Source organism: Eumetopias jubatus, unplaced genomic scaffold (genome assembly GCF_037043125.1).
Source record: "Eumetopias jubatus isolate StellerSeaLion01/CBP00866 unplaced genomic scaffold, mEumJub1_p1.0 scaffold_2, whole genome shotgun sequence".
Taxonomy (NCBI): domain Eukaryota; kingdom Metazoa; phylum Chordata; class Mammalia; order Carnivora; family Otariidae; genus Eumetopias; species Eumetopias jubatus.
The window spans coordinates 142,570,416-142,714,594 of record NW_028274808.1 but is presented as its reverse complement, the minus strand read 5'-3'; the positions used below and the strand labels follow the sequence as shown (position 1 = coordinate 142,714,594).

General features: G+C 39.6%; 2 protein-coding genes and 1 pseudogene across 5 annotated transcripts; 2 read left to right on the top strand and 1 right to left on the bottom strand.

The window, feature by feature from the left end:
* Nucleotides 1-77,454: 77,454 nt before the first annotated feature.
* On the bottom strand, nucleotides 77,455-101,799 carry RCHY1 (ring finger and CHY zinc finger domain containing 1). 3 transcript variants are annotated; one of them, XM_028100680.2, is made up of 9 exons: nucleotides 101,617-101,799; nucleotides 95,897-96,016; nucleotides 95,546-95,661; nucleotides 84,324-84,402; nucleotides 82,326-82,370; nucleotides 81,411-81,469; nucleotides 81,292-81,318; nucleotides 79,825-79,945; nucleotides 77,455-78,131 (listed from the first exon to the last, which is right to left on the bottom strand). In XM_028100680.2, exons 1-9 carry the CDS (start codon nucleotides 101,704-101,706, stop codon nucleotides 78,003-78,005), a joined length of 786 nt encoding a protein of 261 aa, XP_027956481.1. In that variant the 5' UTR covers nucleotides 101,707-101,799; the 3' UTR covers nucleotides 77,455-78,002. The 3 variants fall into 3 exon arrangements, with proteins under 3 accessions (XP_027956481.1, XP_027956484.1, XP_027956482.1); XM_028100683.2 differs by lacking the exons at nucleotides 95,546-95,661; nucleotides 95,897-96,016; nucleotides 101,617-101,799 and adding an exon at nucleotides 91,830-92,851; XM_028100681.2 differs by lacking the exons at nucleotides 95,546-95,661; nucleotides 95,897-96,016; nucleotides 101,617-101,799 and adding an exon at nucleotides 88,986-89,774.
* On the top strand, nucleotides 91,889-92,806 carry LOC114206776 (large ribosomal subunit protein mL48 pseudogene; annotated as a pseudogene).
* Nucleotides 101,800-101,862: 63 nt separating the features above from the next.
* On the top strand, nucleotides 101,863-126,024 carry THAP6 (THAP domain containing 6). Of its 2 annotated transcripts, XM_028100756.2 has the most exons (5): nucleotides 101,863-101,936; nucleotides 102,837-102,939; nucleotides 104,441-104,648; nucleotides 111,577-111,702; nucleotides 123,184-126,024. In XM_028100756.2, the coding sequence occupies exons 2-5, from the start codon at nucleotides 102,860-102,862 to the stop codon at nucleotides 123,436-123,438; spliced, it is 669 nt and encodes a 222-aa protein (XP_027956557.1). In that variant the 5' UTR covers nucleotides 101,863-101,936; nucleotides 102,837-102,859; the 3' UTR covers nucleotides 123,439-126,024. The 2 variants fall into 2 exon arrangements, with proteins under 2 accessions (XP_027956557.1, XP_027956558.1); XM_028100757.2 differs by lacking the exon at nucleotides 102,837-102,939 and having other exon boundaries at nucleotides 101,882-101,936.
* Nucleotides 126,025-144,179: the final 18,155 nt, after the last annotated feature.

The window sequence follows — 144,179 nt, the reverse complement described above, 5'->3', positions numbered from 1 at the left end:
CCCTTGCCTGTACCTGGTCTAACCACACAATTCTCTGGCAATTCTCTTCTCATCTATCTGATTCCATCTATGTGGCCTATGGCTATGGCTTCAACATATAAATTTTTAGGGGGACACAACTCAGTCCATAGCATGGACACAACCAGAGGGCAGGGTCCCTAACTGTAGTCAGTGTGATGGATTTTTCGTGGAAGCTACAAGTCTCTCCTAGAGCCACACAGTGGCTAATTCTTACTGATGGAGATGGTGGTGACTGCAGATGCGGAAGGAAGTCAAACTTTTAAAAACAAATCTATGAACGCCTAAACAAATGTTGGGAATTTTTTTTTTTTTTTGAGAGGGGTTTGGAGGGACAGAGGGAGAGGGAGAGAGAATCTTAAGCCCAGCACAGAGCCCAATGTAGGGCTCAATCTCACAACCCTAAGATCATGACCTGAGCCAAAATCAAGAGTCTGACAGTTAACCAACTGAGCCACCCAGGCGCCCTGGGGAATTTTCTAAAATCACTGAAAGCACCAATTAGTTCTTTTAATCTCATAACATCAAACTAATTTCATTGCTCCTCAGTGACCGCAATTATCATCTACCCAGTTACTTTAACCAGAAACTTGGGGGTCATACTTGTCTTTCTTTTTCCTTTTCCCCAACCAATCCCCCAATGGCTTAGTCTTCAAAATATATCCCAAGTCCACCTATCCTTCACCCAAAATCCCCTCCATCTCCATCCCAATCCTATTCACCTTTATCTCTTCCCCAGACCACAACAAACGGCCTCTCAACTCCCCCACCCACTCCTATCCTCCTGTCACTCACAGCCTCCTCTACCCCCAAGACCTCATATGGTGACTCTTTTGTTATCTACACCTCAGTGCCAATGGCGGGTCCTCAGAGAAGACTTTCCTGACCACCTATTGAAAACTAGCCTCTACCCCTGCCATGTCACCCTCTTTTATTGTTTTCCTAGTATTTGCAGTGCCTGAAATCCCCCTACTTCATCCTAGATGGAGGTAGACATTTCTTTCTCTTTCTCTCTCTCCTTGCATTTCTCTCTTTATGCTCTTAGGATATTTAGCCCAGAACTTAACCCTAGGCTTACCTAGATTTTCATACCTTGTCATGATTTTTAATTCATGTGTCTATCTCTTCACGAGGATTGTACCCTGTTTAAGGTCAGAAGTCATATTATATTCATCTCTGCATTCCTGGCACCCAACTTTTAGATGCTTAACCAGTGTTCAGTGAACAAACATAGAAATCAGGTAAAACAAATAAATAAATTGGGCTCTGAATCCCTGGGTTCTAAAGTTCAGAAAGTGGGATATATAAAGAATATGGTGCTTAAAAGACCTGGAATCATGAGAGAACATTGTCACTCACATCTCTCAACCTTGAATACAGATTATAAACCTAAGGAAATTCCTTTTAGTGCAGAGGACAGTGGGGGAAGGGAGGGAAAACTGAAGGGCAAGAAATAAGAGAGGGAGACAAACTGTATGAGACTCTTGACTCTGAGAAACAAACTGAGGGTTGGTGGAAAGGGATGTGGGTGGGGGGATGGGGTAACTCAGTAATGGGAATTAAGGAGGGCACATGATGTGATGAGCACTGGGTGTTATATGCAACTAACGAACCATTGAGCAAAACCTAATGATGTACTATACGTTGGCTAATTGAATTTAAATTAAAAAAAAAAGAAAATGCCTTTTCTTCAGTGCTCTCCTATAATGGGCTTTTTTCATCACCACATCCACCTGTACACATTTTTATTTATTACATGAGGAGGACACTGTAGAATCTTTTTTTTTTCAATAAAGCTCTCGAATTGCAGGCATGTCACCATGCTATGCATTTGCTCTTTTGTTGCCTTGTATAAGTGGATTGAAATTACTTCTCTGATGAAATGTCCATGGAGAGTTTTCTCTTTGCTTTGTGCAGTCAGAGGGAAAGAAGGCAAAAGCAACTTTGTGAGATTGATGCCTTTCCCAGAACTCCCATTTTTATCTCTTCCTTAATAAGTCAGTAGCCATGACAACCTCCAAGGAGTCCCAGAAAGCTTGGAGGCTACGTGCATGTGCCATTTATTTTGCTCCATGGACCTCCATCCAGGGGACTCAGGTCTGCATCTGGCTGAGCCACAGGCAAAAATACAAGCCCTTCCTGAAGCCAGTCTTTCCTTAACATGGCCACTCTGGCTCAGTCTACCATGGTTGCTACAGACTTATCTTTGACCCAGGTTTCTCTGGCCTATTGGCTTCCATTTCCTCTTTGGCTTCTGACTATGGCTCCCATTTGCTCTTCACTATTCTCTGACTTCACACTAAGTCCTTACCCAGAATTCCCTGCCCTGGGCTCCCAGTGGCTGCCATGACACTCTTGGTCCTGGCTCCAACCTGTCTCCTTTGATTAATGGCTACCCAGGCCATTGCCCACATCCCTCTCACCCTCAACTCCCCCCTAGCCCCAATTCATCCCTTGTCTCTACAAGTTACCCACCTCTGCTGGGGCCATGATAATAGGTGAGTGTAGGAGAAGCTCACACCACCCCATGGATGTAATAAGTGTGTTGCTGAGACATTTTTATCAGCTGAGATTAGACCTGGCCATCCCTACTAGGAGCACCATCTCATATGCAAATACATATGTGCTTGGTTCTACACTTGATTCTAGACTCCTGGATTAGACCCTTGGTAAATGATAAGAAAATGTATGGCTAGAAAGACCCCTGATCTCATAATTCCTTCAGTGAAGTTTTCTCTACTTTATCCATGGAAAATTATTTAAAGCTTAAGATTTTAAGATAGCAAGACTGATTATCACTCATTTTTGTCTTCTAAAAATGGCATAGTTCCAGGCACATGGTAAGCACCAAATATTTTAATAGAGGGAAGGGAGGAAAGAAGGAAGAATGGAAGGAAGGGGGAAGGAAGGGAAGGAGGAAGAGGGAGGAAGGGAGGGAGGGAGTGGGAGGGAGGGTAGAAGGCAGATTTGTGGCATATAATAAAATGAGGTGGAGATAGAGGTAGCACTGTAGAGATGAAAAATCACTGGGGATTTTTTTGTTTCTATATCATTTATTTCTGCTCTAATCTTTATTATTTCCCTTCTTCTTCTGGGTTTAGGCTTTATTTGCTTTATTTATTTCCTTTTCTAGCTCCTTTAGGTGTAAGGTAGATTGTGTATTTGATACTTTTCTTGCTTCTTGAGGTAGGCTTGTATTGCTATGTACTTCGCTCTTATTACTGCTTTTGCTGCATCCCAAAGATTTTGGACTGACCTGTTTTCATTTTCATTCACTTCCATGTCTTTTTTTAAATTCTTCTTTAATTTCCTGGTTAACCCATTCATTCTTTAGTAGGCTGTTCTTTAACTTCCATGTATTTTTGGTCTTTCCAAATTTTTTCTTGTGATTGACTTCAAGTTTCATAGCGATGTGGTCTGAAAATATGCATGGTATGATTTCAATCTTTTTGTACTTGTTGAGGCCTGATTTGTGACCCAGTATGTGATCTATTCCCTTCCTGTCTATTCTGAGTTTCCTAGAGCTTAACTGATTTTAGTCATGCTTTGTTCTCTCTGAACAGATCTGTGTTGATCAACTCCAGGGGGTCCCTGAGATTTGTGGCCTCTACCCAAGCTTTCCTATAGCACATAGGTCTCAGAAATGTAACCCTAACTTGTCAAAGGCCAGGCAAATCTCCTAGCCAGATCCCTGTCAAAGGAATCTACAATCCTTATTTAGAAAGCCCTCGACATCCCTCCACCAAATAGTATCTCAGAGGGTTTTGAAAAAAACAGCCCTAAAATCTTCAAATAGCCAATATAGATGGCCCTAGACCTGAAAAACAGGAAATATCAGGTTCTAGGCTTGGGCTCCCATTCTCTAAACTGCCAACAGATCTGTAATTTCACTTTAAATTTAAATTCTATATAGTGTTTTCTAGTCTTATCTTAAAGTGACTTGTTGGTTTTTAGGGTACTCCACAGCTTTATATAAGTCACAGGCAGCAGGAAGGATAAAAAATCTCATCAAGAGTAGCTTGAGGGACACCTGGGTGACTCAGTCAGTTAAGCATCTGCCTTCAGCTCAGGTCATGATCCCAGGGTCCTGGGATCGAGCCTCCTGTTGGGCTCTCTGCTCAGCTGGGGACCTGCTTCTCCCTCTGCCTGCTGCTCTGCCTGCTACTCTGCCTGCTTGGCGCGCTGCCTCCCCCCCGCCCCCGCCACCTCATCAAATAAATAAATAAATAAATAAATAAATAAATAAATAAATAAAATCTTTAAAAAAAGAGTAACTTGAGCTCATAGCAGTGGCATGAGGTATTTCAGACATTAATGCTTTCACCTACCCCAGAGTCTTTCATGTTGGGCCTCAGTGGAGGATCCTGCTTTTTGAAGACATTTTCAAGAGGAAACAATTCATAAACCCTAAGTATAAAGAAAACAATAATTCCCAAGCTTTTTTTCCTCCCCATTCAGCCATTTTTGCCCTCTCTGGCTATCCTAGGCTATGACCCTCCCAGGCACACAACAGGGTGGGCATTACTAACTTTTATACTTTGTAGCAGGTGCCCCCCCTTACCCTCAGCCTTGGAAGAAGTCCTTGAGTGTGCAAGAGTTTAGGCTGTAAGATGCATGGTTGCTCCACAGCCCTAAGACCTACCCAGCCCTCAGAACACTATGAAAAAGAAACATTGCCAAAAGACTAAAATCCCAATGACACAGGCATATATGGTATACAATGGATGGTGCACATGTTTGCTTGAACTGTTCAGGATTTTTAAATTAAGGTTTATGAGGAGAAATTACTTTGAGTCTTTATCAAAGTTAAGTTCTAAAGCCCTTTTTGATAAGATCCCTATCCTCGGTCAATGAGATAAGAGGAAGAGGGTGGGACAGACCTATGGTAGGGGCATCTAAGGCTGCTAGCTCAGAATATGTGCAAGATCCCAACCATGACTCTAGGATAAAGAGGATGAACTCCCATCCCCCTGCAACCAGGGCCCTCTCCAGCCCCCTGGGCCCTTGTAGCTCCCTCCCTACCTACAGGCAAGACTGCAGGACCCCATAAAGCCTAACATGTGCCTTCTGTCCCCACTTTCATACCCTAGTCCAGTCTTATCTGACTTCAGTTGCAGACTCTTTGCTTCAGACTCTGTCCTTGATTCATCGCCAACTCTATTTGGACTCTGTATTTTAGACAGTTCCTGTGGACCTTGGACTGTCCTTCACCTAGGATGTAGTCTCCATTCCCTTTTGCTCCCCAGCTACTACCATGGACCAGTCCCACTCTACATCCACACCCAGTTCCAGAATCCTCATCTGTGCCAGAACCCCAGGACTCCCCACAGCTGCACAGGAAAGTTCATACTGACTATGCCCAGACACTTAAATGTGTCATGTCACTTCTCAGGACCTAGAGGCTATTGGCCAAATCCTATAGGCTTGGGATTCAAGGAAAACCTGCTCTTCAGCCCATGTTCAAACGGGAATCCTTAGAACTCCAGGGATCCCACAAAGGTGCCACATGGGTCACTCCAGACTCAAGGAAGGGTGACAAATAAGATGGGTTCTATACACCCAGCCTCCCTTCACCCAGAGCGGTTTCTTTTTGGTCTGTCTCACATGTTTGCCATTCCCAAATATGATTTTACTTAAAGTAATTGTTCTATTTTTTTTGTTTCCAATCCACTGCTTAAATTTCTTCATGTAAATAATTACAACCAATTTGAATTATGATACTTCCCTTCAGTTTTTTAACTCTATAGTTGCTTTTTATTTTTTTAATAGCTCAAAACTACTACTAAGTGAACTTGGACAGAATCTTCTTCTACACACCTCAAGTGCAAAGCCATTTGTTTGAAACCATTTCTGAGTGGGATCAGTCACCCCTGTTTTCTCCTCATTATCAGAAAAAAAGCCTATTTTTCCTCAGCAGGATCTCTTTAGAGTGTCCGTATTTATAACAACATAATTATAACCCATGAGAGAGAAATAAAAAATGTTAATGACTATTTTTCCTGAGAAACAGAAAGTCATTCAATGTTTGTGAATAAAATGCTATGGAAATGATCTTAAAAAAAAAATACATTTAAATTGGCATTGACCTTTGTAGCAGCCAGCCCTAGCTCTCTCTCAGCTGGGAACAGTATGCATAGATATCTACAGCTTTCAACAGTAAATCTGTAAATCTCCTTCATTATGTGCTGCCCCTGAGCTGCCAATATAATCCTCATAAAAAGAAGCCACCTCCACCTCCTCACTAGTTAACACATCTCCACAGAAGTAAGAGATGGAAATGAATGTTCTTTTTTTTTTCCCCTGTGAACACAATATACATGTTTCTCTGAAGCAGACCCAGTGGGAAAGAACAGGCCCTGTTTTCCCAGGGTTGGCACCTGGCAGGAAGGAAAAGGAATTCTTCAGTCCTCCAGGCTGCTTTGCCACTCTTCCATGTTTCCCAGACCACACACCTCATCAAGGGCCATGGTGAAGTAAAGGATTACACGTCTACACAATTACATGTTGTTTCACTTTATTAAGTTCAGGGCTTATGATACAGAGTTACCTACTTGCAAGAAAATAGGACACTTTCTTACTACATACAAGTTGACAAAAATAAGCTCAGGCCAAGTTCTGGCTTCATTCACTGCAGCCAGCCACAAAGCCTTCCTCAGAGTGGGAAGAGTGGCTTCTCTCCTCTCTGCCAGTGTCCTGGCTGATCTCCTCCCAGTTCTTTTCCAAATCTACCACCTCTACAGACAGCTGATTATCTGAGCCCGCTGAGTGTTTTAGACCCCTGTTAGTGGCTGCAGTTCCTTTTGATAAGGCCAAAATAACAAAATCTTCTCATCGTGTCTTTACCAAAGCATCAATACATATAAAATAATCCTTGCCTTGTAGCCCATGTCCCCCCTCTTCTGGGATTCTTCAAGGGATGGTATTAAATAATTTCACCTCATTTCCCAGCAACCACAACAAAAGCCCTAATATTTTTTCTAGAAGTCATTTTAAACGGTTCTGTGATCTTGGACCATAGGATTATGACTTTTTCCTTCAGATGTTCAAACTATATTTCTCAGAGTTCTAGGATTATGCAGAGTGTTTGGGTGGGGGAATGGTAGTGTCTTCCACTTTTCTCTGTGTAATGCACTGGGGTTATGTAGCTATGCCCTTAACTATTGGAAAGGCAGCAAGGTACAACCATTTCCAAACAGAACCCATACTATTAGATAATCACTCATACACCAAGACACAGGCTGGGAAAAACAGCTCTTTAGTTATCCCTTGTGTCCTAAGCCCACCAGAGGGTGGGTGTCAGAGAACCCAGCCTCTCTGGTCTATCCCTCCTCATCTTCTTCTCCCCTCATTGCCCCCCTCCATCTCTTCAACCCACTTCCCTCCCCTTAGAATTCTACCTCTTCTTCTCGTCCCCTCTGGGAAAGGGGGAGACAAGTTGGGAAGAAGGCACTGCACATCCAATCCTTCTGGAGATAGAGCAGATAAAGAGCAAAGAATTCTATGCTTCCAGACTCAAAGTGAAATGTCCACAAGATAAACCTTGTTCTGCTAGCATTACTCACTTCTGTAGCAAAAATAAAGGCATTATTGTGCCAACAAAGGCTCTAAATCTTTTTACCTTTGGCAAATACCATTTTGTATTATCCTAACCTGATACAGGCTAGTGTTCCAGTATGAGGATCTCATAAGAAATGAGGATAAAAGAAGAAAACTGTGCCCTACCACACTTTGGACAAAGAGTTTTATTCCAAAAAAAAAAAAAAAGTAAATTTGAGATTCTTTTCTCTCTGCCAAAAGAAGGACTATTCCTTTATCCTGGAAGCCATAATGAAGAAGACACTTGAACAGGGTCACAGACTAAGAGCTGCCTTTGACCCAGAATTGGCATGCTGGCACAGCATGTAGCAAGAATTAGAGCTTTGTTGTTGCAATCCACTAGATATGGGAGCTGTTCCACTGCAGTATAACTTAGAAAAGGCTGACAAATAAGAAATAACAACAAAGAAAAACTTAAACTGTGTGGCATTTTCTTTGGGACCAGGTGACAGGTGAAAAGAAAGTTTTTTTGAAATGATATGTGCCACCTCTGAATAGAAACTAGAAAGCCATTGCATCATCCATTCCTCATTGCTCTTTTTACTCCACCGAGAGACCAAGATTGGGGCATTTCCTCAGCCTAGATCCTAAGATGAAGAAGACACACAGGGCCAACCACAGAGCCATGGCCATGACAAGGATTGAGGAATGCACCTTTGTTGTTTTAGGAACCTCAAAAAAGTGTGAAAGGATACATTTATACATCTTTGTGTCTGCAGGAGAAAAGGAGGGAGGAAGGGAGAGAGAGAAAGGATAAGAGGAAGAGCAGGTTCAGGATATCAATGACAAGAGAAATTTTAAAGGCAGAAGGATGTTTGGCATATTGTCTGTCGCCAATCGGACTCAAACAAGACCTAGATGGTAGATGAAGTGAGAAAATGCAAGAATTTCAATGGGGACAGGCAGCTGTTGCCCTGGACCTAATTGATTATGGTTCTGAAGGAGGCACCACAGTGGACAAGTAACACTCATCACACTTTCAAACCTTTTGTCAGCAATACCCCCAAGCAACCTCTTCCCTCCCCTTCCCAGCTCACCGAAAGCTCACCCTGATAATCCATATGCCAGCATTAAAGACTCGCAAGGAAACTTGATTCTTTTCCCATAGCATAAATGCATTGTGAAAACCTTTCTAAATGTGAAGTCCTCAGGAATAGTGGCATTAAAAAGTGTCATGGTCCATCATAGAACCAGAATACCTCTTTGTATATGTCTGTAATGATAAATGAGAAAGATTTGCACACCATCAGCACAACAGTTGGTGGGAGGGGGAGGAGGGAAGCAGGGCAAAGCCTGCTGAAGGGGATGTATGTGGAAGGGGATGCGTGTAAGCTTATTTGTTCAGCCAGGAGAGGGCAGTATACTTAAGAAACCAGTGGAGTTGGAAAACCCCCAGATAAGAAAAAACAGAAAAGTCATTCTCGATTCTTCTTTCCTGTTGAGGCCTTATATTCAATCAGTTACCAATTTCTACGAATTCCAACTCCACGGCATTCATCTCCAATGGCTCTTCTTTTCCCTGACACTACTGAGTATAGCAATAGCTCTTCCTGGACCAGTGCAATATTTACAAGTTATGTCCTGCTCCCCAGCCCTCGCCCATCCATTCTACACAATGCCAATGGATTAATCTTCCTAAAACACTGTTGTGATATCACTCACCTGCTCCCTTATGCAATGGACCAGAGTCCCAAGCCCCTGCCCTAGCTTCCAAACTCCTCTCCAATCTGGCCCACCGTTCCCTTCACACACTTACAAATCTGTCCAAAATAAAGGATTCATTCCTTTCCACAACTGCCATCTTTTCCTTTCCATACCTTGTTTGAGCTATTGCCTTCTCCCTTTATTTCCAATGTCTCAATCTTACAAATCCTTCAATGAGCCTCCTTGAAGTTCTCTATAACCGTTCCAGTTAGCAGTCATTGGTCCCCACTCTGAATTCACAGCTCTCATCATGTGAGTTTCTTCTTGGATACTTATCACTCCCAACCGGGGTCATTTGTGTGCATGCCTGTCTCCCTCTTACAGCTTGCTGCAAGACAAAATCTGTCTTCTTCTTTATACTATGGAAGGAAGGAAGGAGGGGAGCCAGAGAAGGAAGAAGCTTTGCTAGTAACCTGACCTGACAGCTAAACGTCCCAGATGCCCTGAGTAGTCCTCCTGACAGATTTGCTGCCTACTTTACTGCCTCCCTAGACTTCCCTTGTCTTTCCAAAATGTGGTGCAGTTATGGTCTCTACTTTCTTCTTCTCCCCTCATTAACTACCAAAAACAGTCCCAAATTAGGTTGCCAGATCCCTGAGCCCATCATTTCTCTATAGCAGTGACGGGAAAGACAAGAATAGGGCACAACACTTAGGAAGAGTCAGGCCAGGCTGGGGAAGGGAGGGGGAAGTTTCACAGTGGAGAGTGCTCTGCAGAACCATGAAGTCAAGGCATCAAGTCAATTCACATGGCTGCCTCTGTGCTACAACCTCAAATGCAAAACAGCCAGGTGTCCCAACACCTTCCAGGGACAGAAGCACACAGCTCTGAAGTGAAGAGTCCTCCCATAGCTCTACAGGCATGCTGTCCCAGGAGCGTCCATAGGGAATGGTAACAGTTTACTATATTCCAGGCCCTCTGCCAAGTGCTGCACATGAACGATTTCATTTAATCCTCAAAATGCCTGCCATTTTATACGGGAAGAAGCTGGGGCTCTCCTCTGTGGCCCTCTCACAGAGATCCAGTTAGCTGGAGTTGCCCCATTTCACTCCTGCAGCTTTGATGTGATGTGTAGACAGCTCAGATGGCAGGAAGGCCCCCTGCCTACCACCACCACCACCACCACCACCCTCTCCTGTTTCCGTGGGAAGATTCTCCTGGGAGGTGACTGTTTCAGCACAGCCATTTGCATGCAATCTTTTATTCCATCACCTGTTGTGCTCTGCCAACCGGCACTTCCAAAGCCCCGGCACTGATTGTAAAGCCGCTATGTGACTTAATATGTTTGATTAGTTTTGAGTGTGAGGACAATGGATGCTGCCTATCTCCCAACAGATGTCATTTTTTCTTCTGGACCCGCCACCTTTCTGATATCAGCGGTGGTAATCAGTCAGCGAGCAGAGTCTAGTCATCGATGTTGGGCTTGGGCAGCCTGTCATTCCATGAGGGCTGTCCTTTAAATCAAAGTCTGAGTCCATGCTGGTCACACATACCATCCCAGAAGTCTTCACTGCCTCCTATAACCAGGCTCTCTCCACTCACTCTGTATCCAGTTGCCAAATTCCTCTTGCTCAACAACTTTCAGTGGCTCCTCATTGTCTCAATAATTAGGGGCAATCATTCTTGTCTCATGTTTCCAGCCCTTTCTGTTTTGGTACAAGCAGCTTTCCAGCCTCATCTCCAGCCCTGGACTCCTGCTGAGTCCCCTCCTCCAAACTCTGAAATGCTGGCAGTGTTCTCCCTCTCTACTTCCATCCATACAAGTCCCAATACTACCGCAAGACTCAGCTCAAAGGCTGAATCTTTTCAGAACTTCCTTCATGAGTTCTCTCCTGATTCCTCATCCTGGATAGGATTTTTCCAATTGCTATGACTCCATGCAGTTATGCCCCTGTTACTGCCCTCACAGCATTCTATGCTCACCTGCATTCTCCTCTAACTTCCTTTACCATACACTCAACTCAGAGGCAGACTTCCCTGCATGCCTTTCCCACCAACACCACAATAGCAGCTAGCAGGGGCTCTCACACCCTCTTTATTGAGTTACATTATAAATTAAGTAACTACACTGACAGAGTCATTGGATTAATTCCTTTATCCTGGGGTTTTATCCTGAGATTTGTTGTTTTCCTTTTCTTCATTTCTCATGCTATCAAGTGGTGATTGTCCATTTTAAATCTAGTAACAATCCAGAAGTTTTCTAAATATCACTTACACACAACTGATCTGAATATGCTGGGAATTTCTCCATGTTATGAAGATAAAATGTGAAGGATACTGAGAAATGGGGTTTTTCCCCTCTACCATGTCCCTTCCCAGCCTGGAGGCCTATGCAAAGCATGAGGGAAGAAACTCTTTTTATTCCACAGCTTGTCCTATAGGTTTTACACTTTTCCTGAGTTAGAAAAATAATTAAGTACTTTTTGGTCAAAGGCTCCTGCTTGGCTCTAGACTCCAAGGGTAGAAAAATACATTAAAAAAGAGAAACCAAGGACATTAAGACCTATTCTGCTTAATTATGGCAATAAGAACTGGAAAACACAAGACATCATTAAGTGAAAAGTCAACACACAGAATGGGAGAAAATATTTGCAAATCATATATATGATAAGGAACATGTATCCAGAATATATAAACCCTTACAGCTCAATAATAAAAAAGACAACTATTCCCAATTTTAAAATGGATAAAGGGTCTGAATAGACATTTCCCCAAGGAAGAGATACAAATAGACAGTAAGCACACAAAAAGATGCTCAACATCCTAGTCATTAAAAAAATGCACAAAACCACAATGAAATACCACTTCATACCTACTAGAATGGCTAAAAAGTCAGATAACAATGAGTATTGACAAGGATGTAGAGAAATTATAACTCGTACACTGCACGATAAGAATGTACAATGATGCAGCCACTTGGAAGACAGTCTGACTGGCATTTCCTCAACTGATTAGATTTACAGTTACCACATGGGGCAGCAATTCCACTCTAAGATGTATACCCATGAGAAATGAAAATACATGTCCACCTAGAAACTTGTATATAAATATTTATGGCAGCATTATTCATAGTAGCCAAAAGGTGAAAAAACAACCCAAATATCTATCAACACATGAATGGATAAACAAAATGTACTATATCCATACCCTGGAATATTATTCAGCTATAAAAAGAAATGACGTACTAATACATGCTATGACATGGATGAATCTAAAAACATTTGCTAAGTGAAAGAAGCGAGTCACAAAAGACCACATGTTATATGATTCCTTTCATGTAAAAGTCCAGAATAAGGAAATCTATAGAGACAAAATGTAGATTAGTGGTTGGTGTGGGCTGAGAAGGGGGACAAGAGAGATGAGGGATGATATGTAAAGGGGTTTCTTTCTGAGGTGATTAAAATGCTCTAAAATTGATTATAGTGATGGTTGCACATATCTCTGAATATACTAAAAACCATTTATACTTTACATGGGTGAATTGTATGGTATATCTCAATAAAGCTATTTTTAAAGAGAAAAATACCTCCTCTGCTTCATTCTGCTAACAGAACTGAAAAACAAAAAATATACCCCTAAACAAATAAGGATTGTTAATCAGATGGATAAATTAGATAGAAAGAAAAAATTAATTACTAGCACCCCTACCACCACCACCTGCTGTTTCCCCACCTAAAAGGATCTTGTGCAGCCAAGGACTCAGACAAATCTAGCTACAATGGTCAGAGTTCTTTCCATTGTGAATTACAACTGAACTCAAATGGCTTAAGACAAGAAGGGAAAACATTGGTCCACAGAACCAGGAAGTATAGGGTTGCATCTGGGCCTCACACTCAACTGGGCCCAGGGATTCAAATGAAATTGTCAGAACTCTCTTCCTTTTCCTTCCCTTCCCTTCCTTTCCCTACCTTCTCCTCCTCTCCCTCGCCATGCCCCCTCCACTCTCTCCATCAAGAGTGTACTCCACAGGGACACCTGGGAGGCTCAGTTGGCTAAGCGTCCATCCAACTCTTGGCTTTGGCTCAGGTCATAATCTCAGGGTTGTGAAATCAAGCCCTGTGTCAGACTCTGTGGTGAGCATGGACCTGCTTAAGATTTTCTCTCTCTCTCTCTGACTCCCTCTGCCCCTCCCCACTCCACTTTCGAGCTCTCAAAAAAAAAAAAAAAAAGTACACTCAATAGTCTTTATCAGTTTGCCAGAGATAGTGTTGAAACATGTGGTCCAAGAGCAGAGAGAATGTGCTCATCAATCCTACTTTCATGGATGAAATTCTTAATTCCTGAGAAAGACTTTGGTTGACCTGGCTTAAACACATGCCCATCTTAGGCAAACTTCCATGACCAGAGAATGAAATGCTGTGTGTGGCTGGCTGGGTCTGGGTTACATGCCAAGGGGGTATGGATGCTAAAGGGACCAAAACAGTAATTGTCCATAAACTGGACTTAAAGACTGTTAGGGAAATTTTTTTGCCCACCAGGAAAATGTCATCTAGGTCTGCTCCCTAAACCAGTCAATGTGCTTATTTGAACAGAACAGAATTAAGGAGATTGATTTGAGGAGAAATAATATTAGAAAGCCAACAGAATCCCAGGAAGGCCAGAGACTAAGGTCAGAAACAGGGGGTTCACCAGAACCAAAGCTAACATCATGCTATAAAGCCATTGCCGAATGTTGTATACAATAGCTCGTAGCCCTGCACTGGATCTTAAATGTCACCAGTGTTGCCACTGCTACTCTGTGCCTAGAAACTGGATGGCTCGGTTGCCAGCCCACTAGAAGGATTATTCCCAGTGGCCAAGTGTTCAGCTGAAAAGTGAGGACTCTATTCTGAAGAATGAAGAGAGAACGAATTTTGAGTATTCTGACCATGTATCCTGGTTGGCCTAGGACAGTCCCAGATGTTGTCCATTGTCCATTATCCCTTGTGTTCCTAACACTTTAATATTTGTTCTGGGCTTTCATTTTTATAAAATTTAATTATCAAATATTGTATTAAAGGAAGCTGGGAAGGGTTTGGTAGAGCTCCACTCTTCATTTCTGTGCTTTGGACCTGTCTGGTTATGTGTGAGATAATGCGAAGTCTCACATAAATACATGCATGGTAAACCCAGAAGACAACTAGCAATAATAACACTTTTCTCTTTTTTTCATCTTTCCAGATGCAACAGAGCTAACACCTCCCTATAAGGGTCCAGATAAGGGAATTCATTGATAAAACAGTGTGTTCAGACAACCAACTCCTCCTGGTCTTGGGCGATAGTGGGCAAAGTATTTGGTGATGCGATTCCTGCCAGCTACTTGATGGATCAGCCAGTTGTGCTCTGACCTGTAGCATCAGCTTGAGGTATACAAAGCCTCTAGGCCACCAGTCAGTGGAGTCAACAGGAAATGGGTAGGGTGGATGCACATGAAATAAATGTGCAGGAATGGAGGCTGAGCAGTCTTGATGTGGGGTAAACAGGGAATAGTATGAACTCTCTTGCTACAGTGGTTTTGTCATTTAATATTCGGGATAAATCTACAATTATTGATTTTATTGTGTGGTAATGATTTTTTTATTTTGAGTTAATTGTAATTGCATAGGCTAATTATTTTAAGAATCCCCTTCCACCCTCAGAAATGTCCCCGTTTAGATTGTAAATCACGTAGGTGCTGTAAAATGGCAGGAAACTAGCAATATGTGTCAGTCTGCCCTTCACCATCCAAATACCCATGAACACCTGAGCACCTCAAGGGAGATAACCACAAAATCTGCCTGAGTTACCATCCAGCTCAAACTCCAGGATCTCCGAGTACTATACAGTCCTCTCAATCAGGTCTAAATGATGCTCCTCATGGTCTGGCAACCTCCAAACAAAAAATCAAACTAGCTACTTCCAACAGACCCAGTGTTTGAGAATAAGACAATTGTTATCCCTGCCCTGGCAGTAATGTTCTGGTTAGTGTGATGGTTAATTATATGTTAACTTAACTGGACTAAGGGATACCGGGATGGCTGGGAAAACACTATTTGTGGGTGTATCTGTGAGGGTGTTTCTGGAAGTGATGAGCATTTGAATAGGTAGACTGAGTAAAGAAGATCCCTCTCACCAATGAGAGCAGACAACCTCCATTCTGATGAGAGCCTGAATAGAACAAAAAGGTGAAGGAAGGGGGAATTTACTCTCTTCTTGAGCTGGACATCCATCTTCTCCTGCCCCCAGACAATGCTGTTCCTGGTTCTCAGACCTTCACACTCAGACTGATTCTTTAAATATCAACCTCCCTGATATTGGGCTTTTGGACTTGCACTGGAACTTACACCATTGGCTCGCCTAGTTCTCAGGCCTTTGGGTTTGGACTGGAACTATACCACCAGCCTTCCTGGGCCTCCAGCTTATAGCTGAAAAAGTGTGGGGCTTCTCAGCCTCCATAACTGCATGAGCCAATCCTTCATAATAAACCTCTTTCTATACATCTGTATATATCCTATTGGTTCTGTTTCTCTGGAGAGCCCTGACACCTGACAGTCAGCTAGTCTAGCAGTTCCCTTGTTCTGCTCTCTGAAAAGAATGTTCTGGCCTGGGGCACCTAGGAGGCTCAGTCGTTAGGTGTCTGCCTTCAGCTCAGGTCATGATCCCAGGGTCCTGGGATGGAGCCCCTCATCAGGCTCCCTGCTCCGCGGGAAGCCTGCTTCTCCCTCTCCCACTCCCCCTGCTTGTGTTCCCTCTCTCACTGTCTCCTCTCTCTGTCAAATAAATAAATAAAATCTTAAAAAAAAAAAAGAATGTTCTGACCCACTGTCCTTAATGCCTCTGGCTTTATCTTCTTAGAGATTCTATTTTTCTTTGTTTGTTATCCTCCATGAAAACATCTCAGGTGGGTATTAGAAAGTATAAAACAGGAGGGATGGGGTAATTGGGTGATGGGCATTAAGAAGGGCACATGATGTAATGAGCACTGGGTGTTCTATGCAACTGATGAATCACTAAGTTCTACCCCTGAAACTAATAATGCACTATATTTCAACTAAATTGAATTTAAATATAAAAAGCAAAAATGAACTATTGGGACTTCATCAAGATAAAAATCTTCTGCACAGCAAAGGAAACAGTCAACAAAACTAAAAGGCAACCTACAGAATGAGAGAAGATATTTGCAAATGTCTTATCAGATAAAGGGCTAGTATCCAAAATCTATAAAGAACTTATCAAACTCAACACCCAGAAAAATAAATAATCCAGTCAAGAAATGAGCAGAAGACATGAGACATTTCTCCAAAGAAGACACACAAATGACCAACAGACACAGGAAAAATGCTTGACATCACTCAGCATCAGGGAAATACAAATCAAAACTACAAGGAGATATCACCTCACACTGGTCAGAATGGCTAAAATTAACAACTCAGGCAATGACAGATGTTGGCGAGGATGTGGAGAAAGGGGAACCCTCTTACCCTGTTGATGGGGATGCAAGCTGGTGCAGCCACTCTGGAAAACACAGGTTCCTCAAAGCTTAAAAATAGAACTTTAAATTACCCTTCATGGAGCTTATGGGAACCTCTGTGCACCTTCCATGCCACCTGGAAGTTTCAGGAGACTTTAAATTGCCCAATCCAAGCCCTCCCTTTCGATGTCACACCTTACTGCCTGTTTTACACTTAAAATTTTTTTTCTTAAATTTTTTATTTAATGAAGGTTCCTCAAAAAGTTAAAAATAGAACTACCCTATAATCCAGCAATTGCACTACTAGGTATTGGCCCAAAGGATATAAACGTAGTGATTCAAAGGGGGCACATGCACCCCAATGTTTATAGCAGCAATGTCCACAAGAGCCAAACTATGGAAAGAGCCCAGATGTCCACTGACAGATGAACGGATAAAGAAGATGTGGTGTGTGTGTGTGTGTGTGTGTGTGTGTGTGTGTGTGTATATGTATATATATATACATTATATATAATGTATATATATACATATAATGTATATATATATACATATAATGTATATATATGTATATAATGTATATACATATAATGTATATATATATACATATAATGTATATATATATACATATAATGTATATATATACATTATATATAATGTATATATACATTATATATATACATATATAATGAAATATTACCCAGCCATCCAAAAGAATGAAATCTTGCCATTTACAATGACATGGATGGAACTAGAGGGCATTATGCTAAGCAAAATAAGTCAGTCAGAGAAAGACAAATACCATATGATTTCACGTGTATGTGGAATTTAAGAAACAAAGCAGATGAACATAGGGGGAGGGAAGGAAAAATAAAAGAAGACAAAAACAGGTAGGGAGGCAAACTATGAGAGACTCTTAACTGTAGGGTACAAACTGAAGGTTGCTGGAGGGGAGGTGTGTGGGGGATGGAGTAACTGGGTGCTGGGCATCAAGGAGGGCCCTTGAAGTAATGAGCACTGGGTGTTGTATGCAACTGATGAATCACTGAAGTCTACCTCTGAAACTAACAATGCAGTATATGTTAACTAAATTGAATTCAAATAAAAAATTTAAGAAAAGAATTTTTAAGTATAAAACAGGCAGTACCAGGTACCTGGGTGGCTCAGTCTGTTAAGCGGCTGCCTTCAGCCCAGGTCATTATCTCAGGGTCCTGGGATCGAGCCCCACGTCAGGCTCCCTGCTCAGCGGAGAGCGTACTTCTCCCTCTCCCTCTGCCTGCTGCTCTGCCTACTTGTGCTCTCTATCTCTCTGTCAAAAAAATAAATGAAATCTTTAAAAAAAAAAAAAAGGCAGTAAGGTATGACATAGAAAGGGAGGGCCTGGGTTGGGCAATTTAAAGTCTCCTGAAACTCCCAGGTGGCATGGAAGGTGCACAGAGGTTCCCATAAGCTCCATAGTACTGGTGTGTCAACTGGCCAGTCTTCCAAGGAGGTTACTGTGACAAAGGCACAGTGATCCTGGCCTGAGGGCTACAGGGCAAATCGTCTGATCTGGGTACTGGGTAGGACTCATAGCTGGGAGGACCTCAAAGCTGATAAAAACAAATGGATGACATCAGAAGCAGAAACTAGCAGGATGCCCAGAAATGGGATCAGACCAACTGCCTCTCAGTGGACACAAGCACAGAAAGGACTGCCCTGAGCCACCAACATTAAGAAATTACCTTAGCTTCCATCTTGGAGAGGAGCAGATTTTCCGAAAATCTGAAAGCCCGAATCATCCATAGAGACTGAGCTAATTTAAAGAGACTGGTTCAATTACAGAATCAGCCTGACTGTACCATGTTGACCTAAAATTTCATTTTCACACTCTACCCGATAGGGTGGAGGACTGATGAGAGCCATCAGATCAGTTCTATGTTTACTTTATACACATCTGTAGTGTCAGAAAATTTGCAACCACATTACAAGCAAAAAGTTTCTATGTTTATAGGCATTTTATCATGATAGTTTCATTTGCAGTGAATTTTTAAGAATGTAAACAGCTGTAGTAGTGTTTGCAGGAGTAAATTTCATCACTTTGCATATCAAAGACACATTCTAGCAGCAGGGAAATGGGAATTAGGAGAAACTAAAATCTGGAGTGTCATATAAACTCCTACAAAGTGTGTGTGTGTGTGTATGTGTGTGTGTGTGTGTGTGTGTGTGTGTTTTCACACATGCTCACACACCATGCACTGAGAAGAGAATTACCATTGCCAGAAACAAGATCTTGTGAAATAGAGAAGTAAGATAGCTGGGAGCGAGATCAGGAGCAGGGCAATGGGGAGCCTATGAAGTTGTGCTAACCCGTTAGGGCTCCTGGAAGCTGATGCTGGGCTGCCCTGGAGGTTACCTGCAGCTTCGTGGGGAGTTCACATGCACTTTCCTGCCGGCCTCCTTCCTCAAGCACCTCCATCGCTCTACCTGAAGTCTCTCTCTGGGAATGTGCTCAGCATACCACCCTGGCAGGCTAGAAATGCTGGAGAGGTAATACCCCCAGGCCCAACTCTCAACAGTGACCGATGGGAGCTAGTGGATCAATACCCCATCTTCTTCTCTTTTCAGGAGGACAATTCTGAGAAGTGCTCTACCCTGTCTCAGAGGGCCCCTATCAGACTAAATCCTGGTTGTCTGCTGGAGCAGCCCACTCATTAACTCGGCTCCCCTCCCATGCCTGCCTCCCTCCTCCACTCTGTCACTGTACTTCCTGGGGTAGCCTCCCAAGTCCAGTCAAACACAGAGCCATGAGTCGGGGTCTGCTTTTAGGGAAACTCAGATAAGACAGCTAGCTAGACCGGGAATGGAAGGTGACCTGACTGACAAGCCCTAGCTAGCAATGAACAAAGTATGGAAAAGAGCAGAAACCTCTATGTGTAAGATAACTTATAAAGGCTTATGGATCTCTAACATACAAACTTGTCCCGTCACTATGTTGTACACCGGAAACAAATGTAACACTGTGTGTCAACTATACTTCAATTTTTTAAGAAAGGGTTTATGTATCTCCTTGCTCTTTTAAAGCTTTTAATCTGCTGGCTAATTGAACATAATAAAAATAAATAAATAAAGCTTTTAATAAATTCCAGACTACCTTGGCCATGCTGGGGGAAACTAAGGGAAAGACTTTTGCTTAGGTGTAAGTGGGAGCCTAAAAGCTGACCCGGAATTGCTGCAGAGACTCAGGAGCTACATGGTCTGACTGTAGGAGCCTTTCAGAGGCAGAAAGAGGCTTGCTTGATCTAGTCACCTCTTGACCAGCAAATAGTGTGCTGGGGGCTAAATCTTAGAGGTTGTGGGCTTTACCTTACCAAAGAAGACATTTCCCAGAATCTGTTTCTCCGAACCCACCATTTTCCTTCTTCTCAGGCAAGTTTCTCTAATACGCTACAGTGGTCATGAAACATATGCACAAGGTGGAGTGCAGTTTAGTCTATGAGTTGACAGAATGCTTAAAATGATGAAACAGAATACAGCTGTAGGATGAAAAACATTTCTTCTGCTGTGAACATATATTTAGTCCAGCTGCTTCTTTATTCTTGAGTACTTTGTTTCAGCAGTGCGGGCACCCACTGAGAATGTTGTGCTAATACACCATTCTTCTGAGATGGTTTGCTGTGGCATTAATATTTGAGCTCACTTGTTGCAGCCTTCCCATTGAGCCAAAACAGGTGCGTGACTGACAGTTGTGTTGTTCTTGTTCACCTTTCTTCGGATAATTATTCACCTTGAGAATGGTCAGCGCTGCTTTCCTGCTAGGCTCAGTCATGTCTAATGCTTTGGATCCACTTCTTCCGTTGATGTTGCCCTTTCTTATGACACTTGCTAAGTGAATTTAGATCAGTGCCTACAGTATCTCTGAGGAAAAGAATTCAGGGGAATGCTTAAGAATATAATCATATTTTTCTCCCCATGTAGCATTCATTATGGTGTTCTCAGTGACTTGCTCAACTTAACAGAGACATTAGCTTGTAAGGCCTGGGTCTGGATTTAGGGTCTTAGGAATGCAGCAAGATTTGGTGAATTGTTTATCCAGAAAACAATGGCTAAGAACAATGTCATTAAGCATACAAAGTAAAAATTGTGATCAAGAAGAAAAGTAGAAACCAGACCTGGAGAAGCAGTTGCTAGCCTTAAGTTTTAGGAGAGCTACAGCTCTGTAGATGAAAATAAGCCAAGAGTCAAAAGCTGAGGCTATCAGAAACAGGTCTAGAAGCAGATTGTAAGACAGGTGGGGTGCGGTCTTTTGGACTAAGGCCATGAACAATGCAAAGGTGACAGGGACTCATTTTGTGGTAGGCTAGTTTCATGGCTATAGCAATAATTATCTCACCAATTATATGTCAATTACTTCTGTGGTTTCCCCATTCCTGGGAATAGTGCTGTGTTGGACTTTCTGGCTCCCTTATGGTTGGATAAGGCCATTTTACTGGTTCTGAGCTATGACTTTTAAGCAAATGCCATGTGTTTCCCTTCCAGGTCAGAGCATTTAATTGCCATTGCAAGACTCACCAGAGCCATCTTTTCCCACTGGAATGAGGACTGGCAACCTTCAAGATGCTGGGTCTTCAAGTAAGAAACCATGGAGCATATTGTCATAGCGATGTAATAGGACAGATGGTGGCTATACTTGCAGTGAACACAGAATAATGTATAAACTTGTCAAATTACTATGTTGTATACCTGAAACTAACATAACATTGTGTGTCAACCATATTCAAATTTAAAAAAGAAAAAGACAATGTGGAGCCAAGAACCTAGCTGACCTGTGATGGATATGTAATAGCAAGAAATATTTTGTTTTTAAAGCCACTGAGATTCTGAACTTACTTGTTACCACAGGAGAATCTTACCTAACTTAATATAGTGAGAAAGAGGCAATTCTGCTGGGTTCAAAGAGATGAATTTGCTGAATATTATTCACATTTATACAAGAATCATGATGTAGTGAAAAGAATACAATAGGATGGTTGGATGAGAGAGTGGTGGATGGGTAGATACAAAAATATATAAGATGGTTAAAAAAAAAGATAGTAGGAAGGGAAAAATGAAGGGGGGGAAATCGGAGGGGAAGACGAACCATGAGAGACTATGGACTCTGAGAAACAAACTGAGGGTTCTAGAGGGGAGGGGGGTGGGGGGATGGGTTAGCCCGGTGATGGGTATTAAAGAGGGCACGTTCTGCGTGGAGCACTGGGTGTTATACGCAAACAATGAATCATGGAACACTACCTCAAAAACTAATGATGTAATGTATGGTGATTAACATAACATAATAAAATTAAATTAAAAAAATATATATATAAGATGGTTAAATACTGATGATTGTAGGATGGAACTAAGACTTCAGGGATCCTGAGTTTAATCTGACTTCCTATTAACTGTGTGCTCAGGAATACCCGTTCATTTAACCTCTCCCATAGAACATTAGTATCTTCATCTGTACAACAGAGGAAAGAACATCTTCTCAGCCTTCTTGAGAACTGTATTGACAACTGTGGCCAAGAGACTCCAGGTGGCCCACTATGATCCCTACTTCTTGGTGTCCAATCCCCTCCCCTTGATGTGGGCAGGACAAGTGGCTTACTTCTAATCAATAGAATATGGTGAAAGTTCCAGCTCATTCTCTGATTGTATTATCTCATGTAAGGCTCCATCTTGCTGGTGGACTCTCTCTAGAAACTCTTTGCCAGACTTATTAAAATCAATGGGCAAGTTGAAAAAGCCCATGTACCAAGAAACAATGGGCAGCCTCTGGGAACTGAGTGCCCAGTAGCTAAGGATCCAGCAAGAAACCAGGACTCTCAGTCCTACAACCACAGGAAATTAATACTGCCAATAACCTGAGTGATCTTGAAAGCAGATTCTTTTTCAGCTGATCCTCTAGGTGGGAACACAGCCTAGATGACCCCTTCATCACACCCTTGTGAGACCCCAAGCAGACAACCCAGCTAAGCAGTGCCCAGACTTCTGAGCCACAGAAACTGAGAAAATAAATGTGTGCTGTTTCAAGCTGTTACATGTATTACTGTTAATTTATTCTGCAGCAACAGAAAATGAATATAATACTTTCATGAATTAAGGCATGTCACAGCATTAAATAAACTGAGAAGTGCTAAATACATGTTAGGTATTCGCTTCAAAGTACACCAAAAACTTCATGGACGCTCTACATGGTACAAAGTCAAAAAAGTTACTCATATGTTTTGGGGATGGGGGGATCCACAAGTCATTTTTTAACCAAGTCTTCACATAAACTATTCCCATTTTCCTTAAAATTACAACATCTACTCTTTCATTCTGCCCTTGAAGTTCTGACAGCTGTGTCACTGATCACTTTTGATCTGTGATATACATAACTTCTATATTGCTATCAATAAAGACAAAATCTGGGATTTAACTACTCCTTCTCAGAGAACTCTGAAAAGCCCAGGCTATTTTAACTATGGATCCAATTTAATAGGTGCCCTTCGGCCCACGTACCAGTGGAATTGCCACTTTTATCATTTTTACTGTTACCCTACATGTTGCCCTAACTACAGAGAGTATCAATAAGGGCTTGTACTTTGTGTCTAAGTTTTTCTTCTAGAGACTATTAAAATGCATGCTGAAGGGATATTGTCCATGTTGATATGCCAAATTTCATCACAATTATGGGGTATAAATGATATGCTCTCAATTTCTGTTACCAGTAATAACACTCCTTGCCTTCTATGGCAAATCTCCTTCCAAGAACCCCTGACCCATGTATAATCAGCTCTGTGGCTCTGGGATAGGACAACCTAGAGCGTTTCCCCTAATCATTCCAAATCTGAGTACAATGATTATGATAATGCCCAACAACGAGTATCCTCTAAGGGCCAGGCTCTTTGCAAATACCTTATCTAATTCTCAAAATGACCCTGCAAAGTAAGTATTTTCATTTCCATTTTATAGATCTGAAAACTCTAACTTAGGGAGAATAATTTCCCAACCTGAGGTCATAAATCTGTTAAGTCACTCAACCAAGATTTTAAATCAGGTGTGTTAGATCATAGCCCACCTTCTTCCTCCACCCTACCAACCCTTCTAACACTCAAAATTGAAAAAACATCATAGCACCAATTTAAGAATATTTCCCAATCTTCTCCCATTCATTAACATTTTTTAATGTTCTAGCCCTTTGTAGGTGGTATCTGTCTAATCACCAGTTTAGATATACAGTGATGCCAAACTCTGTAAAGGGATCTTCTATTAGTTAGGAGTACACCCGGCTATGAGTGATAAAATAATGCAAAATTACATTTGCTTAGGGGCTCCTGGGTAGCTCAGTTGTTAAGCATCTGCCTTCGGCTCAGGTCATGATCCCAGGGTCCTGGGATCGAGCCCCGCATCGGGCTCCCTGCTCGGCGGGAGGCCTGCTTCTCCCTCTCCCACTCCCCATGCTTGTGTTCCCTCTCTCGCTGTGTCTCTCTCTGTCAAATAAATAAATAAATAAAATCTTTTAAGAAAAAAATTACATTTGCTTAAACAAGATACAAGTTTACTTCTCTTTCAGTAGGCCTTGTATGGATTTGGACATGATTAAATCCAGGACCCAGCCCTCAGGAAATTCACAATCTAAAGGAAAAAATAAACAACTGCTGATAATGTGAAATGGAATGCACACTTTGCTATAGTAAAAATAGGAGTAATGGGCTGGGGAGCACAGAAAAGGTTAGTTCTAATTGGTAAAACCAAGAAGATTCCTTTGAGGAAGTGACATTGAATTAAGTTTGAAGGCGAGAAAAATTTCAGTAGACAACAAAGGAGTTAGGGATATGTGTAAAATGCAAGGGGGAGACCAGGGCATTCCATGCTAAATAAATAACATGAACAAAAACAGAGAATAATAAAAGTGCTAGTCGATTTCCCATTTATAGAGAGGGTACACATCTGGAAGAGGCTCCTTTTTTCCTTGTCCCGCCAGTATCCACCCTTCCTTTCTTTCATAGTAATAGAATCTTTAGCTAAGGACATGGCCTTTCAAAATAAAGACGACATTTCCAGACTCCCATATAGCTAGTCTGACCACATGACTAAATTCTGATTGATGGGATCTATACAGATAGATGTATCATTAGATGGCAACTGAGAATCATCCTTAAGAAACCGGCCAGCCCTGCCCTTGGCCTCCTCCGCTTCCCTTTACTTCCTTCCTACGTGTAAGAATGTGATGTCGTGGCAAAACCTTGAGCAGCCATCTTGGAATTTGAGATGCGTTTGGGCATCATGTTGGAGGTTCCAACATCCTATAATTTCCATAGAACCCTCCCATAGGTCTAGACTGGCTTTTCCATTGGGAACAGGGTCAGTAGGGAAAATACTATGCCTGACCCTTGCTTGAGATCTACAATGAGAATGTGTCCTACTGAACAATGTTGAAAAGAGACACAGGCCGCCAAACAGACATCAATTCTAGATTAACACACATTCTTACCTGTGTTTTTTGAATACATGAAGGGGATGGGCAGTTGCTCACAGCAACCCAAAAGAAATCCTTCTTCTCTCCATATCTACTTCCCTCCCTACACTTTTTCTCTCCTTCAATCTCCAAATTTCCCTGAAAATTTCCTTCAAAACCTCCTCCAGTAACTTTAGCTTTGCTATTTCTCCTTGTACCCCTCTGAAGACCCCAGGCATGCAGCATTCCACAAAATATTTTATTGTTCTGTAGAACTCAATAAAAGGTGATATTTTCAATGTTAGTCTTTGATTTTAACCCCTGAATGTGTTTCTGTTTCAGTAAGCAACCAAGAACCTCTAAAGAAACGATAGAAAATATGTGCATCAGACAATATTGCTTGCCTTCTCTAAAGGCATTTCCCTTGTTTCCTTACTAATAACATTTATTTTGTTCAGATTTGAGGAAGCAGTATGCTCAAGGAAATTTAGACTCTATCCCAGCACTAGAAGATTAAACGTAATTAGCCAAGCCAGCCATGCTGTTTCCATTTCCTCTACCAGTGATTGGTGTGAGTGTGGGCATATGACCCACTTCTAGTCCAAAAGGCCTGAGGAGAACCTAACAGGAACTTCTCAGAATGACTTTTCTCCATGATTAAAAAGAAGAAGAAGGGGCACCTGGGTGGCTCAGTCGGTTAAGCGTCCGACTCTTGATTTTGGCTCAGGTCATGATCTCAGGGTCTTGAGATTGAGCCCACATTGGGCTCCATGCTGGGCATGAAGCCTGCTTAAGATTCTCTCCATCTCCCTCTACCCCCCTCCACTTGCACGCACACCCTCTCTCTTTAAAAAAAAAAAAAAAAGGAGGAGGAGGAGGAGAAGCATAAAGAAAGCACTCTCTTTCCTGTTTGAATTCAGTTATGTGAGGACATGATGCTTGGAGCTATGGCAGTCATTTTGTGACCATGAAATAAAGATCAGAAGAGTCAGAGAGAAGCTGACCCAGAACCCAGATATCAACTGTGCCACTGAATTAGCAAACCTCAGAAACTTATTTCCAGATTTGTGCTATGTGAACAATAAACTTTTATTTTTAGTCTCTATTAAGTATTCCATTTCTTATAGCAAAAAGCATCCTAACTGATAAAATATTCATGAATGACATCCATTTGCTTCCCTTTCAACTCAATATTTCAAGGTTATTGAAGTTATTATAAATAAAATTATTGAATATTATTATAAATACAATCTTCACTTTTAGTTAGGTATAATTATAAACCAGACATAATTCATAGTCTCTATTGATAGTATTTGATAGATACAATTAGACCTCCTAGACACATGAAGCTAAATCCTTATAGTCATCACAGTCAGGTCATTTTACAGTGTCTAAAGGTAGTCTTTACCAGATGGTAAATCTCATTTTCATTTCCTTACCTGACTGGCTGAACCCACTGGCTGCCCAGCCAAAGAGGTTGACAGCCATGCAGTGTGCTCATCGTGTCTACAGCCAAGCTTGGTGCTTGACCTGAGATTGGGGGCCTTAGATGGCCCCAAGCCTCTCAGCAGAATGAAAAGCCAAGTGGTCAAACTGGAAGATCTCCACAGAGACCAAAGATTTCCACAATACCCTTGTTGAAACGTTTCAGTGTTTCCCTTGGAAAATTTATGAGAAACTAACAACGAGTCTGAACTGCTTTTTCCCAGCGGATGCAGAGTTTTTTTGAGTGCCCTAGGACAGAGCATATGTTTATATGCAGGCTTCTTCACAGTCATTTCTCATTATCATTGGATCTGGAATATCATGTACCCAGCTGTGTAATGTACCTGCCCTAATGTGCAACACATTTATTTTAAAATGCCATTTGTAGATTCTCTCAAGCCTGCAAAGGACATAATGAGATAATGTGGTGGAAAGCACTCGGTAATCTATGAAGTACTATAAAATGTTGCTATTTTTATTACAACTCTAGATTGTTTTTTAATTTTAAAATGTTAAAGTGAGCAATGGCTTTATAAAAACCCTCTCACGGTCCGAGAGAGCTGCTACTAAGACACTGGGACACATACCTAGAGGTAGATCTGTGCTAATGGTTTCTACCATTTTTAAAGGCTAAAATTCTGTCCAAGAGACAGAAATAGTTCAGGAATCCCACCTTTTCCTCTGTCTCTTAAAACAGATAAATATGTAGTGAGCACTTCCAACCCTGAACAATTAAAACAGGTGTGAAAATGCCTTAAGGAAACCTAACTCAAAATTGGAGTAGGGTTGCCGTGAAAGCGAGCTCTCACACACAGACGACTGGTGGCAGTTTGCAAAGTCCCTCGAGAAGAAGGAAGATTTCCTCCCCACGGGGCCACAGCAAGCTGCCATCACCTGCAGCCAAGGAGAAGCCGCCACTACTTCCGACTCTCATTTTCCTCCTGTCACCCGTGAGACCCCCTGAACTCGGAAGAGTCCTTAGGAGCTTCTGCCTAACTATCAATTTTATCTTGTAGAGACAAACTCATGAATTGCTGGAACAGAAAAAGAAACATCTAGAGTACAGCTGCACAGATAAATCATAAAGTGCCATAAAGAGTCAACAGTTACCTCAGCTTCCTTGTAATGTTTCATTAGTATGACATTAATGTACATATCGGCATATTTTCTGAGCCTGCATGCACAACTTTATGCATGCCCATTCAGAGGCCTCCCCCTCTCAATATTCACCCAAACCCTAATAAAGGGAGCCTGCTTACCTCTGTTGGGGAAGTCACTATTCCCCGAGACCTCCTTATTTGTACCAATAAAGATCACTCTGTGAGCTCATTCCACCTGATACAGTCTCTGTCTGTAACTCACCAAGGAGTGGGCCCACTTTGGTCCAGTAACACTCCAATGGACTTTTGTTCAAAACAAGCCTCCCCAACTCCCTCCTGTCCTCCACGAAGAGACACTGTCCTCTTTTGTCCTCCAGACTTGCCTGGAGCTCATCGTCTTTGCTTGTCCCAAATTGCAATTCCTCTGCTATTCCTGAAAAAACTGGAATTTGCTGGCTGAATTGCTCATCTTTTTCTTTTAAGGGGTTGATGCGGGATAAATCCTAAAATCATCTGTAAAGTGGACATAACACCTATTCCCTATGTTCTCACTATTCCCTGTGTTAGGCACAGTATCCAACCCGGCAGGTGTTCCAGAAATATGTGTTGAACTGAGCTGAATTCATGAAAGACTGTGGAACTCTTTTTTGTTATTTAGATTCAGTTAATTAACATATAGTGTATTATTAGTTTCAGAGGTAGAGGTCAGTGATTCATCAGGCTTATATAACACCCAGTGCTCATCATATCACATGCCCCGCTTAATGTTGATCACCCAGTTACCCCATCCCCTCACCCACCTCCCTCCAGCAACCCTCAGTTTGTTTCCTAAAGTTAAGAGTCTCTCATGGTTTGTCTCCCTCTCGGATTTCATCTTGTTTTATTTTTCCCTCCCTTCCCCTATGCTCCTGTTTTGTTTCTTAAATTTGTGGAACTCTTTCTATTCAAAGTCTTGTCCATAGACGAGCTATGGTGGCACCAGAGGGAGCATATTAGAAATACAGAATCTTGGGGCGCCTGGGTGGCTCAGTTGGTTAAGCGTCTGCCTTGGGTTCAGGTCGTGATCTCAGGGTCCTGGGATCAAGCCCCATATTGGGCTCCCTCCTCGGCGGGGAGTCTGCTTCTCCCTCTGCCTCTTCCCCCACTCGTTCTCTCAATCTCTCACTCGCTCTCTCTCAAATAAATACATAAAATCTTAAAAAAAAAAGTCTCTTATTAAAAAAAAAAAAAAAAACCGAATCTTGGACTGCACTCCAGACCTACCAAATCAGAATCTGTTGGGGGTTTTTTTGTTTTGTTTTTTGGTCTTTGGTTTTTTGTTTTTTTTTTTTTTTATCTGATAGAGACACAGCGAGAGAGGGAACAGAAGCAGGGGGAGTGGGAGAGGGAGAAGCAGGCTTCCCATGGAGCAGGGAGCCCGATGCGGGGCTCGATCCCAGGACCTGGGATCATGACCTGAGCCGAAGGCAGCCGCTTAACAGCTGAGCCACCTAGGTGCCCCATTCCACTTCTAATAGTCTATGCTTTATTTCTAATCTAGCCCCTTGCATTAGTCTGCTCAGGCTGCCATAACAAAATACCATAGACTGGGTGGCTTAAGCAACAGTCTTTTATTTTCTTGCAGTTTTAGAAGCTGGAATTCCAAGACCAGGGTGCCAGCCTTTCTGGTGAGAGTTCTCTTCCTGCTGGCAGGCAGCTGCCTTCTTGCTGTGTCCTCACAAGTTAAATAAATACCCAATAGGTCCATGAGATCAGATAGATCAGAGCAAACAGGGAATTCAGCCAGCTCGCTTCTAGTCCTGGTTCTACCACTAAGCTCTGTCTGTTCCAACTGAAGAATCGAGATATTAGACAAGGTAATCACTAAAGTATGGTAAGGCTGAGTCCTGGGTAGGACAGCCAGTCCAGGAACCAGGGTTTCTGGACTCCCAAGTCCAGGGTCCCTTCCAAACACACGAAACTGCTTCTCCTAACGATGTTGTTAGGAGCTTAAAGAGCAACAAAAAACCCAACAAGCTGTAACATTAAACTAAAAAATGTACCTCACTCTTTTGTTCCTTAAACCTAAATCACTTTGATTACAACCAATTCATGACAATTCACACTAATGAAAGGAAGCATTGCCATGAATAATTCAGAAACTCACTAATAATTGGCCCAGCTGTAAGATGCTCCTGCCAAGAGAAGCATCCCGGGAGGCCACCCTGGCTGGGTAGGTGGCAGGCCAGACTCGCAATGCATGCAGATGATCTGCTGTATAGAAACAGCCTGTTGCCAGCTTCAAGATCAGGTTTACAAAAGCACGGTCACTTTCAGACCCTCTAGTTGTGGGGATTGAGGACACCTTCAGTACCTGTGGCCAAGAGGCTGAGGGGAGCTGTGGGTTTTCAAAAGCTGACGTAACACAGGAGTCTACAAATATTCTGCCAAATATTCTAACATTCTTAATCAATTCCATCACTTCTTTGTTCCAGGAGCTCTGTCTGCAGCCACCCTCCCTCCACATGGCCGCTCCTGGCCTTGGGTATTGCTGTAGGAACCTGATGAAGCACAGCAGGAAAGATGCCAACAATCCCACGAAACTCCAGCGAGCCACTGAGCAATGAACACCCTTCAGTATTCTCAAAGGACAAGGGTGGGGGGCTACTGTAGAAAATCACCTGTTGAACATCTCCAAGCAACATACATTCTCCCCCTTCGCTCCCTTCCCACTTCCCCCTGCCAAGAGTATGACACTGTGGGAAAATCTTCCCAAGCAGATCTGACTGAATTCACCCCCATCACTGGAGCCATACATCTTTGCTCCCACAACTTGGAGTTAAATTAAGCCTATTTCCAGCTTCCCTGAGCCATAGAGGAGCACCTTTTATGCTACTTCAGTCCTCAGAAAACATCAGCAACTACATTTGGTCTTATACCAAAAACGTATCTGTACATGTGGCACTAGCTACAGGGATGTAATCAAGCAATTGTTTAGAAAAAGCACGGGATACTTGTGCTCAGTGTGACCTTGAGTGACACCCCAACAGCTGTGAATGCTTGATGAGAGGGACTGAAGAGGACTGCAGTGCCCCAACCAGTAATGCCCCATATGTGGTATAATTTGAAACCGACTAATCCAGGCTTTAGGAAGTGTCCTATTGTCTGGCTATTTTGTGATGATTTGTTGGAGGCATAGAACAAGATTGTATCTGGATCTGACACCTCTTATGTCCCAGTTTACATCCTCTCCGCCCACCTGTTTACTCATCATTACTGATGGAATCCACTGCACTCAGATGGGAACTGACCACACATTATGTCAACACCCCCAAATATACAGCCCACTTTGCACCCCCAGGCTTCTCTGTCACTGTCAAACCATGTGATATGCCTGCAGACCAACCATTCTGATCACACAGGTGGCTAAAAGTGGGTGGAAGTTAACACCAGGGAGCAACTGTCGACCAATGGGGAACTAGAAGCAGTAGATATATTTTCTCTCCTGTCTGACCTTTACATTTTACACCGCCCCTCAAAGCGTCCCTGGAAGAATTGAGCTCTGGTGTCCCAGCCTGGAGACCATAATGCACCTTGGATTGGTTTTTCTCCCCTTTCCTCTTTCATGCTTCCCAATCTGGACATCTTGAAAGCAAGACCTTGTCTCAGGCACTGCTTTTGGGAAGAACGCAGGCCAGAATCGCTGTCACCAAAAGTGTCCTGAGAAAGCAGACCGTCTAATTATGTTAAGCGAAATAAGTCAGAGAAAACCATGTATCATATGATCTCACTGATATGAGGAATTCTTAATCTCAGGAAACAAACTGAGGGTTGCTGGAGTGGTGGGGGGTGGGAGGGATGGGGTGGCTGGGTGATAGACATTGGGGAGGGTATGTGCTATGGTGAGCGCTGTGAATTGTGTAAGACTGTTGAATCACAGACGTGTACCTCTGAAACAAGTAATACATTATATGTTAAAAAAAAAAGACGAAGAAAAAGAAGAAGATAGCAGGAGGGGAAGAATGAAGGGGGGGAAATTGGAGGGGGAGATGAACCATGAGAGACGATGGACTCTGAAAAACAAACTGAGGGTTCTAGAGGAGAGGGGGTGGGGGGATGGGTTAGCCTGGTGATGGGTATTAAAGAGGGCACGTACTGAATGGAGCACTGGGTGTCACATGCAAACAATGAGTCATGGAACACTACCTCAAAAACTAATGATGTAATGTATGGTGATTAACATAACATAATAAAATAAAATTTAAAAAAAAGAAAAAAAGCAGAACTTCTAGATGGGATTCTGGTTCTGAATCTCTTGTGGTCAGACAGAGATAAGGACCACTTAGGTGTTGGTATTTCAGGAGGTAATGACCCTGGGCATGCAGCAGCATCATGAACACCAAGATCTTCCCGTGGTGGATTACAGAAAGGAGCAAAAGAAAGTGAAGCACTGAAGTATGTGACTTGAACAGTATGCCCATTATGTTAACTCTAATGATTGTGAAGTTGTCTGATTTCATGTAATAGATTTAGAAACTCTGACAAAAGACAGGCTCAGGTTAGCTAACTAGCAATTCAAGGCACACTGTGAAAGTCATAAAGTCTCCCTTGCAGAGTTTAAAGAGACCCTTAATCCTGCAGTCTGTGCCGAAAACCAGAGCTAACTGTCAGGGTAACAGAGCCACAAAGAAAACTGAATACACAACTTCAAGAGTATCCTGTGTTGAAGTCAGGGCCCCAGTGTGGAGAGAGGGAGAACTCAGGAGGTAGCAGAGACTCAGCATAGAGACCTGGCTGGAGGTGGGGCAGAAGCACCTGTGGGCCCTTCTCTGTTCCTGGGGACATATGAGGCAGCCCCAGGGCATTCAGAACTAGCCTGGGAACACCATGGCCTTGGCCATATAGCAAAGGGAGACTCCTATCACTGTAATTTGAGTTGAATTTTGTAAATGTATCATTATCTTCATCATATCCAAAGAAAATTACTCTTAGACTTTGCTATATACATAAATATATTCAATCTATATATTTTAATATTTTAATATTTAAAGAATTTAAAAGGCAACTGATGACAAACTGGAAAGGAGCTAACTTGGGAGATTAGAAACAGCAGAGGCTTTCCAACCATACAGATGAGAGTTCAAGTACCAGCTGTGCTATTTACAAACATACCGGTTTCTTCATCTGTAAAACGGGATGATCTTGTTGTGAGTTGTTGGATGTTAAACAGTATGAAGTGTGTAATGCTCCTAGCTCATAGGAAGCATTCAATACATGTTACCTAGATTCTTTTTTCACCAAGTAAACAATTGAGCCATGTCTTTCAGCATAAAATGAGCACTGGCAATTATCAATATTAGTGTTTGGTATAAACCAGGAAAATAATTCAGTTTACTGGTCTAGAGGGAATTTCCTCATTTTAAGGAAAAAATAAGCCAATTTCTCACAATACTACAGCAATCCCCTCCTGGTTAATTTATATGTAATATGTGAATTAGTTAAACTAATTCTTTACTAACAAAGCTAGCACAGAGAAATTTATATTAGAAACACTTGATTGAAGGTTTGGCTTAATTTTTATGGCATCAAACTGCTAGAGAACTTGGACTGTTAACAGTTTTTAATAATTACTGTCAAGGTTTCAAAGCTCCAAAATTGGCAGGGGTGCTATTTTACTTTTGAGTTTTAGTTCCATAGCATAATATGGAGCAGAGATTTGGCTACTGTCCAGGGAATCTGATCCTGTGGACAGCTAAATAGGCCAAAAACATCCATTTCTGCAGCTAACCCTATGGCAGCAGACGTTGAATTGGCCACTTCGTTCTGAATTTTTCTGGATAATTTTCATGCCCAGGAACATGGCGGAGAAGGCTTAACGTAGCCAGATCAGACAGTGAGAGATGGCTGCATAATTCAGTTCAGAAACCTTCACAAGACAAAGATCTACAGGGGACTGAATCAGTATTCTCTAGTTTAGAGGCTCCCTTCAGAGAAACCATTTGTAAACCATTTCTGTAGGGTGATCCCTACTGAGAAAAGTCCTTCCAGAGGAAATGTGCAATTCAACTGCCAAGTCTCATCACTCACGTGAATGAGTTTTGGGTATTTAAAAATCATCTTAAGTGAATATTTTTCCCATCTAAGAAAGGCAGTCCAAAGCACAATGTATTTTAAAAGCAATACTGGTAGGTTAGAAAGGATCAGGCAACAGGTGATAGCAGATTATAAAAATACAAAACCTTAATTTTTTTGTATAGAAAATGCAGTGTTATTCATTCTTTCATTCCATGCATGTTTATGGAAAGTGTAACAGGCACCAGCATTAGGAAGGTAAAGACAACGAAAACATAGTTCTTGTCTTCCAGAACCTCATGGTCCATTCTATCTCAAGACAAACTGATAAAATATAAAACGAACTATGTCAATAGAATGTAGGAGTACTGGGAAAATAGAAAGAACAAAGCTACTGAGTCTAATCAATGGGAACAATAAAAGGCACATACACTGGCCAAACCTGAGAAGACTTCTCAGAACACCACGATTGGGAACATTCTTCAATAAAATAGCTAAATATTGCTTTAGTAGGTTAAGAGTTGGGACATGATAATGGAGCAGTAAAGGAATTCTTAAAATTATTCTGAGAGGAAAAAGCTGAGGAAGTTTCTCATGTGTGATGGAAGAGTGAGTAAAAAAATATAGAGGCAGTTATTTCTGTAGCTGTCATATTATTTCATTTGCATATTTTGACCTATCAGTTGGAATAGGGGAGAATATTTGACCAAAGCCCAGCCAATCAGATTCCTGCCCAGGGAATTTCAAATGAGGACCCAGCAATTTCGAATGAGGACCCCGTCAATCAAGTGTTTCCACCATGTGCTCGGAGAAGCAGAATAAGCCAGTTAACCTAGAAAGAGGACAATGAAGCAAAGAGTGAAACTGAGGTGTTAGACTAGGTGCTCCAGGAAAAGAGGAAGAGTGGTCTCCTCTGTTCCTGGCAGGTTTCAAAGCCCTGGTTCCAGTCCCACCCGAGACTCGGGTGAACCAACTGCCTGTGCTGTAGGAGACAGCCTTGCATCCATCTAGAAAGTTCCCCCTTTGGGCTTTAAACCAGGGTGAGAGATTTGTAACAAATAATCTCTGACTACAACACACCCCTCCAGCAAGACTGGCCTGTTCCCTAACCTCAAAATGCCATTGGCATGTCTAAGAAATGTAAATTTCTACTATCCCCTCAGAGTCCCACCTCCCCAACACCCGCCCCACCCCCATACAAGTCCCTTGTCCTCCATAAAGTCTTCATGCCTCACTACCTTTTAGATGAACTCCTAGGAGATCAAGACTAGAAACGTAGTTTTGTCTTACTTTCACACCGCAGCACCTCCCAGATGCACCACAGTGTGAAAAGTCTTTGAAATCCAACATGCATCTCACATCGTAAGTCCAACCAGCCACATTTCAAGTGCTCCATCATGACATTGGGCTTATAGCTACCGTATTGGCCAGTGCAGCTCTACAGTTTTAATCCAAGATCTGCCACTTCCTTACTATCTGACACTGATTACTTACCCTCCCCAGGCCTCGTGAAGTTGTTTTTGCTCAGTAAATGATATATTTCCTACAAATCCTTTAGCCTCGTGTCTGCCACAGAGAAATCTCTCAAATTTTAACCACTGATTTTATCACAAGATACAAGGGTAAATGGAAGGGACAATCAGAGATTCATACTTTGGTGGCATTCAGTAAAACAATTTAGCATAAAGTAACAAATGAATAAACATCCTATTTTGACTGTTAGAACTTCTGTGAGTTTTGTAGTGCTTAAGAGCTAGTTTGAGATTCAAATCCCAATTCTGCCACTTACAAGCTGTATGAAATTGTATGAAAGTTCTTTAACGACTTGATTCTACAGTGCCTTCATCTGTAACCTGAGGAGAGTAATGGTGTCTACCACGTATCATTATCATCACCATCATTTTTATCATCATCATCATCACTATTGCTATTGTTATTCTACCATCCCAGATAGTTAATAGCATTGTAATCACTGGGTCTCAGGTCCTCAGCTTTACTAAATACATGCTGACTTTTAGTTGACCCAAAATCAAATAATCTATTGTATATATAATCATGAATTTTCTCTATTCAATGTATACAGCCACACAAGGGCAAAAGCATAATTACAACAGAGTAGTTAAAAATATCTGGTTTGCAAACATCACAATCCAATTCATAATTATAAGTGCTATGAAATAAAAGTAGGATGCTGGGGACTGGGCATATAAAATGAATGATAACCAGATATTGTCTATGGGCCCTGCATACTCTCCCAACCCCTTCTCTGTTCTCCTTTATATCACAAGGGCTGGAAGCTTGGGAACTAAATGTCATGTATTCAGTTGCCAGCAGGATAGTGGGTAGGGTTTAGTCTAGAATACAGAGATATACTCATGCAAGACTCTGCTAACATTAGCAGAGAGGTGGGCTTTACAAAAGGGGGTTTTAACAATAGCTTTCATGATTCAACAGTCTTGCACAATTCACAGCATTCACCATAGCACATACCCTCCCCAATGTCTATCACCCAGCCACCCCATCCCTCCCACCCCCACTACTCCAGCAACCCTCAGTTTGTTTCCTGAGATTAAGAATTCCTCATATCAGTGAGGCCATATGATACATGTCTTTCTCTGGTATTAAAGAGGGCACGTTCTGCATGGAGCACTGGGTGTTATACGCAAAACAACGAATCATGGAACACTACATCAAAAACTAATGATGTAATGTATGGTGATTAACATAACAATAAAAAAATTTAAAGAAAAAAAATAATAGCTTTCATGTTCCCTTGAAATTCATTCCCTGAGGGCTGCAAGGATCTGTGGAGGCTGGCTCTGGTTTCCTAACTGTTCCTGACCTGTGGGTGGCATTAGAATCTCTCTGGCTCCTTGGATGGACCAATACCATGCCAGGTGGTGTCCTCTTGACTTTTGCTCCTTCAGTCCTCTCAGTGATTTTTGTAGGCAATTCACTTCCCATATTAAATCTTGTTCTGTTTGAAATACCTAAAGTGATTTCTGTTTTCCTGCCTGAACCTTGACTGATACTGTTGCTTTTCTCTGAAAATTAATCTTGACTCCCAGATCTAGCTAATGCCCCTAAGAGATGCAGGTAGTAAAATGTCAGGAATTAAATTTAGAAACTCTAATTCATTAACAAAGTTTAATTTCAATAAGAGTAACAATAACAATGAAAAGCAAAAGCCATTGTCATTTCTAAATGGCAAAGTAAATAACTCTTTACAATAAAAGAGACCTCTTTTTTATGACTCTTTGCCTGCCTCAAAAGTCAACCCAAAACCACCTGGTATGGACTGATTTGTTTATGCCCCCCCCAAAAAAATTCATATAGTGAAGCCCTAATCCTCAATATTATGGTATTTGGAGGTGGGATCTTTGGGGGGGTAATTAGGTTTAGATAAGGTAATGAGGGTGAAGACCTCATGATGGGACTTGTAAGAAAAGGAAGAGACCAGCGTTCGCTCAGTCTCTGCCATGTAAGAACACAGCAAGAAGGTGGCCATCTGCAAACCAAGAAGAGAGCTCTCACCAGACACCATATCTGCCAACACCTTGATCTTGGACTTCCTAGCCTCCAGAACTGTGAGAAATAAATGTTTGTTATTCAAGCCACACATTCCCACACTAAGACAACATGTAATGCTAAAGCCCATGCTTTTAACCAGGAAATTGTATCTACTACATAGCATCTAACTGAGAACCCCTGTCACCCACTGGGGAGATAACCTTGGGCCACATTAATACCTATGCTCAGTCTCCAGCATCAGTGCCATCACCATGGAGAGATACCATATCCTATAACAACTCTACTTAAAATCTTGCTTCCTTGACCACAGAAGACATTAACCATGAGTTAACATAATCATTCCCATTTCTGGAAACACAGAGGTAAATGCTGAAAAAATCTACAGTTTCAAAATAAGGCTGAAGCTAAGGTGGACCCCCTTGATCTTAATTGAAATAAGTATGTGGTAAGTGCAATTCCCAGCAGTCATTCCGAAAACCATGAAGCACAAGAAGATTTTGTTTCCATCTAATTTAGCAAACCTTACCTAAAAATACCCCAAGATTCCCATTCACCCAGGAAAAAGCCCAGGGTAGGGCCCTTCTCTAAAGAACTGGATTGAACAGAGATGTGGTCAAAGCCTCCTGTCTTGCTAGGCTCCTTCTCTAATGAGACACAAAGCAGATGGATAAAGCAGCTGGGATTAGAACAGAGTGTTCTTTGAGGCTTCAGGCTCTGTGTTTCCACAGCAACATCATACCTGGAGGGAAGCAGCCTTGTGATGAAGCCCGCACGTCTGTCTCCATAACAACAAGATCATGGCAACTTGGCCATGACCCCTCCCTCTTCCTCCTCAGCAGTGACCACAGTAACAATGCTACACACCCTCAAGTTCCAGATAGGCAAGTGTCCACTTCTGAACTTCTTTGATGGATGTCTTAGTCAGCTTCCCCAGATGCAGACCTTAAGATGAGGATTTGTGAGCAAGTGATTTATTAAAGAAGTGCTCCCAAAGAAAACCAGGAAGAAATATCACCACTTCAGAAAACAGTTTTGTGGTTTCTTACAAAACTAAACATATTCTAACCATATGATCCAGAAATCACATTCCTTGGTATTTCTCAAAAAGGAGTTGAAAACATGTCCACAAAAAAACCTGCACACATATATTTATGGCAGCATTATTCATAATTACCAGTATTTGAAAGCAAACAAGATATCTTTCAGTAGGTGAATGGATAAACTGTGATACATCCAGACAATGGAATATTATTTAGTGCTAAAAAGAAATGAGCTATCAAGTCATGAAAATACATGGAGGAAATTTAAATGTATATTATAAACCAATCTGAAATAAGCCAATCTGAAAACTCTACATACTATAAGGGTCCAACTATATGACATTCTGGAAAAAGCAAAACTATGGAGACAGTAAAAAGATCAATGGTTGTCAGGAGTTAAAGGGGAAGGAAGAATGAATAGGTGGAGCACATAAGATTTTTAGGGCAATAACTACTGGATATTTACCAAAAAAAAAAAAATACAAAAACACTAATTCAAAGGGATACATGCACCCCGGCATTTATTGCAGCATTATTTACAATAGCCAAAGTATGGAAGCAGCCCAAGCACCCATCAATACATGAATGGATAAAGAAGATGTGTATACACACACACACACACACACACACACACACACACACACACACACTGGAATAATACTCAGCAATAAAAAGGAATAAAATCTTGCCATTTGCAACAACATGGCTGGAGCTAGAGAGTAAAATGGTAAGTGAAATAAGTCAGTTAGAAAAAGACAAATACCATATGATTTCACTCATATATGGAATTTAAGAAACAAAACAAATGAGCAAAGAAAAAAGAGAGAGAGACAAACCAAGAAATAGACCCTTAACTATAGGGAACTATAGGGGACAGAGGGTCACCAGAGGGGAGGGGGTGAGGGCTGGGTGAAGTAGGTGAAAGGGATTAAGAGCACACTTACCATGATGAACACTGAGTGATGTACAGACTTGTTGAATCACTATATTGTACACCTGAAACTAATAGATCAATGTGTGTTAACTACACTGGAATTTTTTTATAAAAACTTAACAAAATATTAAATATAAAAAAAATAAATAGGGGTGCCTGGGTGGCTCAGTCGTTAAGCACCTACCTTCGGCTCAGGTCACGATCCCGGGGTCCTGGGATCGAGCCTCGCTTCGGGCTCCCTGCTCACGGGGAGCCTGCCTCTCCCTCTCCCTCTGCCCCTCTCTCGTGTCTCTCTCTCTCTCTCTCTCAAATAAATAAATAAAATCTTTAAATAAATAAATAAAATAACATGCGTTTGTCAATTAAAAAAAGAAATAAAGAGCCCCCAGACTTAGTTCTGTGACATTATGTGCTAAGTAAACGCTGGGAAGAGGTGCAGCAGTATCCCAGAAGGAAAAAAAAGAATTTTAGGGCAAAAATACTATTCTGATTGATACTGTAACTGAGGATACATGTCATTATAAATTTTTCCAAACCCACAGAATACACAACACATGAATGAACCCTAACGTGGGCTCTGAGTGATGACATGTCAATGCAGCTTTATCAGCCGTCACAAAGGCACCACTCTTGGGGGGTGTCAGTAATGGGGCAGGATATGCATATGTGAGGCAGGGAATGTACGATAAATCTCTCTACCTTGTGTACAGTATTTCTATGAACTTAAAACTGCTCTTAAAAATAAAGTCTATTTTGGGGGGCGCCTGGGTGGCTCAGTCGTGAAGCATCTGCCTTCGGCTCAGGTCATGATCCCAGGGTCCCTGGATCGAGCCCCGCACCGGGCTCCCTGCTCGGCGGGAAGCCTGCTTCTCCCTCTCCCACTCCCCCTGCTTGTGTTCCTGCTCTCGCTGGGTCTCTCTCTGTCAAATAAATAAGTAAAATCTTAAAATAAATAAAGTCAATTTTTAAATAAATAAAGTCTATTTAAAAACAAAAACGGGGGCCTGGGTGACACAGTTGGTTAAAGCTTCCCACTCTTGGTTTTGACAGGTCTGATCTCAGGGTCGTGGGATGGAGCCCCAAATTAGGCTCCATGCTCATCAGGGAGTCTGCCTGAGTTTCTCTCTTTCCCTCTCCCTCTGTCCCTCCTCACCGTGCTCTCTCTCTCTCTGAAATAAATAAATAAATAAATAAATAAATAAATAAATAAATAAATCCTTACCGAAAGAAAGAAAGAAAGAAAGAAAGAAAAGAAAAGAAAAAACTATAACTTATAGGAAAAAAATAGAAGAAATCCTTGAAATCTAGGATGAAGCAACAAAGTTTTAGACTTAACACCAAAAGCACAATCCATAAAAGAAAAAATTGACAAATTATACTTCATCAAAGTTTAAAATTTTTGTTCTGTGAAAGACCTAGTAAAGAAGATAAAAACATAAGCTACAAATTGGGAGAAAATATTTGAAAATCACGTATCTGACAAAGGACAAGGGCCTAGGATATATAAAGAACACACGAAACTCAACAATAAAAAAACTATCCAGCTGGGGAAAAAGACATGAAGGCATATTTTAACAAAGAAGATACACAAATGGCAAATAAACAAATGAAAAGATGTTCAGTATCATTAGCCAGGAGATGGAGGAGTAGGGCAACCTTAAGCTTGCCTCCTCCCTCAAACACAGACAGATAAATATCAAATCATTCTGAACACTCAAGAAATCGATCAAAAGTCTTAGAGAACAAAGCTGCACTCTACAGACTGGAAAAGTGACCCGTGCAAGGTAGGAACTGCTGAGAGTTGGTTTATGCAAGAAAAGAGGCGTGGGCGCTCCCCAGGGGAGGGAGCCCTGATCGCAGACGGAGTATAGAGAGAGGAGGAAAGAGAAAGCATGGCGGGGGGGGGGGGGGGGGGGGGGGAAGAGTGAAAACAGGCACAGGGGACTGCACAAGAAAACTATTCCCCAAAACCATTAACAGGGAAAAAGGAGGTTACAATACCAATTTTTTATAAACAGAGAAGCAGAGTCTGAAGTTTCAGAGGTCACGCCTGGGGAGCTGAGTGATGCTCCGGTGGAGGGGGTAGGGTGGAACTCCAGCAGAGGACAGCCTGAGGATCCCCAGACTCATACAGGGATAAAGTGGTTCCCCTGCCTGGAGTCCGTTTGGTAGAGGTGATATGGCCTCTCTGCAGGCAAAGGACACTGCAGCCACCATTGAGCTGTCCTACTCACCAGTACAGGAACAAGGGCTGGCTAAGGGCAGTAATCCCAGGCACCCGATGTGCTGCAATTTACCATAAACTCCAAACCGCCGCTTGGTTGCGCAACTGTTTTCTGAGACAAGTCGACACTGGCCACAGCTTGGACGGCATTTGAGAGAGGTGATACCGCCTCTCCACAGGCAAAGGACCCTGTGGACACCACTGAGCTGCCTCACTCACCAGTATAGGAATAAAGACTCCAGCTGAGGGCAGCAAGCCCTGGCGCCAGCTGTATGCTGTGATTTACCATAAACTTCAGCTGCGCGATCCGCAACTATCTTCTGGGACAAGCCGCCACCAGCCACAACACAGCGACACCCTCCCACAGAAGATCAGTGTGGGTCTGTGCCTCTGGGGTCTCTGAAGTGTGGGGTTTTGAAACACAGCTACACCTGAGATAAAAGAGTGCCCTGTCATTTGGCAGGTGGACAGCTCGGACACAGAGTGAAGGCAGGGATGTGGTGGCAACCAGGGACGCAGGAGATCATTGTTTGTGTCCGTGAGAGCTTCCTGAAGCGGGGTGGTGCACATTTCCCACTCCGAAGGCAAGAAAAGGGGGTGAAGCCATTTTCTTCCCCACCAACCAACTTGATCCACCTCAGTGAGCTAAACAGCACCACCAAGTGGAGAACAGAACCACTACACCATGCCCCACCCCCCTGCACCCGGCACACACATCCCCACTAGGAGGATTCCACCTGAGAATCGGAGCAGCAGGCCCCTCCCCAAAAAGACCAGCACAAACCCTTTGCCCACACCAAGGCTACTGAGAGTGCTACAGAGCTTCAGCAATAGGGGAAACAGGCTCTAGTGTCCGTTGGATTTTTTTGTTTCTTTTGTTTTTTAGTTTTTGTTTTTGTTTGTTGGGGAGGGAATATAGAAAGTGCAATTTTTTTTTAAAGATTTTATTTACTTATTTGACACAGAGAGAGAGTGCACGTCTGTGAGAGTGCACAAGCAGGGGGAGCAGAAGAGAGAGAAGGAGAAGCAGGGTCCCTGCCAAGCAGGAAGCCCGCCACAGGGCTTGATTCCAGGACCCTAGGATCATGACCTGAGCTGAAGGCAGACGCTTAACTGTCTGAGCCACCCAGACACCCCCAGAAAGAGCAATTTTTAATTTTTTAATTTTATTTTTTATATTTTTTTATTTTTTAATTTTTCTTTTCTTTCTTTCTACCGTTTTTCTATCAAGTTTCTCATAACAAGCAGACCAAAACATACCTAGAATCTAGCTTCTTTTATTTATTTTAATTTCCTTTTAAAATTTTTACTTTATCTTATTTTGCTTTTTTTCTCCTCCAAAATTTCAAGACAGAGGAATTCACCCCCAAAAGAAAGAACAAGAAGAAATGACAGTCAGAGATTTAATCAATACAGATATAAGTAAGAAATGTCTGAACTAGAATTTAAAACAATTATAAAGATACTAGCTGGGCTTGACAAAAGCTTAGAAGACACTAAATAATCCCTTACTGCAGAGATAAAAGAACTAAAGTCTACTCAGGCTGAAATTTAAAAAATGCTATCACCGAGATGCAAACCCAAATGGATGCCATAAAAATGAGGATGGATGAATCAGAGTAATGCATCTGTGGTATAGAAGATAAAATTATGGAAAATATTGAAGTTGAAAAGAAGAGGGAAACAAAGGTAATTAATCACAAAGGTAAACTTAGGGAATCCAGTGACTTATTAAAACAGAATAGCATTCATATCATAGGAGCCCCAGAAGATGAAGACAGAGAAAAGGGGGCAGAAGGTTTATTTGAGCAAATTACAGCTGAAAACTTCCCTAATCTGGGAAAGGACAGACATCAAAATCCAAGAAGCACAGAGAACTCCCATTAAATTCAACAAAAGCCAACCATCACCAGGGCATATCACAGTTAAGTTCACAAAATACACAGACAAGGAAAGAATCCTGAATGCCCCAAGGGGTAAAAAGTCCTTAACCTACAAGGGAAGACAGATCAGGTTCGCAGCAGATCTGTCCACAGAAACTTGAATATATGGCAGGATACATTCAACATGCTGGATATATTCAACATGCAGAATGGGGAAAATATGCAGCCAAGAATATTTTATACAGCAAGGCTGTCATTCAGAATAGGAGAGTTAAAGAGTTTTCCAGACACAAAAACTAAAGGAGTTTAATGACCACTAAACCAGCACTGCAAGAAATATTAAGGGGGACTCTTTGCGGGGGCGGAGGGGCCAAAAGCAACAAATACTAGAAAGGACCAGAGAACATCACCAGAGACACCAACTCTACAAATAACAAAATGACACTAAATTCATATCTTTCAATAATCACTCTCCATATAAATGGACTAAATGCTCCAATCAAAAGACATAGGGTATCAGAATGGATAAAAAAAAAATCCATCTATATGCTGCCTACAAGAGACTCATTTTAGGCCTAAAGTCACCTGCAGATTGAAAGTGAGGGGATGGAAAACCAGCTACCATGCTAATGGACATCAAAGGAAAGCCAGAGTACCCATACATACATCAGACAAACTAGATTTTAAAACAAAGACTGTAACAAGAGATGAAGAAGGGCATTATATTGTAATTAAGGGGTCTATCCTTCAAAAAGATCTAATAATTGTAAATATTTGTGCCCCAACTTGGGAGCACCCAAATATATAAATCAATTTATAATAAACATAAAGAAACTCATGGATAATAATACAATAATAGTAGGGGACTTTAACATCCCACTTACAGCAATGGATAGATCATCTAAGCAGAAAATCAACAAGGAAATAATGGCTTTGAATGACACACTGGACCAGATGGACTGAACAGATATATTCATAACATTTCATCCTAAAACAGCAGAATACACATTGTTTTTTAATACACACAAAAATAGAATAGATCACATACTGGGTCACAAATCAGGCCTTAACAAATACAAAAAGACTGAGATTATACCATGCGTATTTTCAGACCACAATGCTATGCAACCTGAAATCAACCACAAGAAAAAATTTGGAAAGACCGAAAATACATGGAGGTTAAAGAACATCCTTCTAAAGAATGAATGGGCTAACCAGGAAACTAAAGAAGAAATAAAGAAATACATGGAAGCAAATAAAAATGAAAACACGACAGTCCAAAACCTTTCAGATACAGAAAAGACAGTCCTAAGAGGGAAGTATATTTCAGTACAGGCCTACCTCAAAAAGCAAGAAAAGTCTCAAATACACAACCTACCTTACACCTAAAGGAGCTAGAAAAGGAACAGCAAATAAAGCCTAAAGCCAGCAGAAAAAGGGAAATAATAAAGATTAGAGCAGAAATAAATGATATAGAAACAAACAAACAAAAAAACAGTAGAACGGATCAACAAAACTAAGAGCTGGTTCTTCAAAAGAATTAATAAAATTGATAAACCCCTAGCCGGACTTATCAAAAAGAAAAGAGAGAGGCACCTAGGTGGCTCAGTTGGTTGGGCATCTGACTCTTGATTTCAGCTTGGGTCATGATCTCAGGGTCGTGGATGGGGCCGCACATGGGCCTCAGCGCTCAGTGCAGTGTCTGCTTGTCCCTCTTCCTCTCCCTCTGTTCCTCCCCCTGCTCACATGCGTGCATGTGTGCTTTCTCTCTCTCTCTTTCTCAAATAAATAAATTTAAATTTAATTTAAAAAAGAAAAGAGAAAGAACCCAAATAGGTCAAATCATGAATGAAAGAGGAGAGATCACAACCAGCACCACAGAAATACAATTATAAAAGAATGCTATGAAAAATTATATGCCAACAAACTGGGCAATCTGGAAGAAATGGACAAATTCCTAGAAAATTACAAACTACCAAAACTGAAACCTGAAACAGGAAGAAATAGAAAATTTGAACAGACCCATAATCAGCAAAGAAATTGACTCAGGAATCAAAAAACTCTGAAAAAAACAGAAGTCCTGGACCAGGTGGCTTCCCAGGGGAATTCTATCAGACATTTAAAGACTTAGTATCTATTCTCCTCAAACTGTTCCAAAAAATAGAAATGGAAGGAAAACTTCCAAATTCATTTTACGAAGCCGACATTACCTTGATTCCAAAACTAGATGAAGACCCTACTAAAAAGGAGAATTACAGGCCAATACCCGTGATGAACATGTATGAAAAAAATCTCAATAAAATACTAGCAAATTGAATTCAACAGTACATAAAAAGTATTATTCACCATTATCAAGTGGGATTTATTCCTGGCCTGTAGGGGTGGTTTGATATTCACAAATCAATTGATGTGATACACCACATTAATAAAAGAAAGGATAAGAACCATATGATCCTCTCAATAGATGCAGAAAAACCATCTCACAAAATACAGCATCCATTTTTTATAAAAACCCTCAACAAAGTAGGGATAGATAGAACATACCTTAACATCATAATGGCCATATATGAAAGACCCACAGTTAATATCATCCTCAATATGGAAAAACTGAGAGCCTTTCCCCTACAGTCAGGAACAATACAAGGATGTCCACTCTCACCATTACTATTTAACATAGTACTAGAAGTCCTAGCCTCAGCAGTCAGACAGTGAAAAGAAATAAAAAGCATCCAAATCAGCAAGGAAGAAATCAAACTTTCACTATTCACAGATGACATGCTACTCTAGGTAGAAAACCTGAAAGACTCCACCAAAAAATTGCTAGAACTCATACATGAATTCACAAAATTGCCGGATATAAAATTAACATACAGAAATCTGTTGCATGTCTATACACCAACAACAAAGCAGCAGAAAAAGAAATCAAGGAATCAATCCCATTTGCAATTGCACCAAAAACAATGATACCTAGGAATAAACCAAACTAAAGAGGTAAAAGATCTGTATTCTGAAAACTATAGAACACTTATGAAAGAAATTGAAGATTTCTTTGGATTGGAAGAACAAATATTGTTAAATGTCTATACTACCCAAAGCAATCTACACATTTAATGCAATCCCTATCAAAATACCACCAGCAGCATCTGGGTGGCTCAGTCAGTTAAGCATCTGCCTTCAGCTCAGGTCATGATTTCAGGATCCTGGGACCGAGGCCCCTGTTCCGCTCCCTGCTCAGGGGGACGTCTGTTTCTCCCTCTGCCTCTGCTCCTCCCCGCCCCGATTCGTGGTCTCACTCTCACTCTCTCCCTCCCCCAAATAAATAAATAAAATCTAAAAAAAAAAAAAAAAAATACCACCAGCATTTTTCAAGAGCCAGAACAAACAATCCTAAAATTTGTATGGAACTACAAAAGACCCTGAATAGCCAAAGCAATCTTGAAAAAGAAAAAACTGGAGACATCACGATTCCAGATTTCAAGCTATATTACAAAGCTGTAGTCATCAAGACAGTATGATACTGGCACAAAAAATTGACACATAGATCAATGGAACAAAATAGAGAACCCAGAAATGGACCCACAACTACATGGTCAACTAATCTTCAACAAAGCAGGAAAGAATATCCAATAGGAAAAAAGACAGACTCTTCCACAAATGGTGTTGGGAAAACTGGACAGCAACACGCAGAAAAATGAAACTGGACCACTTTCTTACACCATACATAAAAATAAATTCAAAATGGATGAAAGACCTAAATGTGAGACAAGAAATCACTAAAATCCTAGAGGAGAACACAGGCAGCAACCTCTTTGATCTTGGCCACAGCAATCTCTTACTAGCCACGTCGCTGGAGGCAAGGGAAACAAAATGAATAGTTCAAAAATGAACTATTGGGACTTCATCAAGATAAAAAGCATCTGCACAGTGAAGGAAACAATCAACAAAACTAAAAGGCAACCTATGGAATGGGAGAAGACATTTTCAAATGAAATATCTGATAAAGGGCTAGTATCCAAAATCTATAAAGAACTTATCAAATTCAACACTCAAAAAACAAATAATCCAGTTAAGAAATAGGCAGACGACATGAATAGACATTTTTCCAAAGAAGACATCCAGATGGCTAACAGACACATGAAAAGATGCTTAACATCACTCACCACCATAAGATATCTCCTCACACCTGTCAGAATAGCTAAAATTAACAACATAAGAAATAACAGGGGTTGGCAAGGATGCAGAGAAAGGGGAACCCTCTTGCACTGTTGGTGGGAATGCAAACTGGTGCAGCCATGCCAGAAAACAGTATGGAGGTTCCTCAAAAAGTTAAAAATAGAACTACCCTACAATCCAGCAATTGCATTAGTAGGTATTTACCCAAAGGATTCAAAAATACATTCAAAGGGGTACATGCACCCCAATATTTTTTAGCAGCATTATCAGCAATAGCCACACACACACACACACACACACACACACACACACACACACACACACACACACACACAGTGGAATATTACTCAGCCATCAAAAAGAATGAAATCTTGCCATTTGCAATGACATGGATAGAGCTAGAGTATATTATGCTAAGTGAAATAAGTCAGTCAGAGAAAGAAAAATACCATATGCTCTCACTCATATGTGGAATTTAAGAAAGAAAACAGATGAACATAAGAGAAGGGGGAAAGGAGAGAGGGAAACAAACTATAAGAGACTCTTAACAATAGAGACCAAAGTGAGGGTTGATGGAGGGAGGTGGATGGGGTATGGGCTAGATGGGTGATTGGTATTAAGGAGAGCATTGTTGTGATGAGCACTGGTTGTTGTATGTAAGTGATGAATCACTGAATTCTCCTCCAGAAGCCAATATTGCACTGTATGTTAACTAATTAAAATTTAAGTAAAAAAATATATCATTAGCCATTAAGAAAATGCAAACTGAAACCACAATCAGATATCCTTATGTACTTATCAAAAAGAGTAAAATTAAAAATAGTGGACATCTTGGCTCTTTCCTGGTGCTGGGTACTAAGGAGGGCACGAATTGCATGGAGCACTGGGTGTTATATGAAAACAATGAATCATGGAACACTACATCAAAAACTAATGATGTAATGTACAGTGATTAACATAACATTATAAAAAAAGATTAAAAATAGTGAAAACATGAAATAAAATAGCAAGAATAAATTCTAAATAACAGTAATTATAACAGGCAATTAAACTCTTGGTTTGAATGATGAAAACAAAAAAAAAAATCCAATAACTGTTGCTTAGAAGAGCTACCCTTAAACTTATGTGGAATGATTGAAAATAAGGTGATTATATACAACCTTTTTTATGGACACGGATGATAGATGATAGATAGATGGATAGATAGATAGATAATATAGAATAAAATAAAATTCGCTTGTCAAGTTGAACATTTGCATAGCCTATGCTTGAGCAATTCCATTCGTAAGCATATGCACAAAAGAAACTCTTGCCCATGAGCACTAGGAGAGGTTCAGGAATGTTCACGGCGGCACTGTTTGTAATAGCAAAAAAGTTAAAATCCTTTGATAGCATGATATGTTCGAATCATGAAATACTTTATAGAGGTAAACATGAACGAACTGCAATCCCACAGAACATGGATGAATACAAGCAGCATAATGTTAAGCGATAAAAGCAAGTCCATAAAGACTTACACACGGCATGGACACTCTTTAAAAGTTTAAAACCAGCTAATGAAAAACAATGTGTTGTTTGCATATAATTGATACGTATATGTATGTGTGTGGGTATTTATGATAAAACAATTTTTTAAAGCAAGGCAATGATAAACACAAGATATAGGATAGTTCTCACCTTTGGGAAAAAGAGGCAAATGGTGGAGGAGCAGTGAACAGAAGCACATAGGCAGATAAATTGTTACTGTTTGAGTTCTTGAGGCAGGTGGTAAGTTAAATTTTAAATCTATCTTCCTAAAGGATTGAAAAAAGACAAACTAATTAGATATAAACCAGAAGAAGTCAGTATAGCAATAACAATCTTGACACTAGACTAAGAAAGGATATATAAAATGAAAAACATCATATGGGATAAAGAGGGGTATGACATATTGGCATTAGGAACAAGAGATGAAGATGTAATGATCATGAACATATATATATATATATGTATATATACACTTAATAATGTAGGCTTTAAAATATATGAATAACTGACAGAACAATGAAATAAATTAATCTACTTTTAAGTTACCATTTTCAGAAACTGATAACCTAAGTAGAAAAAGAAAGAGCAAAAGGGTAGCACATTTAATTCCCAAACTCAAACTGAAAAGCATGTTACTAAAAATACATGCAAAATGTATATAACCCATTCCAAACTGAGTTTGGGGCTTTTCAGAGCTGCCTCTTTTTCTTTTCATACATTTTAACATTTAGCCTTGAAAGCCTAGAGACTCTTCTAACTCTGGTGACAAAGTCTTTGCAAGATAAGAAGCAAATATCTCCACTTCCCCCTGAAGCTGCCAGAAAAGCACAGAATATTCTGCATCATAAAACTGACCTGACAGCTTTAAATCTAACAAAGATTTGTAAGACATCCGGATTTCAGAAACCGTTGTTATGTCCTGGGGAAATAGTTGCTTATCACTAAGAGGCTTACAATGCTGATTGGCTGTTTTACAATGTGTTGCCCTGGTGATAATATTTAATATGGCATCTTAAAGATACACTTTTTGACTTTCTTCGTTAAACCAGAAAGAGATCATTGGCACTTAAAATGCCTGGAGAAAACAAGTAAAATGGCTTTTAGATTTCCATTTTAGAGTTTGATTGAAAGTCTTGTCTTATTTAAATAAATGAATAACACTTGGGTTAAACAGAAAATCATGAGGGAAATTAGAAGCTATTTGAACTGCATGACAATGAAAGTACTATATATTAAAATCTGCGAGATGCACTTAAATAATACTTAGAGGGAAATTTGATTAAAAACAAATTAACTATTTCCCTTCTCCCTCTTCCTTTCCTGAACAATTCAATCCCAAATGTATCCGATGAGCCCACTTCTAAGAGGTAGGCATCCACGCCCTCCGAATGGGAAGAAGGTAGACCAGGGTGGCCAAGATCTTTGAGTAGAAAAGGTAAGAAGGGCGTCCACACGCGGGAGCGGCCCCAACCTATCCATGCTGGGTAAGAGGCAACCTCCACCCAATGTCACAGGGAGTCAGAGCCCCAGCAGGGTGGGCAAGTCATCCCTGTGGAAGGGACAGCTGGCATGGGAGTTTGAAGGAATGGGCACAGGGGCGCCTGGGTGGCTCAATCATTAAGTGTCCTGGGATCGAGTCCCACATCGGGCTCCCCGCTAAGCGGGAAGCCTGCTTCTCCCTCTGCTTCTGCTCTTCCCCCCTGCTCATGCTCACACTCTCTCTCTCCTCTCTCTCACGCTGTCTCCCTCTCTCAAATAAATAAATACAATCTTTAAGAAAAAAAAAAGAAAGATAGAAAGAGTACAGTGAGGGCCACACAGGGGAGGGGATGGTGGCAGGGATGAGAAATTGACTATATACAGGGGATTAATCAAATAAGTAAATAAAGGGTGTCCCGAAAGTCTTCATGCAATTTTAAGCTTTAATAATTTCAGAACCATAAATTCTACAAACATAACAAATTATTTTGAATATTGAGTATTAAAATTTCTTCTATACTTATTTAGATTTGCATACTTTGAGTGATAAATACTTAATTTAAAATAAATTTTGTTTCAATCTCTCCAAAGATGGCAAGTGTTGACTGAAACAGGATAAAATTTAAAATGTATTATTCAAAATTCACAAAAAATAAACAAGTGTAAAATTAATTTAAAGAATTAAACTTTCAAATGATGGGAAGGGGAAAAAAAACTAGATTATACCTGTTAGGTTAGATTGGAAATGAAGATATTGGTGCAAAATCATGGTTTTCAATTTACAAGTTCAGAAATTAATAGACGTGTGTGAGTCTGTGAGAGAGAGAGAAAGCGAGCAAGAGCAGGAAATACAAATATCCTCTAAAGTGTCCATTAACTGGGCAAGAAGCAGCGATACCCTAAAATCAATGGGCACACCTAGCACTCAGATAATACCATTCTCCAGCAGAAGGAACCAGATCTTTTTGGAGCAATGGCTAATTCAAGCTGGGACAAGGTAAATACAAAGTTCACTCTAGATCATATTGTTGTGCCAGAGGGTAAATAAGGATTCAAAGAATGATGGGAACGTGTTGAAAGAACACATAAGCTATCTTGAGAGGGCTTCCACTAATCAACTGGCACATTTGGACATTGAAATAACTAATGATAGGGAAAATTATATCTCAATAAATAGGCAACATGACTCCATACTGATGTAAACAAATAAGTAAATTGAAAGTTTGAGGGGAAATGAACTGTTTGCGTAGCTTCAAAGTATCTCCCAAAATATTTATCAAATAAAATGGGAGAAAGAATAACTTCACAGTGAACAAGCGGGGCAGACAACACATTAATCACACAATCAAAGTTTACAAAAGTAGTAACAGGACAAGTATGAGGCATGTGCCACCAGGCAGGACCCAAAAGAGAACACAACACCAATTCAGTGCTGTTCCTGCCAAAGGTGCATAACCTGAATGTAATCATGAAGAAACATCAGACAAATCCAAACTGAAGGACGGTCTACAAAAACAAACAAAAAATAATACAAAACAAAACAAAAAACCTGGCCTGTAATCTTCAAAACTACCAAGAATATGAGAGTCAAGGAAAAACTAAAGAACCGTTCAAGACTATAGTTGACCCTTGAACAACACAGATTTAAACTGTGCTGGTCCCTTTATACATGGATTTTTTTTTTTCAATAAATACAGTATAGTCCTATAAATGTATTTTCCTTATGATTTGCTCAGTTACTTTTTCTTTTCTCTCGTTTATTGTAAGAATACAGTATATAATACATATGACATAGAAAATACGCACTAGTAACTGTTTATGTTATCGGTAAGGCTACCAGTCAACAGTAGGCTATTAGGAGTTAAGTTTGGGGGAAGTCCAAAGCTGTACATGGATTTTCAACTTCACAGGGGTCAGCGTGCCTAATCCCTGCATTGTTTAAGGGTCAACTGCCAAGAGACATGACCATTGAATGCAGCACACACAGGACCCTTTTATTATAAGAGAACATTATTGGGGAGCATCTGGGAGGCACAGGCAGCTAAGCAGCTGACTCTTGGTTTCAGCTCAGGTCATGATCTCAGGGTCATGAGAGCAAACCCTTTGTCCGGCTCCACACTCAGCTCGGAGTCTGCTTAAATTCTCTCTCTCCCTCTCCCTCTCCCTCTGCCTCTTCCCACTTCTCTCTCCCTCTCTCTCAAATAAATAAATACATCTTTAAAAATAAATAAACAAACAAAAGAACATTACTGGGACAGTTTGTGAAACTTGAAAGGAGTCTGAATTGAATGGTAGTAGCATAGCAATGCTATTTTCATCAATTTGATAGCTGTGTTGTGTGTATGTTGGAGAATCTCCTTATTTCTTGGAAATAAATAATATGTAAGACTATTTATTTCCCTGGGTCTCTGTCCACAAATAGGTGTTATTGACTTTTCTTTTTTTTTTTTGCAGTATGATACATATTAAGTGATATTTCACTGTTACTTTCATTTGCATTTCCTGCTTGCTTGTGAGTTCAACCATCTTTCATTAAGATCATTGCCATTTGAGAAAAAAAATACACACACACACATATACAATATAATTTTTGGATTTCCAGTCCTACTTGAGATATTTTCCATCCCTAGATTGTAGATTATTTTCCTGCAATTCTCTTGCAGATTTTTCATTGTGGTTTCTTTTCTTCATTTACATTATTAAACAATCTTAAAATAATATTTGTGTATGGTATAATACAGGCGCCAAGTATAAATTCTAGATTTTTTATAGATTTTGTATTTATTAAATAATTCTAACTTCTCCCAACATAGTAAAATACCAGTTTCATGCATTTTAAATTCTTTTATATGCTAAGATCTATTTCTGTACTCCCTTTTGACCCATGTGTCTATTTCTTTATTCCTATTCACTGCCATATTGTTTTGACTTGAATGGCTTTGCAGTGTATTCTAATAACTGATAAGAAAGTCCCTCCTTTGCTAGTTTATGTTTTCAAACTTTTCTTGACTATTATTAGGCACCTATTCTTATTCTTAAACTTTAAAATAATTTTACCCCATCCCAAAAAGATTTTTTTAAAATGCCCTGTTGGTGTTCTGATCTAAATTTCATCAAATTTATATTAATTTAGGGGAAACTAAATTTTTATTATATTGTCCTCTCATTTAAAAACATTTTCTTACCATTTGTTCAAATCTTGTTTTATGTCATACAATAAAATTTGGTGGTTTTCTTCATATAGTTTTGTGCTTTTCCTCTAAAACTTATTTCTGGGACACCTGGGTGGCTCAGTTGGTTAAGCATCTGCTGTCAGCTCAGGTCATGAGCCCAGGGTCCTGGGATCGAGCCCCTAGTTGGGATTCCCTGCTCAGTGGGGAGCTTGCTTCTCCTTCTCCCTCTGCCCCCTCCTTGTGCTCGCTCGCTCTCTCTTTCTCTCTCTCCCCCAAATAAATAAATAAAAATCTTTTAAAGAATAAATAAATAGGGCGCCTGGGTGGCTCAGTTGGTTAAGCAACTGCCTTCGGCTCAGGTCATGATCCTGGAGTCCTGGGATCGAGTCCCATATCGGGCTCCCTGCTCAGCGGGGAGTCTGCTTCTCCCTCTGACCCTCTTCCCTCTCGTGCTATCTCTCATTCTCTCTCTAATAAATAAATAAAATCTTTTAAAAAAAAGAATAAATAAATAAAATGTATTTCTAAGTACTGTACTTTATAATGCTCGTCACTTATGTAAATGCTATTTTTACTCAGTGCTTATTATTAAAATAGAGGAAATGACTGATTCTTGCACAAGAATCTTGTAGCAGTCACCTAGCCAAATTTTCTTAATTCTTATGCATTTTTATGTACTGGTATCTTGGGTTTTCTAAATATGAAATCATATCATCAGCGAACAGTAATAGTTTTCACTCTTCTTTTCCAATATTTATATCAATTACTGTGTTTTATTGCCTCACTACATCACTAATACTGCCCAGTCAGTGTTAAATAGTAATGGTGATAGTAAACATTCCTGATTAGTTCCCAATTTGAGGATTTTAGAATAATATTTACGGTCAGGTTTTGGTACCCAGTCTTTAATTAATTCTGTAGTAGAACTGGAAATAACCAGCCACACTGGTGATTTATGTGTAAACAAAGGCCTCCAGGGGAGAGTCAGTTATCAAGTTAAGTTGTCTTCATCCCCTTGACCTTGCACAGTTTTCTATGGTCAGGTAAACAGCCGAGCTCTCGGAACAACTCATATCACAGGAATTAGGAGAATGTCATGAGCATTTTGTAACATAAAGGAGTTTGGTGATTAACTTAAAAAGGAAAACTTGTGTGGCTAGCTAGTTCTCTGGAAATTTATGGGTTAACTGGCCAGTTGTTTGCAGTCAGCTGGTTAGCAATTTGGAATATTTATATGTTATCATACAGGTAAGAAAGCTTAATTTTTAAAATAATGGGACAAATAATGGTTGTCACCTAAAATGTACCAACCCAAATAATTCCTTTCTGCTATTTTAGTTATAGTTTAATTGGGAATGGATGTGAACTTTTATCAAATATTCTTCTATATCTATGGAAATGATCATATGATTTGCGGATAGAATAAAGTATATTGCTACATTTCTTATTATTGATTATCCTTAAATTTCTAAAATAAAAATACTTGATCAAGGGGCGCCTGGGTGGCTCAGTCATTAAGCGTCTGCCTTCGGCTCAGGTCATGATCCCAGGGTCCTGGGATCGAGCCCCGCATCGGGCTCCCTGCTCCGCGGGAAGCCTGCTTCTCCCTCTCCCACTCCCCCTGCTTGTGTTCCCTCTCTCACTGTGTCTGTCTCTGTCAAATAAAAAAAAAATTAAAATTAAAAGAATACTTGATCAAATTTATTATTCTTTTGCTTCATTGCCAGATTGTTTCTGCTAATACTTTATAATTTTTGCATCTATATTCATAAATGAGATTTGTCTATATTTTCCCCCTATCTTTCTCAGGTTTCAGTATTAAAGTTATGATAATCTCATAAAATCATTTGGAGACATAGCTGTCTTTTTACATGGCCTGGACTCATTTGAAAAACAATAGAATTATTCCTTTTTTAAAGATTAGATGATCATTCTGAACCCATCTGTTCCCGAGTGTTTTGAATAAATCTGCCATCACCTTTCCATTTTCATCCATAGTAGTTTTCCATATGTTCTCTGTTCAATCTTGATCATTTATATTTTCCTGGAAAATATACATTCCCTAGAGCTTTTCAAATCTCTTGTAATGAAATTGCACCATCATGAGTTAAAACGAGACTGAGCCTCAGAAATGAGAGTCAAATAAAATGAAATGGATATTAGCCCTTTATCTGATATGTCGTTTGCAAACATAACACAAAAAAAATTTTTTTTTAATGAAATGGGAAACTCAGTGAAATGAGAGTTAGCCCCAGAAAACCAGCAGCGCCTCTCAGCTGCTTCTCTCCATCAGCCATCCGAGTTCCCACACGGCCTCAGTTTGCTGCCCTGGACTGGGAGGGGGACAATGGGACGGACATAAGCAAATTTCCACCGATCACTTACTGGCCATGGGATCCTCTGGGGATCCCCGTTCAAGCCGCTCTAATCTCATCCCTGGACAGCAACAGCCTCTTCGCTGGTCCCCCTGTGTCTTGCCCTACTACAGTTTATTCTCCACACAACTATGAGAATATTCTTCAAAAGTATAAATTAGATGAACTCTCTTACTTGGAACTTTCCAAAGTCTCCCACCGAGCCAGAAAAAGTATCTGTGTTTCTGGCCACGGCATGCAAAGCCCTCCGTGAACTGTCCACCCTTGAAACTCTCCAACACATGTCACTCTGCTTGTACCCCTGCCACCATGCTCCAACCACTCCGCCCTTTCTCTCTCTCTCTCAGAAGATGCCAGACTTGCTTCTGTCTCTTGCCCTTTGCATCTGCCGTTGCTCCTGCTTGCAATGCGTTTCCTCCTTCCTGTTTTTCAGTTCTCACCTCAAATGTCCCCACCTCAGAAACACCAGATCTGACCACACAGCTAGAACCCCAGGCACTGTCCTTCCTAACACTGTTTTATCTTTATAACACTTATCACTACCTACTTCTGTGTTTATTATCTATCTTCCCCCATAAAATCTAAGCCTCTTAAAAGTAGAGACCACCTCTGACTGCTATGTTCTTAGTGCCCAGTTCTTATTACCCATAGTAAATACCTGATAAATATGTGTGATCAATTACCTGTTACTTTCTAGACAAAATTCAAACTTGTACCAATCAAGTGTTCCATCATCTGGCCTGGTTCCATGTCTTCAGGCTCACACTTCCCTACCTCCTGCCAGGATGCAGCTGGGAGCAAGTGTGAAGTAGTGCTGGTCTGATAAACCTTAAAGAGTAACCTCAAGGATATGAATGGTTGGTATCAAATCTTTACCACAATCCAAATATAAGGAAGGAAGGAAAGAAGGAAGGCAGGCAAGCAGGCATGTGCTGGGGGTGGGTGGTGGGGTGAAGAATAAAAGATAATCAAAATAAAGAGTTTGCTTCTTTAGAGGAGGATTCAAATGAAGAGAATTGGAATAAAGGACAGGAAAGTTTCTATTGCGTGTTGAAAATTACAATACAAGATAGAAGATATTATAGGTATTAAAGGTACGAGCAAGAAAAGTGTTCTAAGACACTGCTAATTTGCTATGGAAATTTTACATATACATTTTAATTTTCCAATTACATAATTGGTTTTTCCCGAAGACAAGAACTACCTGTAGTCTGTCCTTCCTCCATTCCTTCCTTCCTTCCTTTCTCCCTTCCTTCCTTCATTTCTCTAGAGTCCCCAAAGCTTTGAGCACAGCATTCTCTGTGCAGCAGAAAATCAATCAATGCTTACTGAACAACTAAAGGAATGGATGAGTCCAGGGTTCATGGGGTTGGAAGTGGGTAGTGGATGGCACTAACGTTGATGCCTCCTTCTGCAAAGACAAAATATGTCCATGGAGGTAGCCCAAGGATCCATCCAAGGCCAGAGTCAGAATCAAGAATCACACTTCAGCCACAGAGGAAAGGGCAGTAGAAAATCTTTCCTGACGAGATCATTGTGACACCACAAGCGTACCCATCGATGCAGAGAAAATACCTGGCCCTCTGATTGGAGCCGCTACGTGCTTTCAGCACAGAAAGATAATTTGCAAGCACCAGAGCAGAAAACACTTAACATAACGATGAGCTGAGACTCACCATTATCTCCCTTTCTCGCCACTCCACTGTGAGCAGGAAAATGGCTGCCAGGGTCAGCTGCAAGCGTAAGGTGGTATTGAAGAGCAGCTGGAGGGAACCTGCCTATTTCAACAGCTTCCACGGGAGTGCATTCCTGGAGCATCTGACAGGTGATGCTAAATGTCTGGGAACAGCAGCCTGAGGAGGTGAGGAGGACAGCCCGCCCATCCATTCCGTCCAGATCTGCTTGAGCGTCTGAGCAGCCCTTTCCTTGGGGCAAGTCAACAGCACTTGTCTCTCCGTAAATGAAAGGCAAGTGTGGATGTTTAAAAAGCAAAAGCATTTTCTCAATTTAAAAGTGAGGGGAGGAGAGGGAAGATAAAATTCTTGTTTTAAAAATAGGGAGGAACTCATTCTGTGATCGACTATGTGTGTTCAACCAAAAGGGTTTCACCTGAGTGAAATGGTCCCGTCCCCAAACGCCTAACACCTTTCACTTTCCTGAGGTCCCCCGCCTTCGGGGAAGCGGGATGATGGAGGTGCAGGTGCTAACTGGTACGAGGCAGGCTATGAGATGGAATCATGCAAGCTCCAGGACAGCAGTGATGTTACCAAGACTGAATTCCTTGTCAAACAATCAACTCAATGGGTAGCAACTAGCAGTTTTTCAATGCGATAATGAAAAGAAGAGAGGACATCTGAGTATAGCTAGCATATTAAGGGTATTGTGTCCTGATATTTTTTCAGTCATATATACGCACTGGATTGTGATGTCAATTATTTCTCACTGAGTAGTTACAAGTCACAAAACTTTAAATGCTATGGTCCAGAAGGACAAAGACGGTTAAATCACCCCAAGTGACTGCAAACTCCCATTCCAAAAAACACTGGGGTTTCCTCTGAAAGCCTAGAAACTTCCTTTCTACAAAAGTAATAGTCCTTTACACAACAAATAAACATTCACAATGGGTCCTGTCCTTAGGGAATTGTTCAGGCCGAAAAACATTTTAAAGCACTTTTTAAAAACATTAAAAAAAAAGAAAACAAAACAAAACACACATTTGAAAGCTTCCCAGTCTATCCCTGGGGCTCCTCTGTGTGTCCTGGAGGAAATCAAAGCATGTCCACACTCCCCAGAATACCCTCTTTGGGTTGGCTGTTGGGATCTGTAGGCTACATATGCATCTCAGTTAATAAGTATTTATGCAAAAAGCAGAACTTGAGGAAGGGTGAGAAACCGCATGAACCGTAGCGTGGCCGGGGGGCGCCCCAGCTATGGCAGTGACCCCAGGGGTTCTCTCTCTTTGCCTCCCGCCCTTCCTACTTTTTTAAATGAACGGGTGAACACACATAATTTATTAGGTATCAGACAGCATTCTAACCACTTTGTGAATATTAATTCATTGACTCCTCGCCACATCCCTATGAAGTAGGTGCTCTATGCCTCCATTTTATAGGTGAGAAAATTGAAGTCTGAAGAAGTTACGTGGCTTTCCCAGGATCACACAGAAAACATGTAGACTGCTTCCAGAGGCCAGGCTATTAGCCAGGCCAGTCTGACTCTCTTGGTTATGACTTGCTAATAATTGTGCCAGAACCAAAGGTCTTTCTATAAAAAAATGCATTGTTAATGTTTATTATGGAAAATGTCAAATATATAGAAAAGTAAGTAGTATAATGAATGCACTTGTACCCGTATCTCAGCTTCAACAATTATCAAATCATTTCCCATCTTGTTTCATCTAGAGCCCTAGCTCCCAATAATGGATTATTTTGAAGCAAATTCCAGGCACCATATCATTCCATCTAAGTGGAATGATTTCTTGAGTGCAGTGCTAGCAGATCTTTTTTAATAATAGCTTTATTGAGATATAACTTACATACCATAAATTTACTCATTTTAAGTATACAATTCAATAGTTTTTAGTATATTCACAGCATTACACAATTATTACCACAACCAATTCTAGAGCACTTTCATCACTCCAAAAAGAAGCCCCATACCCATTAGCAGTCACTGCTCATCTTCCCCCTTCCCTCCCCCAGCCCCTGGCAGCCATCAATATCTATGGATTTATCTGTCCTGGATATTTCATATAAATGGAATCACACAATATGTGGTTCTCTGTGACTGGATTCTTTCACCTAGCATAATGTTTTTAAGGTCCATCCACGTTGTAGCATAGATTAGTACTCTGTCCCTTTTTATGGCTGTATAATATTCCATTTTAGAGCTCTACCATATTTTATCCATTCATCAGTTGATAGACATTTAAGATGTTTTCACTTTTTGGCTAATGTAAAAATGATGCTGTGAACATTTGTGTTCAAGTTTTTATGTGGATATGTTTCCATTTCTCTTGGGTATATACCTGAGAGGAATTGCTGCTTAATATAGTAACTCTACCCTCAACCTTTTCAGGAATTGCCACATGGTTCTCCAAAGTGACACCATACATATATTCCCACCATCAGTGTATGAGTGTTCTAATTTCTTCACATGTTTACCAACACTTGTTATCATCTGTCTTTTGATCATAGCCATTCTAGTGGGTGAGAAGTGGTATCACATTGTGGTTTTGATTCTCATGTCCCTGATAGCTGAGGATGTTGCAGATCTTGTTCATGTGGCTAGCAGATTTAAACCTGTAGTTTCCTCTCACTTGAGGATTCTCTCTGGAACACCTCTTTTAATCCTAAAATGTTTGTTCTCTATTCTTTTACCGATGAATGTTTATCTGCTTTGGTGTCCTACTTTCTGCCTTTTTCACCCCAGTTCCCCATACTTCCAACTATTCCAAATATAGTATCTAGCCAGAGACCCCCACAAATAACTACTTTTTCTAAGTAGCTGTTGCATGTTTTATAGTCTTTGCAGAATCTATCACTGTCTGAAATAATCTTGTTTACCTGTTTATTGTCTGTCTTCCTATACACACACTAAAATATAAACCCCATGAGGGAAGAGACCCTGTCTATTTTTTTACCACTGTATCCTAAGTGCCTGGAAAAAAGTCATAGCAGAAATTCAATAAATATTTGGTAATTGAATGAACAGTTCCTAGATCGTAGAGTTCTTACTTGATTTTGTTATGCTACATTATATGTACATTTGTGAACTAACCTTTCATAGCTTTTTAAAATAAGGCCCATTTCCTAAGGATGGTCTCTGAAATACAAAAGAGTGAAATATGTCACACTTCATCACAGCACATTTACAAATGAAAAGCTGTCAGTAACACTCTAAATACTTAACATCTGTAACTGAAATATGCAAGATAGTTAAGTGGTGTTTACATAGAGATTGCAGTATTATAGGGATGTGTTTGCTCTACTATATGAAAAAGAGCAAGACACAAATATGTGTGTGTTACATTATGATCACAAATGGGGTTTTTTAAATGCTTAAAGAAGAGATTGCGAGGAGGGGTGTCTGGGTGGCTTCAGCTCAGGTCATGATCCCAGGGTTCTGGGATTGAGCCCTGCATCGGCCTCCCTGCTCAACAGGAGGCCTGCTTTTCCCTCTCCCACTCCCCCTGCTTGTGTTCTCTCTTGCTGTCTCTCTGTCAAGTAAATAAATAAAATCTTTAAAAAAAAAAGATTGTGAGGAAATAAACTAAAATGTTTACAGGGTTGTCTTTGGGTGGTACAATTAAGAGTCACTTTTTTTCTCAATAATCCTAAAATTTGTATGGAACCAGAAAAGACCCCACATAGCCAGAGGAATGTTGAAAAAGAAAAGCAAAGCTGGTGGCATCACAATTCTGGACTTCAAGCTCTATTACAAAACTATAATCATCAAGACAGTATGGGAATGGCACAAAAACAGACACATAGATCAATGGAACAGAATAGAGAGCCCAGAAATGGACCTCAACTCTATGGTCAACTCATCTTCGACAAAGCAGGAAAGAATGTCCAATCAACAAATGGTGTTGGGAAAATTGGACAGCCACATGCAGAAGAATGAAACTAGACCATTTCCTTACACCACACACAAAAATAGACTCAAAATGGTTGAAAGACCTAAATGTGAGACAGGAGTCCATCAAAATCCTAGAGGAGAACATAGGCAGCAACCTCTTCAACCTCAGCCGCAGCAACTTCTCCCTAGAAACATCACCAAAGGCAAGGGAAGCAAGGGCAAAAATGAACTATTGGGACTTCATCAAGATAAAAAGCTTTTGCACAGCAAAGGCAACAGTCAACAAAACCAAAAGACAGCTGACAGAATGGGAGAAGATATTTGCAAATGACATATCAGATAAAGGGCTAGTATCCAAAATCTATAAAGAACTTATCAAATTCAACACCCAAAGAACAAATAATCCAATCAAGAAATGGACAGAAGACATGAACAGACATTTCTGCAAAGAAGACATCCAAATGGCCGACTGACACGTGAAAAAGCGCTCAACATCGCTCGGCATCAGGGAAATCCAAATCAAAACCTCAATGAGATACCATCTCACACCAGTCAGAACAGTTAAAATTAACAAGTCAGGAAACGACAGATGTTGGTGAGGATGTGGAGAAAGAGGAACCCTCCTACACTGTTGGTGGGAATGCAAGCTGGTGCAGCCACTCTGGAAAACAGTATGGAGCTTCCTCAAAAAGTTGAAAATAGAGCTACCGTGTGACCCAGCAATTGCACTACTGGGTATTTACCCCAAAGATACAAATGTAGTGATCCAAAGGGGTACATGCACCCCAATGTTTATAGCAGCAATGTCCACAATAGCCAAACTATGGAAAGAGCCAAGATGTTCATCAACAGATGAATGGATAAAGAAGATGTGGTATATATATATGCAATGGAATATTATGCAGCCATCAAAAGGAATGAAATCTTGCCATTTGCAACAACGTGAATGGAACTGGAGGGTATTATGCTAAGCGAAATAAGTCAATCAGAGAAAGACAAGTATCATACGATCTCACTGATATGAGGAATTCTTAATCTCAGGAAACAAACTGAGGGTTGCTGGAGTGGTGGAGGGTGGGAGGGATGGGGTGGCTGGGTGATAGACATTGGGGAAGGTATGTGCTACAGTGAGTGCTAATGAAGGGGGGAAATCAGAGGGGGAGACGAACCATGAGAGACTACAGACCCTGAGAAACAAACTGAGGGTTCTAGAGGGGAGGGGTGTGGGGGGATGGGTTAGCTTGGTGATGGGTATTAAAGAGGGCACATATTGTTTGGAACACTGGGTGTTATACGCAAACAATGAATCATGGAACACTACATAAAAAATAAATAAAGAGTCACTGTTTTTCTCTCTTCTTTCTTCTTTTCCATATTTCCTATTATGAACATGTGTTAACTCTAATGATAAGAAACAAAACTAACTTTAAGAAAAACTAACTATAATTTGCATAGTACTCTCACCATAACTTAGAAATAGGTATTTTTACTGATTTTTATATAATTCTGAAGCAATAATTTATAAAATAAAAGCATCAGACCACAATTATTATTTACATTACCAAGTTGATTAAAGTAGTTTTCTCTTTATAGTAATGTTCCTGCAAAAAACAAAAGATGAATAATAGAATAATCTTCAGCTCCTAATAAAGTAATGGCTCTAAGACAATGCATCAATGGCTACCAGTCATTATATGTCCCCTAATGGAAGAAAACAATGTAAGCTACAAGTACTCTTGACAAGAGTTTATGTTAAAACTGATCAAATTTATAGATCAAGTTTTCTGTTTACAGGAAATACAGGGACTAGAAGAACATGACAAATGATACTACAAGGATGCAAGCAGCAAAATCCAGAATGTGAAAAACTTATAGGACAAACAACACATTTTCTTTAACAAATAAATTACAAAGGAATAAAATGAGGCAACTCTTTCTGCCCACGGGTCCTGTCCCCATGCTTTAATAAAATCACCTTTTTGCGCGCGCGCGCGCACACACACACACACACACACACACACACACACACACAAAACACAAAGGAGTAAAATGAATAGGGAAGTAGGGGGAAGGCTCTTATAGATTAAAAGTTACATAAGAGACATAACAACCAATCACAGTAAATAGATCTCCACTGTCCAATTTGATAGTCATTAGCCATTTGTGGCCAGTCCAAATTGAGGTGTGTTACTCCCTGATTTCAAACTACGTTATAAAGCTATAGTAATCAAAGCAGTATGGTACTGGCAAAAAACAGAAACATGGATCAATGGAATAGAAAACTCAGAAATAAGCCCATGTATGCAGGAGTGGTCAATATTCACGAATCAATCAACATGATACACCACATTAATAAAAGAAAGGATAAGAGCCATATGATCCTGTCAATAGATGCAGAAAAAGCATTTAATACAGCATCTATTCCTTTTTTTAAAAAGATTTAATTATTTATTTTGAGAGAGAGAAAGAGAGGAGGAGAGGGGCAGAGAGAGAGGAAGAGAGAGAGAATCGCAAGCAGACTCTCACTGAGCACAGAATACAGCATCCATTCTTTTTTTTTTTTAAGATTTTATTTTATTTATTTGACAGAAAGTTAGAGAGCACAAGTAGGCAGAGCGGCAGGCAGAGGGAGAGGGAGAAGCAGACTCCTTGCCGAGCAGGGAGCCCAACACGGGGCTCGATCCCAGGATTCCGGAATCATGACCCAAGCTGAAGGCAGACGCTCAACCGACTGAGCCACTCAGTCACCCCTACAGCATCCATTCTTGACAAAAAAAAAAAAAAACTCAACAAAGTAGGGATAGACGGAACATACTTCAATATCATAATGGCCGTATATGAAAGACCCACAACTAATATCATCCTCAGTGGGGAAAAACTGAAAGCCTTTCTCTTACAGTCAGGAACAAGACAAGGATGTCCACTCTCACTATTACTATTTAACATAGTACTAGAAGTCCTAGCCTCAGCAATCAGACAACAAAAAGAAATAAAAGGCATCCAAATCGGCAAGGAAAAAGTCAAACTTTCACTATATGCAGACATGATACTCTATGTAGAAAACCCAAAAGACTCTACCAAAAAATCACTAGAACTCATATATGAATTCAGCAAAGTTGCAGGATATAAAATCAATGTTCAGAAATCTGTTGCATTTTTAAAAAGATTTATTTGTTTGTTTTAGAAAGAGAGAGCGCACCTGGGGAGAGGGGGAGAGGGAGAGAGAGAGAGAGAGTTTCAGGCAGACTCCATGCTCAATGTAAAGCCCAACACAGGGCTCAATCTCCCTAAGATCATGACCTGAGCTGAACCAAGAGTTGGACACTTAACCAACTACACCACCCAGGTACCCAGTCAGTTGCATTTCTATACACCAATAACAAAGCAGCAGAAAAAGAAATCAAGGAATCAATCCCATTTGCAATTGCACCAAAAACAATAAGATACCTAGGAATAAGCCTAACCAAAGATATAAAAATCTGTACTCTGAAAACTATAGAACACTTATGAAAGAAATTGAAAAGGACACAAAGAAATGGAAAAGCATTCCATGCTCATGGATTGGAAGAACAAACATCTTTAAAATGTCTAAACTACACAAAGCAATCTATACGTTTAATGCAATCCCTATCAAAATACCAGCAGCATTTTTCACAGAACTAGAACAAACAAGCCTAAAATTTGTATGGAACTACAAAAGACCCTGAATAGCCAAAGCAATCCTGAAGAAGCAAAACAAAACTGGAGGCATCACAATTCTGGATTTCAAGCTCTATTACAAAGCTGTAGTCATCAAGACAGTATGGTACTGGCACAAAAATAGACACCATAGATCAATGGAACAGAATAGAAACCCCAGAAATGGACCCACAACTGTATGGTCAACTAATCTTTGACAGAGCAGAAAAGAATATCCAGTGGGAAAAAAGACAGTCTCTTCAACAAATGGTGTTGGGAAAACTGGACAGACACATGCAGAATGAAACTGGACCACCTTCTTACACCATACACAAAAATAAATTCAAAATAGATGAAAGACCTAAATCTGAGACAGGAAATCATTAAAATCCTGGAGGAGAACACAGGCAGCAATCTCTTTGACCTCGGCCACAGCAACTTCTTCCTAGACATATCACTGGAGGCAAGGGAAACAAAAGCGGAAATGAACTACTGGGACTTCATCAAGATAAAAAGCATCTGCACAGCGAAGGAAACAATCAATAAAACTAAAAAGCAGCCTACAGAATGGGAGAAGATATTTGCAAATGACATATCTGATAAAGGGTTAGTGTCCAAAATCTTTAAAGAACTTATCAAACTCAACACCCAAAAAACAAATAATGCAGTTAAACAAATGGGCAGAAGACATGAATAGACATTTTTCCAAAGAAGACATCCAGATGGCTAACAGACACATGAAAAGATGCTCAACATCACTCATCATCGGGGAAATACAAATCAAAACCACAATGAGGTATCACCTCACACCTGTCAGAATGGCTAATATTAACAACACAAGAAACAACAGGTGTTGGTGAAGATGTGGAGAAAGGGGACTTTTCTTGCACTGTTGGTGGGAACGCAAACTGGTACAGCCACTCTGGAGAACAGAATGGAGATTCCTCAAAAAGTTAAAAATAGAACTACCCTACAATCCAGCAATTGCACTACTGGGTATTTACCCAAAGGATACAAAGATAGAGATTTGAAGGAATACACACACCTGATGTTTATAGCAGCTTTACCAACAATAGCCAAACTATGGAGAGAGCCCAAATGTCCATCAACTGATGAATGGATAAAGATGTGGTGTATACACACACACACACACACACACACACACACACACACACAGGAATATTACTTAGCCATCAAAAAGAATGAAATCTTGGGGTGCCTGGGTGGCTCAGTTGGTTAAGCATCTGCCTTAGGCTCAGATCGTGATCCCAGGGTCCTGGTATTGAGTCCTGAGTCAGGCTCCCTGCTCAGTGGGGTGTCTGCTTCTCCCTCTCTCTCTGCCCCTCCCCCTCGCTTGTGCTCTCTCTCTCTCTCTCTCTCAAAATAAATAAATAAAATTTTAAAAAAATGAAATCTTGCCATTTGCAACGACATGGATAGAGCTAGAGTATATTATGCTAAGTGAAATAAGTCAGTCAGAGAAAGACAAATACCATATGCGCTCACTCATATGTGGAATTTAAGAAACAAAACAAATGAACATATGGGAAGGGTGGGGAGAGAGAGAAACAAACCAGAAGAGACTCTTAAAGATAGAGAACAAACTGAGGATTGATGGAGGGAGGTGGGGGGGTGGGCTAGATGGGTGATGGGTATTAAGGCGGGCACTTGTTGTGATGAGCACTGGGTGTTGTATGTAAGTAATGAATCACTGAATTCTACTCCAGAAACCAATATTGCACTGTATGTTAACTAAGTAAAATTTAAATTAAAAAACAAAATAATAAAAAGAAGAAAAAAAAAGAAATAAGCCCATGTTTATGGTCAATTAATCGATGACAAAGGAGGCAAGTATATGCAATGGGGAAAAGACAGTCTCTTCAATACATGATATTGGGATAACTAGATTGCTACATGTAAAAAAAGTGAAACTGGACCACTATTTTCCACCATATACAAAAATAAATTCATAATGGATTAAAGACATGAATGTAAGATCGGAAACCATAAAACATCTAGAAGAAAACATGAGCAGTAAGCACTTTAACATTAGTCTTAACAATATTTTTTTGGACAAATCTCCTCAAGTAAAAGCAATGAAAACTAAAATAAATAAATGAGATTACATCAAACTAAAAAGACCTTGCACAGCCATCAACAAGAACAAAGGAAGCCATCAACAAAACAAAAGGGCAACCTACTGAATGGAAGAAGGTATTTGAAAACCATATATCCAGTAAGAGATTAACATCCAAAATATTAACTTACACAATTAATATTTTTAAGCCCAATTAAAAAATGGGCAGAGTACTTGAATAGACATTTTTCCAAAGAAGACATACAGATTGACAATAGACACATGAAAAGATGTTCAACATCAGGAAGTGCAAATCAAAACCCCAATGTAATACCACCTCACACTGGTCAGATTGGCTATTATCAAAAAGACCAAAAATCCCATATGATTTCATTTATATGTGGAATCTGAAAAACAAAACGAACAAACAAAACAGACTCAGATACAGGAAACCAACTGTTAGTTACCAGAGAGGGGAGGGCTTAGGGGAATGAGCAAAATAGGTGAAAGGTCATTATGAAGTACAGACTTCCAGTTATAAAATAAATAAGGCATGAGGATATAATTTAGAGCATATGGAATATTGTAATTATTGTATGGTGACACACAGTCACTATGGGGCTCATCATATATCATAATAATATAAAAATATCAAATCATTATGTACACCTGAAACTAATAGCATAGTGTATGTCAAGTACACTTCAACAAAAAAAAAATTGAAGTGTGTAAAATATATGCCAGATTTCAAATACTTAATATGAAAAGAATGTATAATATCTGATTAAAATATTTTATACTGATAAATATGAAATAATAATGATAATATTTTTGATAGATTAAATAAAATATTAAATTTAATTTCTTTTACTTTTTAAATTATCATTAGAAATTCGTATATAGATTGCATTATATTTCTATGGTGGTCTGTCATTATTGATATTATTCAGATTCTGATTTAAACATAAAAGTTGTTACATAAATATATAATAGTTCATTTGGTCATTGCTTTAGGTGTGATAATTTTGTGGTTATGGGTTTTTTTTTTTAATAGTCCTTATCTGTTAGAGCTGTTTCTGAAATATGTAGGGACAGTATGATATTATGACTGGGATTTGCTTCAAAGTAATGTGAAGGGGGAAAGTGGGTAAGGGTATAGATATATAAGGCTGGCCATGAGTTGATCATGTTGAAACTGGGCAGTGAATTTGGAGTTCAGTGCATTAGACTCACCACTTCTGCATATGTTTGACATTTTCCATGATACAGACAGTTAGAAGGGGCCAACATCGGGGTGGAGCTACAACTGTGTGCTTACTTTTAAGAAGAGCAAGATAAGTTGGTGGGGGCATGGGGTAACTGGCTGGTGGACATTAAGGAGGGCATGGGCTGTGATAAGCACTGGGTGTTACATACAACTGATGATGAATCATTGAACACTACATCTAAAAGTAATGATGTACTATATGTTGGCTAATTGAATTTTAAATAGATAAAAAGAAGAGCAAGATAGTAAATAGTGTGCCATGTCACAGAACCCCAACCAGTCATGCTTCGGTAGAGACTCCCTTCATGGCTACCCCATGCTTGATCTTGAGTCCTCCTTCTGTACTCAAACTCCTGCTATTTAGCTCTTACTTTGGAAATGCATCCTTGACCTAACTCTCTTATCCCAGATCCTCTTGCTGATGGGCCTTAATTTTGTATTTCAGTTGCTATTCCTGGGTACAAATCACCCCAAAACTTGGTGGATTAAAACAACAACAATCATTTTCTCATTATCTCTCATGGATTGAGCAGGTTGAGCCGGGAAGTTCTCAGTCTATTGCGTGGTTACAGTTAGGAGGTGATGGAGGCTAAAGCCATCTGAAGGCTTCCTCACTCTTGAGTCTGGCAATCAGTGTTGGCTCTTGATTGGGATGTCAGTTGAGGCTGTCAGCCAGCACACCCACATGCGGGCTCTCCATGTGACCTCGGTTTCCTAATAGCATAGTGGCACCAGCCTCCCAGTAGTATCCCAGGTAGGAAGTCTATACGTTTTATGACCAAGTTTAGGAAACAACTTCAACCATAGTCACCAGACACCCACATTCAAGGGGAGAAAAAGTAGGCCCCACGTCTTGCTGGTAGAAGTGTCAATGTCACATGTAAAATGGACATCTTGTTGCAGCCATCTTAGAAAATTCAGTCAGCCATATTTCGGATTCCCCTTGGTATATACATTTTTCCCCCCTCTGGCGTGACCAGTTTCCAATTATCAGCAAGCCAAAGAGCACTTCTCCGCTTAGAACTATCATCCATCTGGTCCTGCTCAGCTTGCAGAGTCCCCGTGGCAAATCATTCCAGCACCGGTGCTGCCTGCTCCCAGACTTCTGGCTCTACCCTTTACCCCTCACCATGCCTCCTTTGTCTTTAGCCCATTTCAAAATGTATAAGGACATGACATTGGCATATAATACTGCTCACATGGAACACAGCTCACATACTCTGGAAAATATGCCACCTTTACAAACCTGATCGAAGAAATACAAACAGGCAGATATGAAATATGGTGGTGATAGGCACGCTTAATTAAGTTTTAAAACTATTCCATGACATGTTTTTGTCATTATTATATAATGGACAGTAAGAGTCCTCAATGTCAGTAATCCCACAAAAGCTCTTACTTTTAAGTACCAGGTTAAAAAAAAAAAATCATTTCGCACAGAAGATTCCTATTACCGGAAACATTGTGGCGCCCTCTGCTGTCAGGAAACAAAGTTTAAAGGTACCAGCATCCTTTAACCATAAGCTGTCAATCATCTTACCCAGATGTAAAAGCAGAAATCAGAGGCGTTTGGGAATTATGGGGCTTAATTCAGGCAACAAAGTAAAGAATGAAAATCCAATCAGTGTAAGTAGCTTAACGGTAATAAGTAGGAAAGGAGCTAGGTAGAGAATCTCAAGAGGTAGCAGATATCAGAGACATCACAATATAGCTCTCTTTGTCTAAACCTTTTACATAAGTTAATCTTGACAAATTACCTATGAAACACAGAAAGGTTAAATAAGTTGCCCAAGGTCACACAGCAAGTGAATGGCAGAGCCAAGATACAAACCCCAGCAAGCTGTCTCCAGAGGCTGTGACCTTAATCACTCTTCTCTACTGCCTAATAAACAATGATGATTATTAATGGGGAGGGACTTCTTTAAATGTATCAAGAATTATTATTAGGTCTTATTGCTCTTACCTAAAAGAAAACTGACTACCAGGAAAATTACTTGCTCCATACTAAGCAGAGAAATTAGGCAGTAATCCAAGTCTCCCATTCACAATTAAGCCATTCTGAAGTTTGGAAGGTTCTTTTCCCTTCTAAATTTAGGAACAAATTTGTTCTTTTGTGAAATCAAAATGTATTACCATGACCCCCAAGGTAATGTCCCTCATCCCAAACTCACGAAAGTCTGTCAGCTGCTTTTACAAAGAGAATGGATTCCTCCTACAACAAGCTCAAGGTTTACACAACTGGACCGATTCATCCACCATCCAACCAGTCAGCTGAGCAGATAGTCACTCAGATCCAAAGACTGGTTCCTTGCCAAGTGAAACATGTATGGAGGAAGGAGAGAAAAAGCCTTTCTTCATAAAGGACAGAACAATGGGTTCCTATTCTCCTTCAGGAAAAAGTGAGTCAAACAGATCTGGGCCAGGATGAAAAGTATGTCCACAGGGTTGGAGAGCTCTGGGCTGCTTAAATAGAACGGGACCAAATTCCTGGTTTGGTGCTGGAAGAACCTCACAATCCAAGGTCCTCTAGGCAGAGCAAGGAGCAAGGCCTAATCTGCTTGAGGCCATGTGTCCCTGGGTGGACTCCCAAGCCCCCTTCAGTCAGCACTAAGGTGATAATGGTAGAACCTAGACCCTGTTCCAGTCTTGGAGACTTGGGGACACTGGTACCATTCACTGGGAGCACATGCTGCAGATCACCTAAATGCTGCAAACAGGAAGATTATGAGCCTAATGTCCACTGAGCGCTGTGTTTATCTTATTTAAACCTCACAACACAAACCCTATGCGATTACCACTATCCTTATTTTACAGAGTAAAATGTCTGGGTAATGAAGAACTGACCCAAGGTCACATGCCAGTATGTGTTAGACTGAAAGAATCTGAACTTCCATCTCTGCTTCCAAAGTCCCAAGCTATTTCTATTATAGCAAGTTCATGCGACAAACAATTCATAACATTGAGTAGCTCTGAGTGGGCCTTCCCTGACATTTTAGACTAGACTAGAAGCCCAAATGTTTGGATCTACAAATACACCTAGATTGCAATGCCCAGCTATGACACTGGGAAGTACTGTTTGGAGGAGATGCCTCTATAATTCCATTATTTTAAACAAATCCATTAATCTTCACAATGAAATGGCCCTAAAGAAATACATCAACTTACAAAGAAATAGGTCAAAAGAAAGGGATAGATTAATTCTAACAAATATTGCACTTTGCCTAGGACAACATGATTTGATTAAAAAAAAAAAAATCTACACAGACTTACACCAGCCAGCACTGCTTCCCTCTTAAAATGACAGATGGGAAGGGGGTCTTGCTGGTGCCACAGCTCACACCATCCCTGAAGGTCAGGCCAATTTTACAGTCTGTACCAGAAAGAGGTTATTCATCTCATCCTCTGCAAATTACATTCAGCCCACAGGGGTTCACCGGTTCCAGATTATCTTCCATCCGAAGAATGCCAGGAACTAGGTCTGCCGCAGGGTCTCTGGAGGAGGATTTCTCTATATTCTTGCCTCAAGGAAACAATTCTGCCCCCTTTGGAAATATCAGGAAGGAAGCCTCCATCCCCCCTCCACGGCTTCCCCATTCACCCCACCCCACCAGAGGAGAGTCACCTGATAATGTTAAGATCTGAGAAAAAGCCATTGCACCTGTGTGGTCTAAGCCCTTTCTAGGGCTCTAGCCTAGCCCCAGGCAGCTGCAATATTTAGAACTCACTGCTCCTCTCCCTAGGACAGGGCCTCCCCTGGAGAGGGACGCCTGTAGCCTGTGACCTTATGGGTAAACATAACCGAGAACAAGGAAGAGCAAGCTCAGTTCAGCCTGGTTCCAAGCCGCAATCCCCTTTCCAGCTTTAGCAGCAATATCTGACTCCCATATTTACTTCTCAATTGATTTAAAACTTGATTCAGAACTCTGGAGGACTATAACCCTTTAAAACTTTAAGAGAAAGCACAGATCATATGAAGTTCAATGTCAGACACTGTACGAGACGCTCTAAAGGAAACTGGAATTCAACAAGGGACATTAACATGTAAATAATCTAAGCAAAGCAGACTAGAACAAATGCCATCCAGAGATTTCAAGCAAATGTTGTTGTGATGCCAAGTGGGAGGTGCGGAGAAGGGGGTGGGGACAGCAGCCCAGGGCATTCAGGGCTGGGTTTCTGAAAGTCCTTTGATGGATGTTGTAACCAGGCCCTGGAAGAAGACCCGGAACCATCCCTGCCTTTCAGGGTTCTTCACGTGCCAGCAGGCAGGCTTCGTTCCTCAGGGTCCCCACGCACTTGAGGATGAGGAGCCAATGGCCAAGCCCCACCTAAATCCACTCTACCAGCAAGGGCTGCAGTTCCAGGAGCCTCTAGACAGGCTAAAGAGCGGTTCACCATACTTAGCTCATTCTGAATTCTGACTCCAGAAAAATAGAACACGTGCACGTGAGATGAGGAAAAGGACAAAGGGTGAAAATGGGACAGAAGTTGGAAGCAGTTTGGTGATTAAGAAAAGTTTTGACTCCAATTTGAATATATGTTGTTTGTGTCTAGGGGAAAAAAGTGCAACCAGCCTGAAGCTTTGATCTTAATCAGAGGTTTACAAGAGTAGATGCTTGGCGTGCCTAAGCAACACCTTCTGGGCAGGGACAATCCTTAATGAACTGAGGAATGGCAGGTGTCCCACCAGGGACCCATCATATCACGTATCACAGACTGAGCCTCTGTTAGTTGACATCCATAGGAATTGAAGTTTAAATGCCTATTCTTAAAATAGAAGGCATACAAGTCACAGGCTTATGCGCACCTCCCAAAGATCCTATTTTTGTGGTCCCTGTGTGGCAGAACCGAGCCAGAAAGTTGTCCTGAAAAGGTTGGTTCTCAGGACTCCCTCATTAAGCCACTGAACACTCAGGTTAGAATTCAGCCAAGGCACTCCTGCAGCGCGTTCTCTCGGTCACACATTGGCCTCCCCTAGGCCAGGAACAATTCAAGGTCATTTACTGTCTTGCTCCTTCTTTTTATAATCCAGCTCTTCATACTGTGTCTGGCACATAACCAGAGCAAAATAATTTTTGTTAAATGAGATAAATGAACAGAGGGACCTAACAACCAGATTCCAACATGACTTGATTTCTGTCTTCTAGTTTAAGAAAGGTATACCATCACACTTCAATCAATATGTTCGAGTGTTAAATACTTGGGGGGTGGGGAAGTCTCAACCAATTTTTGTATATATGTGTACACACACTTCTTTCAGATTATGTATGATGAAAACTTAGGAATAAGATTTTAACCTCACTAGAAATTCAGCAAATTCTTGTGAGCAAGGTACGAGATGAAAGCCCCATCACTGTCCACAGAATGTAATACTCTCTCACCCTGACCCCGATCATTCATTGCTTCCTGTTTTGTCCTGCACACATCAACTGCTAGAAAACTTCCAGTAGCTCTAGTTGTACCCCCACCCAACTTTATAAACTGTTTCATAAACAATGTTGAAATGAGGGGAAAAGAAAAAATTGAACTATAATAAAAGAAATGCTAAGTACTCTAAAACTGGTAAAAAGTGCTTATAGTTTAGAAGAGAGAGAGATTACAAAAGAATTGTGTATTAATTAGCATTCATGGAAAAGGTAAACTTTGAGCTGGACTATGAAGAAGCAGCAGGCCTTTGACAACTATATTTTTTGAAGAATGATTGTTCCATGAGGGAACCGTATGCACAAAGGAGCAAAAATTCAGAGGCTGTATATTTTTAAAATATAGGTAAATGAATAATGAAAAATAAAACTGAAAAGATAAAGGTGGAAAAATATTGTAAAGATTTCAAAGTAAAGAATCTGGGCTTAATCAAATGAACATTAGGAAACTTGTACATTATTTTGGCCTAAACTGCAACGAGTCTAAGTTTAGGAAAAGTAATCTGGCAGGATGGATAAATAAGGGGAGACAAAGTGAAATTCGGATGTAAGATAACCAGGTAGGTGTAAGACTATTAAGGGAATGAAAAGGGGTGTGTTAAAACAAATAAAAAAAGCAGACGTGCCCAAAGGTGGCATATACTCTAAAGAATTAATTGGACAAACACAAGGAAAAAAATCCACATGAAAATGACAGTAAGAAACAAGTCCACTTAGTAAGACATAGATTCAGTGAATATAAGGCAAACAGCAAAAAGTTTTAAGAGAATTTAAGCAGAGATGATTAAAGAAATGGAGTAAAGAATGAACATTTCAAATTAATTGATTTCAAATTAATTTATTCACTACTGACCACCTATTAAGTGCCTGCCAGGCACTTGTAAAATAGGATCTTGGCTCCACAGTACTCATATTCACTTTGATTCATGACCGAAACTTGAAAAAAATTAAAAGAAAATTAAACATGTATACATTATAAAAATGTTTTAGTGGAAAAGAGCTTGGTTTTAAAATCTGATGCCATAAACATACTTCAAACATGAGCACAAGTTAGTATCATACAGAGCTCCCTGTACTAGTTAAGACTCTAAAAGCTCCAAGTGATAAAAACAACTTCGTACACATTCTTGAATAAAAGGAACCAAATGAGTTTCTGTGCACCAAGAAATTCATAAACATATTGAATTATGGGCTTTTAAAATAAGTACACACACTAGATACAAATTCTGTAGCAGGGCAACCTTATTTCAGGGATGAGTCTGCTATACCTTATTTCATGGACAATTCTACCATACATAAAATCAGACTAAAGGTTTAACATTTCTCTAAGCTTTTCTAAAGTTTCTAAATAGAAAAAGAAAAAACGATGAAGTTATCTGTTAAAATGTTAACAGTATTTACCTCTGGAAGATGAGATTTTGAGTTTTTCACCTTTTCTTACTATTTCCTACAACAGGTATTTTTGAAATCAGAAAAAGCCAAAAAAAATTAAGATTACCCATTTTAAGTATTACATACTGAATGCTAAGGATCTTCTAATTGTGAATGAAAATTGTAGGATTTTAAACATGAATTAACATGCCATGGACGAATCTTTGAAGAAATCCTGAGTACTACAGCCTAGAGACTTCATGGGCATCTGAAAACTGCTTCAAGCACATGACTGGATGTAAACAAGCGATTACATATAAATCCTGCATTATTTTGGACAAATTTGGATCCTGAGTTGAAGATTCACATAACCAGATTTTGAATTAAAGTATCTAAAAATGGACAGTCTATCAAATCATGAGCTCCTCCATGTAGAGGACTTAGCTATTATGCAGGTAGTTGAACAAAATGGAAGTTTGAGTGAAAGGCACGGTGCTACAGGGTGTTTGGGGTCACAGACCTAATCTGATTCCCAGCCCCCAACATTTAGTAACTATAATTTACTCAAGCAGGTCATTTAACCTCTAAACCTCAGCTTTCTCATCTATAAATTGAAGACAACACCTACCCTACAGAATTATCATGATGATCAATACTAATGCATAAACCTGGCACACAGTAGACGCTCAAAACATGAAGCTTGGTTACTTTTATACACTCACTCCTACTCAACATCCAGTGACTCTGTGATTAAAAGCAACAGGATTTAAATTAGTTTAACATGGTGAGATAACAGAACTAAAAAGTAGTACATCTGGAAAATTAGTCCTTCCTTATCTGTATACTGACCGGTAACACCTGGCACGAGAACACATTCCTTCCCCAAAACAAGATCAGCACTGCTGCTCTGCCTGGGCCAAGGAAACCGACAGAGAGAACACAAGAAGAGTAGAAGACAGAAGATAGGAAGGGAGAAGAGAATAAAGATCTGGGCCCAAAACTGGAAATCAATACTATTGCCTTTATCCAGGTAAACAGACTTCAACAGAAGAAATAAATGTACCAGAAATGTTAGGATTTCTAGTTTTAAGACAAACTTCATTTGCAGGGGACTCAACTAGCTCAAAATTACAAAATTGGTATTCAATAAATAGCCATCAACTGATATTTACATATTTTACTTCCTAACCTAAAGCTCTTTACAAAACAGGCTAAGTTGGAGACTGGAATACTACTGTAAAAGCTGTACGATCATCAAAGCATTTTTGTGTATTTTGTTCCTGAATTAAGAGGTATATTTAATTCCATTACATGAGCTCAAAACAGTATTATAAAATCAGAGATCTTACCAGGAATATTCCATGCCCCTTTCACTCATCCATATCTACTCTCAAGCACTTCGGAAAGAAAGAATCCACCCATTTACACCAAAGACTACCACTTCGTGCATAAAAAAGGCAAGGAAAAGGCTAGTCACGAGGCATATCAAGAATGAGGTAACCCCATGAGGGCAGGGACTTTTGTCTATATTGTTCACTGTTGTCTCCACAACCATCTACAACCTCACCCAGCACGTAGTAGTTGCTCACTAAATACTTGCTGACCGAATGAATTATTCCTTGAAGAAATAACTTTGGGAAACCAAAACAAAATTATTTTCAGTGTTGTTTTTCTTAAGGCTTGGAAGAGTTCTATTATTTTTTCCCCAACTACCCTAACGGAAGAATACTTCAAAAGAAAAAAAAAAAAGAGGTTTTCTATAGAAATATATATATACACATAGACATGCATGCTTATTTGTATTTATAGAGAAATACATATGACTATATTGCCCAAGTTGAGCCAAAAATAGATAACCCTGGAAAAAACCTCCCATAAAACACCGTTTCAATATAATTTTATTAACAGTTATTACATCAAAATTCACATTTACAGGATCCAAAGGACTGTCTTAGAAAATTCTAAAGTATGTGTAGTAAGATTTCAACAGTAAGACAGAACATATTCTCATTATAGCACAGCCCTTAAAAAGTCAAGAATAATACTGAGAAATAAGTGCAGTTCTATCAAGAACTAGAAATGAACTCTTCGTGCATAGTGTCACTTAAAGCAAAGTCCCATGGAAGTATAATATACCTCTATGGATGTGAATTTCAGTGGCAAACATCATTGGCTTCCAAATAACTGACACTAAAGGAATTTCCAATCAAAACACAAGCACAGTGGCTTTCATCCAATATAAAGCTATGATAATTCTATAAAGAGACCCTGAATCCTTAAGTACATGTAATATGATTTTATGCTGTGACACTAGTACAAAACACATCAACTCTAATGCATACTTTCGGACACATTATGACAACAGAATACTAAAGATAGCCTTTTTCTAGATCAGAAAATGCTGAGTTTTCCAGTGTAGTATATGCTGGTCATTGCTGATCTAGTGAAATTCTACATCCTCCAGCTTGAGCAGTATTGTAGGAATCACAAATATTACATTTCATGCCTAATATATGGAACTGGACTGTAGACCTCCCATTGCAATCATTGCAGAGAATCTGAAAAGTGAAGAGATGAATTCAAATTAAGTATATTAAACCTTATAGATGGAAAATGGCATTGTCTGCTCAAAACAATTCCTCAAAAATCATACCAAAGAACTGAAACACATATAGCTAAGTCTAAACATTTCCCTCAATAGAAATGCCTTTTATTCGTTTTCTGAAAACTCTCAGAGGCTATTAAGGTAGCTTTGAATTTAGAAGATGAAAGTGTAGATTTGAGTCAAGAAGTCTTATTTTAAAACTGTTCCCAAATAGTATAAATAGTACTGAGCATAAAACCTAACATAGGCATAATCTGATTGACACCTATACTTAGAATTCAAAATAACATACATGATTTATTTTTTTTTTAAAGATTTTATTTATTTATTCATGAGAGCCAGAGAGAGAGAGGGAGAGAGAGAGAGAGAGGCAGAGGGAGAAGCAGGCTCCCAAGGAGCAGGGAGCCCGATGCAGGACTCGATCCCAGGACCCTGGGATCATGGCCTGAGCCGAAGGCAGACGCTTAACCATCTGAGCCACCCAGGCGCCCCCCATACATGATTTATTTTTTCCTTGACACCTACAAATTATCTTAGTTAACAAAACAAATCTTTACATAATTTTAATATTTTTGCTTATACTTTAAGTTTAATATACTAAGTTCTTAATGCCTCAGGAATGAATCAAAGCCCAAAAAAGTAGTTCCTAATTTAATAAAAAGAAGCTTTTGGCATATCCCTAAAATGACAATAAGAGGTCACTTGGGAATTAATCTCTTCTAGTACTGAGATCCCAAAAAATAAAAAAGGTGTTAACCTGAAAATAGATCAATCATTACTATGTGAGAAAAGCTTTAGCTTTAGAAGTCATACCCATAATAAACAAAAAACTTCCAGATTTGCTCAAAATTGTAACCTGGAAAATTAAGAATACAATCTGAATGTAGAAAGATTAGTGATTGCCTAGAGCTAGGGGGTTGGGGAATGGCTGCTAATGGATATGGGATTTCTTTTGGGGCCAATAAAAATATCCTAAAATTGATGGTGGTGATGTCTGCACAACTCCAAGAATATACTAAATAGCACTAACCTGTACACTTTAAATGGACAAGTTACATGGCATATAAATTTTATCTCAATAAAGCTGTTATTTGAAAAAATTATCTACCTGGAACATAGCACACTGAAGCCTGTAGTAAAACATCACATAATTATCATTTAGTATTCTAAAAGTGATCCTTCATTGACCTTACTAGCAATTCAATTATCCACATGAATAAAAAGGGTAATGAACATTAAAAAGACAAAAGTAATCTTCTTCAAAAATCAACAAATACATATGCCTGAAATAAAATTTAAAATAATTACAAATAAAACATAATTAAAATAAAACATCAGACTAGTAATTCACCTCCACTCAGTCACATTACTGACTGGCTCTGACGAGAAAGGTGTAAATAATTCAGAATAAAGTTTTTGCCTGCCATCTAGTGTTGGGAAGAATTACATAAAGGTATTCTTAGTATTTTTTTGGTCTGGTCCTGAATTCAAAGTAACTAAAATCAATTATTTGGTCCTTTCCATTAATCATCACATTGGTGTCTGTGCCAAAGCAATATTTTTTACACAGATTTGAGCAAAAAGGCAAAAATAAACAAGAACATCAACCAGGAACCTAAAAAGTTCTAAGCACGAATTATACTCACATCCACAGTCATGTTCTGATACTCTGATGGCATAGGAGTCTGTGCTACCTCATCATCCAGCTGTCTCCAGTACCGAGTCATATCTAAAGCAGAGTGCATACATAATGGACATCTGTAGCCTCTAGAAGAGACAGAAAGGTTATCTTCCAAACATTAAACAAGGTGTATATCAACTCAGGTATACAAGAAGATGCATGCTAACTGGTACATAAACCATCCAAAACAGAGCATTATTCTGTATTTCAAGATGACCTGTTACAAACCTGGGAACTTTTACACTATAGTTTCTAATTAAATCCTGTAACCTATGGTATTTTTTACACCTTCTTCTTTTTCCTCAGTTCTCTAAAGTGGGAAGGAATTAGTCCATATTCTTTGTAGAATGTATTTAATATATTTTTATATGAAGTTTTTTTTAAAGATTTTATTTATTTATTTGACAGAGAGAGACACAGCAAGAGAGGGAACACAAGCAGGGGGGAGTGGGAGAGGGAGAAGCAGGCTTCCCATGGAGCAGCGAGCCTGATGCGGGGCTTGATCCCAAAACCCTGGGATCATGACCTGAGCTGAAGGCAGACGCTTAACAATTGAGCCACCCAGGCACCCCTTATATGAAGTTTTTTATTTTAAGTAATCTCACACCCAACATGGGGCTCGAACTCACAACCCAAGACCAAGAGTCACATGTTCTTCCAACTGAGTGAGCCAGGCATCCCTATATTTAATGTATTTTAAAAACCTGTTCATCATGGAACACTACATCAAAAACTAATGACGTAATGTATGGTGACTAACATAATAAAATAAAATTAATTAAAAAAAAAAAACCTGTTCAGCTGCTTTTTTTAGCTAAATAACCTCAATTTCTTAATATATTCAGGCAATTCAGACTGTATCATTTTCTTTCTAAAAATTCTGAAAAATTTCCTTCTAACTGGCTCTTAAATTAAAAGTTCTGCTTACGAATTTGCAGGACCAAAATACATTTACACAGTCTCTTCTCTCCTATTTTCATTTCATTTCAACATCCTTCCCCCACAGTAAAGTCTCTGCTTTAGATAATCTTGCTACCAGCTTTCTTTGCAGATGATTATCCTGGACCAATATAATGATTTAACAGAATTTTGAGTGACATGCCTCAGCATTTTTACAGTGCTATGGATTGCCTTTGGCAGAGCCTGTGCCCCTGGTAAGCACAGCCAGAAAAGAAGAGGCAGCTCTTGTGAGTTGTGGGAATGAAATAAGGCATAATATAAGCCTGGGGACAAAGACGCAGTCCTATATCCACAAGATGCTTTGCCCAATTTAACACTATTCATTTACCCTACCCATCTCAAGATAAATATCTGCCATGCCAATAAGATATAAGTATCAGCAATGTTTGCCCACTTCCACATCCCCGCGCCAAAAAAAAAAAAAAAAATTAGACATCTTACAATTATAACTTCTAAAAATCCCATCACTCACTCTTTCAACATTTCTTCATAACACGTTCTGAAAAAAATATATGACACTATTTTAGTAAAGCAAAAAGCATCTCCACTATTTTCAAACACTTCTGAGGAAAAAAAAAAGAATTACTTTACCTATGTAAAAGATGTCCACATGGCAAGACATGAGCAACAACACGGGATGTGTGAATGTCCTATAAAGGAAATAAATGTTAGTGTTTGCATGAAGACAATATAAACATCCAAGTACTTTAAATTCAAGAGGGAATATTTCAAAAAAAATGAAATCTTGCCATTTGCAACGATGTGAATGGAACTAGAGGGTTTTACGCTAAGCGAAGTAAGTCAATCAGAGAAAGACAATTATCATATGATCTCACTGATATGTAGAATTTGAGAAACAAGGCAGAGGATCATAGGGGAAGAGAAGAAAAAATGAAACAAGACGAAACCAGAGAGGGAGACAAACCATAAGAGACTCTTCAATCACAGGAAAGGAAGTGGAGGGGAGAAGGGTGGAGGGATGGGGTAACTGGGTGATGGACATTGGGGAGGGTATGTGATGTAATGAGCACCGGGTATTATATAAGATGAATCACAGACCTGTACCCCTGAAACAAATAATACATTATATGTTAATTAATTGAATTTAAATTTTTAAAAAATTTAATCTTAAAAGATGGAGTATGTTTTAAAGTTTGTAACGCCTCACAAATTTGCTACTCCCGAATTTATTTTAATTATTAAGTTATATTAAATAAATAGTAAATAAATAACTATATCTAAATATTAACAATATTATTTTAATTTTTTAAGTAGGCTCCACGCCCAACTTGGGGCTTAAACTCACGACCCTGATATCAAGACTTGCATCTCCACAGACTGAGCCAGCCAGGTACCCCTTTATTGCAATTTCAACATGACTTTTGCTAAGAAAATATTATTTCTCTCTCTTTAGATGTCCTCAGGATTTCTGGAGAATAAATGGAATGTAATAAAAAAAAAAGAGAGAGAGAGGGAATATTTCCAAAGCAAATATTTTAAGCTTACCTCCAAACATATTGGACAATTCTGCCGGGAAACATTTTCAATACACTGTTTAAAAGAGAAACTCAAGTTACTAAAAGCTTAACTAGATGGAAATGACAATTCATATTAACAGAAACTAATGATAACGAAAACAATGATACTAACTTAGTAAAGATAATAATTAACATTAACACATGTCTCTTAAATGTCAGATAGGAACTGAACAGTTAACTCACACAACTATTTCAGGCTTTGCACATTACCTGAAACAATGAAATTACTCAAGAAATTATCTTCATTTTACAAGTAAGGAAAATCAGTTAATCAAGATTTACCAAAGATGCAGAGGTAGTAACGTTTGGAATCTTTTTAGTTTATATGTGTTTTGTTCCAAAGCTACTTAAGGATATCAACAATGATAATGGTTCATGTTACTGAAGTTTACTACATGCCATATATTAAGTACATTACCTGCATTAGCTCAATCAAGTCCCACAACTATAAATGCAGGTACAATTATTACCCCATTTTACAGATGAGGTATTTGAGGCCTAGAGAAGCTCAATAACTTCAAATGCAGTGGAACTGCATTTGAGCTCCAATAGGCTGCCTCCAGTGCCAGAGCTCTTAACTTGATAAGACAGGGTGATTAAATGCGGGAAGGTAAGGGGAAGCACCAAGCCATGAATGATGCCCAGGTTTTTTAAGTGAGCACCTGAGTATATGACAGGACCATTTACTAAAATACAGACAATAAAAAAATAACTGACAAAGATACCATAAGAGAAAATGTGCATATAGTTTTTGAAAGACCACACAGCTATCACTCCCAAACTCAAGTCTATAAAACCAAACTCAATCTTTTAATTCCAGCAAATTCACCATCCATTAATCAAGTACTTAAAGCAAGGGCTAAAAATCTTAAGAGTCATCTTTACTCAGCCCCATTCTTTTTCCTTTCTACCTTATCACCATATCCCAAATGCTCATTATTCAACTTCTCTTAACACTTGACTATTTTAGGCCAGCATCTATTTAAAAATCCTCATTAATGTTACCTATATCAAATTAAAATAAAAAATTTAACTGAAAAAAATCCTCGTTAGTCTCTCTAATCTCTGATGTTTTTTAGATTTTTTCTAAATAATGAAAAATAATTTTAAAGAGCCTGGTATCATGTTATAATTAACAGATCCAAAATTAAAAATATTTCTAACTATGAAAGGAAATATAAAAATATTTTCTGAATTTTCTTGACATGCTGTTACATTGCTATTGCTTCTTTATTATGCTATTTTAGTTATTCTTTTTTTTTATGATTTCTTATTTATTTATTTGACAGAGAGTGAGAGAGCACAAGCAGGGGGAGTGGCAGAAGGAGAGGGAGAAGCAGGCTCCCCAACGAGCAAGGAGCCCCATGCAGGGCTCGATCCCAGGATCCTGGGATCATGACCTGAGCCAAAGGCAGATGCTTAACTGAGCCACCCAGGCACCCCTCATTTTTAGTTATTCTTAAAACCAGTACCAATGAGATGAATCCATAAACTTACTTGGAAGTTGTCAACATTATGCTAATAACTGATGTAAGTATTCTTACACCCTATGGGGCATCTGGGTGGCTCAGTCGGTTAAGCGGCCAACTCCTGATTTTGGCTCAGGTCATGATCTCAGGGTCCTGGCATCAAGCCCTGCATCGAGCCCCATGTCAAGCCCTGTGCTCAGCATAGAGTCTACTTGAGATTCTTCCCCCTCCTTCTACCCCTCACCCTGCTTGTGTGCTCTTTAAATCTTTAAAAAAAAAGTGTTCATATACACTATACAGAAGAAAAAGAATTGTAGATCAGATATTCTGAGGCACAGGTCTTAGAACACCTATTTTAATAATGCTCAAAAATAAAAAGCAACATAGTTGTAACTTGGTAACATCTGAAAATTAGCATGCTTCAAACATATTAGGATTTAAGCTGGTTTTCAAACACAATATAATACTTCTTAAATTATGCAAACTTAATTATATACCTTGTGCTTTCCTTGGAGATTCATAGCTAGGCATAAGTTACATTTCAAACAATGGAAAAAGTCTTCCTTTGGACCAATCCTAAAAATACACGTGAAAGCCAAAAAATTAGGTTCATTTTTACTACAATGGTAATTTATTCATTTTTATGTTAAGGTTAGTTTCACTGTAAAGTTAGTTCAAATCACAATGAAGAACATGGGGTAAACTCCCACCTCCCCAATGTCACTCCCCAAATGTAAGCACTATGAACAAAATGGTATCTATCCAGGTTTTTTCTATAAAAGTATATACACAACACATACACACACACACACACACACACATCCCCTTTGGGTTTTATTTTTTACATAAATGGATTCTTTCTATATATCCTGTTCTGTGACTTTTTTTCACTGAACAACATATCCTGAAGATCATTCTGTCTATATAGAACCACTTCATTCTTCTTCATAATTACATAATATTACATGGTATGGACAGATCATAATTTTTAAAAGTATTCCCATATATAATTTACTACCTTGAATTAATACAATGATATAAAATAAATATGCTTATACAGGGACGCCTGGGTGGCTCAGTCAGTTAAGCGTCTGCCTTCAGCTCAGGTCATGATCCCAGGGTCCTGGGATTGAGTCCCGCGTCAGGCTCCCTGCTCAGCAGGGAGCCTGCTTCTCCTTCTCCCTCTGCCCCTGCTTGTGCACACTCTCTCTCTCTCTCTCTGACAAATAAAAATAAAATCAATCAATCAGTATGCTTATACAGACAACACTTAGCCCATCTGTTGATAATTTTTATAAGATTCCTAAAACTGAAACTATGGGATCAGAGGGAATTACATATCACTGGCTTTGATACTGACAAACTGACCTCCAAAAAGACAATACTAAATTATGCTCCCACTAACAATGTGTGACAACACCTGTGTTCCCCACACCGTAGTGAACACTGGTTACCTAGATGACAGACAAATAAAAGACGTCATTTTAATTTGCATTTCTCAGGTTATGAGACAGGAAATATATTTTAATGTTTATGAACCATATGGATTTCTACTGTGGATTGTTCATGTATGCTCTGTTCACTCTAGGGTATCTGTCTTTTACCATTTTAAACCAACTGTTTATATATCCTGAATATTAATCTTTTTCATTTGTATATTTACCATATCTTGGTATGTCACATCTTTCCTGATTTATATATTTTGTCATACAGCCATTTTAATTCCTATGTACTAAAAGCCATTGATATTTTCCTTTATGGCTTATGCTTCTGCCTCTTGTTTAGGAAAGACTTTTGAAACCTATAGGTTATAAATATATGTATACCTCTAATGCTTAATGATTTTTAATTTTTATATTTTTCTTTCATCCATTTGAAATGTATTATGCATGATAAACATAAAATAGCTAGTTGTTCCCAAATTTTTATTATCCCTTTCTTTCACCACAACAAAACACTTAGCTAGGCACAAGGGTGTCCTGAATAAAGACTATTTGCAACTTCTCTGGAAGTTGTGAACAAAAGAGATGGTGAAAATTTTGTGTTGTGCCCTTAAAAAGGAAAGCTCAACAAACCCTAAACACAAGCAATATGAAAAAAAAACCCTATCATGGAACGTCATAATCAAACTGCTCAAAACCAAAAATAAAGAGAAAATCTTAAAAGCAGCCAGAAAAAAAAAAAAAAGGCCTGTACAGAGGAACAAAGATAAGGATGACACCAGACTCCTTACTGCAAACAATACATAATATATTGTACAGAATACAGTAGAGGGACATCTTTAAAGTATTGAAAAAGACTGTAAGCTTAGAATTCTGTATCCAACAAAATATCTTTCAAAACTGAAAGCAAAATAAAGATGCTTCTAACATACAAAAGCTAGAACGATTCATTACCAGGAGATTCTGTTTAAACAAAAAGTCAGTTTGGCATCAGTACCTGGAAGTCACAGTTAGAGGTGATCTGGCAGGCTCTGCAGCTCTCAAACTTCACCCCAACACACAGTAAATCCTTTTACGTCCTAACCCAGTTCCCCCTTCCCCTCACACATATATACACACACTCAAAATGCTAACAAAAGTTCCACATAACAATACTTATCCTTACCATGTATTTTACTCTTTAGTATTTTTTTAATGGTGGCAGGACTCACTAGATTCGCTTCAGTTTAAAATTCACTACTCTATATAATATATCCTCTTTACTTCCATCCTCAATTCCAGTCTCTACCTCCACCTCCACTGTTCCTCACTCCGTTCTTTTACTGCCTTCTCTCAGGCTTGGTTATTTATTTATACCCAGGCCCATTCTGATTTATTCAGCCTTGGCCTGTCTCTGTTAAAACTTTACTCAAACTTTCCTAAAATTAAGACCACTCTAATCGGTATAATCTGACAAACTCTATAGTAGTGACTGCTTATTAAGCCTATTCTTGCACAAACAGAATATAAATTTAAGAACCAGAATCATCCCTTCTACCCACTCGTGCTCAACACATGACAAAGATTTGTCTGATGCTTATTTAATAACTTGCAGAAATGTGAAAACACATCCTTCCCTTAAAGTATCATTTTATCACAGATGTTTTATTTCCCCACTGTAGTTACAAATTTATGTAACTTTTTCAATTTTAAAAGTAATACTCATTCTTTATTTAAAATGTGTAAAACCAGAGCACCAGGGTGACTCAGTTAAGTGTCTGCCTTCAGCTCAGGCCATGATCCCAGGATCCTGGGATCAAGCCCCACATGGGGCTCCCTGCTCAGAGGAGAGTCTGCTTCTCCCTCCCCAACACTCGTGCAGCGTGCGCGCTCTCTCTCAAATAAGACCTTTAAAAAAAAAAATGTGTAAAACCCAGAAGAACATGAACCAACAACTATCAAATTTAATCATTGATCCCACCATTAATGGGTAACTACTGCTACTCTTTTGGTATGTATGATATCCTGACAGACATTTTGTACCAATCATTCTCCCAATCCCTAAATATTATATTCAAGAACTTACTTTTAATATGGGTTTGTAAATTTAACAATCTTTCAAGATACAGGCTGGTTCTCATTTTTCATTATATTTTTTGTTATATCAGTACAAGACATAAGATATATTCTACACATAATTCTTGGTACATATCTCTACTTCCTTGGGATAATCTAAAAATGGAATTATACAAAAGGCTGAAACATTTTTTAAGATCAGAAATCAGAACACCAAAACCACATCTGCCATATCATACTCTCATAAGTATCCTAGTGCTTATTTTGTAACAATAAGAAATTACATTTCCCCATTTAAAAAAGAAAAAAAGCTCATTCCAGTACATTTCAGTAAGGATATATGCACCCACTGCCAAAAAGTTCAGTGTCTGCCTGAACACTGTCTGCCTCTAATTAAAGAAAAACTGAAACCCTATCTTTAGGGCACATCACACTTGGAAAAAATTACTGTCATAGTCAAAAGATTATCTAACTATCATGGAACTATTTTAAAATATAAAATCAGGAATAACATATTACTAAACTCTGTAAGAAGCACTGATTTCCTTATAGTGATTACTGCCTAAAGACAACAATTTTCAAGCCCAGAGACCAGAGTCAAGCTTAGAGATGTTTTAAGTACCAAGCACCAGTAGGAGAAATCTGATCACCTTTACCTTGCAGATATGTTTAATGGACTAAAAGCAATAACTAAGTTTCATAATATGCTTAAGACAAAAAAACCTGTCTTTAACATCCAAAAAAGGACTCACTGTAAAAGATATCAAAGGTTAACTACAAAATAAGAAGACTGATATTTTAGCAAAAATATAGTAATTCATGCATTCAAATGACATGATTTTTTAAAATGTCATCATGACAGGGTAAGAGTTTCCAACAACACTGCCATTGCAAAAACATTTTTTAACTTTAACTCTTTTGATATTTTTATTATTTAAAAAAATTGTCATTATCTGATGGCCATGTCATTTCTTTTTTTTTTTAAGATTTTATTTATTTATTTGACAGAGAGAGAGAGAGAACACAAGTAGGCAGAGTGGCAGACAGAGGAAAAGGGAGAAGCAGACTCTCCGCTGAGCAGGAAACCGGACGTGGGGCTCAATCCCAAGACCCCAGGATCATGACCTGAGCCGAAGGCAGCCGCTTAACTGACTGAGCCACCCAGGCGCCCCTGGCCATGTCATTTCTGACTAAACACAGTATTTGCCAATCTTATTTAATAGATTTTGCTCCCAATATCTTTTTCTTTTTTGGAGTGGGAGGGGGAACTGGAGAGTGGCAGAGGGAGAGAGAGAATCTTAAGATGGCTCCACACCCAGCATGGAGACTGACTCAAGGCTTGATCTCACAGCCCTGAGCTGAAATCAAGAGGTGGATGCTTGGGGTGCCTGAGTGGCTCAGATGGTTGAGCATCTGCCTTCGGCTCAGGTCATGATCTCAGGGTCCTGAGGATCGAGCCCCGCATCGGGCTCCCTGCTTGGCAGGGAGCCTGCTTCTCCCTCTCCCTCTACTGTTCCCCCTGCTTGTGCTCCCTCGCTCTCTGTCAAATAAATAAATAAAATCTTAAAAAAAAAAAGAGGTGGATGCTTAACCGACTGAGCCATCCAGGCACCCCTACTCCCAATATCTGTTAGCAAGTTTTAAAAAAATAAAAATGAATACCTCTGAAAATCCCCAAGGGGAGTGAATTTTCAGTGTGCCACAGGCACTCTGAAGAACTGTAAAAAGATATTCCAAAGATTTTTGAACAATGACAATAGACATAACAGCACCTAAAATACCTACCTGAAGTGATCATAATCATCTGTCTATAACACATACCCTAGATGAACGGCCTCACAAGAAAATGAATGAACAATGTATTTTTTTTAAGATTTACTTATTTTTATTTGAGAGAGAGTGAGAGAGCAAGCGAGTGTGGGGGGAGGTGCACAGAGAGAGGGAGAAAGAGAATCTCCAGCAGACTCCCGCTGAGCATGGAGCCTGACGCAGGACTCAATCTACTGACCCTGAGATCATGACCCGAGCCAAAATCAAGAGCTGGATGTTCAACCAACTGAGCCATCCAAGTGCCCCTGAACAATGTATTTCTAAGGAAAAAAAAATGGACTCCTCACCTAGTTATTCAATAGGAGGGACTTCAATTCACAGTATCTTGTTAATGAAACCAGACCAACCCATTTTGCTAAAAGGCTCTAACAGCATTCTTCCATCTTTTATGATGTTTATACACCAAAATTTACTTGGTATGGCTCCTAAATGGAGAAATGTTGAAAGGGAAGTACGTGTATGAAGTATGTGGAAGAGGGGCATGTGGGTGGCTCAGTCCATTAAGCACCTGCCTTCAGCTCAGATCATGGTACCAGGGTCCTGGGATCAAACCCCTCATCGGGCTCCCAGCTCAGCGAGGAATCTGCTTCTCCCTCTCCCTTTGCCCCTCCTCCCACTTGTGCTCTCTCCCTTGCTCACTCTCCCTCTCAAATAAATAAAAATCTTAAAAAAAAAGTATCTTGAAGAAAACAGATGATGTAAAAATTGAAAAAATTTACAGGATTGATCATCCTAAATAAGGTGTTTATAAATCTAAAAATAAAAAATATTTTGTTATATTGAAACTAAAAAGATAGTCACCTTTAAATACAATTATGGGCTCTCAAAGGTTTCAAAAACACTGAATTTGACAATGCATAGACAGAAGTAATGATAAGCCAGAATCTATTAGTGATGTATTTGAGATCTGGAATCAATATTATATTTTGATGGTATAAGTGCAGGAACTAAATAAATTTACAGGACTGTAAATTAAAGTAATTACAAGCTAGAACCTACTAGAATTATATCTAAAACCTGGAATCAGTTATTAACAAGATGGTCATGTGCCAGACATTCAAAGGATATTGTCAAATGTCGTACATATCCCTTTAAAACTAGAAAAATATGGAATTAAAATTTAGATTTGCAACCTTTAAATTCTTATTAAAATTTCTAATGAAGTTGTTTTTCACTGCCTTTATTCTTCTGTCATTCATAATATATAAATTATACAATAAAAAATATTGTTATTTGTAAAAGGATTTAAAAATAGATGTTAAATGTTGATGACAAATTTTCTTCATAGGCAGACAGAAATCATAACACCAAAAACATTTTGCTAAAGATACACAACCTACACATTACTAAGTACCTACCGAATACATGGCACTCCCAGGTATACAAACTTAAAGTTTGAAAATACCTTGATCTCACGAAGCTTAATATTTACCAGATACAGGAATTTAAAATTTGAAAACATCTTAATTTCATGAAGCTTAATATATACAGGGTAAGATGAAATGTCTATCTATTCTGCAGTCTCAACAACTTGAAAGTCAATAAATTAACCATAAAATGTATTGATTCCTTTGTTATAATAGTGGTAATTAAAAACTGTGTGCAGATCTGACATACAAAATAACTCAATACCACAGTGAAAATTAATTGGAGCTCATGAATCAAATAGGATGAACCCTAGAAACGAAGTTCTGTTAAAAAAAAAATAGAGGGGTGCCTGGGTGGCTCAGTTGTTAAGCATCTGCCTTCGGCTCAGGTCATGATCCCTGGGTCCTGGGATCGAGCCCCGCATCGGGCTCCCTGCTCGGCGGGAAGCCTGCTTCTCCCTCTTCCACTCCCCCTGCTTGTGTTCCCTCTCTCGCTGTGTCTCTCTCTGTCAAATAAATAAATAAAATCTTTAAAAAAAAAATAGAAAAATATAGAGTATGAGTTTAAAAATAAGCAAACCTAAACATGTATTGTAAACTTCCACTCCACAAAGAAAAAGTAGCTTGTATAGGACCAAAGCTCCCACTGACAACTACAGAAGCTAGATTCAAAAAAAACAAACAAGCTATTTAATAGCAGTAAAGAACAACTAAGGGCTAAAAGGGTCAATATCCCAGAGAGAAGGGAAATACCCTGAGGAAAAGCCAACATTCCCTGCTTCTTTCTCCTTAGGGAACTTGCAGTCCCTACACTATTCTACTAGAAGCTAAGAAGCTAAGCAGTAAGCAGTAGGTAAGAGGATATGGAAACCAAGTAAACCCCCTGGCAATTTCTCTGCTAGGGAGGCAAAAAACTGAAGGCCACGTCCTGCCACAAGAGATGCCCTGGTAAAATCCCTGGCTTTACGTCAAGCCCCCTGAGGAACCATGTGCTAGGAGCCTGAGTGTTAGGGAAAACAAAATAGAACAGGACTTAATAAATGAAACTTGGCCTCTAATCACCTCAATCTTTAATTGGATCAATGGGATCTGTCTCTAATTAACTGCTTGCCAAAGGAAAATCTCTTTGGAAAAAATTAGCATCCAGAGCTTATACAATTTTGTCCAACAACCAACTAAAAAAAAAATAAGAAGCATGCCAAAAGGCAAGACTAAAGAACCAAACACCAAAGGAAAAAAAATACAGAAATCAGAACTGACCCACAGATAATCAAGATAGTGGATTTCTCAGACACTGCCTTTAAATTACCAGTGATTCAGTGTTTTCAGACGCCCAGGGATCGCTGCAGCTTGGTGGGGTCTTCTTCAGCTTACACACAGTTACCGGCCACAGCAGCAAAGGATGAACGGAGCTCTGGGAAAGATGCTGTGTCTGAGGAACGATACCATTTTTAAGCAAGCCTTTTCTCTCTTAAGGGTCAGCACTTCAAGAGAAAATCCCATCTGTTCTGCAGGTGGCATTCTGATGGGTACCAGTCGGCACTACAAGACAAAGCCTACCCATGGCATTGGGAGATACAAGCACCTAGTCAAAGCACAGGAGCCCAAGAAGAAGAGGGGAAAAGTGGAAGTGAGACCCATTAATTTGGGGACAGATTATGAATATGGGATTTTAAACATTCACTTGACTGCATACGACATGGCCGTGGCAGAGAGTTATGCCCAATATGTTCACAACCTCTGCAACCATCTATCCATTAAAGTTGAGGAAAGTTACGCTATGCGCACCAAAACCATGGAGGTGTTGCGGCCGCAGGACCAAGGCAGCAAAATGCTCCTGGACTCAGTTCTTACCACCCATGAGCGAGTGGTTCAGATCAGCGGTTTGAGTGCTACATTTGCAGAGATTTTTTTGGAAATAATCTAAAGCAATTCTTCCCGAAGGAGTCAGATTGTCAGTGAAGGAGCACTCTGAAGAAGACTTCAAGGGAAGGTTCAAAGCTCGGCCAGAACTAGAAGAACTGTTGGCCAAGTTGAACTAGCTCATTGCAGACCCTTTCATGTCAGGACTGGTGATATTGAGTGCCAAAGAGAAGATCTTCCTGGGTGGTCAAGGTTAAGCAGAAGACCCTCACCTTTAGATATCATAACTACCCATCCCCATTAGCCAGGAATGCCTCCTCTCTTGTATGGAGAAGTGCTTGCCAATTGTCACCACTTTCCTTTGAGCCAACCTAAGACATCCTCCATCTAATAAAAATCTGCAGCTGATGGGCATGTGAGGAAAAAAAATATAAAATAAAATAAAAATAAATTACCAGTGATTAATATGATGAAGGAAAAAAAAAAGGTGAAGAATTTCACCTAAAAAATGGAAGGTACAGAGGGTGGGGGAGGATTAAATGTAAATTCTATAATTGGAAGAAAAAAAAAAAACCTAAAATGAAAAACTCAATAGATTCAATAGAAGATTCAACACAGTACGACAGAGACCTGGAAGATAAATCAGTAGAAACTATGCAATTTAAACATGACGGGGGGGAAAGAAAAAAGATAGAGAAAAAAAAACTTAAGAGACATATGGGACACAGTGAAAAGCTCTATACCTAAAGTCTCAGATGAGGCAAGAGCAAGGGGCAGAAACATTATCTGAAGAGATACTGACCAAGAATATTTCAAAACTGACAGAAAACATCATGCCACAGATTCAAGAAATTCTACAAACTGCAAGCCGGATAAATATTTCACAAACCTGTACACATCACGGAAAAATTGCTAAAAACCAACGACTCGAAAACATCGAGAGAGGGATAAAAGACAGATTATCTTCAAAGAAGCAATAATAATCCTGTTAGGTGACTCTAAAATGGAAACCATGGCACCAGAGTATCTTTTAAAATGCTGAAAGTAATTCTATACCTAAAAAAGATAAAAATCTTAAAAATAAAAGCAAATAAAGACATTTTCAAAAGAGACAAAAACTGACAGAATTTGTCACCAGCAGAACCTCACTAAAAGTAATGATGAAAATAATTTTTTTCTAATTATGTTACGTTAATCACCATACATCATTAGTTTTTGATGTAGTGTTCCATGATTGTTTGTGTATAACACCCAGTGCTCCATGCAGAACGTGCCCTCTTTAATACCCATCACCACGCTAACCCAACCCCCCCACCCCCCTCCTCTCTAGAACCCTCAGTTTGTTTTTCAGAGTCCATAGTCTCTCATGGTTTGTCTCCCCCTCCAATTCCCCTCCCTTCATTCTTCCCCTCCTGCCATCTCCTTAATGAAAAGAATTCTTGAAACCAAAGGAAAATAATCCTGAAGACAAAGGAGATGCAGAAAGGCAAGAGCAACAGAAACGGTAAATATGTAGGTAAATCTAAGAGAATACTGGCTGTTCAAAACAATGTCTATAGAGTTTAAAATATACAGATTAAAAAGCATGACAACAATTGCATGTAAATCCTCTTAGTTAAGGTTCTTGCACTGCCCAGAAATAATAAATACATTACTCTAGTAAACCAAGGATGTATGTTATAATTTCTAAGATAACTGCTAAGAGAATAATAGAAGAATGTATCTCTAACAAGTTTATAGAGAATAAAAACAAAATAGAAAAATTGCTGATTAATTCAAATGAAGGCAAGCAAGGAGAAAAAAAGGACAAATAGACAAATACTAAGGGAATAGAAAATACTAAAACTGTAGATTGAGTTGGAAAATTGTACATTGTAGAGTTATGTATGTATATTTGTACAATTATATTAATAAGTAGACTAAATATGCTAATTAAAAGACAAGCGTTTTCATCAAACTCCATTAAAAAAAATCAACTATATTCTACTTACCAGATAAATGCCTTAAATATAAGTATACAGAATGTTTGGAATAAAAAAAAGGGATAGATTACACATGCAAAAACTAATCAAATGAAAGCTGATCTATATATATCAGCTCTTAAGACAGGAAATATTGCTAAAGATAAAAAGAGACATTATATAATGATAAATGGGTCAATCATAAAGGAATATAGAACAATCCTATGTAAACACCTAATGATATTGCCTTAAAATATATAAAAACACAAAATATATAAAAACACAAAAAAGCATATACTGTATGATCCCATTTACAAAAGTTCAGGAAAGTGGTTACCTTTGGACTAGTGTATTGACTTGAAGGGGGCATAAGAGAGACTACTACATTGCTATGAACATTCCACTCTTTGATCTGGGTGGTGATTAAAAGAATTTTTTCCTAAGTAAATTCATAAGATAGTTTATGATTTCTGCATCTTTTGGAATGTTTGTTATCCTTCCTTAAAAACAAACTACATAAAAGCTAGAAAGTGATTTAAAATATTCAAGACAGATTCGTTATCTCCAATGGGAAAGAGGAGAAAAGACTAACGTGGAACACTTAGAGTTTCGACAGTATTGGTAACATTCTATTTCTTAAACTGAATGACTTATTGTATTAGAATACTTTGTAACATATGTTACAGATGTGCTTTTGTATATATCTAATACTTCAGAATTTTTATTAAGAAAAAATTCCTATATATGGCATGTTGAGAACAGCTTATCAGTGAGAGACTGGACTGTAGGTTATTTTTATGCTTTCTTTTTCCAATAAATCAGCCTATACTTAGAGAATTTTTTTAAAAACTAATTTTTTAAAAAGTCCACCTTAATTTTCTACTTCAGTTGCCAACAAAACACTTCATATAAAAGCATATTTTATATCCAAACGTTAAAATTTTAAATAGCCACACAATAACTGATGGGCTAATTAAAATATTACTACAAAAGAGGCATGAAAATTTTTTTAGAATAACGGAAATGTTTATCTTGATCAGGTTGGTAGTAACACAGTTATATATATTTGTCACTCAACTGGACACTTAAAATGAATGCATTTTATTAGATGCAAATTATACCCCAACAAAGTTAATTTTAAAAACTATTATTGCCCAGGTAAATCGAAAGTAATTAGAAAAGAACATTTTACATACAGTACCTACAAATTCCACAGTTTTCACAATGATACTGCTTCTTGTCTTTGTCAAAGAGATGGCATATACTGCAATAATATTCCCCAAACAATGTGCTACATTCTTCGCAAGTCTGTTGGGCCTAAAACAGACATACGTAATTAAAAATTAGATTAAATTTACCAAAACATTTTGTATTATTATTTGAATATCCACAATTTATGTTACAATATATGCAGGTTTTTACAAGGTTTTAAACATTTAAATCAAAGATATTGCTTAGAGTTAAAGAAGTCTTATTTGCAATACTCGATTAAATTCTGTAAACCACCTTAACATTTTTTAAAAAGAAAATAGAAATGTGGTAAAAATCTTACGTGTTGAATTTTTTCACAGTTTATGCACTGCACTTCCTTTACTTTAAAGCGATCTAGCTGATGATCTTCATTGTTATCATGACACAACCGACAAGTATAAAGTTTGTCACAGCAAGGTGCCTAATGCCCAGGGGGAAAAGAGGTATAAGAAGAGAAAAACAAGTTTACAAGTTTACAATGCAAAAAAAAATTTTCTTCCTCCTCCTTCTGGAACAAAGTCAAAGAATACAACGAATGGATGAGTTTGCTGATCCTAAACATAACTTTTCACTGTTTCTTAGCATATTTTAACTATTCCCCCTCAATATCTATGTCTTTATCAAGTTGAACATAATCTAGTCCTTAAAGACAAAAGAATTATGAAGAATGAACATCCTCAGACAGAAGAACTAATCCCACAACACCCTAAACTCATCCTCAGCCTAAATGGCAGGCAGGCAACTTCTTCTGAGACATTTCCAGATAAACTCACTTACCTACTTCCACCCTTAAACATTAACTATAATAAAGATATTTTAATTCACTTGTATTTATTAATCATCAACTATATCCTCGATATTTTAGAGGATACAATAAGTGTAAGAGATAGTCCTTGTTTTCAAGAGTGGCAGACTACCAAAATCTTTTCTCTCCTTCCTGGACACATGATTGCCCAGCTATACTACAGTTCCCAGCCTTCTTTGATTTCAGCTGTGGCCAAACGACTAAGTTCTTACCAAAAGAAAATGAGCAGAAGAAATCAGTGCCACTCCTGGGCCTGAGTATTAAGAAACTGGGCATGCCTCCTCCTCCATGCTCCCTTTCCCCTTTCCATCAGATGAAACCTGGACATGGCAGCAACCCAGCTAATGACTGTATTCCCTAAAACATGGCAAAATAATACAATGGGAAAAACTTGTCCCTGGAGTGATCATGTGGGTCAGTCTCATCGCCAAACTGGATAATTCACCTTGAAATTGTTAGGTGGGAAAAAATAAACTCTTAATTCTTTAACCCACATTACTGTTGGCTTTTCCGTTACCCGTAGTAACTTAGCCTTATCCTAACTAGTACATCAAGAAGTTTCCAAGCCAGTAAGTTAACCCAGTACTTTCCAGTATGCTGTGACCTTCCAGATCCACTCATTTCTGAAAATTTCTGATGATTTACCACAACACAGTTCATTCCTTAAAGATTTTAACGCTCAACTAGTACCCCCTTCTCTCCCACTACTACTCTTGCCCTAAATCTTAGTGATCTGCACATCCATCATGATGGATACTCTGAACTCTGAACTCTCAATTCCTTGACTTTTTTTCTTCCAATGGTCTTGTTCTCCAACCCTCCTCAGCCACATATTCTCACAGTCATACCACAGAACAGTAGTTCTCAAATGTTTTGGTCTCAGGACCCCTTTACACTCTTAAAAATTGTTGAGGATCTCAAAGAGCTTCTCATTATGTGAATTATCTCTACTGACACCATACTATAAAATAAAATTGTAAGTTTTTAAAAATATTACTTCTTTTAAAAGTAACAGTAACAAACCTATTACATGTTAATGTAAATGACATATTTTAATGAAAAATAACTAGTTTCCCCCAAAATAGCTGGATTGTCATTTCTGCTTCAAATTCTGTATTCAATCAGTTTAGTTGAAGTATATCAAGAAACTCTGTACTCCCACAAATATATAGTTGGAAAAGGGAGGAGTATTTTAATCAAGTTTACAGAGAATTATGGATACTCTTCTCTGATATTACACCAAAACTCAACAACTCTTATAAATGATCAGTTGTAACATGGGCTCTGAAATTTTATCGGTGAACTTTTCTCCCTCTGTTACATCAAAATCCATTGCTCTATCTTGCACTTTGAATCAATCTTTTACTCACACATTAGTCATTTGGAAAATATGACTCAGTTCGCTGAGTTCTACAGCTCTTCCAAACGTTCACACATTTTCCAAGCAATATAAAAAAATCCTATTTGTTAACATCACTCCCGATCTCATCAGCAAAGTCTTTAGGTATTGGGACACTTTTAAGCTCACAGAGGCTTACCTAAGTGTTTCAAAATTCTAATTTTTTTTAAAGATTTTATTTGACAGAGAGAGACACAGCGAGAGAGGGGACACAAGCAGGGGGAGTGGGAGAGGGAGAAGCAGGCTTCCCACGGAGCAGGGAGCCTGATGCAGGGCTTGATCCCAGGACCCTGGGATCATGACTTGAGTCGAAAGCAGACACTTAACGACTGAGCCACCCAGGCGCCCCTCAAAATTCTAATTTTTATGTGAAAGCTTGAATTTACCACTGTCGATTGTTTTTCTTGTAATGACAGTTTCAACAGTTCACTTTTCAAGAAAGTGTCAAGAAAGTGTTAAATACACAAGTCTGAATAATCAGATTGCAAGTAAAAACTGTTACACAAGAAACTAGTTCAGTTCACAATCCAACTGCATAAGAACTTTCCTCACAGTGACTGTCTAATTTTAGTATGCACAAGTGTTTGATGAAAACATCCCATTTCATCAAACATGTAAAAAGACATATTCAAGAGTTAAGATTTTATAAAATTAGTAATTTTATTGCTTTAATTTTATCAATGACATTCTTAAGTGAGACTTTTTTTAAAAAAACTATAGATGATGGACTCTGAAAAACAAACTGAGGTTTCTAGAGGGGAGGAGGGTAGGGGGATGGGTTAGCCTGGTGCTGGGTATTAAAGAGGGCATATTCTGCATGGAGCACTGGGTGTTATGAACAAACAATGAATCATGGAACACTACACCAAAACAAATGATGTAATATATGGTGATTAACATAACAATAAAAAATTAAAAAAAAAAACTATAGGTGTAGTACAGGTCAGATGCCAGCAGTTTTAGTAACTGCTTTTGCACACACTGAAAAAGACAACATCTTAGTATCAGAAAGTAGTTTTGACCCCAAGGGTCCCCCGAAAGGGCCTCAGGAATTACTAAGGGGGTCCATTCACCACACTTTGAGAACCACTGCTCTAAAACAAGAACTGAATCCTGTTTATATCATAATTTCAAGCATTAAATTCTCTAACCACTACCTCCTCTTTCCAACTCACTTTAATGTTTCCCTTGCACATACTCTAGTTCCTTCCTTCTCTCTTCCTCTACATATTCTCCTAACCAAAACCCCAAATCTGGTTAAATCCAATTTTCTCCTATATAAGGAATATCCAGATATAGCTGAAGAAAAACACACTGGTCTCACTTCTAAGTCATGATCACTAATAAAAAGTGGGTTTTTATTCATTTCCCTAGTGGATTCCCTCATTCTTCTACAGTCTAGGACCTAAAATCTAGATGATTATTTCACATTATTTTACATATTCTCTCTTTAACCTTTAAACCTTTTCCTCCACCCTTATACTCCGCTCATAATCTTGATTATTAAAATAGAAATAATCAAAGAGGGGCGCCTGCGTGGCTCAGTCGGTAAGCGTCTGCCTTCGGCTCAGGTCATGATCCCTGGGTCCTGGAATCGAGCCCCACATCGGGCTCCCTGCTCAGCAGGAGCAGGGAGCCTACTTCTCCCTCTCCCACTCCCCCTGCTTGTGTTCCTTCTCTCACTGTCTGTCAAATAAATAAAATTTAAAAAAAAAAATCAAAGAAAACATTTTCTCACAAACTATCAACCTACTTGCAAATGTACCTAATACTCGGTCTTCCCTTGTTATGTTTTTCTCTAAGGCCAACTCCTCCACTTGTGCACTGGATCCCATCTTCGATTACTCAAGAGCAGTAAATGCTCCTACAGTTTTTCCTTTCCCTCCTGCATTATAAAATGTTCTCACTTCATGGGATGCCTGAGTGGCTCAGTCAGTTAAGCATCTGCCTTCAGCTCAGGTCATGATCCCAGGGTACTGGGATCAAGCCCCACATCCGGCTCCTTGCTCAGCAGGGAGCCTGCTTCTCCTTCTGCCTGCAGCTCCCCCTGCTTGTGCACTCACACTCTCTCTCTCTGACAAATAAATAAATAAAATGTTCTCACTTCACTGGTCATTTCCAATATGCAAACATGCTGCAATACCTCTCATTTTAAAGGGAAAAAAAAACCTCACGATCCCACATCACTCAGCAACCACAGACTCTTTTTTTTTTTTTTTTGCTCTCTTTCACAGCATAATTCCAAGAATTGTCTATGAAGGCTATTTCCAGTTTCACTACTCTCATTCTCTCTCAAATCCACTGCAATCAGGCTTTGTCCCAAGCTCTCCACTGAAACTTCTCTTGTCAAGATCACAAGTGACCTCCTCACCAAATTTAAAGGTCAATTTTCAGTTCTTATCTTACTCAAACAGCAGCATTTTATTTAATTGATTACTTCCTCCTCAAAATTCTTCACTTGGCTTCTGACATTTAAGGAAGAAGGAAAGGGAAGGCAAAAAAGTATTTGATACTCAGGGTCAAGCATCTCAGCACTATGAAACTCAGACATATTTATGTGGTTTCTTGGGGGAAAGGGCAACATGCTGAATTCAGTTCTAGTCATCAAGTTTCAAAGAGTAACAGAACATGTAACCGTGGAAATGGAAACATAAGGATAGCATTCGATTTGCTTACACAACACTTGGTGAACAACTAACTTTGAAAGAGCTTCACCCAGTGCAGTGAAGGAATGTTCATCAAGCCTGGCCTACAAGAAGGCTCTAAATTGTCCTTACAGGGCTCGTATTTTTTTTTTTTTTTTAATGAAACAGGAACTTCTATCACCTCTATTTTACAAATGGAGCACTTGCTCAAAAGCACTGAGCTATCAAGGGTCAGAGCTAGATTTGGGGGTAGAGCTGTGGGACTCCAAAGCTCAAACTTTTTTTTTTTAAAGACTTATTTATTTGAGAGAGCGAGAATGAGAGAGAGAGTACATGAGAGGGGGGAGGGTCAGAGAGAGAAGGAGGCTCCTCGCCGAGCAGGGAGCCCCATGCGGGACTCGATCCCGGGACTCCGGGATTATGACCTGAGCCGAAGGCAGTCGCTTAACCAACTGAGCCACCCAGGCACCCCAAAGCTCAAACTTTCTAAGTAAAATCTTTAAAATGCTTCTTGCAGCAACAACAAAAATCAGGAAACTTTAATTGAATGGGTGCCAATTTTAAAAGTTCTAGATTGACTAGCAATTTTCCTCAAAGTAAACAACAAAAATAACAATATATGCATACTGGGCACTTTCCCACACATAATCTTATTTAGTGGCAATTACACGGCTGTCTTTCTATTTCACAAAAACACTTTCTTGGCAGGCTTAGGCATATTCACTGACTCTAAAATGAAGCTGGCAAGCTGTAAAACTTACTACAGGAGCTGAAATCGTATTCCGATCCTCCACTTACTTATACCTCTTCCACTATTTCATCACACACCTGAAAGTCACCCTGGCGAAAAGCCAGCTCAGGCCCGGGGCTGCCTCAGTCTACTTATAGTAGCAAAAGACTAAATAAACCCATTGATAAAGTGACTGATGTGCACGCCCAGGCCGTTTCCAAGCAAAGAGCTTTGCTTACAAAATGTTAAGCAGGAGAAAAGGTGGGGCCTGTGGTGGCCTTGCCAAAACGTTCTCCACGGTAGGAACCCAATTCGAAATGGAGAAGGTACCCTGACAAACAGCTTAGCCTCTAACTTAAGCCCAAACCTAACCGCCTTGCCCACTCCGCCCCCGCCCGGCCCGGCGGAAGCCTGTAAGGGAAGAGCCCATTGAAGTCGTCACCTTCAGGAGACATCCTCTGTCATAGTGCTCGCAGCCCCGCCGCCCTTGCTTTTGGCCGCGGGCGCCATCTTCCCACGCCGAGGCCGCCATCTCCTCCACCTCCCCTCAAACTCCACGGACCCTTCCCCGGGAGTGAAAACCACGCCCAGAGTAACGTCACTAGCACACCCCCTCCCGGCCGCAGCAGCCAGCCGAGCAGATATGGCGGCTGAGCACGTGACCCGGGGCAGCCGGATTTCCGGTTCCCGGGGCTACGGGGCGGAAGTGAAGGGAAACGCAATCTCTGTCTTCGACGTTAGTCACTGACTTCGCTGCTAACGGTAATAACTCTTAGATTGCTTCTTCTTCCCCCCACCCCATTGCTACTAGCCCAAACTCTGGGCGTGGTTCGGGGCGAGGTGGACCGTAGCGGCGCGGAGACGCCCGGTGCCCCCCCCCCCCCGAGGAAGGGACGCTCTCCGGCCGCATCCGCACCTCTGACAGGGCGGCCCCTCCCTTTCTCCCTGCGGCGGCCCGGAGCCTCGAGAAAGGGGCGGAGTTCCGCGGGCCCCTGGGCTCTGAGCCGGGTACCTGCGAGCGTTGCTTTTGCGGCTGCTAGGTGCCAGGGTCCTCGCCGACCGTTCGAGCTGCTGCTTTTACTCGTTCTTCATTCCTTCAAAATATGCATTGACGTTTCCTACGTGCCAGTCACCAGTTAAGCATGGGGACAGAATTGAGAAAAAACACACGCCCCACCATGCCCTCTTGGAACTCCCGCACTAGTAAGGGAGAAAGACATTAATCAGAGAATCACTGAAATAAGATTACAACTTTGAGAAGCGCTAGGTAGAAATGTGTGTTCTTTGAGAGCTAATGCTAGATGGGATCTGATTGAATCTGGGTGTCAAGGAAGGTTTCCCTGGGGAAGCAACACGTAGCTAAAAGATGAGTAGAAGTTAGTATGCAAAGGCCTTGTGGCACGGTGACTGTAAGAAGCCGCGGAAGAGAAATCTACAAGACTGCGGGGTTGACTCAGACACCTCCGAGTGCGTAGTGAAATACGATTTGCCTTATAAAGAGCCAAGCCCCTGGAAAATTTTTTAAAGCTGCCAGTGTTGAAGAAAATATTTGCCTTTGGCTTTCCAGCATGATTTCACAGTACCTAAAACATGCTGGGAAAAGTAAATATGTTGCCCTTAGCTTTGAAGTTACTAATTCTTATCGTTTTAATTTTCTTTCAGTTCTGTTATGAGTTGCTAAAATCATGGTGAAATGTTGCTCGGCCATTGGATGTGCTTCCCGCTGTTTGCCAAATTCCAAGTTAAAAGGACTGACATTTCACGTGTAAGATTTTGCTGTAGTTAAGCCAAGTACTTCTGACTTACAAAAAGCCAAAGACGGTTCCACTTAAATCTTCAGTTTTGATCTTTAGTTCCCAAATCTGTAAATAGCTTTCTTAGCTAAATTTGAAGTGACAGTGATAATTTACATTTTTATAATTTAGTTTAAAAGTTTAAGATACCTGCCAAGGTATCAGAGGCTAGTAAACAAAAATATGCAGCTCATTTTTTGCTAATATCATTACTTTGCATTTTAACATACCTTCGAAGAAATTCAGTTTTGTTTACATGGAGTTTACAATCTGAAGCAAGAAAGGATCTTTGCCCAAATATGTCCTGTCCTTTCCATTTAGAAATAGATCAAACTTATGTTGGAGAGAAAAAAATAGGAATTACAAGCTCAGACCAAGGGTTCTTTAGCAGTATTACCAATAAATCAGGATGTTCCAAATTTTCTATTTTGGCCATTCTTCTGACAGCAAAGGAAAGGAGTACTAAGATTTAACAATTATTCATTTGCTAAAGGTTTGTTTTGCTGCCTTTGCGCCAGGCACTGTGCTACGTGCTAGAGAAGGCTCTGCTAACTACTTTGCTAGGTATGAGAAAATAAAAAATGAGTATGTGTACCCTACCTTTTCCAAAAAAGATTTGAATCAGCTTGGAAAATTGAAAAGATACGGTTATTGAATTACAGCTTCAAAGCTTGTAATTCCTATTTTTTTCTCTCCAACATAAGTTTGATCTATTTCTAAATGGAAAGGACAGGACATATTTGGGCAAAGATCCTTTCTTGCTTCAGATTGTAAACTCCATGTAAACAAAACTGAATTTCTTCGAAGGTATGTTAAAATGCAAAGTAATGATATTAGCAAAAATGAGCTGGATATTTTTGTTTACTAGCCTCTGATACCTTGGCAGGTATCTTAAACTTTTAAACTAAATTATAAAAATGTAAATTATCACTGTCACTTCAAATTAGTTAGTTATTATTTAACTAACAATAAAATAGTTCTTATCTCTAGAACGTCAAACTCTGCAGTAGTTCTTTGCCTCATTCACTAAGCATTTATAGGCCTGTTGTGTATTAAATGCTGTACTAAACAACTTTCTGATGCTGACAGAAGAATGAAAGTACAAGGTACTTTATTCATCTGGGATAAATTCTGGATATCATTTCATGTAGGAAAAGGCCAAAGTGATATTATCACCTATAGATGAAGAAAAACCTCCAGTTGTGGGTCTTCCTATAAGGTTGACATATCCACTGAAACTTTTCTTCTTTATAATGAAGAAAATTGAAATGAGGGCCGTATTTCTGCAGCATGATTGGTAGAAAAATCTATTAAAACTGAAAGTTCTGAAAGCATGCTTCGTTATGGCTTCCTGAATATTCCATTTCCCAAGAGTAATAACAAACTCATCAATGAACCAGTTTAGTCCAGCCTTAATTCAAGTATCTATCAATAGTGTTCAATTTTAAAATACTTTTTGTATTTTTTTTCTAGATTCCCCACAGATGAAAACGTCAAAAGAAAATGGGTATTAGCAATGAAAAGACTTGATGTGAATGCCGCAGGCATTTGGGAGCCTAAAAAAGGAGACGTGTTGTGTTCAAGGCACTTTAAGAAGACAGATTTTGACAGAAGTGCTCCAAATATTAAACTGAAACCTGGAGTCATACCTTCTATCTTTGATTCCCCATCTCACTTACAGGTTTGTTTATGAGACACTGTATTGTTTATGAGACACTGTCTCAATGATGAGACACCATCATTACTCATTTTTTATGGTACTGTTGAAGAACCTTTACCACTCAGGCTAACATTTTATTGTTTGCTTATTCCTCTAAAGTCCATTTTTTGAGTTTTTATATTTGTAAGCTACTGCTTCAGCTTTCATAATATGTAGTAGGAGTATTTTACCAGTAGCCACTCAGAAATATATGTATGTTACTAAGATTTGTTGAAGGAGACTGACTTTAGGAGTTAACATAACTCAGGATTTGTATCTAAACAATGGAGGAAAATAAGAGGGTTGAACTGAAGTTCCAAGTTGCCAGTCCTCATACTGGAGCAAAAGTGAAGAGCAGAGCCACTAACAGGACCAAAGTATACTTTTAGAGCTACATACATTCAAGCTTAAAGGCTAGGTAGAACTAAAAGGAAGAAAAGCAAAAGAGATGAGAACAGGAGAATGAAAGGAGAGAAAAGGTAAGAAAAAGAAAATAAAAGGATTGTATAAGTAAAATCTAATTGAATTTTGTGTTTTTTCTCAGTGGTATTAGTGTTATAGATTGACTGCCTTGCCTTTAGTATCTCTCTTAATATATGGTAAAGTGTTTCTAGAAACCATAGAGTAACTGATTCCAGTGTAGAAAATTCAGGGAGAGCCTGTGGGTTCCCAGAACACAATAATGAACCTCCATTGAAAGGTACCTCCTTCCCAACAGCTGAAAACAAGGGAAGTATAGAAGGTCTTTGACTTACGACTTTTCAACTTTATGATGGTGCGAAAGCAATATGCATTCAATAGAAACCATACTTTGAATTTTTAATTTTCATCTTTTTCTGGGCCAGTGATACGCAGTATGCAATACCATACTCCTGGAATGCTAGGCAATGGGAATGAGCTGCAGCCATGTGGTCATGAGGATAAACAACCAATACACTAACAACTATTCTGCACCCATACAACCAGTCTTTTTCAGTTTCAGTACAATATTCAGTAAATCACATGAGATATCAATACTTCATTATAAAATAGGCTTGGGGTACCTAGGGGCTCAGTTGGTTAAGCGTCCAACTCTTGATTTTTTTTTTCTTTTTTTTTTTATGTGTTAGCTGAGTTTATTATGGTAATCAAATCATTTACAATATAAACATGTCAAATCATCACACTGTACTCCTTAAACTTATACAATGTTTTATGTCAATTATATGCATATTTTTTTTAAATTTATTTTGTGGTTATGTTAGTCACCATATAGTACATCATTAGTTTATGATTAGTAGTGTTCCACGATTCATTGTTTGTGTATAACACCCGGTGCTCCATGCAATATGTGCCCTCCTTAATACCCATCACCGGGCTAACCCATCCCCCCACCCCCCTCCCCTCTAAAACCCTCAGTTTGTTTCTCGGAGTCCATAGTCTCTCATGGTTCGTCTCCCCCTCCGATTCCCCCCCCACCCAACTCTTGACTTCTGCTCAGGTCATGATCTCAGGGTTGTGAAATCGAGCCATGTGTTGGACTCCATGCTGGGCGTGGAGCCTGCTTGAGATTCTCCCCCCTCCCTCTCCCTCTGCCCCTCCCCTCCTTGCTCTCACTCTTGCTTCCTCTCTAAAAAAATAAAAACAAAATAAAAAATAAAAGCGGCTTTGTGTTAGATAACTTTGCTCAACTGTAGGCTAATGTAAGTGTTCTGAGCATGTTTACGGTAGGCTAGGCTAACTATTATGTTCGGTAGGTTAGGTATATCAAATGCTTTTTCAACTTACAGTACTTTAAATTTACATAACCCCATCATAAGTCAAGGAAGATCTGTAATCCACAAGTGTACCTGCTCCTATATGGTCTTGGCCACTATACCACTGTCTTTACTTGGTCATATTCCAATGCCTGAGTGATCAAGTAGAGACTGCCTCACTCTCTCCCATATTAATAAATGTACAATATCTTGTGCAATTTGTTGTGAAGGTTTTTCTTCCCTTATAGCAAGTGTCATCTAGCTTTAATGTTGAGAACCTTAAGAAATGTGGGCATAATTAAATCATAAGTTACTAACTTTCAAAAACTATTTATATCCTTGTAACAAAAGAAGTTTTTCATTGTAGGAAATTAGATGATGTAAACAAAAAGAAAATAAAAACTAACAATCATCAGGGGCACCTAGCTGGCTTAGTTGGTAGAGCATGTGACTCTTAAATCTCAGGGTCCTGTGTTCAAGCCGCATATTGGGCATGGAGCCTACTGTTAAAAAAAAAAAAGGTGGGGCGCCTGGGTGGCTCAGTCATTAAGCATCTGCCTTTGACTCAGGTCATGATCCCAGGGTCCTGGGATCGAGCCCTGTATCGCTTCTCCCTCTCCCACGCCCCCTGCTTGTGTTCCCTCTCTCGCTATGTATCTCTCTGTCAAATAAATAAATAAAATCTTTTAAAATATATATATATAAAAAATTAACAATAATCACATCCAAAGATAATACTTTTAACACTTCAGTGTGTATCTTCCCAGTCATTTGTGTATGTTTGTGTATAAATTCATCTCTAAATATTCTTACAAAAATATAAGTACACTGTAGATTTGAACCTTCAACAACAGAGTTTGAATGCATGGGTCCCCTTATACACAGATTTTTTTCAATAAATAACAGTATAGGTACTATAAACATTTTTTCTTCCTTAGGATTTTAATAACATTTTCTCTAGTTTACTTTATTATAAGAATACGTATAGAATACATACACAAAATATGTGTTAATCAACTATTTGTGTTGTCAGTAAAGCTTCCAGTCTACAAACAATAGGTAGTTAAGTTTTGGGAGAGTCAAAAATTATACACGATTTTCAACTGTGCAGGGGAGTTGGTGCCTTTAACCCTGCATTGTTCAGGGCCTGATCAACTGTATATCCTTTCTTTTTTTTTTTTAAAGATTTTATTTATTTGACAGAGAGAGACAGTGAGAGAGGGAACACAAGCAGGGGGAGTGGGAGAGGGAGAAGCAGGCTTCCCACAGAGCAGGGAGCCCGATGCGGGGCTCGATCCCAGTACCCCGGGATCATGACCTGAGCCGAAGGCAGACGCCTAACGACTGAGCCACCCAGGCGCCCCTGTATATCCTTTCTTAATTTGCTTCCACATCTCTCCCCCTCTCTCGCGCGCGCGCTCTCATCTCAACATTTATATATTGTTTACTGTGTGCCAGGCACTATTCTAAGCACCTTATATGGAAACTCATTTAGTCTTCTTAACAACCATGTGAAATAAATACTATTATTACTCCCATTTTACTACTTGAGGAAACTTAGGTCCAGAGAGCTGGAATACCTTCCCCAGGGTGGCACAGCTATTAAATGGTGGAGGCTGAATTTGAACCCAGTCATTTTGGCTCCAGAGTCCACTGTTAACTACTCCTTTCCACGATTTTAAATGTTTTTCGATAACAATGGCTTTCAAACTTTAGTCTATATAAGAATTATCCAAGGAGCTTGTTTAAAATGGAGAATCCAGGATATCTGGGTGACTCAGTCGGTTGAGCAACCTACTCCTGGTTTGGCTCAGGTCATGATCTCTAGGTCATGAGATGAAGCCCTGCGTAGGGCTCCATGCTCAGCAGGGAGTTTAGAAGATTCTCTCCCTCTGCCCCTCTCCCTGCTCACTCTCTCTAAAATAAATCTTTTTAAAAAATAAAATAAAATAAAATGGAGAATCCTGTGCCGCAGAGAATTGGATTCACTAAGTTTGGGCTAGAGTCCAGAAAGCTGCACACTAACAAGCATCCCACACAACTGTGTTGCAGATCTACAGATAAGATTTTTAAGAGAACCCTATATAGACATCAATTTTTTAAACTAAACTTTATACTAAAATATACATATGGGAGGGTGCACACATCCCAAGTGTACCTACCAATAAATTGTCATAAAGTGAATTAACTCCCTTTAAACCAAGATATAAAATACTACCAGCACCCCAGAAGCCTCCTTCATGCTCTACTCCCAAAGGTAAATACTATCCTGACTTTTTTCACTGTCTCTCATACAAATCAAGTCAGTATGTACTCTTCTTTAGCTCAACATTTTGTATGTGTGATTTGCCCATTTTTTTTTTCAAGATTTTATTTATTTGAGAGAACACAAGAGGGAGCAGGGTCAGAGGGAGAAGCAGGCTCCCCGCTGAGCAGGAAGCCCAATGCAGGACTCAATTCTGGGACCTGGGATCATGACCTGAGTGGAAGGCAGACGCTTAACCAACTGAGCCACCCAGGCACCCAGTGTTGTAGTAGGTGATAATAGTTCATTTACTTTCTTTGCAATATAGTATTCTATTATCTAAATAAACTATAATTTTGCCTTTCTACTGTTGATAAACATTTGGGTTGTTTTCACTTCAGGTCTATTATGAATGATGCAACTATGAGTGTTTTTGTCCATGTGCCTTTGGGTGCACATAGGTTCACATTTCTGCTGAAATGAAACTTCTGAAGTGGAACTGCTTGGTCCTAGTGTTGTGTATGTTCAGCTCGAGTAGATATTGCCATCGTTTTCCAAAGTGGTTTTGCCAATTTGTAGTCTCACCATCCACATATAAATGTTCCTCTGGTTCCATATCCTCATCAGTACCTGGTGGTATCAGTTTTATGAAACATATTTAGTGACCATGTAGCAATTGATTTTATGTAGGAACAACAGTTTATGTAACCAATTACTATTATATATAGGTTATCATCACTCACTATTTTAAACAGTGCTGTGATGAACATTATTCTAGCCGAATCTTTGTACATATCCTTATTGTCTCAAACTAAATTCCTGGAAATAAAATTGTTGCATCAAAGATTACACATATTTTTCAAGTCTTTGCTTTTGATACAGATCCCCAAAGGCCCACCAGAAAGCTTATATCAATCTACTCCCCTATTACCTTTGCATGAAAGTATCCATCCACCCTAGTCCTCAGAGTAAGTTGTGTTTTTAACCTTTGTTAAAATTGATAGGCAAAAATGGCATTTTATTTTTAATTTATTTTTTAATATTGGTCTTACATTTTTTATGCATTTATTAGACATTTATATTTTTTCTTTTGTGAGTTATTGAGGTCCTTTTCTGTCTTCATCTTTTTCTAAACTACATGTAAAAACACTACATATTGAAGATACGGATTATTTAACTGACATCTGTGTTGCAATTACTTTTTGTTGTTTTTAGTACTAATTATCAGGTTGGTTTCAGTTTTCTGTTTTGTTTGAAATTCAGATGTCTCTTTTAAATAGTCAATTCTATATTTTCTATTGAATTATCTGCCTTTAGCCTTCCCCACCTTAAGATAATATAAATATTCCCTATTTTTTCTACTTCCTAAGTATTTTCATTTTTACATAAATTTTTAGTGCTAAAATTTCAACATGATTTATTGCATATTAAGAATATAACTTTTTCTTAATTCATTTTTACATGATTTATAGCCTTTCTTTTTTTTAAGTATTTTTTTTAAGATTTTATTTATTTGAGAGACAGCAAGAGGGAGAGCACAGAGAGAGAGAGAGGGAGAAGTGGACTCCCTGCCAAGCAGAGCCCAACGCAGGACTAGATCCCAGGACCCTGAGATCATGATCTGAGCCAAGGCTTAACTGACTGAGCTACCCAGGCGCCCCTATAGCCTTTCTTCACTTATTTTTCTTTAAGATTTTATTTGAGAGAGAGAGAGAGAGAGAGAAGGCACATGCGCATGTGCGTCCGAGGTGGGGGGAGGGGCAGAGAGAGAGAGAAGCAGGCTCTCCACTGAGCACAGAGCCAGAGGCAGGGCTTGATCTCAAAACCCTGAGATCATGACCTAACCTGAAACCAAAAGTCATATGCTTAACCAACTGAGCCACCCAGGCTCCCCAGCCTTTCTCCACTTATTTAGACTGCCATTTTTTTTCCTAAAGCCTTTTATCCACTTGATCTATTTCTAGATTTTCCTGTCTCATCTTTAAGAGGGTAGCACATTCTATTATCTATTGTTATTGAGTAATACATCTTTAATAAGTGGTAGGACATATTCTTTCTCAGTAGCACTCTTATTTTTTTTAGGAAAATTTGTGTTTCTAGATGAACTTTAGAGTTATTTTCAGGAAGTTCCTTTAAACTAATCTGAGATTAAACTCGTACTGTTGTTCTATGTTATATGTGGACCAATATTTCCTGTAAAAAGATTTTATATATAAAAAAAGGCAATATTGGTCTATACACTACAGAATACCATATAATACATACTAGTTCATATGCTGGAACATCAGCTCTAGTTTCCTAGCAGCCAATAAAAAGAATATAATACATTGGGTTACCTGGATTGCACAGTCAATACATTTTCTTAAAACTCATGCTCTCTGTTAAGGAGAAGCAAAGCATTTTTCAGCAATAGCTATGAAAAGAATGTTTCTCTTGAGGCTTCTTAAAGGAGGCATTGCCTAATGTAGTGGACAAGACCTCAAAAACATCCTTAAAGCAAACATGACAGCCAATTTCATATTTAATTTTTTTTAATTTTTTAATTTAATTAATATTTAATATGAATGCTGTCTCTTTTACAAGCTGAGTGCATACCACCAGAAAACAATTTAAAATAAAATTTGAGAGTGGATGTAAGCACTTCAGACCAAATCTGCCTCTCTATGGTGGCCTCTCTTGACCTGGGGCTGGGGATGGGGAAAGGGGATATCTAGGTTATTTGGAGGATTGTATGAATGGCAAATTATTTTTTAATAAATACTAGTTTGTATTAAAAAAATAATCTCAAAGGAATTTAAAATTTACTGAGTTTTTCAAGCAGTTTCCATGAAAAGAAATACTGTGTTCCACTACACAAATTTAAGAAGGAATAAAAATTTTAAAAAGGACAGAAGTATCTACAATGATTGTTATTAACTCTTCTTAACAGGGGAAAAGAGAAAAACTTCATTGTAGAAAAAACTTCGCCCTCAAAACCCTTCCAGTCACAAACCACAATCACCAGCTTGTTGGTGCTTCCTCATATACTGAAGAATTCCAGTCCCAGTTCATTTTTGTAAGTAAAATTACTTACTGACCTAATGCTGATGTTTTTAAGATAATATGTCCTCTCCATTAGGATTAGAGTAGAGGTTTAGGTGTTTGAGATACAGATACAGATATCATGTCCAAAAATAATATTGCTTCCCAGGACCATTATAATTTTTATATATGCAATAATAATATAGAAGTAGTTAATCCTTTGGTTACATATTTAGTTGAAAGAATGCTTTCACACACATATATTTACCAAGAAAAATGCAATAATTAATTCCTCCCTTTAGGTACTGTATCTTCTACATGAAAATATCTAATAAAAAATATAGTTACCTCTTTAGATTTTCTTAAACACATACAGAGTTTTCAAGTTTGCGTTATTATTCATCTCATTGCATATTCATGTTAGAGCCATACCTAAAATCCAGATCTGCTTTACTTTCTTGATTACTATACCTTTATAATAATTCTTTTTTCTTTTTTTTTTTTACCTTTATAATAATTCTTGAAATCAGGCAGTGTTTGTCTTCCAACTTTGTTACTTTTCAAGGTTGTTTTGAATATTCTAGATCTTTTGCATTTTCATGTGAATTTTAGAATCACTTTATAGGATTCCTACAAAAATTCCTGCTGGAATTTTAACTGGGATTGTGTTGAATCTACAGAGTCCATTTGGGAAGAATTGACATCTTAATGAAACTATTTTAAGTCTTTGAACCTTTGAACTCAATTGTATCTCTACATTTATTTATGTTTTTAACTTCTCTCAGCAACATTCTGTAGTTTTCAACATACCAGTCTTTCACTTTGTCAGATTTATCCCTAAGTATTGTATGTGGTTGGATGCTATTGTAAATGGTGTTGTTTTGTTTTGTTTTTGCTGATACTATATGGAAGTCGATTATTGTATGCTGATCTTTTATTTGGCAAACTTGCAAAACTCACATATAATTATAAATGCAAAACTCACATATAATTATAGCCAATAGACTTTATACATAATCATATTGTCTGTCTTTAAAGACAGTTTTAATTCTTCCCTTCCAATACGAGGCCTTTTATTTCTTTTTCTTGCTTTATTGTACTGCTTTGAACTTCCAGGGCTATGCTGAATAGAAATATTTAGAGCTGATCTCCAGGCTTTCTCCTAAAATCAGGCTTTGTTCCTGATTTTAAAAAGCAGGCATTCATTCTTTCACCACTAGATATTGATTTGAACTGCAGGTTCTTCATAAATGCCTTTTATCAGGTTAAGGAAGTGTCTTTCTCTTCCTAGTTTGGTGAGAGTTTTTATCAGAAGTGAATGTTAGTTTTGTCAAATGCTTTTTCTGTATCTATTGAGATCATGTGGTTTTCTTTTGTAGTTTGTTAATATGATTAGTTATATCAATTGATGTTTGAATATTAAACCAGCCTCATAATAAACTCTACCTCATGGTGTATTATCACTTTTATATATTGTTGGATTAGATTTGTTAAAATTTTGTTTAGAATCTTTCCTTGTATGTTCAGTCAGGATATTGGCCTGTAGTTTTCTTTCTTTGTAATGTCTTTGTCTGGTTTTAGAATCAAAATAATGCTGACCTCAATGAATAAGTTCGAAAATATTGCCTCCTTTTTTGATTTTCTGGAAGAGTTTGTATAGATTCGTTATTATTTCTTCCATAAGTATTTGATAGAATACCCCAGTAAAACTATCTGAGCCTGTGGTGGGAAAAGTTTTTTGGTAGCTTGTATCTTCCAAGGGATTTGTCCATTTTATCTCAGTTGTCAAGTTTATTAGTTTAAAATTGTTCATAATATTTGCTTATTATCCTTTTAACATATATAGAATCTGTAGTGATATTATCTCTCCCATTTCTAATATTGGCAGTTTGTTTCTGTTCTCTTTTATTGCTGATCAGTCTGCCTAGAGATTTCTCAATTTTATTGATCTTGTCAAAGAACCAGATCTCATTGATTTTCTTTGCTTTTTTGTTTTTGTTTTCTACTTGACTGATTTCTCTTCATCTTTATTATTTTTTCTACTTCAGTAAAATTTGCTCATCTTTTTCTAGTTTCTTAAAATGAAAGCTAAGGTCATTGACTTGAGGCTTCTTCCTTTCCAATATAGGCATTTAGTGATATTAATTTCTTCCTAAGTATTGCTTTAGCAACCCTCCATAAATGTTTTCATTTTCATTTAGTTCAGGATATTTCCAAATTCCATTTGGATTTGTTCTTTGACCCATGAATTATTTGGAAGTGTGTGCCATGTAGTTTCCAATATTGGGGAATTTTCCAGTTATCTTTCTATTAATTTCTACTTTAATTCTATTGTAGTCAGAGAATATAGGTTGTATGGCGTGAAATATTTTTAAATTTATTGAGACTTAGAGTCTAGAATATGGATATCTTGGCAAATGTTCTGTGTGCATTTGCAAAGATTGTACATTCTGCTGATGTTGGCTAGAATGTTTTAGAAATATCCATTAAGTCAAATTGTTTATAGTGTTGTTCAGGTTTTCATCCTTACTAAACTTCTGTCTGCTTGCTCTATTATTGAGAGAGGAATTTAATCTTCTGGTAATCTTCTAATTCTCCTTGAAGTTGTCAGTTTTTACTTGTTATGTTTTACACCACTGTTATTGGATACTAAATATTTAGGATTGTTATGTCTTGATAATTTAACCCTATTATTATTAAGAAATGGCCTTTTTTTAAATTTAATTTTATTATGTTATGTTAATCACCATACATCATTAGTTTCTGATGTAGGGTTCCATGATTCATTGTTTGTGTATAACACCCAGTGCTCTATTCAATACGTGCCCTCTTTAATACCCATCACCAGGCTAACCCATCCCCCCACCCCCCTCCCCTCTAGAACCCTCAGTTTTTTTCTCAGAGTCCATAATCTCTCATGGTTCGTCTCCCCCTCCGATTTCTCCTCCCTTCATTTTTCCCTTCCTACTATCTTCTTTTTTTTTTTAAATATATAATGTATTATTTCTTTCAGAGGTACAGGTCTGTGATTAATCAGTCTTACACAATTCCCAGCACTCACCATAGCACATACCCTCCCCAATGTCTATCACCCAGCCACCCTATCCCTCCCACCCCCCACCACTCCAGCAACCCTCAGTTTGTTTCCTGAGATTAAGAATGCCTCATATCAGTGAGATCATATGATACTTGTCTTTTTCTGATTGACTTATTTCACTTAGCATAATACCATCTACTTCCATACACATCGTTGCAAATGGCAAGATTTTGGTTTTTATGATAGCTGCGTAATATTCCTGTGTGTGTGTGTGTGTGTGTGTCTGTGTGTGTGTGTGTGTGTATACACCACATCTTCTTTATCCATTCATCTGTTGATGGACATCTTGGCTCTATCCATAGTTTGGTTATTGTGGACATTGCTGCTGTAACATTGGGGTGCACGTACCCCTTCGGATCACTACATTTGTATCTTTGGGGTAAATACCCAGGAGTGCAATTGCAGGGTTGCACGGTAGCTCTATTTTCAACTTTTTGAGGAAGCTCCATACTGTTTTCTAGAGTGGCTGCACCAGCTTGCATTCCCACCAACAGTGTAGGAGGGTTCCCCTTTCTTGGCAACCTACCCAACATCTGTCGTTTCCTGGCTTGTTAATTTTAGCCATTCTGACTGGTGTGAGGTGGTATCATTAAGGTTTTGATTTGGATTTCCCTGATGCCAAGCGATGTTGAGCACTTTTTCATGTCTGTTGGCCATTTGGATGTCATCTTTGGAAAAATGTCTGTTCGTGTCTTCTGTCCATTTCTTGATTGGATTATTTGTTCTTTGGGTGTTGAGTTTGTTAAAGGGCTAGTATCCAAAATCTATAAAGAACTTATCTGATATGTCATTTGCAAATATCTTCTCCCACTTTGTCTGTTGTCTTTTGGTTTTGTTGACTGTTGCCTTTGCTGTGCAAAAGCTTTTTATCTTGATGAAGTCCCAATAGTTCATTTTTGCCTTTGTTTCCCTTGCCTTTGGCGATGTTTCTAGGAAGAAGTTGCTGCGGCTGAGGTCGAAGAGGTGCTGCCTGTGTTCTTCTCCAGGATTTTGATGAACTCCTGTCTCACATTTAGGTCTTTCATCCATTTTGAATCTATTTTTGTGTGTGGTGTAAGGAAATGGTCCAGTTTCATTCTTCTGCATGTGGCTATCCAATTTTCCCAACACCATTTGTTGCAGAGACTGTCTTTTTTCCATTGGACATTCTTTCCTGCTTTGTTGAAGATTAGTTGACCATAGAGTTGAGGTCCATTTCTGGGCTCTCTTCTGTTCCACTGATCTATGTGTCTGTTTTTGTGCCAGTACCATACTGTCTTGATGATTACAATTTTGTAATAGGGCTTGAGGTCCGGAATTGTGATGCCGCTGGCTTTGCTTTTCTTTTTCAACATCCCTCTGGCTATTCGGGGTCTTTTCTGGTTCCATACAAATTTTAGGATTATTTGTTCCATTTCTTTGAAAAAAGTGGATGGTATTTTGATAGGGATTGCATTAAATGTGTAGATTGCTCTAGGTAGCAGTGACATCTTCACAATATTTGTTCTTCCAATCCATGAGCATGGAACGTGTTTCCATTTCTTTGTGTTTTCCTCAATTTCTTTCATGAGTATTTTAGTTTTCTGAGTACAGATTCTTTGCCTCTTTGGTTAGATTTATTCCTAGGTATCTTATGGTTTTGGGTGCAGTTGTAAATGGGATCGACTCCTTAATTTCTTTCTTCTGTCTTGGTATAGAAATGCAACTGATTTCTGTGCATTGATTTTATATCCTGCCACTTTACTGGATTCCTGTATGAGTTCTAGCAGTTTTGGGGTGGAGTCTTTTGGGTTTTTCACATAAAGTATCATACCATCTGAAAAGAGTGAGAGTTTGACTTCTTTGCTGATTCGGATGCCTTTTCTTTTTGTTGTCTGATTGCTGTGGCTAGGACTTCTAATACTATGTTGAATAGCAGTGGTGATAGTGGACATCCCTGCCGTGTTCCTGACCTTAGGGGGAAAGCTCTCAGTTTTTCCCCATTGAGAATGATATTCGCTGTGGGTTTTTCATAGATGGCTTTTATGATATTGAGGTATGTACCCTCTATGCCTATACTCTGAAGAGTTTTGATCAAGAAAGGATGCTGTACTTTGTCAAATGCTTTTTCTGCATCTCTAGAGAGGATCATATGGTTCTTGTTCTTTCTTTTATTAATGTATTGTATCACATTGACTGATTTGCAGATGTTGAACCAATCTTGCAGCCCAGGAATAAATACCACTTGGTCATGGTAAAAAATCCTTTTAATGTACTGTTGGATCCTATTGGCTAGTATTTTGGTGAGAATTTTTGCATCCATGTTCATCAGGGATATTTGTAGTTCTCCTTTTTGATGGGGTCTTTGTCTGGTTTTGGGGATCAAGGTAATGGTGGCCTCATAAAATGAGTTTGGAAGTTTTCCTTCCATTTCTATTCTTCAAAACAGCTTCAGAAGAATAAGTATTAATTTTTCTTTAAATGTTTGGTAGAATTCCCCTGGGAAGCCATATGGGCCTGGGCTCTTGTTTGTTGGGAGATTTTTGATGACTGCTTCAATTTCCTTAGTGGTTATAGGTCTGTTCAGGTTTTCTATTTCTTCCTGGTTCAGTTTTGGTAGTTTATACATCTCTAGGAATGCATCCATTTCTTCCAGATTATCTAATTTGCTGGCATATAGTTGCTCATAATATGTTCTTGTTGTGATCCTTCCTCTTTCATTCATGATTTTATTTATTTGGGTCATTTCTCTTTTCTTTTTGGTAAGTCTGGCCAGGGGTTTATCAATCTTCTTAATTCTTTCAAAGAACCAGCTCCTAGTTTCGTTGATCTGTTCTACTGTTCTTTTGGTTTCTATTTCATTGATTTCTGCTCTGATCTTTACTATTTCTCTTCTCCTGCTGGGTTTAGGCTTTATTTGCTGTTCTCTCTCCAGCTCCTTTAGGTTAGGGTTAGGTTGTGTATTTGAGACCTTTCTTGTTTCTTGAGAAAGGCTTGTATTGCTATATACTTTCCTCTTAGGACCGCCTTTGCTGCATCCCAAAGATTTTGAACACTTGTGTTTTCATTTTCATTGGTTTCCATGAATTTTTTAAATTCTTCTTTAATTTCCTGGTTGACCCATTCATTCTTTAGTAGGATGCTCTTTCACCTCCGTGTATTTGAGTTCTTTCCAATTTTCCTCTTGTGATTGAGTTCTAGTTTCAAAGCATTGTGGTCCAAAAAAATGCAGGGAATGATCCCAGTCTTTTGGTACTGATTGAGACCTGATTTGTGACCTAGGATGTGATCTGTTCTGGAGAATGTTCCATGCGCACTAGAGAATGTGTATTCTGTTGCTTTGGGATGGAATGTTCGAATATATCTGTGAAGTCCATTTGGTCCAGTGTGTCATTTAAAGCCTTTATTTCCTTATTGATCTTTTGCTTAGATGATCTGTCCATTTCAGTGAAGGGGGTGTTAAAGTCCCCTATTATTATTGTATTGTTGTCGATGTGTTTCTTTGATTTTGTTATTAATTGGCTTTTATAATTGGCTGCTCCCATTTAGGGGCATAGATATTTACAATTATTAGATCTTCTTGTTGGATAGACCCTATAAGTAGGATATAGTGTCCTTCCTCATCTCTTATTATAGTCTTTGGTTTAAAATCTAATTTGTCTGATATAAGGATTGCCACCCCAGCTTTCTTTTGATGTCCATTAGCGTGGTAAATGGTTTTCCACCCCCTCACTTTCAATCTGGAGGTGTCTTTGGGTCTAAAATGAGTCTCTTGCAGGCAGCATATCGATGGGTCTTGTTTTTTTTATCCAATCTGATACCCTGTGTCTTTTGATTGGGGCATTTAGCCCATTTACATCCAGGGTAACTATTGAAAGACATGAATTTAGTGCCATTGTACTGCCTGTAAGGTGGCTGTTTCTGTATATCGTCTCTGTTCCTTTCTGATCTACATTACTTTTAGGCTGTCTCTTTGCCTAGAGGACCCCTTTCAATATTTCTTGTAGGGCTGGTTTGGTGTTTGCAAATTCTTTTAGTTTTTGTTTGTCCTGGAAGCTTTTTATCTCTCCTTCTATTTTCAGTGACAGCCAGCTGGATATAGTATTCTTGGCTTCATATTTTTTTTCGTTTAGTGCTCTGAATATATCATGCCAGTCCTTTCTGGCCTGTCAGGTCTCTGTGGATAGGTCTGTTGCCAATCTAATGTTTCTAGGTTACAGACCTCTTGTCCCAAGCTGCTTTCAGGATTTTCTCTTTGTCTCTGAGACTTGTAAGTTTTACTCTTAGATGTCGGGGTGTTGACCTATTTTTATTGATTTTGAGGGGGGTTCTCTGTGCCTCCTGGATTTTGATGCCTGTTTCCTTCCCCAAATTAGGGAAATTCTCTGCTGTAATTTGCTCCAATATACCTTCTGCCCCTCTCTCTCTTCTTCTTCTGGGATCCCAATTATTCTGATATTGTTTCATCTTATGGTATCACTTATCTCTCGAATTCTGCCTTCGTGATCCAGTAGTTGTTTATCTCTTTTTCTCAGCTTCTTTATTGTCCATCATTTGGTCTTCTATATCACTAATTCTCTCTTCTGCCTCATTTATCCTAGCAGTTAGAGCGTCCGTTTTTTATTGCACCTCATTAATAGCCTTTTTGATTTCGACTTGATTAGATTTTAGTTCTTTTATTTCTCCAGAAAGGGTTTCTCTAGTATCTTCCATCCTTTTTTCAAGCCCAGCTAGTATCTTTATAATTGTCATTCTGAACTCTAGTTCTGATATCTTACTAATGTCCATATTGATTAGGTCCCTGGCAGTCGGTACTGCCTCTTGTTCTTTTTTTTTGAGGTGAGTTTTTCTGTCTTTTCATTTTGTCCAGAGGAGAATAGATGAATAAGAGACAAAATGCTAATAGGGTAACAACGACCTCAGAAAAATACACACTAAACAAATCAGAAGAGACCTTCCAGAAAGTGGTCGCTTTTCTGTTCGGAGAGTTGCTGCTATTCTTTTCTTCAATCTCCTGTTGAGTTTGTAGGTGTTCAGAATGGTTTGATACCTATCTAGCTGAATTCCTGGGACCAGATGAAATTTAGGTCTCCTACTCTTCCGCCATCTCACTCCTCCCCGGAAATGACCTTCTTTATCCCTGGTAATGTTCTTTTGCTCTGAAATCTGTTTTCTCTGATAGCAGTATACCCACTTTTTTTCTTTTTCATTAGTGTTGTATATTGGTAATCATTCCCGACTTATGGTGATTCGACTCGTGATTTTTAACTTTACGATGGTGCAAAATCAATAGGCTTTCAGTAGAAACCGTATTTCACATTTTTAATTTTCATCTTTTCCTGGGCCAGTGATATGTGTCACTATACTCTTTTATGATGCTGGGCAGTGGCAGCAAGCCAGTCAGCCACACGATCACAAGGGTGAACAATCAGTACACTTAGAACCATTCTGTGCCCATGCAACCATTGTGTTTTTCACTTCCAGTAATAGTTTTCAATTAATTACATGAGATATTCCACACTTTATATAAAATGGGCCTTGTGAAACCCATCATCGGTGGAGGAAGGTCTGTATCTTTTTCCACTCTTTTACTTTTAACCTGTTTGGCTTGTTTGAAGTGCATTTTTTTTAGGTAGCTTATACTTTTGGGTCTTGATTTTTTTAATCTAAACTGATAATTTCAGACTTTTACTTGGGTTATTCAGACCATTTACACTTAATGTGTTTATTGCTATTGTTTGGTTTAATTAAATTAAATCTGTCATCATATTTGTCTCCTGCTTGTTCCATTTGTTCTTTGTTCCCATTTTCTTCTTTTTCTGCCTTTTTTTGGATTAATTGAATTTTTTTGGTTCCATTTTATATCCTTTTTTTGACTCATTGGCTGTAACTTTTTGTTTCATTTTAGTAATTGCTTTTGAATCTATAGCATTCATCTTTAAATTACCAAAGGCTATATCCAAGTGATATTATTCCACTTAACACATATTATAAGAATCTTAAAATAGTCTACTTTCATTTCCCTTCTCCCAATTTTTGTGTTACTGCTATCATACATTTCACTTTTACATATGCTATAAACCCCACACTACATTGTTATAATTTTTGTTTTAACAATAAATTATCTTTTAAAGAGATATAAATAATAAGAAAAAAAGTCTTATACCTTACTCATGTAGTGGCTGTCGCCAGGGCTTTTCAGTCCTTCGTGTAAGTCTGTATTTCCCTCTGGTTTCATTCTGTCTGAAGGACTTCAATTTCTTACAGTGCAGCTATGCTGGTGATGAATTCTTTCAGCTTTTATATTTCTGGGAAAAAATCATTACTTAGTCTCTGTTTTTGAAAGATTTTTTCCATTAGGTATCAAATCCTAAGTTGATAGTTTTGGAGATTCTTTGTTTTTAGTTCTTCAAAGATGTTGCTCCACTGTATCCCCACAGGCATTGTTTCTAATGCAAAATCTGTCATCTTTATCCTCTATCTAGCTAATGTTTCTTGTTTTCCTTGCTTTTAAGAATTTTTCTTTCCCAGTGGCTTGAATAATTTGATTATGATGTACCTTAGTTTAGTTTTCTTCATATTTCTCATGCTTGGGATTTTTGAGCTTCTTTATCTGTGGGTTTATAGTTTTCATCAAACTAGGACAAATTTTGGCCAAGGTTTCTTCAGATATTTCATTCTACCTCAACGTTTCTTTCCATCCCTTCAGGGATTCTGATTGCATGTATATTAGGCTATGTGAGTCACACTACCACTCACTGATGCTTTCCTAATTTTTCGTTTTTTTCTGGTTTTGTTTTTCAATATTCCATTTTCTCTCTGTTGTCTGTTCTGGATAGTTCATATTGCTGAGCCTTCACCCTAATCTGCCATTAATTCCCTCTGATGTATTTTTCAGCTCCCACATTGTAGATTCTATCTCTAGATGTTCTATTTGTTTCTTTTTTATATCTTTCATGTCTCTGCCTAATTTTCTGAATATATAGAATACAATTTTAATAACTTTCTTAATTCCCTTATCTGCTAATTCCAACATTTGTGGCAATTCTGGGTTAGTTTTCATTGACTGGTTTATTTCTCATTATGGCTCACGTCATCCTATTTCTTTGCATACCTGATAAATGTGTGCTGCACATTGTGGATTTTACTTTGCTGGATACTGGATATTTTTGTACCCTGTATTCTTGAGCTTTGTTCTGGGATACCATAAAATTATTTGGAAACAGTTTGATCCTTTCAGGTTCTGTTTGTTAGGCAGGACTAGAAGAGTGTTCTGTCTAGGGCCATTTGTTCTCCACCACTGTGGCGAGACCCTTCTCTATACTCTACTCAATGCCCCGTGAATCCTGGAATTTTCTAATATGGCAGGAGTGGGAATAGTGGCCACACCCTCTGAACACAGAGCACTGGTCCTTTCTGGTCATTCTTTCCTCAACCTTGAGCAGTTCCCTACCTGTGTGCACTGAATACTAGAAGGGGAGCCTCTAAGGATCTTCAGAGTTCTCTCCCCTCTCTAGTACTTTCTCCTGTGAATGGTAGCCACTTTGGTCTTCCTGGACGCTCTGCACAATCTTCTCAGTCTCACAAGCTCTGCAGCGTACACACTCTCCCAAGGCAGTAAGCTGGGGCAGTCGGCCATGGGGCTCATCTCTCAGTTTCCCATCCCTCCAGGATTGCTGTCTTCCTTGCCTGATGTCGGTTATCTTTGTAACCTTTTTTTATGCCTTTTAGCCATGTGTTGGGTTTTTTAGATAGGAATCCATCCAGTCTCTGTTATTTCATCTTGGCTACAAGCAAAAGTTCTCTTTGCTAATTTTAATATTAAATAACTTTTCAAGATTATTTTATAGTGCCTTTTTAAGATATGTCAGTGTTACTTTCCCTATATTCAAATGAAAAAAAGTATACCCAGCAAACTTAAGCATAGCCATAATAAATATCAAGAGGGCTTAAATTCTCTGTCTACAAACCCCAAAGCAGAGTCCTCTCTAAATATATAACACTCAGCCTGAGGACCTGCTCAACGGCTCCTTTTCTGTCATCTCCTTTAACATGAATATTCATCAATATAAAATAAAACAGTTGAAAGTGTAACGATTGAAGATTTGTTGGTAGGTAAAACATAAACTTAGCAGCCCCACACCTAGGGAATGAGAGCTGGACGGTCATTACAGGTGTCATGTTCATAGCAGATACTTACCCCCCCAAGGAGCAGCGCCTCCTCTCCACAGATTCTGTACCCCTCATGTTACGCCTAGCCTTAGATAAAGGAGGGAGGCACTGGGCACCCAAAATACTGCTTTTACCTGCATCTCCTTCCTGTGTTCTTTAAACCTCTAAGTATCGCCAACTTAAAGATATCTAAGCATTGTGAATGGAAGAACAACTGAGGCCTAGCTATAAGCTTTTATGTTAACTACTTGTCTCTCTGGTTTAATAACTTGGTGTTTATGTTTTTAGGAACATAGCTACAGTGTAATGGACAGTCCAAAGAAACTTAAGCATAAATTAGATCATGTGATCAGCGAGCTAGAGGATACCAAGAAAAGTCTGCGGAATGTTTTAGACCGAGAAAAACGTTTCCAAAAATCACTGAGGAAGACAATCAGGGAATTAAAAGATGAATGTCTCATCAGCCAAGAAACAGCAAATAGACTGGAAGTTTTCTGTTGGGAGTGTTGTCAGGAGAGCATAGAAAGAGACTATATTTCATGAAATAATTCCATGTTATGTTCTACCTAAAATTAACATTGGTACAGCTTTTTAGAAAATAGTTGTCATTTGCCATCATTAAATATTATCCATCATTTAGAGTGTTTCTTTGGATCTCCCATAGCATTATGCATTTAGTTGTTATCCAAAGATTTTTTTTGAAGATGTACAGAAATGTGTGCTAGTTATCATGTTTTTGTGTGATTTGTGACAATTATGTTTTTATAGACCTAAACTAGTGCCAGGTCACTATCGTAAGATGTTAAAAGATCAAGAAGATTCCGCAGGACTTAGGAAATGGTATCAAATTAGTCACATTCAGCAATGGTAGTAGGAACTGGACTCTGCTTCAGCAGCATCAGATTTTTGGCTTCAAAGGAGTACCTTTACTTATGTATGCTTTATGGTAAGTATGTTGAATTATACTTTAAATGTATTTTACTATAAAGCAGAATTCATTTATAACACATGTCTATCTTGGATCCACTCCAAGGTGCTTTTGTTATTTGTAATACCAAACGATTTTTTTTTTACATAGCATCCCATAGTCCTGACCCTGAGAATAGCATATGGTACAGATCTGTTGGCTTTTAAAATTGTTCAGAACCAGGTTGAGAAGACCTCTGACAAGGTCTCAGTTTTTCAGTACGGTACATCATTCCTCCCCTCTAGGAACACTTTGATATAAGCCCACGTCGGTTTAAAAAGCGAGAAAGGGTACTAAATCTGATTTTTAAAGGTTGGTTGCGGACAGTTGTTCTGAACATTTTGTTTCATTATAAAGGAATGTCTTCAAAATCTAGACACTAGTACTAGCTGAATATTTTTAATGCTCCTTTTTATTTTACAGAAAGTAATATTGCTGACATTTCTAAAATACAAAATATAGATGAAATCATTAAAAAATAATAATTACGGCTCTTCCAATTGCGATAGGATTTGGAGAAAGGGTTAGAATATTTTCCCGTAATTAGGAGAGTATACTATCCAAAGGCTTTTATTTAACGAAAGAAGGTAAAGCAACAGCTTTAGAATAGCTTCTAACTGAATATACAAAAGAAGAACCCTTAGCTAATTTTTGATCTGTCAGAAATTTAGCTTTTCTTCTAATTTCTTATTAAGAACAACTGAAATTAATAGTCAAAAATACTGTGGATTAGAATAAAAATTACCAGCCCATAGCCAAATTCTACTTTGAAACGCATGTACATATTCAAACCTTGTTCAGATGTCTATGCTATAGTAGTTAGAATTTGAGTATCAATTGTTTCATTGTGTTAACTAGAAATGAATTGCATTTTGTGCTAAAATGTTCGTGGAAATTTTGTGTTATATTAATATCAGTAAGGATACGGTCACTTGAATTTTCTTTGTATACAAGAATTTTCTGTTAATGCATGTTATATTTTCATGTAGGATTCCAAACCTTCCCTCTAAATGGGAACCTTCTCACATTTCAGAGGTCAGAATTATATTAAGAAGAAACACTGAGGTCATATCTTTTTACTACCTAGAAAAAAGTCTCATTAGCTACCCATTATTTATTTTAGTTATTTAATTTTGAATTCATAACGGACATTCGAAGGGGAAGTTTGAGTATGATCTTAGGTTTTATAGAGATACTGTGATAGAGATGGAGACTATTTTTGAGTATAAAAAATTAGTCAGTGGACAGTGAAGAAAAGTAGGATCGATCCAAACACAGTACATCCAAATTCTGGCTCTCTACTGGCTGCTTAGAATGACTCCAGCCTGGGAGACTTTTCCAAGAGTCAAAGCCCAGTTTGAGCCTCGATCACAGTCGCCACAGTCACTTTTACCACTTGTGTTCACAGTGAACTCAGCCCTTGTCTTCTTTGTGATTGGGCTTAGTATCACTGAGAGATAGGTGACCGAGAACAAAATATTGGTATCATCAAAGACCCGGAGCTACCCATTTGCTCTTTATTCTTATGGAGAAATGATTACCAATAAAAATCGGACATAAGAAATAGGGTTCTCCTCACCTGCCACCCCAAACAAATGCCTAGCCTAGACACAGTGAATACCTCAGTCCTCTGTTCCAGATGTTCCAGCCTAGCCCAGGGAGAAACGGTCCTGTGCAGGGCAAACCAGTCATCCCATCCAGAGGTGCCTCGAGCAGCCAAGGCCAGCCTAAGGGTTTCACTTTGCTTTAAAGCTTGAAGTAGCCTCTGGATCCTGGAACAAACCAATACACCAGTTAAACCTCAGCACCAAATCAGGTACAAAGGACTTGACAGGACATTTTTCTCCATATCAAGTTTAAATCGCTAGAAATAAGACCTTGGTTGCTAAAGATAATCACAATTATACCACAGTCTTTGAGAAAAGGTGAAGTGTATTAAAATATATATTTAGTTTTTAAAAAGGGTAAAATATTACAGAAATAATTGAGGAGTGAAGAATGTATTTGAAAAATAAAATATTTTCTCCAGTAATGTATGTGGGTTTTATACAGTTACTCAATAAAATGAGCAGAGAAAAATAAAGAATATATATACTGTGGTTTTGCTTTCATTTCTTCTGCATTTCTTCCCTCCACCAGTACCTCTAATATCGTAGGATCTGCTACGTTAGATGACCCAAGTGGCAGACCTGCTTTTACCACAATATGGATGTGCCATAGAACCCTTTCCTGCTTGGGCCTCACTCAAAACTGGCAGCCTTTCATGTCACCCAGTGTGACAGCTGAGAGCAGTATTTTTAGGTGTGAAATGTGCTCCCTTCTTTATAGTGGGAGATGTAGGTCGTAATAACTTGTCTTTTACTACAGAGGGGATATTTTACCATGCCCCGGCTCCCTGGACACTCCTCCCCCCAAATTTTACTGATACGGTAGGCTCTGGAATGTATGTTTTGTTTTTTTTTTTTTAAGATTTTATTTATTTATTTGACAGATAGCACAACTAGGCAGAGTGGCAGGCAGAGGGAGAGGGAGAAGCAGGCTCCCCACTGAGCAGGAAGCCGGATGTGGGGCTCAATCCCAGGACCCCAGGATCATGACCTGAGCTGAAGGCAGCCACTTAACCGACTGAGCCACCCAGGAGCCCCAAGTGAATGGGTTTTATCTCACCCTCTAGAGCACATGTACTTTATCAAAGCCTCAGATTTACGAGTCACATCTTGCTCATGCCATTGGATTAATATAATCCATCAGTTTGGTGACCTCAGTGACTCTCTGTAGAATGTCTACCTGGTCTGGGTCTCTCTCTATTATATTAATAGAAGCCAGAGAGTTACATGGCCTTGTTGTTCATTCCACATGAGTGTGAACTGTTTGTGATCCTGTTTTACAGGGATGGAAAAACATGTGCCCGCCAGATAGGTAGTTACGTAGCACGTACCCATAGCCATGTTAACCTGCTCTAGCAGAGATGTCACCTCTGGCGCAGCCTCTGTAGTCGGGGCTCCTCCTCCATTGAATTTGCCTTAGTCCACTATCATCCTGCAGGCTCTGTCTAAATTTTGCGGAATAAATAGAGCTATGATGAAGACTACCACTCCTGCATCCGGTATTTAGGGCTGTCAAGGTGGCACCTTAGCCAACTCCACAGAAAAATCTGAAGCTGAGCCGGTGTGGAGAAGGAGTTGACATAGCAGACCCAAGACTGCTGTCCTTAGAAAGGGCTGCCTACAAGGTTGGCTCTTGGCTGGCATCTGGTGGCTTCAATTTCGAGAGGATTCCCACCCTTCCAAACTGAGAAGAAGCTCACTGTGCCTAAACTATTTGTAGAAACAGTATGGTTTATAGTGAACACTGCTCTCCTTCTGGGAGTCTGGAATTCGGGAATGTGTCAAGCAGGGCCCCTGCCTGTATGACCAGCCACCAATAAAACCTTAGACGCTGGATCTTTAATGAGCTTCCCTGGTGGACAACATGTCATACCTGTTGTCCAATTCAGTGCTTAGTGAGGGCCTGAGTCTGCGTCCAAAGAAAGAACTGCTCTATCCATAAGGAAGATCAAAGGTGTAATTGGCCCCTCCATTGGAGTAATGGGGGGAATGTGCCTAGGCAGTAGTCTGAGCAGAGCCAGGTTCCAGCTCCTGGAGGCAAGCCTGGGTGGGGCCTGGGCTGTCTGCACCCATTGCCTGCCTTCTCATAGGCCTCACAGGCTTCCTTTCATATCGCTTCCTAACCCTTCAGCACATTTCTAACCATTGTTGCAGCATCTCTCACCTTCCTCCCCGCTGTGCGTCTGGTCATGGAATTGGGCCTGACGCAAGGCAGGAGCTGGCCAGAGGCAGAAAAGGAAGAAAAAAATGTCAGATCAAGACCAGGAAATCCAGGAGCAGAAGAAGATACACTTTGTAATCAAAGAACCACATGGGAATTAGTAGCACTAGCAACAGCAGTTTAAGAGCAAGTGCTGAACTGAGCACATTCAGTAATTCTACGCATTTCTCAAGTGCCAAGAACTGTGTGTCAGGGAGTGTGCTGGGCACTGCAGAAACAACAAAGACCCAGTTCCTGTCCTCAAGGAGGTTACAGACTAGTAACAAGTTCCAGACCCCGTAACCTGGGCACAGCAAGGAGGGCATGTCAGGAGAAGAATGGGCTGTCTGAGGCCTTTCTCTGAACCGCTGTGCACTACTTTGTAGGACCACACACACGTTCAGATTCACATCACAACTTCTTAAAGCATCAGTCTAGGAGCCTCATTCTCAGTCATCTAGTATCTGTCTTTGGCACATAGAGGAGTTTATAGACTAAAACATTCACTGCAAAAACCCATCACATGTATGGCTTTTAAAGCCCCATACCCTATTGTGAGGGATACAAAAATGATAAGATGAAGGTATTCACAACCTACAGGGACACACAAGTATCTAACAAATGCAGAGAAGTGGCCAGTATGGCAGGACTGTGGCAATTAAACAAGGTGCCAGGACTGGGAGACTAATGGAACCTCAAAGTTCCAAAATGGAACAGTAGTGTGTCAATGTAGTCATTTTTCAAGTTCTGTCCCAGGACCTAGATTCTCTTTTTTTTTTTTTTTCTTTTTTATTTATCAGAAAGTGAGCGAGAGCACAAGCAGGGCAGCGGCAGGCAGAAGGAGAAACAGGCTCCCTGCCGAGCAGGGCGCCCGATGCAGGGCTTGATCCCAGGACCCCAGGATCATGACATGAGCCAAAGGCAGACGCTTAACAGACTGAGCCACCCAGGTGTCCTGGACCTGGATTCTCTTTGTACCTCCTCAGATGTGAGAGTAGAAGACCAAACCACCTGGGAGAGAACCAAACAGACCTAGGTTCAAGGCCCAAGCCTGCCACTTTATTACATGTGGGACCAAGTTACTGAAACTCTCTGAGCATTTACAAAGTAGTAATACACCCAGTTGTGGTGAGAATTGTATTTAATTGTGTGCAAAACAAAACATACAATGAGCTTTCATATATTTTCCTTTCTTTAAATCCCATGCCAAACGCATGGAAAAAGAAGATTAGAACAAGGAGAAGGGCAGAAGCAAGAGGGGAAATGCATTTCATAGTGAACTGATGACGGTACAGGCGGTGGTGGCCTTAAATAAGCTGCTCTCTGTAGGGTAACTCAAAAGCAGTCCCTCTGAAAGAGAAAACTGTCATCACCATTCTCCTCTCCATCCTCCCACCTCAGGCCTGAAAAAGTCATTCAATCCAGATTAAATATGTCTCATTTGTTCATTTGTTCATTCAGTTTCATAAAGCATCTTAGTGCTGCTCAAAATGTGGTTCACAGACCAGTGTACAAAGTAAGGAGCTCGCACCAGAATATAAATCACCTATGTCACGAAGCACAGTTTAGTTCAGTTAACATTTGTTTTAAAGATTTTCGTATATTTATTTGAGAGAAAGAGAGAGTACAGAGGGAGAAGCAGACTTCCCACTGAGCAGAGAGCCCGACACTGGGTTCGATCCCAGGACCCTGAGACCATGACCTGAGCTGAAGGCAGACGCTTAACCGACTGAGCCACCCAGGTGCCCCTTCAGTTAACATTCTTTTCATACCAAGACCTTTTCCCATGAACGAAACAGTATAATGCTTTACATTCTGGACCAAGTGCATTATCTCATTCTGGACCAGTTAAAAAGAGTTCACAGGCTAGCAGCTTTGAGTAGCACTGTGTCAGAGTATCAAGTCACCAAATAGTCTTGAACTAACCTTAGCTCCTTTGTGGTAGCAGCAGAGAAGTCCCGACAGATTTGCGTCAGATAATAAACTTCCCAAATCCCTGTGGTGGAACCTGTGCAGTTGAAAGATATCACATCTGACTCAGCAGATCTGGCCTCATGTTTTTTAAAATAGAAATGTTTTATTAAACAAAGCTAGTAAAGTGTCCAGGCGGTGCAGGATGCTAACCACAAATACAGATGATGAGCACCTTGTGGAGACAGGCATTCAGCTACAGACTTGCCAGCAAAGTGTACTCAACAGACAATTTAAAATGAATGGTCCCAGCGCGCCTGGGTGGCTCAGTCGTTAAGCGCCTGCCTTCAGCTCAGGTCATGATCCCAGGGACCTGGGATCGAGTCCCACATCGGGCTCCCTGCTCAGCCAGGAGCCTGCTTCTCCCTCTCCCACTCCCCCTACTTGTGTTCCTGCTCTCGCTATCTCTCTCTCTGTCAAATAAATAAAATAAAATCTTTAAAAAAATTTAAATTAAATTAAAAAAATAAATAAAATGAATGGTCCTGGTGCTTATAAAAGAGGTTGATTTTATAATGGTCCAAAATGTTGCCAGGCTACACACAGGTGAAGGAAATTACCTCTGAAATCCTGAGGATTTCAACAAACGTTTTGGTTGCCACTCTCACTATCACGCACTTGTAGATGGGTCTTAAGAGTAGAGAATGTCTTACTGAGATGTACATTTCACCTTTCTGTGGCCATCAACATGATCTGGCCATATTTTGTTGAAAAAATGGGAAACAGTTTTGACCAGCAATAAAATAAGGCTATCTAAAGGCTCAAAACCGCCAAGGCCCCTTAGGTACTGGGAAATTTTAGAGTGAAATGAAAATGCATTGTATAAGTCTAAAAACAGTTTCAGCAAGTTATTTTTAAATGTGCCTTATGGCAAAAAAGCTCTGCGTGTGCCCAAAGAGGGCTACTGAAGGACTGCAAGAGCAAAAAATGGAAAGCAGCGCAAATTCTATCAAGTGATGATAAACTATGGTGCACCCAGATAATGCAATAATAAGCAACAATTGAAAAGAAAGAGATCAATCTATATGTATTGGCATGGAATGAAAAGGCATTTTAAGTGAAAAGAAATAATTTAGGGGGACCTGAATGACTCAGTCGGTTGAATGTCCAACTCTTGGTTTCAGCTCAGGTCATGGTCTCAGGGTCCTGGGATGGATCCCCACGTTGGGCTCTGCACTCAGCGTGGAGCCTGCTTGAGATTCTCTCTCTCCCTCCCCCTCTTCTCCTCCTTGCACGCTCTCTCTCACTCTCTCTCTCAAATAAATAAATAAATAAATAATCTTTAAAACGAAATAATTTAGATGGCAACTCAAAATAGCCCATTTATAAAAAAATTTTTAAAACCCTTTACAAAACAGTTTCTAAGTGTGTGTGCAAACATACAGAAAAAGGAATCAATATATGTCAAACTGGTAAAAGTGGTTATTTCTGGAGAGGGGAGCATATACTTCCTGTGACACACAGAGAGCAAGGGAGAAGACGAAGGAAAAAAGGGAGGGGAAAAAATTCTAACAGCATTCTACAAATGTAAATCAAAACCGTTTCATCTCTGAAAACCTAAGGGTAGCTTGCTATCAGCCCTCATCATCTCCTTGAGACATTGGCTAATGTTGGATCCAAGTCTTGAATTACTACCACTTGCTGTGCCACCTGGATATTTCAAAGAACTCTCTCAAACCCCTACCAGCTTAACTATTGAGATGTACAGAAACCACTATCTGGGTAGGTGTGGTTACAAGATTGTAGTTAGCTTGCCTGTGATTGGTCACCCAGCAGAACCCTAGGGGAAAAACAAAAAAACAAAAAAAGTCTTCATCCCCTGTTAAGAAACTTCCAATGAAGGGGCGCCTGGGTGGCTTAGTCAGTTAAGTGTCTGTCCTCAGCTCAGGTCATGATCTCAGGGTCCTGGGATCAAGCCCCCCATCAGGCTCTCTGCTTAGCAGGGAGTCTGCTTCTCCGTCTCATTCTCCCTATGTGCTCTCTGTCTTTTCAAATAAATAAAATATTTAAACAAAAAAAGAAACAACTGACTCAATACCTCAGAAAACTAAAACACATGACTTCAAAGTCTTATACCTGAGAAGTGTTGCACACTCTCACAGAGATTTCACAATTTTCATAAATCCTCATGTTTTTGCCTTTTCTTTGTCTTGTTTCAGATATCCAGGTTCTAGAGGAAATATCTGTCTGAGGCAGAAAATTATTATTTTTCAGTAATAATGATAGTTAACATTTACAAGGTGCCAATTTCTATTCAAAGTCCTTAAAGGTAATAACTTATATAACCTCACAACAACCCTATGAGGTAGGTACTATTATTATTCTCATGTTATAAAAGGGTGAGGGAATTAAACAGAAAAGTTCAGTAACTTGCCCAAGGTCTCACAGCTGGTCTAATGATACATATTCTCATCATTATACAAAGAGACATGTTGTCAACCCTGATCTATAACACCAAGCCCAGAGATTTGGATTCACTAAATGTGAATTACTATTGAACATTCCCAGGACCCACAGGCTAGGCTTCAATCATTCCATTCAGATGCTCTGTTTGGGGCATTTAGAGGCTGAAGGATAAAATGTGACCTCATCCTGTGTCTGAAGCTGGGGAAAGCCCAGAGTTACTCATCACCACAATCTGGATCTGTCTGATGCTACCACCAAGCATAAACCAGGCAGCTGAGCACTCAGGGTGAAGTCACCTTACCACATACAGGGGCAAGACATTCAAGCATCCTTGGGTTTCACCTGCTCAGGAGTCTGTCTAGTCACCTGGTTGCCCTCAGTGCTCGGGAAGAATGCATGGAATGATAAATACATTGATCCTCATCTCTGTCAGTGCCTTACCTAACCACTGGAATGGAGACAATTTTCTACTCTGTCTACATCTATAGTTTATAAATAAATACAAGGGAATAAAAGTTAATGGTTCCTTGAGAGACGATGGACTCTGAAAAACAAACTGAGGGTTCTAGAGGGGAGGGGGGTGGGAGGATGGGTTAGCCTGGTGATGGGTATTAAAGAGGGCACGTTCTGCGTGGAGCACTGGGTGTTATGCACAAACAATGAATCGTGGAACACTACATCACAGACTAATGTATGGTGATTAACATAACAATAAAAAGAGGGGGGAAAAAGTTAATTGTTCTTTCCTAACAGCACTAGGCTTAAAATAGAATCTTCATTCCATATGTGCTTTGCTACTATGAGATTGTGTAGGTTATATTTTAGAGTTTTAGCAAACCACATGCAGTCCACTGTATGGCTTCAGGTACAGCTGGACCCAGGGGTTCAAATTGCTGTCTTCATAATCTGATATCTCTCCACTCTGCTTTATCACGGAGGCCCTCCCTTCAGGTAGGCATATCTCTTCCCAACTTCAAGTTCAAAGGCAAGATATGTGCCTCTTTTCCAGTCACTCATAATGAAAGTCCCAGGATTCATTTTTACTGGGCCTGATTGACTTGGCGTCAAATGCCCATCCTGAAACAATTGCTGTGTTAGGACTGGCAGGCACAGGTTACAAATAATCCCGGAGCCAGGTGAGTAATGGTGTTGGTTCCTCAGAGGGGACTCAAGGTTAGATAATCAGAAGAATTGGGATGATTCTGGGATGGGCAAGCAAAACATGGCACTAGAGCTCAGAGCAGAGCATGGGCCCTGAGAGGTGTGGTGATGGGGACATCACTCCAGAGTAAAGATTTTTGTGTTAGTAAATCTCTTCGTGTGTGTTTGTCTCCCAGGATAAAGGGGAATTGGTGGAGGAGTATTTTTAGTCCTTATTATGATTGTAGTAGATAAAGCTACCCTTAAGTACACAATTTCATTAAATGAGAAGCATACAGAATCATTTTATCATTATATTTGGCCCCGAAGTTAGATCCTCTTCCTGATCTCAGGACAGAATCATCCTCTAACTCACTGTTCACTAGTCATTCCCATTCATTCATTCATTCATATGCTCATGCATTCATGCAGTCTGGAAGAATCTAAGTATCTGCCACATGGACAGCACTGGGAGTCATCTTCAAATAAATGACACTCTTCTAAGCAGCATTCCACCCATTCTCTCCCTATGGACTGTTGTTCTTCCCACTGGTCCTGTGAAGGAGATGCTTTCGACATTTCTGAGAGAATATAACAAACATTCAAACAGGGTGATTGTTTTAACTTTTTATAATGGGAAGTTCCAAACAAAAGTAGAGAGTATAATGAACTCAAACGCAGTTGACATCCAACTTCAACTATTATTAAACATGAGTGATCTTGTTCTATTTATATCCCCACTCACTTCCCACCCTCTTGATTATTTTGAAGCAAATCTCAGACAGCATATAATCTGTAAACATATCAGCAACTATCTCTCTGAAAGGAAAGTATTCTATTTTTTTTTTGTGGTTGGACAAGGCCATGTATCATTAATACACCTACAATAACCCCTTAATATTAGAAAAAAATGCAGTTCACATTTCTCTAATTGTCTTTTTTTTTTAGTTTATTTGAAATAGGACTCAAAGTCCAAACATTATAATTGACTTAAATCTTTTAACCTGTCGATTCTCCTCTTCATTTATTTTGCCTTGAAAAACAGTTGTTTTAAAGAGGGGCAAACCAGAATTCAGACTCTTAACTACAGAGAACAAGCTGATGGTTACCAGAGGGGAGGTGGGTTAAATGGGTGACCGGGATTAAGGAAGGCACTTGTGATCAGCACCGGGTGTTGTATGGAAGTGATGAATCACAAAATTCTACACCTGAAACTAATATTACACTAAATGTTAACTAACTGGAATTTAAATAAAAACTTGAAAAAGAAAAAAAAAGAAAAACAATTGTTTTAACAAATAAGTCTACCTGGATGAATTTTAAGGATACTGTCACACAACTTTCCCATCAATAGGTTGACAACCGGGGTCTCAGGGCACACCTGGCCCAGTGATTAAGAATAAGAGTTCTGGAGCTGAACTGCCTGGGTTTCTATCTTGGCTCTACCACTTATTAGCCACAGGACCACCTCTCTGTGCCTCAGTTTTCTCATCTTTAAAATGGGGGTGAGAGGCACCTGGGTGGCTCAGTCAGTTAAGTGTCTGACTCTTGATTTCAGCTCAGGTCATGATCTCAGGGTCGTGAGATCAAGCCCCACATCAGGCTCCACGCTGGGCATGGAGTCTGCTTAGGATTCTCTCTCTCCCTCTCCCTCTGCTCCTTCCCACCCTCCCACCCACTCAGGCCCTCTCTCTCTCTCTAAAAAAATAAAATGGGGGGACAAATTGTTCTGAAGATTCAATGGCTTGATGTACGTGCAATGATTACAACAGTGAGGCTTAGAATACGGCAAATGTTAGACAGATGAGGAAATTGAGGGTCAGTGAGGCAGAGTGGTCCTAGCTGTGGCTGCTAATTGGTGGCAGGGCAGGGACTAGAACACAGATTTATCCCACTGCTTTGACACTGTTTCAAACCATTGACAAATAGGCACTCTCTGCCCTTGATCAGGATGTTACTGCTATTCTGTTGTCAAATCACTGGGATGACTTTAGGAACCTTCTCCAGGCCTCAGTCTCCTACTCTGCAAAAATGGAGGAACTGCACACATGCCTGAAACTCCTTTTAGGAGAAATCCCAGCAGAAGACACCCTAGGCAGGCGTGCAGGGCAGCCAGGCAGGCCCCCACGGAGCAGCATCTTCAAATCAGTGCCAACCACAGAAGCTTTCGATTCCCCACAGGAGCATCTGCCCCGCTCCTGACAGAGAACCCTGAGCCACCCCCAAGCCTCCGGGAGATAGTCCTCACAGCTAGGCCCTCAGCCTGACTCGCCCAGCACCCCTCATGCTGCCTGACACGCATGAACCCAGGGCACCGCACCCCTAATGGCGGCCTCCCGGATCCCTCACAGGCCGTGTGAGCGGAATGGCTCCCCACACAGTGTCGGCACTTCCTGCAGCGGGAGACCAGCCTCACGGGGCATAACTATAGCTTGCCTTTGCTTCTCCCAGTCTGTACAATAGACAGGGCCTTTAGCCCGACAGGACTGCAAAGATGAGGGAGACCAGGGGCCGCTGGCCTGTCCCTCAGGCAGGCATCCTGCTGGGTCCTTGGCAGTGTGAACGGGGTTCTGCAGAGCAGCCCAAAAAGCCACACATGGACCCGAATAGTCCGGCCTTCTGAACATCGCTGGTCCAAACTGCTGCTGATGGGTGGTGGTGGTTTTTTTTTTTTTTCTTTCCCTCTCAGGCCTCCATTTCAATTAATAAAGAAGGCTGGTTTATATTGTCTCCATTTGAACTCTAAAACCAAAAACCACTTTCACTGTAGCCAAACCCAGTATCTTCAGAGTTTGAGCTCCTTGAAATTCTGAACACATTTTTAAACCACCAAGAAGGAGGGCAAAGGAGACCGCGGTGGAGGGGGGGGCAAAGCAGGGAGGTCCCCACTATGAGATTCTCCCCAAAATAAAGAGGTTCGACAGCAGTTAAAAGACAGGCTGCCCTGAGCCAGGGAGGGGCTGCTCTCCTCACTGGCATCTTGCTGAAGGATATGCGTTAGAAGCAGTGCAATGCTCACGGACCAGCCAGAAATTCCTCAAGTCATCCCACACATCTCTGGTCCAGGAGCACTTGGCTGTGCCTTTCATTATCTACCAACACCAAGGTTCTTTTTCAGAAGCATTTGACTTCAGTCTCTTCACCTGTACTTGTCCCCTCAACCTTCAGGGCAGCAGGAATATATGGGGACATGAGAGAGAGAGAATACGGTGTGTATTCATCAGGGTCCTCTGAAGAAACAGAACAGGATGTGTATATAGAGAGGGGAAGATTTAGTGTGAGGAACCGGCTCGGGTAATTACAGAGGCAAGACCAGAATCTGCAGGCTGGACCCCTAGGGAAGAGCCCATGTTGCCGCTCAAGTCCCCAGGCCATCGACGGCAGGATCCCCTCTTGCTCCCGCTCAGGGGAAGTCAGTCTTCGGTGCTATTCAGGCCTCCAGCCGATTGGACGAGGCCCACTCCCAGTATGCCCAGCAACCTGCTTTATTCAACATCCACCAATTTAAATGTTAATCTCATCCAAAAACATCCTCATAGAATCATTATTTGACTAAACATCCGGGCACCACGTTCCAGCCAGGTTGACAGGTAAAAGTAAGCCTCACAGGGTGCAAGTGGGAAGAGAAAGGAGATTAAACCACCCCCTGAGCTCAGATCCGAAAAGCAGGGCATGGCAGAGAGCTGAGACCCTGGGCAAAGCCACCTTCCTGCCCTCGCACCCCCTTCCCTGACCAGGATTTACCAGACAACAATGTGCTCGAACACCTGTACACCGGCAGACACTCTTGTCCCGCTCCCTCCCCGGGCAGCTATCATTTATTCCGAAACAGTTTACTGAGTGCTCACTGTGTGCCAGGCACTGTGGTTCCAAGTGTAATCAGGGCTCAGGTCTTCTGTATCTTTAAAAATAGTTAAAATGGTAATCTTTATGTTCTCTATTTTATCATAATTAAAAAAAAAAAAAAAGACGGAGTCCTTGCCATCAAGGGTCTCAAAGTCCAGAGAGAGAGGACAGACACAAAGCACAATTTCAGTGTAGGCGTTACCCATGGTAAGAGAGAAAGCATCCAGAGAACCCAGACCCACATCGGTATAGAAACTGCCCCTCCCTCATCTGTTCATCCGGTCCTTTCCCTCCACTTTGGGCAGAGCTGCTCTGGACATAATTATCTCCTGGCCACCACCACCAATCCGGCTCCAAGCAGATCCTTCTTATTACCTAAATATGAAAAGCTCACTTCTCCAGTCCTGCAGCTTCGAGGTAGCACTCCACAGACTAATAACTTGGTACCAATGTATTTTTACTGTCCCAATTTTTCTTTATGGAAGAAGCAATATTATAATAACTTTTCAAAACTCAACTACAATCTCACCAGCTGATCATACCCAATCTCAGCAGTCAAACGCTCAGACCAAAGGTGTGGTGTTGTCTAGGACTCCGTGTCCCTCATAACCTCCTTCCAATTCACCAGGAAATCCTATCAAGTCTACCTTCAAAATAGGTTCAGAATCTCCCTATTTTGTTCACCTCCACTGCTGCCTCCCCAACCCGTGTCACCATCATCTCCTCCCTATACTACTGGTATTTGAAGTTCTCCCCTTGCCCCCCCACAGTCTATTCTCTACAGGGTGGCCAGAGTCATCCTTTCAAAATGTACATAAGATCGTGTCATGCCTCTCCATACAATCTTCCAATGGCTTCCCATATCCATCAGGGTAATGATCTGGCCTCCATTTCTCCTTGACCTCATCTCCTAGTCTGCTCCAGCGACCATGGCTTCCTTGCTGTTGTAGGTTACACACCATGTCTATTTCTGTCTCAGGGCCTTTGCACTGACTGTACCCTCTGCCTGATACACTCTTCTCCAGATAGCTACATGGATAACTTCCCTAGCTCCCTCAAGCCCTTGGTCAAACATCATCTTCTACTTAAAAATGCAACACTGTCCAACATTTTTACCCTGATTATCTTTTTATTTTTCTGTACTGCGTATTACAGAATCTTCTAAAATTCTAACGTATTCTAACATGTTATATAATTTACTCCTTTTTTTGTTTGTTGTTTATGCTCTGTCTCCATCCTAGTAGAATGTTAACTCAAGTAGGGCAGGTATTTTTGTCTGCTCTGCTCACAGATGTACCCCAAGCCCCTGGAATGGTATCTGGCACATACTGGGCGCCCAAGACATAGTTGTTGAGTGAATGATGAGGGCAAAGTGCACCTCCCAAAGCAACACTCCCCAGTCCCAAATGCCCTGCTTCTCTGGGCTCCAAACCAAGGAGGGGGAAGACATGAGGAACTTTCCTTTAAAAATGTCACAAAGCCGTCCACAATAGCCAAACTGTGGAAAGAGCCAAGATGTCCATCGACAGATGAATGGATAAAGAAGATGTGGTATATATACACAATGGAATATTATGCAGCCATCAAAAGGAATGAGATCTTGCCATTTGCAACGACATGGATGGAACTGGAGGGTGTTATGCTTAGTGAAATAAGTCAATCGGATAAAGACATGTATCATATTACCTCACTGATATGAGGAATTCTTAATTTCAGGAACAAACTGAGTGTTACTGGAGTGGTTGGGGGTGGGAGGGATGGGGTGGCTGGGTGATAGACATTGGGGAGGGTATGTGCTATGGTGAGCACTGTGAATTGTGCAAGACTGTTGAATCACAGATCTATACTTCTGAAACAAATAATGCAACATATTTTAAGAAAAAAGAAAAAGAAGAAGATAGCAGGAGAGGAAGAATGAAGGGGAGTAAGTCAGAGGGGGAGACGAACCATGAGAGATGATGGACTCTGAAAAACAAACTGAGGGTTCTAGAGGGGAGGAGGGTAGGGGGATGGGTTAGCCTGGTGATGGGTATTAAAGAGGGCATGTACTGAATGGAGCATTGGGTGTTATGCACAAACAATGAATCATGGAACACTACATCAAAAACTAATGATGTAATGTACGGTGATTAACATAACAATAAAAAAATTTAAAAAAAATGTCACAAAGCCTTCTTAGACTAGTGCTCTTTCTGTGACAACACATGTCACTACTGTATATTGGAAATTTTTTATCAGGGCAACCTGAACCCAGACAGTGGACAGAATGAGACATGCAAGTAATTCCATCTTGGTTGACATGTGGTGAGGACAAGTTCATGTGCCAAGATGCAACTGAACCATACGACCCTTCAGGCACCAATGACTATTTCCTGACAAAAAAAAACAAAAAACAAAAAACATTATAAATATTACTATCTTTGTCATAGTCTCAGGCATTTAGTAATAGAAAGTTGTTCCCTTGCTTTTCACAGGAACATCGATTAGCCTCCACCTGTTAACAGACATTCTGTTTAAGTGACAAATATGGGAGATTGACTGTGGTGTGGGAAAGTCATGTGGCACCACAGGAGTAATAGACACAAATGAAGGTAGGAGCATCTCCAGTGGCCCAGTCCCATGACCCCCACCTCTCTTCGTCTAGTAACTGTGCCCACCTTCCCTTCCCCAGCCAACTGACCCACAGGCTGGGCCACCCAGAGTTCTTCCCTGGGTTGTTTCTAAGTGGTGCTATCAGGGAAGAGCCTCTTTCCTCACACACTGTTAAACCAGAGGATATAAAACAAAAGACTCCATTAAAAGAAGAACATAAATGCACTAATGAGTAGTGAGTAAACAAATGAATGAATTTTTGAAGCAATGTAAATATACAGAATTAGAAGAAATAACATGAATTTTGAAGTTGGGAAAGTCCCAGTTCTGAATCTCAACCTTCCCACTTAATATTTTTGAGTCTATTCTCTACAGGGAAAGAAATGTAACTCTTCTTGAGTCCTACATCACCTCCTCATAACATTATTGGGGGGGGAAACAACACCTAACATAAACCAGCTACATGGGCCCTTCCCCTTAACTCAGTGTGTTATGGAACCCTGAAATCAGACTCGTGTTCCCAAAACGAAGTGAGCCAATCTCTGAGTCAGCAGGTTTGATCCACAGAAAGCTTTATTACCAGAAGGGCAGCCCAACAGGCAGGCAGGGAATTAGTCCCAAGTCTGCCGTGCCCTGTTGGGCCTAGGAACAGTTTATGTATGATTAGCGAAGTATGCAGTGGTTAGGGCAGGAACTGAATGGGCCTGGAAACTTCTTGAGGAGGTGGTTGAAACTTCTTGAGGTTACACACCGTCCTCCGCATCCTGACACCATCCAGGGGTCCTAGTTCCTTACCTGTTAACCTCATGTCTGATATCAGTTCTGCAAGACGGACGTTATCAACCTGCAACCCTCCCCTGGTCCCTGTAATTTACTTCAGAAAAAAGAACAAAAATGGTGCGCCTGAGTGGCTCAGTCGGTTAAGTGTCTGCCTTCAGCTCAGGTCATGATCCCAGGGTCCTGCAATAGAGCCCCGCATCGGGCTCTCTGCTCAGCGGAGAGCCTGCTTCTCCCTCTGCCTGCCACTCTGCCTATCTGTGCTCTCTGTCAAATAAATAAATAAAATCTTTAAAAAAAAAAAAAGAACAAAAGGATGAGATTAATAATTCTTGCAAGGTGGCCAAGGAATGTGCCTACGTGCAGCATGTGAACTTACTATGGAGGGAGAAACTAGTACAGGCTCAAGTGAAAAAAACATACCTGGGTGCAAATGGATCAAGAGCAGTGACCCAGAGCCCTGAGAGCTTTCCTGATGTTGAGAATATGGACATTAGAATTTCACTGATTAGCCTTCAACTAAATGAAAAAGTGATGATTTGTAGATTTTTGAAGTATATGACTGCAAAGATTTTCACCAAAATCACTGCATTTGAAATAAGTTTTCAGAAATATTTCCTTTTTTTAAGGTAAATAAAGACTTTTTGCAAATTAAGCTAACCTCACAATAGCTTCACTGATTTTATGTGTTGTTGAACACTTGCTTCCACTCAGTATATAGCATCCAAATAAATAAAATATAGCAAGACTTAGTAACTCTATACATCACCAATAAAGAAGTAAGTTAGAATTTTGTCATGGGACACCTGGGTAGCTCAGTCAGTTAAGCGTCTGCCTTCGGCTCAGGTCATGATCTCAGGGTCCTGAGGTCGAGCCCCACATGGGGCTCCCTGCAGCGGGGAGTCTGCTTCTCCCTCTGCCCCTCCCCCTGCTCGTGCTCTCTGCTCACTCTCTCTCAAATAAATAAAATCTTTAAAAAAATTCCTGTCAAATAAGAATACTATGAAATTTTTTTTAAATTCTGTTCCTTTTGATCTATCAGCTATTGGGCGCTACCAGAGATCTTATTAAGGTCCCTAATTTGGTCTCCTGACCCTGTAGTTTTGGTCTTGAAGCAACAGGACTGGAGGTTTGGCCCATGCTCCTAGGTCTCCATGAAAGCATTTCTATGTCAGCAGTGGCTCCAGAGACGCTTGAAAAATTAAACTGGTGAGGAGCAGCAGAGCCAATTCCTTTCAACCCTACTTCAGCTACCTGTGCTTCAGGACTAGAGCAGTCTTACTTGTGTCGAGCAGAGGGTGGGACCTGGCTCCTTGTGAATATACTCATTCCTACTTCTCGAACTCACTTTGACCAAAAGGAGAAAATTGGCTTTGCAGGTTGGCAAGATTTTGCAACTGATTTGATCACCCAGGGTGGGCAAAAAGTCTTTCTCTTAATAAATCTGTTCCCACTGTGGTGTTCTCTTTAAACTGAAACTTGGTCCTCCTCTGTAGCAGTTTTCTAAAGGCTCAAAAAAATTATCAACCTGCTTCAGATGAGGTTGCACTATACGTTTTTTTTTTTAACAGCAACACTCTTGGCTCTTGGGGCCAGAGATGACTTTGTCGTGGGGCACTGTGACAACAAAAAAATGTCTCTAAACATTGCCAGATGTCCTCCATGAGAGGAGGGAGCAAAATCCCCTCCAGCTGAGAACCACTGACCTATACAGATATTTTCATTCATTCCTTGGAAGAGCAAGACAAGGCTGAGGATTAGAAGCAGAGAGATATGGTTGTGGTTGGGACCTAAGTTAGAGACTGATGGAAGATAGAGTAAAGCCATTGATGAAAATAAATCAGTAATGCAATTTTGGATATTCACCTAAGGAATTTGGATTTTGTTTTTTAGGCAACAGAGTATCATTAAAGGATTTTTAGAAAGAGAGTGATTATCATCGGATTTTCATGTAAAGAACATTTTCTTGATCTTAGAATGAAAGAGGATTGAAACGACAATGGCTATCACAAAACTCTGACATGGTAACCATGTGAAATCCAGCCTCGGAGGTGGAAAGGAAGTGACAGCCCCGCCTGCTGATGGAGCTGACAGGGAGGCTCTAAGGATATGTCATGCCCACCTCTTCTGTATGCTTTGAGTAGTTCTTTGGTTTCCATATCAACATCACCATGTGTGACTTCCCTTGCAGGTTACCTTTTCAGGGTATTTTCACTTTATATAACCTGAGTTTGTTTGGTTTTTAGTCTTATTTGCCACAGGTTCTAGCACACACCACACCCTTCTTCGCCTGTTTCCTCTTCACATGGGTTTACACGTTCAAAGGAACATCAGGGAATCTGATCCGCCAGCTCCAGGGCAGACCTAGCAGGGGAGCTTAGCCCCATTTGCATGAGAATCTTTTAAGTCTCCCAGAAAAATAATAGAACAAATTTAGAGTCTGGTGGTTAGATGCCATGCATTCAAAATTAATATTTTCTCAAAGAGAAGAGGGCAGAGTCAACAGCCTAGTCCATCTCTCCATGGCATGTTCCTGGTGGGCAGGAAATTCATCCAAACAGAAGAATAATCTATAGTGTAGAGCACTACCTGAGACACTGGTTGATTATGTGAAAGACAAATCTACCTGCCGGTGTCTTCTCTCACTCCACTTCTCTCTCGTTTCCTTTGATATTATCAACAGAACAAAGATTTTGTTTGTTATATACTTGAAAAAAAATTTTGTTCCTTTTGAAGCTTCATTACTTTATAAATTTTAGGACAATAGATGCAAACAGGGGGAAAAATTACACCATTTTGCTTTTGTTATTTATTTTCATGAACATTTAAATGGAAAGCTCATCAGATATCCAATACAGAAAAGAAAGAGGATCAGAAGAAATAACACAAATCTCCATCAACTAAAAGTTTGATTAGTGGCACCTGGGTGCCTCAGTCAGTTAAACGTCTGCCTTCAGCTCAGGTCATGATCCCAGGGTCCTGGGATTGGGCCCCACATCGGGCTCCCTGCTGAGTCTGCTTCTCCTTCTCGCTCTGCCCCCCAACCCATGCTCATGCTCTCTCTCACTCTGTCTCTGTCTCTCTCTCTCTCTCTCTCTCTCAAATAAATAAATAAAATATTTTTAAAAAATAAATAAAAGTTTGATTAAATAATTTACAATAAATCCATAAAATGGAACACTAGGCAGTAGGTAAAGTGATTACATGGATCTAATTTGATTGGCAAGGCAATGTGTTTCCGATGCAGGGGGCAAAGTAGCATATGACGTGGGGCTATGAGCAAACGCCAAAAAAGATTTCTTGAGACGTTTTCAGTGCAAAAAGCCAGTTTTATTATAGCACAGGGACAGGACCCGTGGGCAGGAAGAGGTGCACTTTTGCTGTGTGAAGCTGGTGGTTATATGCTTCATGCTCAAGGGGGAGGGAACGTGCAGGGAGTATTAGATCATAGATGTCTTCTTCGAGTTTCTACTTGTAAAACTACTTTCGCAAGATTTCTCTGGAGTTTATCATTCAGCTGGGTGTTAGCCCTCAGTGAGATGTACAGACAGTCATGAGACCCTTTAAGAATGTAGCAGCTAGCAATATTTGATCCTTATCAGAATGATGCAGGCTATAGGTCAGCCTTCTGGGCTAAAGATGAATATTTTTCTGCTTCTGTCCCTCATCAATATATGTAATACTCACTGACGTAAAATTATAGATGTTTCTCTGCTTCATAACCTCCAGTACTTCCTCTCCCTTAATCCTCAAACCCCCTTACTGTTATTCCCTAGTT

Excerpts from the sequence above, each read along its gene's own strand:
- RCHY1 (XM_028100680.2), bottom strand. The coding sequence starts at position 101,706 with ATGGCGGCCTCGGCGTGGGAAGATGGCGCCCGCGGCCAAAAGCAAGGG. Across the intron at positions 96,017-101,616 it reads ACAGAGGATGTCTCCTGAAG|GCACCTTGCTGTGACAAACT; the intron begins GTGACGACTTCA and ends CCTGGGCATTAG. Across the intron at positions 84,403-95,545 it reads GAAAACTGTGGAATTTGTAG|GATTGGTCCAAAGGAAGACT; the intron begins GTACTGTATGTA and ends GTGTATTTTTAG.
- THAP6 (XM_028100756.2), top strand. The coding sequence starts at position 102,860 with ATGGTGAAATGTTGCTCGGCCATTGGATGTGCTTCCCGCTGTTTGCCA. Across the intron at positions 102,940-104,440 it reads AAAGGACTGACATTTCACGT|ATTCCCCACAGATGAAAACG; the intron begins GTAAGATTTTGC and ends TTTTTTTTCTAG. Across the intron at positions 111,703-123,183 it reads TCCAGTCCCAGTTCATTTTT|GAACATAGCTACAGTGTAAT; the intron begins GTAAGTAAAATT and ends TTATGTTTTTAG.